The sequence below is a fragment of the Micropterus salmoides genome, unplaced genomic scaffold (assembly GCF_014851395.1).
Source record: "Micropterus salmoides isolate LMB-PRFRI ecotype aquatic unplaced genomic scaffold, ASM1485139v1 Ms_hic_scaffold_8, whole genome shotgun sequence".
NCBI lineage: Eukaryota > Metazoa > Chordata > Actinopteri > Centrarchiformes > Centrarchidae > Micropterus > Micropterus salmoides.
In genome coordinates, this window is record NW_024044570.1 from 32444385 (window position 1) to 32546765 (window position 102381).

The 102381-nt window shown below is 40.3% G+C and overlaps 1 protein-coding gene and 2 long non-coding RNA genes across 3 annotated transcripts; 2 read left to right on the top strand and 1 right to left on the bottom strand.

Moving 5' to 3' along the window:
• Positions 1-11590: 11590 nt before the first annotated feature.
• On the bottom strand, positions 11591-76608 carry LOC119894080 (synaptotagmin-9-like). Its single transcript, XM_038706581.1, has 8 exons — positions 75952-76608; positions 51062-51237; positions 49508-49725; positions 48731-49271; positions 26533-26653; positions 26180-26351; positions 25955-26084; positions 11591-16358 (listed from the first exon to the last, which is right to left on the bottom strand). The coding sequence occupies exons 1-8, from the start codon at positions 76097-76099 to the stop codon at positions 16281-16283; spliced, it is 1584 nt and encodes a 527-aa protein (XP_038562509.1). The 5' UTR covers positions 76100-76608; the 3' UTR covers positions 11591-16280.
• LOC119894081 lies at positions 31185-33342 on the top strand. Its single transcript, XR_005442867.1, has 4 exons — positions 31185-31294; positions 31947-32038; positions 32209-32306; positions 32772-33342. It is a non-coding gene; the product is annotated as an uncharacterized LOC119894081 (long non-coding RNA).
• Positions 76609-79023: 2415 nt separating the features above from the next.
• Positions 79024-79414, top strand: LOC119893156. The gene is made up of 2 exons (XR_005442770.1): positions 79024-79137; positions 79250-79414. It is a non-coding gene; the product is annotated as an uncharacterized LOC119893156 (long non-coding RNA).
• Positions 79415-102381: the final 22967 nt, after the last annotated feature.

The following is a 102381-nucleotide window of genomic DNA, read 5'->3' on the forward strand; positions in this document are numbered from 1 at the left end:
GCATTCTCTATGGGCCTCTCCCCGCATCTATGGCTATTAATTTTAGCATTTGTGCATCTGTATACTTATTCCCATTTTCTCTTTAAGATCTTTTATTTCCCCTTTCATATGCATCATGAATATTATAGCCAGGGATAGGGTGAGAGTCTGTTGTCTTTCAGCAATAAAAACATTTTAATTATCATCAGAATCAGAATCAGGATCCGCTTTATTCTCCAGGTATGTGTACACATACGAGAAATTTGACTTTGGATCGTACATTGCTCACGATGTGCTTACTCATACAATAATAATACAATAATGCAATAATAAAATAAGACACAGTCTACAGTATTGAGAATACAAATATGCACACTATAAACACAAACAAAAACAATATAGACATATTGACACATAGTGCAGTGAGCAGAGTGCAAAGGATGCAGGAGTAAAATTATTATTATCATTAATTATGTACATGTCGAAGGTGGATGTGATATGCATGTACACATGTACACAGTGCGATGGAGCATAGTGCAAAGGATGCTGGAATAAATAAGTATGTATTTTGTGTAAGTGTTATGAAGTTGAGGTAGGAGGGTGCACAGGAATTGTTCTGACACTGTGAGTCAGAGATCAGCTGTTCATCAGAGTGATGGCTTGTGGGAAGAAACTGTTCCTAAGTCTGTTGGTTTTGGCATACAGTGCTCTGTAACGCCTACCAGAGGGGAGAAGCTGGAACATGTATAAGTCCTGAATGGAGGGCAGGTTGGCACCGATGATCTTTTCTGCAGTCCTGACTGTCCGTTGTAGTCTGCTCCTGTCCTTTTTGGTGGCAGATCCAAACCAGACATTGATGGACGTGCAGAGGACAGACTGGATGATGGCTGTGTAAAAGTGGATCAGCAGGTCCTTAGGCAGGTTGAGCTTCCTGAGCTGGCGTAGAAAGTACATCCTCTGCTGGGCCTTCTTCATGATGGTGTCCGTGTTGGACTCCCACTTTAGGTCCTGGGATATGGTGGAACCCAGAAACCTGAAGGTTTCCACATCAGACAAAGGGCTGCCGGGTCCAGGAGCCTTCCTGATCTTCTGCCTCTGGAGGAGCTGACGCACATCGTCTGCAGAGATCATAAGTGCAGGTAAGGGGTCAGAGAGGGGGGGTGACAGCGTGACAGTGGGTGAAGGTGACTGAAATTAGTGTTGAAGTGGGGAAGAGGTGTGAGGGGTGTGACTGTGGGCTTTTCAAACCTACAGTAAAAGCCATTCAGCTCGTCTGCCAGTTGTTTAGTACCAGCAGTGTTGGGGGATGGTCTCCTGTAGATTGTGTCTGCAGGCCTCTCCACACTGACACAGGGTCGCTGGCTGCAAAGCTGTTTTCTAGCTTTTCAGCGTAGCTCCTCTTTGCAGCTTTGACCTCTTTAGTCAGTGTGTTCCTGGCCTGTTTAAACAGGACTCTGTCCCATGTAAGGCTGAAAATCCCAGTGGTCAGGTAGAAATATGTTTGTGACGTGAGACATATTTACATAATTTACACTTTGTCTAAAACCTTTGGGCTACTAAATTATTTCTACAAAACATTATGAAACATTGCAATCATAACCCGGATTAATGAATAATGAATTAAAAAAAAAAACATTTTGAGACACCTCATCCAACACATTCCCACTCCCGATTCGTCACATATTGACGCTTGGTAAAGGGCCTTTGGCGTCGCTATTTAACGCACTAGGTACCCCTTTAGCGTCATTTTTAAACATTTAAGGCTCCACGGTCAAGTTAGCAACACTTAGCAACATTAAATATGCAACATCGGATAGACTTTCAAAATAAAATACTAGCGTTTCGAAATATCACCATTTTGAAATGACACGTTATTAAAGTTGTGAAATGTTGCAATTTGGTTAGGTTTAGGCAACAAAACTACTTGGTTAAGGTTAGGAAAAGATCCTGGTTTGCGTTAAAATAACTCCATATGTCAGTTAACACGTAAGTTAACTAACGTCACTTGCATAACTTACGCAATTTATGTAACATAAATAAAAATATGTAATGTTGACTTTTTTTTCAAACTGGACACAGGCCCTCCATCCACCCCAACTATCATCTTACTCAGTCTTTTCTGTTGATATCATATACCTGCCTTTACCATCAAAAACTGACGCTACAGGGCTTCCCCCACTGCGTTGAACTATAACGCTAAAGGGATCCCCAGTGCATTACAAAACTGACGCCGATGGGTTTTCACCATGCATCCATATGTGACGAGTAGGGAAGTGAGAATGGGTTGCCTCATCCCACGACAGCACCAGATTTAACCAGAACAATAAGACATATATAAATAACATCCCCTAAAGTGAGTTTTTAAAATGATTTTGAGAGTGCACAGGGGAAAACATGGGAAGTATTCATGATAATGTATACTATAACACATTTTCACTGCTATTCGACAGTCACAGGATTCCCATTATTTAATCTCTCTGCTTAGCTTTGGCAAGTCATTACTTTGTCATTTCCGCTGGCATCTTATTACACAATTTTATTGCATTACATACATATGGGTGATCAATCAAAAGGCAAAACCGACAGTAAAACAAAGTGTCTTTGTACCATATTGGACCTCTGTAAGTCTTCATAGCAGCTTCAGTCAGAGATTCTCCAAGTCTCTGACGGGAATGAACACCATTCTTCTAAATTATTTGGTGTTTTGATTATTATTTTATTTTTATTATTGAGTCTATTGGGTGGAGCCCTCATGACTGTGAAAGTCATTGCATGTGATCATTTTCATACTCATCAGTGCCCCTCGTGCCCTGTGTACACTTTAATTTTCCATCAATCAACGAACATCATGAATTGCTAATTGGTCCAATCTGGATAATCAAACTTGAAGTTGATGTTGTTCCATATTCTTACTTAAGTTATATGTTTGTTCACCTCTGGTGAGGTATGAGGGACCAAGTGACACAAATAAATAAAGGACCATGATAAATTCATTATTAGAATGACATAATAAATAATAATTAAATGGATCAACAAAAAGTAAATGTACTTCATTCATTATTTCCACATGACCCCCATAGATGCAGATCCTGACAGTATTATTTGACTCCCAGCAAGAAAGGTGTATTCCTTTTCAGCTGCGTTCTAACAACTCTCACAACTATGCCACAATGTGCATGTTTTCTATGCTACTAGCAAATATTTAGAATAAATGAATGCCCCAAGAATTTGAGAGAATTTGAGACACCGCATTTAGATGGAGATTGTTTTAAGCAACTAGGCTACCCTCCGTCTGTTCCCATCTGTAGATTTCTTGTAAATGAAGTAAAACAATCTAATCTGCATATTTAAACGTGACCTTAACTGAGGAAGTTCTGGTGATATGCTTTAGTTGTTTTCTTTATCCTATTCACCTGCAGTGCCTTGACAAATGTGTAGACTACAGTAACATTAGCTTATATGGCCATGATAAGCTACATTTTAGCTAACTTATTACATAAGCTCAGCTCATGAGTGACGCATGTTAGCAAGACTTATATTTGCCTTTTGTCTTTTGACAATTAGCTGTAAACTCAAGGCACTGGTAGCTTATGCTGCATTCAGACCAAACGCAAATCGCTTTCCTTGCAGGGGTTTCATCGCTGGACAACTGCCAAGTGTTCACACACAACGCAATAACGTGAATAAACACAACTCGCCAGTATTACAGCTGCATGAACCCCAAGTAAACATTTTGCTGTGATTCAATTGCAATAAACGGACCAAACTGATGCCGAAATAACTACAACATGATGCCGGTTTGTTAAACATATGAATTAATGCTTTGTCAGGTCTGTCAGCAAGACCGCATGACAACAACTAAAATGTTTGGATCAGTCAGGGCTATGCTTTGCTAACTTGTTCGCAGTAAAGTACAACGATAGCTGGAATAAAGTTACAGACACATATTTTCTGAACTCACCAGGTAGAAAGTGACAGGAAATTGTGTCTTTCCGCGTCTTTGCATTGACTTTGTATGTAAACGCTCCGCCCACATCACTAGGCTTTTGGTCTGAGAACACCATTAGTCTTTTGTTCATCACCACTCACCTCCATGCAGAGAGAGGACGAGGGAGAGAGAGAGACGACATTGGAACTCGACAAAGTCTCCTCTCCTGACCTGTTATTTAGATATTTTATACAATAAATATGTTTGTTTGACAGGAAAGCTGTGCGCAAACACAAATATATACACATATATATTCACAAAAGGGGCAGGTGCTTGAACCCCTTTTGATGTGTGCACATGCCTGATCCAGATAATAGTTACCGGTTGTGTTTCCTGTTTTATTTTGGCACACTAACCTTTCCTGTCATTTCAGTTACTGCCCGTGGGTTTCACCTGCCCCTGATTATCCACACCTGCGCTCATTCACCTCCCACTGGTTTCGCTATCAGTCAACCCCGTTTATATAGCCTACTCCTGTTTTGACATCCTTAAGTAATTGTAAGGATTTCTTTAAAGTGGATGTCATGAAAATGAATTGAAAAACTGGAGGGGTAAAACAGATGTGAAACGAGTGATAAATTATCAAGTGATGTGATTAATTTAAAGCTGATTTGATTAAAACAGACATGATTAGATGAAAACAGAGCAATGTTTGGGAGGAACAAACAAAAGATAACTGAAAAAAGTGGAATGGATACAAATAAATTAATAATAAAAGTGACGAAACATATGTGTCTCTTGGTAGCCACACCGACCTCTTCAACTGTCCCTGGGCAGACAGGCCGGGTGTCTGCAGCGCAGGCTGCTGCCGGGCCGCCCCTCCACTCACACCGAGAACTTCTTTACATTGTACCAGACCGGTACCTGATGGCCGCAGCTCTTGTAAAATCCGCTGTATCAGCACCGCAGCTGGCTGTTTGTTTTACAAACCTAACGCAAGAAAAACACAGCCACTGCTGCTTCCACTGACCTCTGTGGCAGCTGTTGTGCTTACATTGAAAACAATAGAATCGGCAACCTCACAGTACTTCAAGTACCTTAATGTAGACATGAAGTGGCTTATTACAGCACAAGAAACGTGTAAAGTTTTTGGTTCTTGGATCAGTCCTTAGCAGGTTGTTGAAGAACAAAATTTCAACTGACAAAATACAGTTTAGCCTGTGGAAAAGCTGCTCAATCTATCATTAACAGACATTTTGAGCATTAGATGTTTTCAGGAGGCTCATCTCACTCAGAGCGTCTTCCAGCAGCCATCACAAGAAGAGTACAAAATATCCACAGAGTAACACACCTCTCCAGAAGTGCTTTGCAGCAGCTTTCTGTAAATTGCCTTTGAGAGCTCAAGTGGGATAAATTAGGCGGACAAATTGGCACCATATGCAGCCTGAAGGCTCCTCACTGTTGCATCATTTCTAGTGCCTGTTGATAAGTTGAATTACATCCAAGATGCACTTTGTCTTCACTAATGCCCCTTAATTTTTAAACGGGGGCCCAGATTCTGCAGTGATCTGTGTGATCTAAATGACTGATAATGTTGACACGATCAGCATAAATACTGTGTCAGCATTCTGTCTAGTTGGTCTTATCTATAGCAGTCTCATCATGGAAGCACTATTCAGTTCCCCTGGTGCCTTTGTACGCTCTGAAATTGAAGTGTCATCCCATTGTATTTGTATCACAGGAAGCCTCAGACAGAATATTATTCCAAGCTTCACTCAGACTCCTCATCGCTGCTGCTTTATAGTCTTGCTGTTGGATGAGCTATCTCCCGTCGAAAGAGCCTTGTTCCCTTTCTCCCTTGCATTGTCATACTTTAAACCACAAGACAACAAGGGGAATCTTGTTGACTGCCTTACATTATATTTTTGGAACATTTTCTTCTCATTTTGCTTCACCAATTTGACAAAGGTACTGCACAGGGGCAAAATAACAGCCGATAAGAGGGTTATTACAGGTCAAACAGCAAAGTGCCTCTTTAGCATGTCTCTTGTAGGTTGTAAAGACGAAAGCCTTTTCCTTCTTTGAACAAGGCCCATTATTGGAGACTATGAAAATCATTCACACAGATAAAAACTGTTTAAGCACATAGGCACCACATGTTTCAGTGTGTGCCTTAGGAATGAATTCACATTTTATCATAAAGGCTTACACTTACATCTGCTGTGTCATTATAATCGTTTCCGCTGGAATCTGCAGTACACTGGTCATCTATCCACTTCTCTGCATGCTGTCTTATTAATCTCAGTAAGTTAGATGAAGCGCTTCCAGTGTGCCTTTCTTTGGCATACTGCAGATATCTTAGCAACAGAATACCTTGTTCTGTATGAGAAATACTTTGTGTGGTTATGGTACAAATAATGGAACAGAATATGTCAGCAGGTGTTTATAAAACTGTAAGGTTGGAGGTAACGGTTAAAGCTTGATGATGGATTGACCAACTGTCCATGACCTAACTTCACAAGTGAAAGCTGTGTATTTTTCCATGCTTATGTTGGTGTTAGCATGTTGCATAGCTGCTCCCTAAGACTGGGCGATGTTGGACTAATGTTGTAACACTGAGGGGCATTAAGGAAAAAGTGTGAATGTTAATTCTGATTTGAAGCAGATTAAATAACAAGAGTGGTAGGTTGGATGCCACCTAAATCCGTGTAGGGTTCGTTCTTTAATTATTTCGGTTCAAAGCTGAATCGGCAAAAACAAAAAAACAAGTTGTTTTTTGTTTTAAAACCAAAACGGAAAAATATTGATTTTGATATCTAATGTGTCCGAATATTGTAGCTTTGTGTGTTACACCAAAGTCCTGATAGGCAAGTCATGCCATTAGGCAGCCATTCAGCAGCCATCTTGGCAACGCCTCCAGGCAGCTTTTTCGTACTAACAAGAACCAAACAGAAAAACAAAGCCGCTGCGTGGTGAGCACTACATTATAGTCAAATGCGAAAAAGGAAATTAAAGACAATGTAGGCTACTTTTTTGCAAGATCGCGTCAAGCTGTGTTCAAACTCGATAGAGCAAAAACAATTCCTTGTTGTGGTGCGTGGCTTTGCCTGTGAGCTACTCAAACACTCAGGATTCTCTTATTTCAAGTCAACTAATGATTAAGTTCGTCAGCATCCAGTTAGCATTTTGTTTTGGGCTGATCTGAAGCAGCTGGTTACCTGAACATCTAAGAAAATACCCCAATATGTTTATCAAGGGTTTTTTCTCAAGGCTACGGCCAGGTTGTGAACTACGGGGGAGTCAAAAGCTCCCCTGAAAAGAATGATTTGTGATATTTTGGTGGGGTCCCTGAAATACTGAGAATGCTATTTTTGCCATTTTTGCTGCCAGTCCGCACCGCGCCAGGTCGCTCCCTCCTGTACGGTCCAGCACCCCGCTCCCTCTCTGGTAGACTGGAAGTTCACGTAAAGTGACCCCCCCCCCGCACACTATTACTCAGCCTGCCAGAGAGAGAGAGAGAGAGAGAGAGAGAGAGAGAGAGAGAGCAAATTGCTCACAGCTTCAGGGCTTGTCAGTGATTACTGAATTGTCCCTAGCAAAATTCTACTCAAAAGGTTTAGATAGTCAGTTTATTTGCGCCACAAACGGTTAACAGTCCGCCGCAAAGTAGCGAGAGAATAACATGTCTTTTCAGCTGCTGTGACGTTTAAAAGAGGCGTGACAAGCAGCTGGACCAACCAAGGGGGTAAGAAACAGTGAAGCTGACCAAAGCCTGCACGGATGGTTCCATGTAGGCCCAAAAATGACGTCAAAACCCTATGACATCCCGTCGTACACGAGAGATGTAACCATATCTCTTAGATTATAAACTTTCAGTGAATCTAAAACAACTATTCGGCCATTAGTGACGCAGCGCTGGTGTTTGGCAGGTGAACCTTGTAGGTGGGTGGATTAAACACTGACGATCCGAGCCAGACAAACACACTGAGCCATGAAAGTCTTTGTTGGTGCAGCTATGCAGCTACCAGAATTACGGTGTTTCTGCCGTTGTTCTACGTCATTAAAAACATGGTTATGCTGCGCGATCATGCGCAGTAGACGTTGGTGCCAACAGGAAGTAGCCCTGTATCAGTATTTTATTGGTCCAAAACTGGCTTCACTGCTCTCCATTCAGCGGGGTGGCTTCATCCAGTAATATACTGTCTATGGGACCAACCCATAGCCGGAGCACGATTCTACAGGGTTCCTGTTGTAATCATAAATGGTATCAGTTATGCGCATTAAAATTGATCGGATGCGTGATCAAACTTTCTGCCCTTCACAGTTTGTGTAGCGCCTCATAAAACGCTGTTCTAACTGCATTCCTTAGTCTAAAGTCATTTCACTTTCATATCACTGATGTTGTTATTGTTGAATGTGATGTGTGGTTGGGCAGGCAGTATTGTAAAAATGAACACTGTAGGTCTGGCAGGATGAAGCATCTCCACAGATACGCTGTGCGCATTTATGCAAGAGCCACAGCAATGCAAATTAAAAATGATATCTCCCAACACGCTGACAGGATCAATCAAGATCTAATCTTTCTTCATGTTCTGTGTTTTTCTGCACATCCAAAAGGTCTCACACACTGTCCAGTTTACAGTAAAACTGTAATTGACAGCAGCCTCTCTAATCATCAAAGTAAATCGTTAAAGATAACACTCATAGTCCATCAACATAACGCACAAGAAAGATATCACCTGGAAAGCTAAAGGGACAGGTGGAGGTGGATAAGATACCCATGCAGGTGTGGTCTCTAAATCTGAAAATATAATCAGTTGGTGGGGGATTTATGCGTAGCCTATATGAGTATTCCGATCCTGACAGTTTTAATTGGGGCTATATGAGATAAATGTTACTGTGTCTTTCGTAAAGGGACTGATGATGAAACACTCACCTCATCAGGCTGAGGGCTGAAATGATCTCCTGTTAACAGACAAAATGCGCACCGCCAAGAAAAAGTTAGGCCTAGTGTATTTCTGTGTAGTGAATGATTAGGCCACTATAATCTGACTGTTTTCAACAGATGCTGTAATGTTTATTGGAACTTTGAGATGTTTCGCATTTTTCTGGATTGTGAAGATCTGATCTGTAGCCTTTAGTGCCAAAAGTTGGTCTGCTCATCTGACAGAGATCACAGCTAACAGTGAACAGATGATGCAGCTGTGCAACAGGTCACCTTTAATTGACATTTCTTTAAAATGTCTCCGAGGAATCATTTCATTAAATTTGTTTCCTCAGGCATTTAATGAAATCAAGGAGGCACAAATTTGCGAAAAGAGAAAGTCCCTGTCTCTCTGCTCCATGATGTTTTTTTTATGTTAACTTCATGACTACTAATACTACTACTACTACCACCACTGGATGTGGTAGTAGTAGTACTAGTAGTAGACTTGGATGTGTGGAATTGTGAGATTTATGTCTGATTACAAGTGTTTTCGATGTTCCACCTCTGATGAAGAGCAGTCTCATCCAGTACAGTCCAACCTAATGCAGGCTAATGCACAGCAGAGGAGCATTAGGTTTTGTTAGAATATTAGGACTTAATTCTCATTAGATTTTTAATGTTTAGAAAGTTTTAAACCTAAGCAGAATTAACTGAATTAACTGAATTCAAATCATTGAGGTGAAAACATGCACATTTAAGGACTTTACTTCAGTCATGCCTGCATGTGTTTTGACTCAGCAGAGATGAAATAAAATGAGAGGTTCTACAGGAGAAATCTGACAGCAATACAGAATGAGAGCCTTAGAGCATCATATTACACTATATATTTATATTTTAAATTGTCACCTGTCACCTGAATTTTGTGCGTCCTTTTATATAAATAAAGACAAGACAATGAAGTGTTTCAAGCCCAAATTTCAGGGGGAGGACTCCCAGACCACCCACCCCTCATTAATACTATGTTTGAATTATTATCAGTAGTAATAATATAATAAATGTACATGGCCTATGCTATTTAAAAATTTAAATGTAGCTCAATGATTTAGAGGTAGAGTTTCAGTTTGACAAATGGCATAACAAGGTAGCAACAGAAAAGGAGACAGTTGATAGAGTGTTTGTGAGTGTTTTTTTTTGTGGGTCGATACAAGTAGAAGTAATTGAAAACAGGGGAAAACATGAAAGATTTCTGGGCTAAGCTCCCAATGTTTCCAGAGCCTGGAAGCCTGTTTCTGTTTTTCCGTTTTGGTTTTTCAACGCAAAGAACAAAGAACGACAAAATAATCAAAGAATGAATCCCTGCATGGTTCGTTCTTTAATCATTTGATTATTTTATCATTAACCATACGTGTATGGTTCGTTCTTACGTTCTCAGCCTTACCTTTAAGCTAGTAACTCATTAGCCTAAAGATTTGGCCAATCTTTAAGTTAATACTGGTGGCACAAAACAATCTAGCGGCAGTAGTTGGGAAACCAGGAGCTTTTCAGCAGTCAGGTAATGAGGTGATTGCCAGCAGGTGAGGTGGAGAGCCAGGTGACAGGAGGAATGCCATGACTAGAAGCACAGACACACATGAGCTGGACTATTACCAGCCATTATTATACACTTTACTTTTTTCCACTTCAAGCACTTTGGCAGATGGGCATGCAGGGAAATATTACATTATTGAAGTGGCCATAAATTGGAAAACCTGAGGTCAAAACAGACAACAGCCTACCTCAAGTGGGGGAGCAGGTGGCAGCATAACTCACCCATGGAGAAAGACACTCATAACCGTCTCTACCCTTAAGAAATAATAAACTTGCCTCAAGTCACTCTGGAAATAAAGGCTACCATCATAGAAAATATGGATGCTGCCTGAAGAATCTTGATGATGTTATGATTCTAGCAACAAGATTGTGGTGCAGCTGCTGGTAAACCTGGATCTGAGAGACTGGAAATGAGGCACCTGCAAAAGGCACATGAGTCCAGGAGTGACAGAGTGATCTGCAGAAGTTTGAGGAGTGTATTGCATAAAACAAAATAGCCACCACCTAAATACATTTTACTCACCTGTAGGAGTTGAGGAATCTTCACAAAGTCAGGATGGATAAATGTCAGGCTTAGGCAGGCAGCTGTTTTAAGTGATAAAGCTCAAATGAAACACTACCAACCTAGAACCAAACAGTACACTGGCAATTAGCTGGTGAACCCCTGAGGAGTTGGTGTTGTCCAAAGCAGAGCTAAAAATAGAGTGAATAGTGAACTTACATGTGTTGGGTGAAACCCAAAAACAATGTTGCTAGGTGTCTCCTGGATGTGTAAACAGGCAATCGTTTGATCCCCAATTCAACTCTAGAAGGTGATAATATGTCAGTGTTCCCAAAATTCCCCAAACAACAAGAACCACCATATGTGGAAACTAGCTGGTCTGGAAACAACTGAGAGATTTTCTTTTGTTTTTTTTAATCCAGTCTTTTAATGAGCTGGCTCCTACTGTAGGTGACTGGAAAAGGTGTGTGGATGTGTGTTACTGAAAGTGTGTGCGTTGTCAGAAGTTCTTCATAGGTCTTTCAATCACGGCGGTCTGTTGGGAGAGCTCACAGCACATGTGTGAGGTGGGGTGGGGGAGGCCTGAGGGGGGGATGTGTGTCTCATTCCATCTCTCTGACTCTCACATTTTCTCTGTATCTCACACTTCCCATGAATCAATCCATGCTATATATAGAAATATTTATTAATAACATCTGAATGGACAATTTACACAGTCTGCCGTAGGTTCATAATACATCTTGTGTTTACACTTTGATTAGTATCTCACAACAGGAGAAAGATTTTAAAAATTACTCACAAAAAATGATGCATGCATTGTACCTATAAACACAGAAGAAATTTCCATTGCTATTTGTGACAGTGAAGACATAAACAATACTGGTATTAAACTCAATTTACAAAAACAAACAAACACTGGTTAATTAAAACATCTGCAGGGCGTGGTCTAAATTAAAAGAAAAGAACATAAAGTCCTGTTAAAATGGGATAGGGCTGCTGCAAGTGTTTTCCAAATAGAAACAATCCAGTCACTCACTTCATGGCAAAGCAAATACATCACTATTGACAACATGATTCTGTGTTGTCTTTTTTCATTATTTGAGGGACGTCTTTCTAAATGAAGCCTTTTACAATGACAAATCCCCCCATCAAGAAGGCACAAGTAGTTAACCACTGGTTTGACAAGAATGATTTCAATAAAACAAGGCTTTCTGAAGAGTCCTGCATCTGCAATCATTTTCTTAGATAGATCATTTATGATAACATTGTATTCACCAGAGTACTTGCTGAGATCTGGAAACATGTTGACATTTCTAAGAAGTCAAATGGGGCAAAAAAAAAAAACAGACAGGCATGCAAGCCAGCAGTTTATCCAGAATATCTAAACCTCCAAAGGAAAGTGCACCAAAAATGTTGCTAATAAGACCTCATTCCGAGGGAAATCAAGTGCACACGACTGAGGTGAGTACAGTAGGTCAAAGTTGAACCAGGATGTCTAACAGTTTAGGTAATATAATGGGTTCGCCCTTTCTCCCCTGACAGAATCACTAAAGCCCCAGTCAATTAGTTGCACATAATTAAATTAATATCAAATCTGTATATACAGGGCTGCCAACTTTTCAGTTTAGCCTGGAGTGAGATTCAGTGTCGCTGAGTTCTGTGCATTTTATGAGTAGGCCCTCTGTGACATTTTGTTGTTGAAATGCTAGAGTATAGTTCAACATTGGAGGGGCCACATACTAAGTTGGGGTTCTGGGGGTGCCCTCTGAAATGTTTGAGCATTAAACACTTTATTTCCTGCATTCTGGTGATATTCTTCTGCACCAATTTGTGCATCAATTTATTGTGGACATTTCTTTATGTAAAGGGAAACACAAAATTTAGGCAGCAGGTGACAATTAAAACTATAAAAATGTAATAGAATATAATGCAGGAAGGCTCTCATGCATTCTGTATTGCTAAATAAAGAACAAATAAATAAGTAAAGATCCTGCAGTTCACTCATAATGCAGCGGTTTAGCATCAAAGTTCACATGATACAGAAAGCAGAGTGCTATTTGCATCCGCAAAATATACGTGGCGTTGACAGTGGCTAACTGAGCTAACATAACGGCAGCTAGTTAGCAACAGTTAGCACTTGCTTTAGCAACAGGTAAAGCTATCTGTCCATCAGAAAAGAGCAGATCAGCTAGAGGACATTAGAGTGAGGCCCGGCTGGCCCCCAGAAACAAAGCCATCATAAAAATTGAGAAAGCGTATAACTGGAAAATTTTAATAAATTAATAAAATTAATACATTTAAATTAAAACATTTTTATTGTTTTCCAGAAAACTACAAACTCTAAAATACCATTAAGAATACCTACAAAAAAATGTTTTGTCATTGTTGGGCAAGATACCGGTGTATAAGTGACAAATGATATGTAGGGATATGTCCTCAAGAGTTGGTGGACACTAAAGAGCTAAAATGAGAGTGGATGTTGGACTTCACCAGGTGGCCAGAAACATGATTTAGCATGAATTAATTCTAATGTTGCTCTCTGTCTGCTGAATATGTAAACAGGAAAATGCTTGCTTACAACTTTATAAGGTTATAATATGTGAATGATGTGTTTATAGCGCCTCTGCTGCCTTCAAGTGACCAAACAATCAATTAATGCTGCTTATAAATCAAGTACAAAATCAACCAAGGACCTAGTTTTGAAATCTACTTTTAAGACCTTAATTATATTAGCTTAGTTTGTGCTCATTTTAGAACTATTTCAGTGGTGTATAAAGACCTTACATAATACCTCATACCTCAGAATGAGCCATTTCTATCTAAATACACTGCGGGTCCCCTTAAATAGAATTTGCCATGTTGTGCCATCATGTTTCTACAGTAGCCCTAAGTAAACAAACTGCTCTACAGTGCGCGTTACATCACTACATTGAATAAGTACGATGAAGAGTGATGGCGGGGTGGTGATGGCGCATAGATAAGATGCTTGCCTTTGGTGTGGGAGACCTGGGTTCGATTCAGTTGCTCCAGAGGCGTGCGACCTCTGACATGTATAGCAATTGTAAGTCGCTTTGGATAAAGGTGTCAGCTAAATGAATAAATGTAAATGTAAATGTAAGAAGGAAGAAGAAGAAGAGGTGGTAGTAGTAGTAATAGTAGTAGTCATCTGGTTTGTTTCGAAGTAAGAAGAGAAAATTTGACCATCAGTATTTAGCATAAGAGCCGACAAAGCATGTCGGCCACCGTAGCTTCTCCAACGCGCTCGCAAAGGGAGGGGTGAGAGGTGAGTGAGTCGTTGGCTGCAATTCTCAACCCTCACCACTAGATGCCACTAAAACTTACAAACTGAACTTTTAAGTTGTGTTAAATCAAATTGCCTGAAACAAGCTAAAACACATAAAACATATATAAAATATAATACTCAAGTTGAATTATCCTTTATCTCAGAAACCCAAAACTACCAATAAGAAACATTAGTTTGCTGTATTTAGAGATTATCAATAACAGGGCATCAGCAGACCTTTTGCCAGAAAAAAAAAATGCCACTTTCACTGCCACCAGCAGTTTCGTTTCGTTTCTTTTATTTTGACCACACCCTGTTTACAAAGTATGACAATTTACCATGCAGTAAATAAAAACACTTTGGGGCGAACTCACAAAAGCACTGCGCAACTTGCACAAATAGGACAAAAGAAACAGTGTTAACTCCCACAGTACTCACAAAGGGTGAAATTCACCCCTAACTACGCTGCCAAGCCAATAGGGTCTCTGTGCACTGGTGCTATTTGCATGAATTTAAATCTGGTAATATGAGCACATTTGGTGCACAATTGGCCATTTTCTATTCAAATTAGCCTCACTGCTAAGAAAGCCTGACTCACAAACACTGGCGCTAATAGCCACACGCTAGCAAGTTAGAGTGAAATTATTAGCATCTTCAGAGAGTTGGTGGTATGTGTGTTTATAAGGTGTTTCACACACAGACTTTCCAGCGATCATGGCAGTGGTGACTGTAGCCAAGCAAAGGAATAGTATATCATATGCACGCAGATGGCACAGACAGTACAATTACTGATATTCACCACGAGGAAATGAAACATAAAACCTACTGCTGTGAGAAGCAGAGACAATGTCTACGCACTGTAACAGCCCAGCACAGAGCAGAGTAAAGAAAACAGCTCTCCATGCTCCTAGAGACATGACATCAGTCTGACACAACTCTCCATACAGAGGCATCCTGCAGAAATGAATGAAAGAGCAGGGGGGAGTTAACAGATAATTAGAATATTTTCTCTTTCAAAAAAACATTCAAAGATATGAGTAGAAAGTTGCATCTATAACATTTTCTAACTCAAATGTTGCTTAAGCAGTTGTGTGAGTTGGTACTTCAGTATACTTTAAGAACAAATATTTCTGGGACCACTACAAAAAAATTACAGATTAACATTTAACAGATGCAAAACAAGGGCATATTGCACTCAGCTGCAAAACTTCATGGGCATGTCTGCACTGTAATATCATTAGAGCAATATCCATTGTGAATCAGACCTTGAGACAGAGCAAACAGCGGTTGCAAGTGAAGCACAATTCATGATGCTATCAGCGGCTGCAATCCATTATTTGTGAATCCGCCCCTCTATGTTTCCTTTGTCAGCTGCTTTACACGTTCTTGGAGCAAATCCATTCAAGTTTACATCTTTACAGGAAGTGTTCTGTGCGAAAGTTGCCCATAGAACAAAAACTAATGTTTACACCAAGAAAATCTCCTTTGTTCACGTCTGCTGTAACAACAGTGTAAGCAACACTTTACCAATGCATGAGTTTGAATTCAACACAACAGCCAAACAAATGTCGAAAAAAGCTGAAACTTTGATGATCTGGATAGAAATCCATCTCTGTCCTTTCTACTTCTTTAACCTCACCTGTCTAACTCTTACTGTTTCTATTATAGCTTGCACAAATCACAAGTAACAGCTTCACATGTTGGCCTAAAAATAAATGATTTTGGTCCACAGACTGCAAGTTGCTAAAACAGCTTAACATGTAAGATGATCTCAACCTGTTAATACTGTCAGTACCAACTTATAATGACTAATGAAAGTACTCTCGTAGTTCATTTGGAATGTAGTTAAGTGTTTCTTGAATGTGAAGGGACTAAAGTAAGTAAGTCTTACCACACTAAAGCCTTGTTAAATCTAATGACACACCCGTTTAAGTAATGGCTTTTAGTTGATGTTACTACTTAGTTGCTTGTTAGTCACACCATGTACTGTATGTTTTAATACACTGTCCATTATCTATCTTTCTACCACACCGAGGCTCTGTGTCTGTGTGTGTGTGTGCGTTTGTGTGTACGGTCATGGCGATGGTGGTGTCTTCAGGGAATTGGTGGATCCTCCTTGGCTTCCAATGACCACTGCTCCCTGTCCGACCCACTGGACCACAACAGACAGAGAGGAAAAGAAAGGGGGGGGTTAGGTTTGCTGCATAAAGAAGTGATAAAAACCAACAGTATACTTAATCCTTTATCATATTTTATTTACATCATGTGGTGCCTAAAAAAAGTAATTTTGACCACATCATGGAATTGTCAGTTTTATTTGAATACAGTCTTGTTATGACTGGCAGTTCAAGGATCTTAACGTGGATCTTGAATTTTAATGCGCTTTTCCTTCTAAAACACACTAGCCAGTTGGGAAATGCAAGTCAGTCGAGCTTCTGTCTTTTTCCCCTGCACTGTTTTGTTTGCTCCCTCTTGGCAATCGCTCTCCAAAAGGTAGGCTACATCATTTTATTCAGCAGACTTTTATTAAAGAGGGGAAAAGGCTCACTGAGCAAACGATCTTGCTAATGGCTTACTGATCGTCAGTGAGCTACCCTGTTAGATTAGTTTTTAATGGGACAATAAATTCACACAGTTTATTTAAAAGGTGTATTTGTACCACTGAGCAGAGGACAGGAGGTTAAAAAAGTAAATGATCCAACACAGCTAATAAGCTAAGATAGCTCCCACCATTTTGGACTCTCGCTTGTTCTGTCAAGATGGCTTGCTATTGGTCAACAGTTTGCTATTGGTGCAAGTTTGTGAGGCAAAAATTCATGTTCAAGTTGAACTTGACACAAAAAATTCACAAATTACTAATAGTTCAGTTGGTATTAACGGATTTCGCTATGAAATTTCAGTCTTAAATTTTGGTGTGGCTTAAGACAAGTTAACATGTCTACTAGTGATACTGAACCACTCAGTTACGCTGCAAAAATAATTCAGCACAATAAACAGGATGGATTCTGTTGAAACAGAGTTGACTGATGATTTTGATTTGATGCTCTCTGGTCTGAATGTAACCTGCCCTGAAGCAGGCTAACCGAGCAGGTTACTGTGGTGATGTGTTTCAGCCTGAGCCAGCCCTGTGAGACTGAAAAGCCTTGAGATATAAGCTCAAAAGTTGGCTAAAACACACTAACCTTGCTTCATGAGAGCAAAACCTGCAGGGTGCCTTTCTGTTATTCAACCACTCATTCATGTGACAAAGTGGAGGCAACTGAGCTTTCTGCTTTCTTCATATCCTTTGCTTTCCGCTCAATAGCATCAGAACTCTCTTAAAATGACTCTGGGGAATTCAAGACATGTTGTTGTTGGTCTTGCTTGGTCGTGTGTGTGTGTGTGTGTGTGTGTGTGTGTGTGTGTGTGTGTGTGTGTGTGTGTGTGTGTGTGTGTGTGGTGTGGTGGTGGTGGGGGGGGTATATGTGTATTTACAGTCCTGGCTGAAGACATCAACTTGGTGAATTATTAATGCTCTCAGACTTTGGGCAGCGGGTCAGCGAGGCTTCCTCTAACACTTCAGAAAAGCCAGAAAAGCCTAAAGTGGATAAGAAAACTGTAAGTGTGCATGTGTGTGTGCTTGTTTACGTACGCATGAGAGACAGCATGTTGCAGGTGTTTGCAATTACTTGTTGAAATAAAGAAATCTCTTATGTGTGTAAATCACTATATGTACTTTAAGGGTGTGTGTGTGTGTGTATGTGTGTTTGCGTGTGCAACATAACCAGTAGGCCTAGTTCCCACAGTACTTTTAAAGAAACACAAATAAGCCATTAGTCTGGATCTCAGGCCCTGTGTGTGTGTGTGTGTGTGTGTGTGTGTGTGTGTGTGTGTGTTCTGGTGCTACAAATGGCCCTTGAGACAGCAAGAAAGCTCTTTTAGCTTCTCCGTTGTTGGCAATACAAGGTCACTGACCTCCCACCAATACTGAAACTCCTCTGGTAGACACAGTGTGACAGCTAGTGCTCCATTTACTTCTACAGCTTGCTGCGGTGCTCAGTGAGCCCTGAGTGGTTAGCTGGGGGAAGAATCCTGGTGTCAGGGTGCAACTAAATAAAAAAGAGCTCTAACTGCCTGCACAATGCTTACTAAAATCCTGCAGCTCCTCTTTCTCTCACACATAAACACAAAGAAGTGGGGAACATTCAAGTAACATATACTCTGGCTCTATCTTCTCTATCTAAATATTTAATAGGAGATTTATTATTTGTGTGTGTTTGTGTATGTGTGTGTGTGTGCTTTATCATCCATGTCCTCCTGAATTCAAGTTTCACTCTTCCACCCAACTAATTGCCTGGTTAACTCATCATAAAACACATTTCATTCAAACAAAATATAACTCACCAAAACCGTTGTGGCTGGTCTTGCCACTATTCCAACAATCACCAACTCTGGTTTGGTTGAAATAAACCCTTAATGCACAGTCACACATAAATATATTCTGGTTCTACTGTATTGTACTCTATTGTCTGTTGTCAAACTGGCCTCTGTTGGTCTCGAAGGCTAATAGGACCGCAAAGTTGGCCGCATGGATACCTGAGCTACGGTAACTAACGACAGTTAGCAGCAGTTATGACGTGATATGTGAATATTTGAAAGTATTCTCAATTCATACACAGTGTACCTCATTCTACCTTCTTCAGAAAGTATTTACATTACATTATTTCATGGACGCACTGTAATGACACTACTTATGACTTATATCGCTACTAACAAGGTCCCATATTATACTCAGTTTCTTGTTCATACATTTATTTTGGGTGTCTATACTTTTTGGGTATTGTAAAATGTTTACATGCTTTAATGTTGTAGTGGGACAACGGTGTGGATTTGTGCATTTTATATTGAATAAATTTGGAGCTGCTCCAAAGTCCTCTTTTCCTCTCCCAGAGAGGAGCAGGGGGGTTAAAGATCAACTTTCAACAGACTGCTAAGAGACCCCAATGGAAGGGGGTTGGGAAAGCTGCTTTCTCTAAGTGCTATCCCTGACCATAAAACTGGCACCTTTTTGATTCCGAAGCTGATAACGCGGTGACTGACTGTGAAACTGACAAAAGGGACATGAACCAGCAATTAGCATTTCCCTGAACAGCCTATCAAAACTGCCCCCCCCCCCACACATGTAACCATGGCAATGTACTGGGTCTGTGTTTCATTACCCCATCAAAGGGATACTCCTTGTCTCACCCACTTGTGACATAATCCAGGAAGCCGAACTTTAAATAACCAAAGACTGCAGTCTCCAAAAACTCAAAGCATTTAATTAAGTTTAATTAAATCTTTTAGTTACTTGATTACGTTTGCCTCTATTTGAGTAGTTATGTTACCATGTTGTTGCTATCTGTTGCTGATATTAGTGCGGAAAAGAATCTAAATAAGTTACCTTTGCAGTGTTTTTATTTTCAGCAAGACACTCCATCATGTTATGTGTAACCAATACTTGTTCACAATACTTTCTCACAAAATTCCTTTTGAAATGATGATAAAGAAATGTCATACTATACTCTAGTAATGATCCAGCTTGAATTTAAGGTTAAATTCCCCATTTCCTAAGGAAAGATTGTTTTGGATTAATCTAAGCTTTCCTCATGTAACCTGAGCTCCCCCAAGTGGACGAAATAAGTATTACATACCATCGTTGGAAATGACGTTAAATGTATAAATATCCTGACCAATAATGTGACAATTGTTTACCTGTTACCAAATGCTTAACTTAGAACGGTACAACTGTTTGACCATTGAGGTTTGATTGTGGAAAATATTTGATTATAATACGCGCAAATAGATTTCTTCTCTTTTAGACATTAAGTTTAGAAAGGCAGTCCCTTTGGGAAACCTGAAACGCCCTCTGGGGAACCACGCCCCAGGCAACAAAAGAGCGACACGCGACGTCATTTGCTCTCTCTCTCTGCTCTTCTCCTCCCCTCGTACCCTGGTCTTCCGCTCTGCTCTCTGGACGCTTCGGCACGCGTCCGGCGTGCCTCTCCAGGCAACGCCCTAAGGTTCAGCCAGCGCAACAGGCCTTTGTTCGTTTGAAGCCACACACGCGAAGTGCCGCGACATCGATCTGCCCCTCAGTTTGTTTTATTTTCTTTCTTTCTTTTGTTTTGTTAAAGTTATCAGTCCGTTAAGTTACACTGGACTAATTCAGGAACGACCAAGTTCCATTTTAAGCCTTTTTCGTCGAGCCAATTTCACCGAGGTCAGACCAAGCCACGTGGTCTCGCCAGCGGCAACGAAGGAAACCTGAAAACAGCCGAATTGCCAGACGGAGGAGGCGTTTTCTTCAGTCAGACACGGAAAACCCCGGAGAATCCCTAGCAAAAAGCCAGGATCGGGCAGCTACCGTGCAACAGGCTAAAGCAGGCCCTCGACAAGCCGTAAGATCTAACAAACATTCTGTGGTCAGATATGTCCCTTAATGTTAATATTTCCTTTTAACTCCTAAACTCATAGCTTACTTTCATTAGTTCTCCTATGCAGTATGAGTCAAATGCTTCCCACAATCGAACCTCCATTGTTTAGCCATTGTTTATTTTCCCTGTATTTAACCACCTGTTTATATCGCATTAGTTAACTTTAGTTCTTTAGTAAATTCACTGTAATCCGGAAACTGTGTGTGTTGCCTATTTCCACGTCCCTGCCAAAAGAATTGACCCTTTAGATATGAAAACTGACTGACTGATTTAAGATTATTAGCGATTATTAACTAACTGATCACTAGTAATAATTGTATAATTATTAAAAGCTACCTAGAGGTCCAGAGATTCTAGGATTATAACAACTCCAGTGGTGCCCTGAAACGAGGAATATTTTCTTTATTTTATGAATTATTAAAATTCATAATTGGGTATTAATTCTCATAAATTTATTAAAATTCATAACTAATTTAGCCATGCTACAATGTTCAAAAAACACATTATTTTTCTCATACTGTCCATTGCTTTATCAGCTGTATTCAAGCTCTGTCTGAATACTCTGTTTTAGCTCCTGTCTCTTTAAGGCCTCCCTCCCAACTTTCTTCTGATTGTGAGACTAGGGCTGCGTGCACTGAATGAAGTGAACAGTGGCAGCCATGATAAGAGCTGTTCAAATTCTCTAAAAGCTAAGGAAAGGTGCCTCAATGCTTCCTTTCATATCTCCTTTAGCATAGGGTACACCGGACCATCCTTTATGAAAGGAAAGGAGAGAATGCCGTCCCACAATTCCTTGCGGCAACATTTAAAGCGACGCACGTTCTCAAACTCAAACGATAAAATCCATCAACCACATTTAGCAAGATCCTGCAATACAGACGTTATGACACTTTAATAAGACTCACAATTACCTTCTTTCTTTTGGTTTGTTTTCTTTTGGCTTTTTTGTAATATAATACTGTTTCAACACCGTTTTATGTTTCGGGTTGTTGAAATAAGCCATAAAGTGTTTTCTACAATAAAAATAAATAAATCACCAACCATGACGGATAAAGGAGGTTGATCACCATGTAAGTTACCATTGGCTATTAAGCCTTTTCTCTCTTATGCCATAACTTGCTAATATGCATATATCTTAAACTGTCAAAAATAACTGAGACCCATGCGAGCTATTACTGGTCTTGTAACGTGAGCAAAGTGAGGATAATGTTGCAGCTCACGTTATGTTCTGCAGCCTTCAGCAAATTAATTTTGCTTCAGTCACAGATGCTGACACTCGCCTTAATAAAGGCAAAGATCAAGCTGGATGACCTCTACAGTAGGCGTTTCCCACGCACTGATTTAATTGTGGCGGCCTGCCACATTATCAACGCTGATTTTCGATTGATTTTGGTACTATTTAAAATGGGTAAAATCGTATTTCATGACAGAGCTCCACTCAGCATCTCCTCTCGCCCTGTCGCTCCCTCTCTCTCTCTCGGCACAGTTACGCTGTCATTCTGTGGGAAACACTGTATTTACATACAATTGGGATTCGTGTAGATAAATAGGCCTATGTGTGGGCAGGAGGGTGAGTGTGAGCATTCTCAATGTGACAGCCCTGTCCATTATTTAGTGACTGGTAGGTTGTCCACCTTTAGATGAACAACATGGGGCGCAGTGTCAAAGATGCGCTTTTTGTAGTCCACCTTCAGAATATTGTAGTTTTATCACGGCAAGCCACGTCAGTAACATCCGCCGTCGCATAATTACGTCGCTTAGAAAAGAGCAGTCGGATTCTCTGACCCCACGGTCCTCTTTTCCGCAGCCTAGGCCTCACTGACTACAGTAGAAGAAAACAACCTTTTTCACTGATTTTGGTAAAAATGGAATATACTGCATGTAGAAAATATTCAGATTTCATCTCTGATGTCCTCTGTCTGCTCTGCCTCAACTTCCTGTGATTTACAAAGGACAGATAGCTCTTTTTTTGTTAGCAGTTTCTTTATCCGCTAGCTACTGCTAACAGTAGCTGCTGCTAGTTAGCTAGCTCAGTTAGCCATGCAGCTAGCTGTCCCGTTAGCTGGCTGCCCAGACTGGAAGCTTGGGGCTACAGGGGTGTGTTGTTGTTTGCACCTCTGTTAGTACAGGAGCTTTGAACTGCTGGGAGCACCCAGTTCGGGCAGAGCCAGCTGATAACAGCAGCTAGTTTGCAGTAGCTACAGCTTACTGTAGCGATAGCAACAAGTAAAGCTATCTGTCCATCAGGAAACCCTATAAATCACAAAGTTGAGGCAGAGCAGCTGGAGGACATCAGAGGGTAAACCAGAAAATATTTAACATCCCCTCATAACCATAAATGCACTTTCTGCTTGACATACTGAACAACCTGCAGCTCTGTCTCAGTGCTATATATGAAATTAAAAAAGGGGCACGATTTCGGTTTTATATCCGTCAAATATAAATATAATTTCTACCTTTCAGTAGAATCTACCTTTCAGTAAATAAGTAGAAGCTGCAATCAAAATACTGTATTGTATTGGCCATTTAAAGGTATTTTAACAGGTAAAAAGGTCTGGATTGGTTGGTACACAGCAAGTTAAATGTTATTTTATATATAACTCAGTAGTAAGTCATGTTAATTATAGGCTACATTCCGTTTTCCAAATATAAACAAGGATTTTAGACATAGGCCTATCAAACACATAATCCATCTGCAACAACAGACTTCTATTATTGCCTATCACGTAAATGTAATGCCTGATTATGCTATAAACTGCAAACAATTATTTGGCCACAATTGTGATTATTCCGTTAAAAGAAACATTAAAGTATCACAAAGACATACCTTTGCTATTACCACGGACATAAAGTGATGTTTATTTGCACGTTATGTCTGTTTGACCCCGATAAAAAGCAGTTGTAGATGTAAAGAGACTGGGCGATCAATTTTTCGTAAACAATCACTTTTCAACACGACACCTATATGCTCTGCTGTCCAGACTTTCTGGCCACGTAAAATCTGATTTCAGGTCTGTTGACACCGTATACAGTCCATGATTAACATACAGTTAAAAACGGGTACATTTCCGGGGACAGCTTCAGACAGGGACAGGCCACCAAAACTAGGGACTGTCCCCGGAAAACGGGGACGTCTGGTCACCCCAGCTCAGAGAGGTGTATTCAGTACATCTTCAGAGGGCGGGGTCATCTACCGTGCTGAAGGGCTGGAGAATGAAGCCATATTCAAATGGCATATTTGCGCACACATTTACTGAAAGACTAAGCTGGAGGGGAAAAAAGGATTTTTCCCCCCTCATAGTTTGGGGGTCAACGTATGTTGAAAAGACATTCAAAATATTTCTGATAATAGATAATATATTCGTAGCAGCCATTAGTATTAGTATCACTTGAGAAAAACAGCACACGTTATCTGGGTGGTAAAATGATCTAAATAGATACTCATTATACATTAGTTGGCCTAATTTTAGATGGAAATGTCATTTGGGTAGATAAAGAAAATCATGTTCATTAGAGATGGAATAATATTCCTGGGGTCTTTAGCCTCTCTCCTAATGAGCATCACCTTCTCTGGTAAATATAATGATGTCTAGAGAGAGCTTACATCATGATGACCAATGTTACCAGCTAACAAGCTTACTTCCAGCAGTGTCCATTACGTTTATTAAGGAATGGTAAACATTGCAAAACTCTCTTCGTAAAGCTGAAGTGAATCTTGAGGGTGTCACAGCTGATGCTAGGCGTTTACCCGGACAGCAATCCACTTTGAAACGTTTTATTTTCTGACCCCTACAGTGGAATACCAAAAGATTTAGCTGTGACAACTCAACATGAATTTACATGAATCAGTCCAGCATCTGTTTTAGCATGCTCTGTTTTTTTAATGAGTGTGGGCTGGGAATTCAGAAATAGAAACAGCTCCCTGAATGTAGCCACCTCTCTGTGTCTCTCTCTGTAAGCTAGGTGCCTCTGTTGTTGCAATCACAGCAAAACAAGTCAAGTATACATGAGGGTTATGCAGTATTTTTGTTATGTAATGTTTAATTTCTTTTTTTTTCACTGTACCTCAAAATGAAATACACAACATGACTGATTTAGATTATCTATCGTTGCAATTTTCAAGTCCGTTTTCAATTAAGATTTCTTTAGAGAACCTCTTGTACAGTCTACTGTATGTTGAATTTGAACTTGAGTTGTTTTTTTTACTTGAATATTCTGCTTTATTACCCTGATAATCAGTCTCAATTATCATTTTGTTTAAGTTCATTCATCTTTTTGAATGGCTGAACAAATCAGACATGTGGGTGGTGATTCAGAGGTTGACAGAGCTATTCTTTTCTTATATTTGAAAACAAACCCAGTCCATAGTGTACATCAACGGTTTTTTACCTCTACTGCATCACAAGGTGGTCAGTTTTTAATTGTACATACTTCACCTGTCATTCAACAGAGAAAACTATCTGCCTTCATATTAATTATATACCTAATCTTTAGTCATGCTAGTGGCTATTGGTCAGTTTGGTCCAGACTGAAAATTCTCAACAGCTATCAGATGTTCTCCAGATGATTAAGACTGACCAGTACAAACTTAGGTGATCCCCTGAATTTTCCTTTAGCTCCACCATGAGATTACATTTTTTTTGCATATGGTAAAATGTCTTGACAACTATTGGACTGATTGGAACACCATTTTGTACAGACACTCATGGTCCCAAGAGGCTGAAGCCTGCCGACTTTGGTGAGATGCCTGACTTTTCCTCTGGCACTATCTTGAGTCATTGTCTGAGATGTGTCAATAACAATTGGATAAATTGGATGAAATTTGGTTCAGGATGAAGTATAATAACTTTAGTCATCTCTCAATTTTTATAATATAGCACCTTCATCAGGTACACTTTTTTATTTGGATAATACTTTGTGTTATGACCAGCTAAACTGACATCCCCATCAGCCTCAACCGTTCTTTGTATTGAGTGCTAATTAGCAAATTTTAGTATAATAATTAACTAAAAACTTTACCTGCTAAACATCTGTATTTTACCATTGTCATTGTGATCATGTTAGCATGCTGACATTAGCATTAGCTGAAAGCACTATTGTGACAAAGTACAGCCTCACAAAGACGCTAGCATGGCTGTAGTCTAGGTGTTGTTTTTCTCAATTAGTCTAGTTTCCCCACTATTTTCTAGTCCTTAGAGGTTTTCATAGAAAGGATCATTGTGAAATAACGTTAACTTTGTTAGAGTGTTTATCTACAGAAATGTATTGCACCAATACACAAAGCAGCCCATACCTCTATGAGTGGGTGCCAGTGTGCTATGGGTTTCCGTGGATATGTCAGCATCTCACTCCAGTGGTCTCGCCCCAGACTCTCGGCCTCATTGCCCACCCTGCACACACCGATCACTTCATTATGTCCGACCCTGCAGGACAGTAAGAACAACACATGGAGACTCCAAAATATTGCATCAGTTAACGGACTGTACATGAAACTGATATATGAAGGTAACTTACTAACCGGTCATAGTCCATGACAGCTATGAGCAGACTGATCTGGTCGATGTTCTCAGGAGGAACATCAAACACAATGGCTTCATTGTACACCGGGTTCAGAGTATTACGCTTGGTTGATGTCTTTCTCTTCTTTAGCCTCCGGCCTTCACACATCAGGGACACTTTCACATAAGGATCTGGAGAATTTGGATTGGTAAAATGTGGCGAGTTCAATAAGGGTTTTAAAAATGTATTGGCATCGAAAGCCACAAAACAAAATGCTATGCTGTGATAATAATGAAGCACTTGAACACTTTATGTGTATATTTCACTACACCACCTTTCAGTGGAAACATTGCATTGTCAGTCAGGACCCACCTGAAGCTCCAGTGATGTCCATGGCTTTGAGATTTCTGGCTTTGATCATGGTGATTGTGAGCCTGCCAGCCGTGGGGAGATAGCACAATGAAAACATCAATTCTCCCAGGTCCACATTGTCCTGTAAAGAAATGTATTACATTAGGATAGTACTGTCCAGTCACCCATTATCATTATTTTAAAGACAAGCTGTGATTCAGTTAAATCCTGATTTTCCAAGACTCTTCTTGAGATTGAAACACCTGAGGGAAGAATCACACCAGAGGTCTGAGTGATCCCCATGCTAAGCATCAAACATGAATTGTTTCTATATTTCAGCTGTCAAAAAAAAGATCAAAAGAAAAGAACAGCTCAGCAGTGGTAGAAAGAAACTAAGTACATTTACCCAAGTAATGTACTTCGATTTACTACAGTTTTGAGGTACTTTACTTATTTCAATTTTCCACTACTTTATGCTTGTACTCCACTATCTGACATACTTTCTAGTTACTTTACAAAAAAAAATTGTAGATAAAATAAACATTAAAGTAGAACAGATTGTTGTTTTCAAACATATCTGGCTTCTGAGTCCTTCTATAAATGCAATATCTAGTTTGGGAATTTCCTCTCTAAACATCTCAGATGATTTCCTTTACATGGTTTGAGGCCAAAAGAATAAAATATACAAATGTACAGTATATAGAAGAATTATTTTTTCTTCTTTCCTCTCCCTCTATCTCATGTTCAGATTTATCTTGGGAAACTTTGGAGGTGCCCTACTTTTAGGCTGAGAACTACTGAACAAAACTACCGAACTGTGTACAAAGTTGCTCAGATTTGCTCCACCTGGACCAGCCGCAACATTAAAGTGCTGCTTATACATGGCTGAACCATATGAACTATGAAAACTGGATACCAGATTCCAAGATGGCGGCAATACAACTGAATGAAAAATGCTCACCACACACACATGCCAAAACTGTTTTCACACCACCTGCTCTCCTTCCGAGTGTGCAGCTCTTTGCACAATGCAGAAGCAAAGCCCTGAAAATAACTGGGTAGATTCAACAGAAGGCACATTATAATATGTAACACAAGACTTTGCACCTCAGACATGGATCATGCCTGTGACACCTCTTGTATAAAAAAACATGTAAACCTTTTTAATCACATCTGCAACATGCAGAAACAGCATGTCTCATGATTAATCAGCGTGTTGCATGTTATGGGAATGTCAAATCCTAAGTATTTAAATGATATGCAACCTGGTTTTGGATATTTGTTGCATCTCTCAGTTTGGGGTGAAACTTGTGGAATCTGCCTTCACGTTTAACTTCTACCATTTCTCCTTTGAGAATATGCCTGCTTTCACAACTTATCCACAGTCACACACTTGCCAAGCTCTTTTCCCAATTAACACATCTGAAAATAACGTGTGAAAATGGTGTGAAAGTGAGCGCTGCGTTTATAAGACACACGGTTTCTTACAGGGGAAACTCTCGATATCCAGTTTTACACTTTCTCCCACACACCGGGCTGACACAGAGCTCCCTGTTACAAATTTAAATAGGAAGTGAAAAGAGCAAACATTTTACAAATTTTTGGATTACAACGCAGGATTTTAAAAGACAGTCAAAGTCAGCAAATGTGGCTCCAGCTGTTTTAGCCTCTGCAAATACAAGTCATTAAATGAAATTACAAAAACTCTCTCTTGCTCCTCTGAATTCCGCTGCTTTACGGACACAGTGGCAAAGTAGGCTAACGCAACTATTGGATGTGTGACATTGGATGCTGTCCAATCAGTGATTAATACACAGGGCGCTTAGTGATTTTATACTTTGTCTGAAACAGCCAATTATCTAGAAAGCCTAGTTAAAGGTAAGATGTAGTGGTTGTAGTTCCATGCAAATCAGTATGTGCTCCTTCTGATACTGATTAAGATTAATTGGAGTCAGTCTATACGGGCAACACAAACACACACACATTAGGATGCTTCTGCTCTGGGTCTTCTGCTCAAAACCGCTCAAAATCAAATTGAACAAAATGAGTTCATACATCACGAATGTCATCATGTCACATAAACACACACACCCTCACACCTATGCACACACACAAATACACAAGCAGAGTTGTCCAGAATCCATGACTTGAGCTGCTGAGGCAGAATCCACCTCTGACACTGCATACTGTTACTTTGAGCCTCGGACGTTAATGATGCACAGTTTATGTCACATACGCATTTTGGCACAATTACAGGAATTCACAGGCTAACACACACAAACAGGCAGGCACTCCCACAAACAGTGGATCTGCAAACCCATCAGCTCTCCACAGATAATGTGATATCCTTCTCCCATCACTCATGCAGCACACTTAAGTTTTCAGGCTATTGAGTGCTTCTCACTACTCTTATGAGCACTCAAATCAAGCCTGCGGTCAGTATTATGGTCACTTGTGCTCGGCCAATGAAATTATACCGGGGCTCTAAAGCGCCCCAATAAAGCAGAGAAAGACTGTGGGTAGTCCATCTTCTCCAATTATAATAATCGCACCCTCTCTCCCTCAGGAGCAGCCAGGCTGTATTTACAAGCCTCTCTCTTGGCGTGTCTTTAATAATCATAGGCGCAATCTCTTTCCTTTCTGTCTTAATCGTTTTTTTTTTTAAAGCTCCCTCTGTGTGTGTGTGTGCGTACGCCTGTGCGGGGCTTCTTCAAATGTTAAGTTATGAAATTAATTGAACTTCACATAATTCCTGATGATTCCACTCACTCAGCCCGTTGTTACATAACCTGCTGTGGACGGTAAGGCATACTCCCTCTGTCTGAAAGCAATCTCTCTTTGTGCTGTAAAGCAAGGAAGCAGATGTCTTGTGAAAAATAAAGACAGGCGAAAGAAAGATTAGTCAAAATTGAAACAGCAGATTCCAACATATTGTGATTTTCACCCTCTAGAATGGGTCAAGCTCCTTAAACACTGGATCCTACATTTCCCATAATAGAACTCAATTGCATCCATTGTCTGGTAAATCCTTCAAACTAAGTTTTAAAGATGTGTGTGCTTACAAACCAGCTGGTAACACAGGCTTTATTTTGAAAATCTGTAGTCTCCAAACTCGAGCTGAGATTACCCAGTTGACATCACTACGCTGTATGAAAGTATGTATGTACTATAGACAATTATTTTAACACTGTGCTCTTTGCACATCAGGACTACCACAGCACTTGAATGTATCTGGACTGTTAAACTCAGACTCTTATTATTTAAGTAGTATTTATGTACATTTAAATTGTCTTTTGTTATTTTATGTGTCTGACTGCTAAGACGATTTAATTTCCTTCTGGAATGAATAAAGTGAACTATCCATCTATCTATCTATTGATCAATCAAATGTTTTCGTACTTAGTATCAATATTAATGTTGTTTTTGACAGACCCGCTTTCAGGATTTGTTGTCACCGATCTGACTGTGACTCCAGCTGTTTCTTGTGCTTTCCCTGTTCCCCCCTCCCCTGTGTGTCTGTGTGTGTTTGCGTTGTGGGGGAGTGGCTTATACTTCCTGGCACCTGGCTCATCTCCATACCTGATCTATTCATCAGCCATCTGCTCAAGCATTCCCACTCTCCTGCCACTCAACGCCTGATTGTTTTCTGTGACTTTTTCCCCTTTGTGGTTTTGCTAACGTGGGTTCCCCTGTGCTTCCCGATGTCTGTGCCAGCATCTCATGTCAGCCCCGCTTCTGCTCAGTCCTCCAATTAAATGCTACAATGACCATTGATTTTAGAACTACCATCTCAGACCTTCATTAAAGGAATTGGCATTGAATTTGTAGAACGGTATAAATATCTTGGAACAGTCATTGAAAGTGACCTGAAATTTGAAGCTAATTCTGATGCAGTCTGTTAGAAGGGTCAACAACGTTTGTACTTCCTCAGGAAGTTAAATGTTTTTAATGTTCAAAAGACGATTATGTGTTTGGTTTGCAAGTCTTTTATTGAATCTGTTCTTACTTTTTCTGATTGCATGGCATGGTAACCTGGACACTAGGGACAAAAACCACCTAAACAATATTGTAAAGGTGGCTGTTAAGGTTAAAGGTGTCTCACAGACTCCCCTGAAGGCTGTCTTTGACAGCCGTTCTCCTTAAGGCCAGGTTTATATTAGATTGATAGATCCCTGTGCAATAACCCTGCTTAATCGTCTCAGGTTACCTCACATTTTAGAGATTGTTTTATGTTTTTAGGGTCTTCTGAGTGTTCTGTATGTACTGCTCACGGTTTTAGTATTTGTTGTTTTGCTTTTGTGTTGTTTATATAATCCTTGTATGTTTTATCCTGTGCCCTGACTGCAGGTCAAGGTTCCCACTAGGGATTATAAATAGGGGTGTGACGATTAAAATGTGACGAGATTTTTCATCAGGTTAAAAGCTGTCTCACGGACTCAATTGATATTTTTCACACACTGTAAAAATTAAAACTTGAAATTGCTTTAATTTTAAAAATTTATTAGATTTTTTATTAAACTGAACAAAAAATACTTAATGGCATTGTAAACTTTGTTAAAATAGTTTCTTTAACTAACTTTATTACATTTCTTGTATAAAGTTGGTCTCAATGCAAAATTTATGGTGGCACAACTTTGAAATTGTAGTTGGAGCTGAGCCAACTCAAGTGGTGCTAAGAATGGGGTTTCCTAAGCAGTCCTGCAGGGGTTTTTGTCCACATGTCAGTGTTGGACATACCAGGACAATTCTCCTGTTTTCTTCAATAGAACCTGAAGTCATAAAGGTGAGTATTTTGTTTGAATATGAGTATTGAAAGTCTGGATTTGCAGTAGTCACATGTTTAATTCTTTCGTTTAAGCATGTGCTTGATGCTACACTGTAGCTTGCTTGCTAACTAAGTAGTCAGCTAATGTTTGCATGGTTAACAATGGTTTGATAAATTCCATGTCTATATGGACCGCAGAGTCGCTAATGGTTCAGAAGTGCATTGGGTGTGTCAACAACAAAACAGCTGATAGCCAGAGAACTTTGAACCACTATTCATTTATGTATTACATCAAAATAAAAACTGCGAACTACCGTAATTTATTTTTTATGGCCTTGTAACGTTACCCTACAGGGTTTCCCATAAATATATTTAAGTGTGCCCCACCCACCATTTTGTCAAGGCATTTGCTAGTTATCTTACACACTCTTTAGAATTGATTAGGTACACATAGACAAAACTAATGCAATGCAATACAATGGCTCTGCATTAAAACCTTTCTTTGATAGGTATTGTGGTGGTAAGTTTATTGAATTTGTTTGACAGAGGTATTAAATTATTTTAATGGTCAATTTGAAGGCTGTTTATGGTGCTAGTTAACCATGGGGTTACGTATACTGAGGAGTGTTCTTCACATTTTGTCAACTGTACTTTTTTTATACATGTATAGATGGATGGACTAAATATTTGGAATTATACCATGACTCAAAAAGACTCATGAAGGAAGGATTTATTTGGTGAACCTAATAAACTGACAACTGTGTGAGTGTATACCTTTTTTTTACACAGTCTATGGTGTATATACCCACACATGCCCCCACACAGTGTTCAATACATTTGTGCATTTTTACATTCACAACATTGACCCTGCATATTCCTCACAAAATGTATAACAACTAATTTGTTTATCTCCAAATGCTAAATTCTTACAGCTGTTGTCCTGTGAAGCTGGTGCTGCTCCGTGGCAGGCTCACCGGGAAAGATGTACTGAGGTTCCACCAACCACAACCCTCTTTCGTGTGCTAGATAGGTATGTTCACATGCAGAGTCACTATGTTTATTTACAATTTTCAGAGGCAAGGCTGTGAATTTTTTCTCAGGAAAAACACAGAACAGACAGCTAGCAGACTGTAAGTTGATGTACACAAAAAGTGTACTGAACTAAAATTTGTAAATGAGAAATAAACAAACTATTTGTTGACTTCAGAGAATATCTCCTCGCAGTCTGCGAGCCAGTAGCCAGTGAGTGCGAGAGAGATTATAAATACAGTGCATGGGAACATGCAACACACTAGAGAAGGTAAGGTGTGTTTGTTTTGCTGCAGAGTTTAAATTTCAAATCACAATTTAAGGAAATACAGTATATACACAGCCTAAATAGAAGGCAGTGTGGTTGTGCACAGTAAACTGTTAAAGTGTGTGAGAATATTTTGTTGTATAGATCCATTAAAAGTAAATTAACTAATTTGCCTTTTATTTCTCATTGTCCTTGCAGTTATCCTGTGTGTGTGGGTTCTGCGGTTTTCTGAGCTGAAGTCAACAAGATCTGTTGAGCCATAGACTACGACATGGAAGAGGAGCTCACTGGCCCTGTGTAGCATTAAAATCACACCTTACATTGCCAGACTGTAAGAAGACATCAACCTTTTTCTGTGAGTAATGCTAATTTGGAGAAACTTGGACTGAGCACATTTTTTTTCACTCACCTGGGACATAATTAAAAAATCAACAGACTGTGCATTGCCCTGAAATTGCTGAAAATGAAACCTTTGCCTTTGACACTTATATCATTGACCAGCCATCAAATGACTTTAATGAGGTAAAGGAAAAAAGTGGTTCAATTAACACTGGTGGGGAAGAGTATGTAGAAGCTGAGACTCTGGAACATAAAATTGCATCTCTTTTTGATGGTGATGAATGTTGAAATTGGTCATCAGATGTACATGTACACTATTTTAAATGCCTGTTTTAAAAGTTTACACTGGACTTGCATGATTCCATCTTGAATGATAGAGTCATGTGTTTCTTTAATGTTTGTTGAAAATAAACATGGAAATTGAAGCGGCTTTGTTTGTGGAAATTGATGTTGTTGTTTTTTAAAACTTAGGAATTTGAGTTAGCCTCAAAACTCAAAAATCAGGTGCAGTAAGTTGCCTTGAAATTTTGAGTTTTTATACAAATGAAAGATAAGTTATCTGAACAAACCATAATTAGTTGGCACAACTAAACTTCAAAACTTAGGAATTTGTGTTAGCCTCAAAACTCCAAAATTGAGTACAGTAAGTTGCCTTGAAATTGAGTTTTCACAGCCTTTTCATTTTTACAGTGCACGCTGTCAAGACACACATTAATTTTCTCATGCAGTGAAAAACAAATGTAATAGCAATAACAAACTGATAACATAGACTCGCAGAGTGAATCATCTCCGCTCAGCTAATGCGACACTGGCCTTTATAGTGAACGAATGAACCTCTCGTGCTGTGAGCCAGTTGTGACTGAGTGGTAACGTAGCTGGTAGAATTTTGCATTAAATATCTAAAAACTGAGGCGCAACCCTGCTCTGTGTGGGACTGTGAGCTGCACTTTATCGGGGCTACTGAAGTTAACGTGTGGATTTGTAGTGAAATTTCCGCCTGATCAAGTGTTGTTGGTTAGTTTCGGTTTCACATGCAACATGCAGTCCCAAACTTTGGTAGTCAAACAGTCTAAAGAGGAAAATACCAATGGAGCAATAACGTAATGCACAGCCGAGTATGGGGCATATTATGAATTCTCATTAAATGATGTTAGTCTGGTAATATAACAACATTTTTCACGACATGTCAGAGAACAACGATACGTGGGAGAGATTCTAAATGTGCAGAAAGGTTTGAACATGAGCAGAAAACCTGCTGAAACACACGAGCTATTAAAGTCCAGAAATTTATGAGTGAATTAAAATTAATAAGATTATCATTGAGGTGAAAAGGTGCCGCATGCACATTTAAAGAGGTCATTTCCCTAAACAAAGACACAAAAAGGAAGGGAGACTAAATCACGACTGCATGTGCTAACTCGGCAGGGATGATATTACATGAGAAAAGTTGATCTAGAGGAGAAACATACCTGAAAGCAACACAGAATAAAAATATTTCCACCATAAACTGGTGCAGAAAAATTCACCAGAATGCAGAATATTGTGTTTGATGCTCAAAATTTTCTTATAATTCAGCATTGAAGATTTTTTTAAAAACGGTGTTCAAATCTCATCTCGTCTCGTGGGTTAAGTGTGTCGTCACACTGCTAATAATAAATGAACTGGTGTGAACTGAACAGCCTCCTGCTTTTGCCAGCCCAGCTTTCCCTTACCTCCATTCATAATTCTTTATTGAAAAAAATTTAGCTAAACATCATCCATCAAGTCTGTGAAAACACAAAACCTAACATTTGTGTTTCTCTCTCTTGTGTTTCAGTTTCTTTTCTTTTTTTCCCCATACTGATGGAGTTAGTCATAGGAGTTGGTTTAATTAAAACAAAATAAAACAATTTGTTTAGCAAGGTGTGAGAGTATAAGATGTGAATAGAAGGGATACCTTTTATGTAGTGTTATTAATGTTATTAATGTTGTACTGTAATGTAATGTCATAATATTTTTATATCTAGTTTAATTTTAAAGATTCTCCCTGTAAAGTTTAGTACAGCAAACAACATATCCACAGCCTGCATAGTATGGTGGGGTTTGTGGTCTTAATATTAATTAAAAATATATTAATATTAATTAAAATAATATTAATACAATTAATATGCTGTAAAATAACTTTTCTATTTTAATAATGCCGTTTGAATAACTAAAGATCTGAACTGAGCTGACTCATACTGTATTACAGTATGAGGACAAAAAGCAAGTATGAGAGTTTGTGCAGCTCACTGGAGATTCTGTTACACGAGGGCCAATCAACAGTACAATATATCTGCCTGGCTGAACATGGTGGAAGTAAATAAATCACTGTCAAGGCTGAACTTTAGCTGTATAGATGAATATGCCTTGGCAGAATCAGGTTAGGTTAAAGGATCGTTCAAAACTCTCAGTAAAGTCTTGAGACAGTTACACACAAAACTGTGTGGGTAACTGATTTGCAGTATACAGTATAAAGACATGACCTATCTTTTCATGTGACAACACTGAAGAAATGACACTTTGCTGTACAGCTTGTATAACAGTGTAAATTTGCTGTCTCCTCAAAATAATAATTTACATCACACAGCCATTAATGTCTAAATGGCTGGCAATAAAAGTGAAAATGTCCAAATTGGGCCCAATCAGCCATTTTCCCTCCCCGGTTCCATGTGACTTGTTAGTGTTACAAGGTCTCAGGTGTGAATGGGGAGCAGGTGTGTTAAATTTGGTGTTATCGCCTTCACACACTCTCATACAGGTCAGTGAAAGTTCAACATGGCACCTCTTGGCAAAGGACAGGTTCCACTCAGAACAGGTCTCGCCATGATCGACCTAAAAAGTTGAGTGGTATATGCTCAGCATCATATCCAGAGGTTGTCTTTGGGAAATAGACCTATGAGTGCCGCCAGCATTGCTCCAGAGGTTCAGCCTGTCATTGCTCAGACTACACGCACACTGCATCAAATTGGTCTGCGTGGCTGTGGTCCCAGAAAGAAGCTTCTTCTGAAGATGATGTACCAGAAAGACCGCTAACAGTGTGCTGTAGACAAGCTAAGTACTAAGTACATGGATTACTGGAACCATGTCCTGTGGTCTGATGAGACCAAGATAAACTTATTTGGTTCAGATGGGGTCAAGTGTGTGTGGTGGCCACCAGGTGAAGAGTACAAAGACAAGTGTGTCTTGCCTACAGTCCAGCATGGTGGTGGGAGTGTCATGGTCTGGGGTTGCATGAGTGCTGCCTGCACTGGGAGCTACAGTTCATTGAGGGAACCATGAATGCTAAATTGTACTGTGACACACTGAAGGAGAGCAGGATCCCCTCCTGTCAGAGACTGGGCTGCAGGGCAGTATTCCAACATAACAACCCCAAACACACCTCCAAGATGTGCCTTGCTAAAGAAGCTGAGGGTAAAGGTGATGGACTTTACCCTTTATAATACTCTATATAATAATATATTCTCTCTCTCTCTCTCTCTCTCTCTCTCTCAATACATATTAAAATAAATAATTTAACATTATCCTTATGCACAAAAGCAGAGCCACAATTACAAGGTGAGGCTTACCATAAAGATCTGAATGCCTCAGAGCTAGAGGAGATTCTTTTTGACTCACAATAATGCTCACCAGGTTTCATACATAAGTAGGTCTACATAACTAATGGGAACAACAGGCTGCATGTTAAATATTTCCTCTAACTAACATAATATTATATATTAAACTGGCAAATTAAATGTCATAAAATTGCAAAAATAGAAAAAAACTTCACAGATTTGTTTTGGAAGAGTTTTGTTTTGACACAGAAGGGGTAACAGTAACATTGTGGAAGCTGAAAAAGATTTTAACAGCTATAGTGGCATTAAAAGAATAGCAAGAAGGTGAAGTTCTTCACATCCTACGGCTCCAAAGTCAGTGATTAGCTTCCTTTGGTAGCAGTGTTAGCTTACTCTTTGACATAAACACAAGTCAGAACCATATTGCCACTGGGCGCAGCAGCAGGGGGTACAGTGGCCTCTGCTAGTTCAGCTTCCACATAGCAAGTATAAATATTTGTAATGAAACTATCAATTAAATAATAATCAAAATATTAATTGCTCATATCACGCTAGTTCACGTTATGTTAATCTGAAGTTACAGGTCACCAATATGGTCTTACAAATGTTTTGTTAACAGCCAGAACTATTATCCATCCATCCATCGTCAACCGCTTATCCTACCTACAGGACAGGTCGCCAGTCCATCGCAGGGCCACACATAGACAAACAACCACTCACATTCACACCTAAGGACAATTTTAGAGACACCAATCAACCTAGCCTGCGTGTCTTTGGACGGTGGGAGGAAGCCGGAGCACCCAGACAGAACCGACGCAGACACGGTATATTTGATTTTGAATGTTTTACCCGTTACTTTCGCTTCCAAAAAAGGAATAGACCATGTGACTTCTGTTCTTGGTTTATAACAAAAAACTAATGGACTGAAGTTCACAGACCCTCTTCATTCTTTGTTCATAAAGGAGTAACGATAAAATTAATCCCCAAAAACTTTTAGTTTTAATTCTGACCAAATAATCCCTCTTTACACATATGCTACAAATAGCATTTTATTAAATCATTACCACATTAATTCAGAAATGTCAATCAGTTGCTCAAAAGCTTCTGCATTTTCATTGATGTAATGACAAACCCAATCTAACACCTGATTGGATTTTACTAGGAAATCTCTTTGATTGTTTTACGGCACAAAACAGAGAAATAAACATTTAAGACTTTTTCACAGTGCTAAATGGTGGGAGAAAGGTAAAAGGCTATTAAAAACACAAACATCCTTATTTGCTTTCTTGCTAAGAGTTAGATGAATAGCTAGACGAGAGTGGTTCTCATGTCTGTGTGCTAAATATGAAGCTAAAGCCAGGAGAAGGTAGCCAACTGTCCAGAGAAACACAGAATTGTCCCATAATTGGAAACTGAATGACATCTCGCCAGTTCTCCAATTTCCATTCCATACCTCTGCAATAGATTGCCTTTTTGTCGACGTTAAGAGTTGTTCTGTTGACAATTCAGCGATGACAAATTTACCTTAAGACCTTCTTCATTTATAAAACACCTAAAATAAGCGAGTTCACCCTTTGTACATCAACAGGAAACTGAAACTGTTTGATTGATGAATGAATTTTGGTGAGTAAGCAGAAAACACTGATCTTACATTACAGTGGAGTTCAGGTTTAACTGCCCCCCATTCATGATACCCCAGCTAAAATAAAAGACAATGCTGTATTCTTACTTTGTCTGTGTATAAGTTCTATGTTTGTTGTCCCTGTAATGTAATGCTCACGGTCTCCCACTGACTCAGCTGACCATCTAGAGAATCATTTGTCACACTTAGTGAATAAGGGCAAATGGGAAGAAAAGTGCTTGTTATATGGTACCATTTGTCATTGTTGGGAAACGAGAACCTCCTCTACTGAATTAACCACACACACATACACACACTGCATATGCACTTGCTGACCCCATTTATCAAGGCCCTGATTACAGGCCAAATAGACTGCAGTCAATAGTATTGACTGGCCCTGCAGGACCTGCAGGTTACAGTGTCCCTGAGCTCTTCATTGTCTTTGACTCTAAAAAAACATCTTCAGCAGGGGAGAAAGAAGACAGGAATGTGCATGTAACAGCATGTTAGATGCCCAAAAGTTCAATTAGGTCACTTTGTTAATGCCACAGAAGCATCACGGAAATAAAGAGCAAAGGACAAATCCAGCACAGAGTTAAGCAGGATTCGTTGCAGAGCCAGCAAAGGTATATTTGGTTTCCAGAGGAGGATTTTAATTACTGTTTCAGTAATTAATAGTGGTGTGTGGATTAACACTGAGGTGCTATGGTGTCAGCATGAATTCACACACAAGAACAGTCTTGCCATGACATGCTTGAGGTTGTTTGGAGTTTATTAAAACTCACAGAAGGGATGTGCCAATTTTAAAAATGTTAACACATCAACATTTTTAACTAAGAGTATACATTAACAAGTTCAGGCACTTCAGACTAGTTAGGACTGTTTCAGTGCTCTAATGACTGACTTTATAATATACACCCCATAGAAGCAAACCTACTTTATTTTTCTATAAGCATGCAGCTCAGAAATGTGTACATTACAGTCCAGAGCATATGGGCTGGGATGGCTATAGGCTCGTTCTGTGCTGGGAGCCATGATTAATGCACACAGACTGGAGACTGGACCAGCACAGGGTCCCTCTCTGTTATCCCAAGGGAGGTAACCTAGTTCTGCTGGGGACAGTGAGAGAGAGAGTACATTTTCACATTTGTACATTTCTTTAGACCTCCCTTACATAAGCAAAATGCTTTAACATAAACACATGCACAAACACAAATCAGATTAAAGCAACACAAACTGTAATTCTTCTGTTTTGTGTTGTCACATCCAGTTATGCTTTAGTCTGATATTGTAACCAACTTATAGTCAATATCACATGACTCAAGCATCACATCAAGATCTTTGGCCAATCATTTGTTTTTGAGCATGGGAAGACAGACTGGTTTGATTTGGGGGTTTGCATTTATTCTCAGAGAGAACCAAAAGCAAAGCTTTTTTACAAAAAGAAAAACAGCGTGATTTACAATACTTACAGCAAAATGCAATAGACACCAACTGTACCACTCTATTTTCTCTAAGTTTAAGCATTATCTAAGTATCACTTCATTTAAATAGCTTAATTGGACCCGATTCCTACGAATCTCCTCCAAGCCATATCTTCTACTGTGGTCCCGGCAATCACTCATGATAAATACTTCTCTGGCTTCAGGAACCTTTCCGACCACTTTCAAAAGGGCTCGGGTTACACCCTTGCTTAAAAAGCCCTCACTTGACCCAACTCAAGTTGAGAACCATCGGCCAGCTTCTCTTCTACCATTTATATCCAAAACTATCAAACAGGCAGTCTTCAAACAGGTCTCAGAATTCCTCTCACAGAATGACCTCCTAGATCCATATCAGTCTGGTTTTCAGTGTGGCCACTCTACTGAAACGGCTCTTTTGTCTGTAACAGAAGCCCTAAGGTCAGCTAACGCTGCAGCCCAATCCTCGGTTCTTATCCTGCTTGACCTATCAGCTGCCTTTGACACAGTCAATCACATGATCCTCCTATTTGCACTCTCAGCAATGGGCATCTTGGGTAAAGCACTCCTGTGGTTCGAATCCTATCTCTCGGGCATTCCTACAATGTTTTGTGGCAAGGACAATTATCCTGCTCCCACTGCCTCTCCACAGGGGGGCCCCAAGGCTCAGTGTTAGGGCCCCCCCATTCGCTCACATAGGTTCTCTTACCACTGCTACGCAGACACTACGCAACTCTACCTATCCTTCCCGCCAGACGACCCCACCGTCTCGGCGCGGATCACAGACTGTCTCTTGGACATATCTGCATGGATGAAGGCTTGCGACCTCCAACTAAACCTCTCTAAGACTGAACTCTTGGTCATTCCAGCCAAGCAATCTATCCACCATAACATCAAACTACAAATTGGCACTTTAACCATCACTCCAACCAGCGTGGTGATAAACTTGGGTGTCATGATTGATGACCAGCTGTCCTTTTCAGACCATGTTGTTGCTGTCTCTCGGTCGTGCCGCTTTGCTCTATACAACATCAGAAAAATCAGCCCTACCTCACTAAGTATGACACCCAGATTTTGGTACAGGCCATGGTTATCTCTCGCCTGCTTGTGTGGTGAAACCCCTACAAATGGTGTAAATTAAACTCATTGTCAATTAAAATCATTTTATATATTCACAGTAAATTATATTTATTTTTAAAAGGCTGTGGGGGAATGGAACAGATAGGGTGTTGGGGCTCTAGGAATGAAAACTGGAGAATTATTTATGTTTGCATAAATATGAGTAGAGCATAACTGCTAAAGTTAGACAAATGAAATTGCCAACTCATATCATCCAAACCTTTATTACTTTTTTGATAAGCATGCCTCCCCAGGACACAGAGATGGGGCAGTCTCATGCACGCTGTCATGTGACACATCCAAACAGTGCTATGAGTGTGTGTAGTGTGTGTGTGTGTGTGTGTGTGTGTGTGTGTGTGTATTGCTGTTGCTGTGGGGGCTCTAGTGACTCTTTTGAAATTGTGGTAATGATTGAGTTTCATGATGAAACGGTAAATGGTGTAACCATTGGGATGCCATATGAATAAAAATCTTTATATTTTCACATATGCTTCCGAACAATGTGCAGCTTGTCAGGTTTGCATCATCTCACGCAATATTGCCTTATGCAATCACATGAACCAATTTTAGCTAACTAGCTAGCTTCCTAATATATAGGCAGAAGGCTCTCCGCAAGATGACTCCTCAGTTAAATACTTTTAGATGATACAGCATACAGTATTTTAAATATCCAGTCACTCAAATTTGCAAATATCTGCTTAAATTTTACTTTACATGATGTATACGATACCAACTCATAATTAATAATTATAGTTCAAAGAGTGTATATTTGTTTTTAGAATTTTAGGGACCAAAATGTTGGACCCCACAAGTTTAAGGGGCTGTTTGAGCATCAAGACTTGGGTTTTAGGGTTCAGGTTATAATTAGTTTAAGGTTAGGTTAAAGCATTAAGGTTAGGCATGTAATTGTGATGGTTAAGGTTAGGGTAAGGGGCTAGGGAATGCGTTATGTCAATGACAGGTTCCCACATAGATAATGCCATGAAGCTGTGTGTGCGTATGTTTGTGTGCCGACTCCAGGGGGTTCGAAGGGGGCCTCAGCCAGCGCTTCGAGAACCACCGCCAGTTCCCAAGTGGGAACCCTGGAACAAGTCACGGGTCTCATCCTCCAGGCTCCATGGAGGAAGCGCACGACCAGTGGAAGCCTCCCCAGAGGCCCATCCCTCGGAGGGGTGTGGAACGCCACCACAGCAGCCACATACACCTTGAGTGTGGATGGGGAAAGGCCAGCAGAGAAACGGTCCTGGAGGAACTCCAGTACCATAATCACCTGGCAGGTAACTGGGTCCACCGCCCGTTTTCCACACCAGGTGGCAAACACATTCCACTTCAGGCCGTACGTCCTTCTCGTGGACGGGGCTCTGGAGCCGAGCAGCGTCCCCTCAGGGGCCAGACCCACAGTCTCCACAGGGCGGGGCAAGGGTGAAAGACCTGGCCCTCCGCCTGAGACAGCAGGTCCCTCCTCAGGGGGACCTGCCATGGCGGGACTTCGAGGAGCAATATTATGTCCGAGAACCACACTCGGGCCGGCCAAAACGGGGCTACCAGCAGTAGACTGACACCATCCTGATGGACCCGCTCCAGAACCCCTGGGAGCAGAGCGACTGGGGGAAAAGCATACAGGCGCAGCCTCGGCCACGTCTGTAACGTGGCATCCAGCCCTAGCGGGGCTGGGGGCGAGAGGGAGAACCACATGGGACAGTGCGTAGTCTCTCGAGACGCAAACAAGTCCACGTCTATGGGGCCGAACCTTTCGCATAATGACTCCACCACCCCCAGGTGTCTCGACAGCAGGTCTGCTCCCTGATTCTGGGTCCCAGGGATGTATGTCGCTCTGAGGGACAGCAGTCTCTGCTGGGACCACAGGAGGATCTGATGTGCCAGTTTGCATAACAGGCGCGAGCGCAGACCCCCCTGGTGATTCAAATAGGCCACCACCACCGTGTTGTCGGTCCTGACAAGGACGTGGCGACCGTGGAGAGCGGGCAGAAAACTCCTCAGAGCTCTGAAAACCGCCAACATTTCCAGGCAATTTATGTGTCTAGAGAAATGATGCTCCTCCCAGGAGCCTCTCGCAAAGCAGCCGTCCATGACCGCGCCCCATCCCGTGAGTGAGGCGTCTGTTGAAATAATTGTTTGGCGACAGATCGCTCCCAACACGGGACCAACCCGTATCAGACGGAGCGGATTTTCCCCTCGGGGAGAATCCCTTGGATTTTAGCCACCACTGCAGGGCTCTCATGTGCAGCAGGCCAGACGGGATTACGCTGGACACTGCTGCCAGGAGACCCAACACCCTCTGAAAGTGTTTAACAGTGATGGTGCGGCCTAGCTTCACTCTGGTCACCGAGGACAAAATGGACCCGACGCGTGCAGGCGACAGGTGGGCCCGCATCGTCGTCGAGTCCCACACCACCCCTAGGAACGTAGTCCGTTGGGCGGGCATCAGCACGCTCTTCTTCGCGTTGAGCCGCAGCCCCAAACGCTGAAGGTGGATGAGGACGACATCTCGATGCCGAACTGCTAACTCCCGAGACTGAGCCAAGATGAGCCAGCCGTCGATGTAGTTTAATATGCGGATGCCCTGGAGCCTCAGCGGGGCCAGAGCTGCATCCATGCATTTGGTGAACGTGCGAGGAGAGAGTGCTAGGCCGAACGGAAGAACCCGATACTGGTACGCCGTGCCGAAGGCGAAACTCAGGAACTTCCTGTGAGAGGGACGGATGGAGATGTGGGAATATGCGTCTGTGACTGATGATGGCGGGGATGGTGAGCATCCTGAACCTGAATCTCCTCAGAGATTGGTTCAGGGACCACAGATCTAAAATCGGACGCAGTCCTCCGTCCTTCTTGGGAACTAGTACTAGGATTAGAAGTACCGGCTGTAGAACCCGGACTCCCTGACTGGCGGGGAAATGAGTTCTATGGCCCCTTTCTCCAGCAGAGAGCGAACTTCTTGTCCCAACACCTGGCTCTGCCCCGCGTGCACCGCAGTCCAGACCACCCCGTTGAACTTCTGCGGGGGGTGGACCCAGAACTGCAGCCTGTAGCCATCCACTACAGTGCGCAGGACCCACGGGGAAATGTTTGCAAGGCTCCGCCATGCTTCTACAAAACGCATGCGTAGGTCCCCAGTGGCACCCTGAAGCGGAGGACCGCCAGGGAAACTCGCCGGCGACCCACGGTGTGTGAGCCCGATCGTTTTCCAGCTGACTGGTGAGAGCTCGCTGGCGGTTAGCGTGTCCCGAGCGCCAAGACGGCGGGAAAACAGAGCCTGTTGCCTGAGCCGCCACAAGGGAGGGGACCTCGGTCAGCCTCTCGGGGGGCTGTGGGCGAGAGCGCCGCCTCGCGTCCCGGTTTTGTTGAGGGGGACTACGGGAAGCTCGTCTCTCTCCTTTCCTACATGAATTTATGATGCAAATGTTTTTATTTATGAAAAGGGAAACACAAAATTCAGGTGGCAGGTGAAAATTTAAAATCTAAAACTCTAACAGAATATAATTCAGTAAGGCTCTCAATTTGTGTTGCTTTCAGGTCTGTTTCTCCTGTAGATCAACTTTTCTCATGTAATATCATCCCTGCTGAGTCAGCACACATGCAGGCATGATGTAGTCTTCCCTCCTCTTTTGTCATGTTCACAGGGAGAGAATGGAATCACATGAAGTACACTGCGTACACTATGTATAGTGCGTTTTGACAGGGTAGTGTTTTATCAAATCAAACACTGCTGTTGTGCACTAACCTGAAATGACTATCGCAAGATTGCACAGTCCCCCAGCACAGAGGCTGCCTGCAGAGCTCCAAAATAACAACCAGGTTTTATAATCCAAAATAAAATGCTCTGAATATAGTTTATTGCCAAGTTCAAACTTAGAAGTAATTTGCTTTGGTATATTGGTGCATAAATAAGAATTAGATAAAATAAAGCAGCAGAAAGCAAATATTGATTAACTGTACACTAACAATGTAATATCTATAATAATAATAATAAAAATTATGTAACGACAGTCCCCTTTTCATACTATTTCCGTTGTTTATTTATTTATTTTAAGTTTCACAAGCCAAGAATTTTCTGTACATCATGAGCCAGATGTCTCTTGATTTGATTTAAAATCAAGAGACTTCCCCCACTGCCACTTGCGGAGCTTCTCAACTCCCACAATGTTCAAGCACCTTTTTGATCCGCCATCACTTTTCGTAAAACTGTCAATATTCGACATGTTCACATTTGCTGTACTTCTCAGTGTGAACACACTTATGCCCTCAAAATAGTAAATGTAAGTATGGAAGTGGGCAAAGTGCCCAAAAATATTTTCTCATCGGATCTGCACAAATCACGTACAGTAGTTGACCTATTTTGGTTTCAAAACAGCCTATTTCGCAGAAAGGTGATCCAGTTGCCCTTGATTTTAACCTTCGTTGGATATCCAAAAGATGCTCAAGGTAAACACATTACAGTTGTGTTCAAAATATTATTATATTATTATAACAGCCCAACATCACTAACCACCTCAATCATTGTTTGTGGTAGAAATTATATTCCTACATGGCACATAATTTATTAGTAGGTGTAGAAGAGTAATAGAAAACCAACAGACCCAACAATCATAACATGTATGCTGCTGATCCTGTGTAATTGGACCATTAATTGAAAGGGGCATGTTCAAAATAATAGCAGTGTGGAGTTCAATTAGTGAGGTCATTCATTCTGTGAAAAAACAGGTATCAGACAGGTGGCCCTTATTTAAGGACGAAGGCAGCAAATGTTGTTCATGCTGTGTTGTACATGTTATAGAGTATTTCTCTCTAACAATCGGAGTAAACTGGGTCATTTCAGACATTGTTCAGAAGTTCAAAAAACATTGTGCTTTGATTAAAACGTTGATGGGGGGAAAGCATTTAAAGAAGTGCAGAAAATGATAGGCTGCTCAGCTGAACTGATCTCAAAAGCATGGTGGCGCAAGCATCATGATATGGGGATTTTTCTCATACTATGGTGTTGGGCCTGTTTATCGCATACCAGGGATCATGGATCAGTTTGAATACATCAAAATACTTGAAGAGGTCATGTTGCCTTATGCCGAAGAGGAGATGCCCTTGAAATGGTTGTTTCAACAAGACAACGACCCCAAACACACCAGTAAGGAAGCAGCATTTTGGTTCCAGATCAACAAGATTAACGTTATAGAGAGGCCAGCTCAGTCCCTGGGCCTTCATCCAATAGAAAACTTGTGGGTTGACATAAAACATGCTGTATCTGAGGCAAAACCAAGAAAGCAGAGGAATTGTGGAATGTAGTCCAATCGCGCTCAAAAACCTGTTCACAGGTGCCAGAAGTTGGTTGACTCCATGCAGCACAGATGTGAAGCAGGTTGTAAACAAAAATGCAGATACTGCATTTTTGAACAACCTAATATTACTTTTTCCTCACTTTCTGTAAAGTAAGGACAAATTTGATGATTATTTTCTTCATGTTTTCATTTGGAATAGGCTGTGCAGTGTTCCCATTTGTGTGTATGGAAATAAAAGGTATTATAAGGATTTGGGGGCTTTACTCACGTTTTTCAACACAGTGCTATTGTGATAACTGACTGTGTTGGGAAAATTGATGATTAATAAGGGGTTATATTTAGAAAGCAGATTCCTCAGGTATGGACACAGGAGACAGGACAGCTATAGTTTACAAGTTGGATGCCTCAGAGGAGGTTCTAACCCATTTATACTGACCTTATTTAGCTGGGAATGTTATTAGAGTCTGGAAGGTGTTAAAACAATATTTGTGAACAAACAAGATTTGTTTGTGTGTGTGTGTGTGTGTGGGAGCGTTATTCCGTTGGGTCTTTCCATGACTGTACTTAGCGATGCAATAACAGGTCAGAACTGGCTGAGTGCTGACCCAGCTAACGATCATTTTCTGGCTTTGAACTTAATTACTTGATGAGGAGCAGCTGTGTTGTCAGTGTAAGTTTCAAAGTCTCCCAAAAAATCAGGCTGACACTCCAGATACCAGGGGTAGGTTACTGAAACACTCTTTCTGATATGCCTGATTCCTTGATACTATTTTCATGGGGTTCCTAGCAAAGGCAAATGACATTAACTCATACAAATAAGATATGCTAATTAGATAGAAAATAGAAAAATGGCCAACTTCTACTTTACTTTTATATTGTGAAGGTACATCTGATACATATTACAGCTAATTTACAGTAAGTGTTGGCTTGCAGTAAGTGTCCAGAATGTTTTAACCTTTTACAGCCTATGTGTTGGCTACTATCATGGACTGGTAGAAAAAAGTATACCATGTAAAGTTACTAGTGATGCAGCAGAATAGAAAGAACAGGGAAACCTCCCATTATTCTGACTTGGTTCACACCTTATTCCAAGGCTGGTTACCCATACTGTACCCATACCTTGTAGTCACAATAGTTAAGTGAAAGCGGAATCAATTGTGTTTAATCAATAGAGGTAGTCCCACTGAGGCTGATGGAATGTTTATTACTTTTGCAGGTATTTGGTCATAAACCAAAAGTATTAAACAAATTCAAATTTTGACTTCATGGTTGAAGCCTAGACAATCTGTCTTGTCTTTAGGGTAAAATGCACGCACAACTAGCATATATTAGATTGTGAGCACCAAAATTATTATAAAATCAGGGAAAAATATAACCTCAGCAATGATGGTCATTATAACTGTACTGAAAAACTGGAGCCCAGAATTCTTCTCACAAGGACAAATATAGCGGTTTTCATTCCTCTGTACAAGCAGAACAACAAAGAAAGCACAAGAAACACTGATTAAATTTGCAGCCAAGAGTACTGGCCTCATTTCTTAATTGTTTACAGCTGCAAAATTTCACTGAGCCTTGTATCCTCACCTCTGACTCAGTTGTGTACCTGACTTGAGCATTTGTTCTTTCAAAGTGTTACCGTGTTCAGTAGTATGGAATTATTTTCCTATCTTTATTCAAGAGCATGGTCTTTCAATTTGAGAGCATGATTTATTGATTTCATGTTCATATTTTTTAATGCTTTCCCCTAAAACCCTGCCCTCTCCCTCAAACAGCTGCCACTTGTGCTTAAATTTGCTCTGCTGCTGCTCAAACTGTGTGCTTGCACTCCAGCTTGAGCCCTTCTCCTCGCGTCCAGGCTGCTTCTGTGCAAGTGTGTTGAAAGAATCACTAGCACCATTAAAATAAAAAAACTTGACTTTGGCCATACAGGAGTATATTTTGTAATAAACGACTGAGACAACAAAATTGTTCAGTCTTGCTTGTTTATCTATTCTTATTCTGTAAACTGATTATGTGATTATGCACTGTATATTATCCTCTAACACTGTTGCACATAAACCAGAAAATAAGCATTTAAATCCCAAACTGTGCCACACCAGACTGGAGTCCTCACTCATCAAGACAGACGAACCATGAGGAATTCCCTGGCAGAAGAATCTAACGTCCTTACTGTGTTACTCAGTGTACCAATGCTGTAGATTTATCCAAGTGAATAATGTAATATAGACGGTGTCGCTGTATCTCTGTCATACATGGGAGATCTGGGTCACTACCCCCAAGTGTTTCCCACTGCTTTCATTAAACATTAACTGTGTCTAAGTATATTTCTATGTCTCTGTCTCTTGAAACCACAGATGAGTTCCACTTGGAGGGGAAATGAGATGCGTCCATTAATACATCTCCTTCCCTCTGTTGTTGTAACAGGGTTTTACAGGGTTCTTTGCTATTTTTGATTGAGCAGATTCTGGCCAGACTGAAGAAAATACTTGGGATTTAGGCGATACTGCTGGCCTTTAAATATATCCAACTGCAAATACGCTGCAACATTCTGGTCAGTTGCTTGCTATTAACAACCTACATTGGTCCTGACAGTGACAAATGGAAAGCTATACTGAGAAATGTAAAAAAAAAAAAAAAAAGACGAAAAAAAAATCAGTAAATAAATAAAAAAAAAAACAGTGGTGTATGTGAGAAGAAGAGAAAGTAAGAGAGTGATAGAATTTAAAGAAGTTAATAAAAGTTGGTATCTCACCGAGGTTACATATTGTATGTCCCGGCACAGTTTTGTCTCACGGGGAAAGTCAGCAAGATCCAGGAAGTTGTCCACCACCACTTGGCCAATCAAATCATGGCGAGAGAACCTATCAAAGTCGTAGACGCTGAAGTGCAGCTTCCGGCCTGACAGCTCGGCGTATGCTACAGGAAAGAGAAATACCTCATCAAACACTGGGTTGAGTGTCTTGCGGTGCACCTTGGTCTGGTGCTTGTTTTTGCGGTCAGGCAGCAGGTAGATCTTGACGTAAGGATCGGAGGTCCCTGAGAAGTCCTTGGCGGGGAGGTCCTGGGCCTTGTGGATCTTCACGATCAGCTGCTCAATGTCAAAGTCAAACTTCAGGACAAAGTGGAGACGCCCGCAGCTGTCGGTGCGACGACCATCTTCTGCGTCAACCGAGCGTTGCTTGTACAGTTCTGGTTTGATTCTACCCAAACCAGACAGAGATTCCTGGCGCTGGAACTGAGCAGGATTGAAATCCGGATTGGACAAGTTCATCTGACGACGGATGGAGTTGTGCCTGTAACAAAGTGAAATTTGGATCAGGTGGGATCATTCCAACCATTTTCACTGACTGTATTCTTTGTTGAGTCTCTGTTGCTGTAAGGCAACTGCTGAAGCCACTGAAATCCCTTAACCCTGATGTTTTATAAAGTATTCGATAAAGTATCTCTGAACCCAGAGGTCTAGGTGTCTGTTTTTAACCTGCAAATACCAGAAGTTGGGCAGTAGCTTTGGGGATTGACATGTACTGACCGTACAGATGAGGTAGGCTCAGTAATCTGTCTCTGGACCCTGTCCCTGGCCAGAGTGTGGACCTGGTTTTTCTCCACCTTATTCTGGGTCTCCAGCGGGATGTCAGGCGACGTGTGGCTTATCTTTAGGGCTGACTCTGGGACAGCCACAGCCGAGGGGGGGCCTGAAGGCTCCTTCACACAGCCATCCTCGCTGTACTCCCTTTCCTCCCCGTCCACCTGCACAGCAGACACCAGTGTTGTCAGTGAATCCTATTGTAGAAATGCTAACTTGGGAACGGGAAATTAGGTTGGGAGTTTGGAGGAGTTGTGGTAATATAAAATGGATTTATTTTTAAGCAGAAGCGATACTGTGCCTTGGTAGACCAGTTCATCTTTATTTAAGAAATTAATTGTTCAGTAGACAAGCGAAAGCTTCCATGTGGTCGGACTCTCTGGTAGCGAAGTTGAAAGTATCTTTATGAGAAAACTGAGCTGTCAGACAAGGACTGAACAGATTAATGTATGTGTTGTAACTACAGGAGTTCACTCAGTAGAGTGTAGGCTCTTCCGGGCCTGGTATCACCAAATGGCATACGATTAACACTGCAATGTCTTTTAGCATTCGTGCTGTACTTTTTTGTGTGTACTGACCTGTGCAGAGATGGCATGTCATTTTACATGCAAATGTCATTGAGAAAAAAAACAAGTCAGGTGACAAAGTCCACGTAGGGATGAGGTAGGGTGAAAATTTGTAAATCTGGCAGTGGTGAAGGCATGACCTTACCTACTCTGCCTCTGATTGGCAATGACATTTCTCACGTAGCCCTTGCTTTTCTGCTATCTTCTGCAAATTAGCTTGAAATTGTTAAGCCATAATAATTTATTCCAATTGCAGTCCATTTGTTTACAGTATGTATGTAGAAACCCATTCACTCATTTATAAATAAAGATCTGTATATGTTTAAACCACCAGCATCCATCTGGTTGACTTGACTCATTAGCGAGGTCTGATGAATCAATGGCTGACTACCATTGATCCTTGAAATGTGAGATCTGGTGTTATGTTGAGCCATGACTTACTACTATTTTAAACACTGTTCTATTCAAGGCATGGCATTCAAATAAAGCAAGCGTTACACTGTGATTGTATTGCAAGCTGCATTCGCATCTCTTTCATCCACCAAAGTGGCTGGTGGATCTTGTTACGGTTAACAATTTTAAGTTAATGAAAAACCAAAAATAGCCACTACTTTGCTACCTGTACTGTGAACAAATGGACTGCTTTTACAATAAATTATACAGCTTAACAAAGTAGGGCTACATAAGAAACATCGTCATTGTTAGGCTGAACCAGTCAGAGGCAGAGTAGGTTGGGTCATGCCTTCACCATAATAGTATCTGCAAATTTGCAGTCTGGGTGGACATAGCTATCATATTCTGCTTCCCTGCTTCATCCTTAGAGACCTGCTGCTTCTGTGATCGCTACTGTGATGCTAATATTCAATACTGATTAACTTTATGTTGCTCACTGTCCTGGCACTTTGAGTTTTGAATGTGAGCCTCTCCTCCTTACCTCTGTGAGGACAGGCTGTTGGTCTCCTCCCAGGAAGTACGCTCCTTTGAGGACATCCGGGAGGAAACGGCCACTCAGTGGCACCCAGCACAACTTCCATGAGACAAAGAGGGAGACGCTGAAGAGAGCCAGACCACAGGTGGTCACCAGAAGGGACAACAGGCTCACCGATACATCTAGAGATGGAAAGGAGAGAGAGAGAGACTCACTGAGCAGTGAACACAGCTCTGGCAGTTAAAAATTCTGGCACAGACAAACCTGGCTCCCCAAGGATGACAAACTGCATTTATTCAGAGTGCTAAATGAGAAGGAAATCTATATGGAAGATTTTATTGGACTTTAATATTTGTAACCCACAGAAAACAATCCACAAATGTGTACTAAGATGCGCAAATATTTCATTCTCTACAAATGTGTATTTTTACATTTGTGATCATATCCACAAAAATACAGTGACTTCTACACACAAAACAGTTTTTGCACATTTGCAGATTGCTTTCTGTCAATTTGTGGGTCATGTTACATTTGTAACTTCATTTTTACACATTTGTGGAATTTTGACACATCATAATTTGTGTTAGTTGTGTCATTTAGGTTGATAAAGTATCCAACAGTAAACTATATACACTTGTACATAAAAGTTTAGAAAGAGAAGAGTCTAGTTGTCTCTCAGAAGCAGAAGTTGTTTTCTCCTACAGATGACCCTGGGTACTGCAATGGATATTCTTAGGCAATGTCTCTACCGCCACCTGCTGGTGTAGCTAATAAACTGCTCTCACATTTACAGATCTCTGTTTACAGATCTCTGTGGTACAGAGTGGACAAAATCCCACAAATGCATAAAAAGGAAGTCACAAATGTAACGTGACCTGCAAATTGACAGGAAATGATCCGCAAATGTGCAAAAACTGTTTTGTGTGTAAAAATAGATCCACAAAGGCATAAATAACACTTTGTATGTGAACTTAAAATATGTGTGTACAGAGTAAATTGTACATATTTGCAAATTGCACTGTATTTTTGTGGATATAATTTTACACAACACAAATGTAAAAATACATGTTTTGGGTAGAGAGATATTTGTGTATGTTTTTTTTACAGATCTCTGCAGTACACATTGGACAAAATTCCACAAATGTGTAAAAAGGAAGTTACAAATGTAACATGACCCACAAATTGACAGAAAGCAATCTGCAAATGTACAAAAACTTTTTGTAGTTTTGTGTGTAGAAGTCACTCTGTATTTTTGTGGATATGATTTTACACATCACAAAAAATACACATTTGTAGAGAGTGAAATATTTGCGCATCATAGTACATATTTGTGGATTGTTTTCTGTGGGTTACAAATATTAAAGTCCAATAAAATCTTCCATACTACAGTGTCGCACTGCAACAGCGAGGGTGGGGTATGTGGGGGCGGGGCTTATATGCTCTGTTTTGGTAGTGAATTGTTGAAACTGAGTTATCATCATCAAGCAGGTTTGATATACATGAAACGACAACGAACAAAACAAACGTGTTGAAATGGAGTTGTAAGAGTGTAACGAAGTTCTAAGGAAGCGCTGAATATCTATATATATAATATTTCCGGCATTGTCGTGTTGTTTCAGTGTTATTAATGCTGTGGTATTAACGCACATTTTGAACAAGCACTGCATCTAAAAAGCACAGGGAGGCGTCAAATCGGTCCCTGTAAACGGGCACTGCACTAGCATAAACAATTAGAGACAGCAACACATTACTTTGATGATGACAAGGAGATTACACAGTACTCTGACGTCACAAGCCCAAAACTCCGTCTCACTCTACATACCAACACTACAAACAGAGTTTCAAAATTTCACCCTGGCAGGAGTTTTCAAAAAGGTTCATTTTCAGTAACTAAAAAAGTGGACGCAAGGCCCAAACGCACAATCACACAATCCTCTGCCATATTTAAGGAGAGGCCAAACATCCAGTCTCCGATGGGTTCCCACATCAGAAAGATATGATGGCAATCTGGATCAATGTTGTTCCTTACTGATGCAATGTGGTCTTGTTTTTAATCACAAATATACTCTACTGATCAAGTCAAAGGTCACTTTCCTGATCAGGCTTCTCCGGGGCGAAGCTTCAGAGTGGGTGTCAGCTGCTTGGGATAGGCAGTCTCCTTCCAAAGCCACATGCTGCCTTCACAGCTGAGATGCATTAGCTGTTCGATCATTCCGTAAGAGGTAAAGATTTTAGAGATGTTGTTGCTGCACCAGGGGGGTGGCAGCATGACAGAATATGCCATAAAGTTTGGTACTTTGGCTAGAGTGGATGGAACAATGAATCATTAATAGCTGTGTTTTCTAATGGATTGAGTGATCTTTTGAGGACGAGCTGATCTCTTAACCATGAGTGCTTGGATGAGATAATCTCTTTTGCCATTCGCATAGATAACCAGTGGCGGTTGTGTAGGAGGGAAAGACGCCAGGCTTGGAACAGCAGCAGCACCCCAGCGCACTGTATCCCGTTCACAGAAGGGAGAGTTCCCAGGGAGCCGAACCCAAGCAACTGGGTCAGCATTGTCTGGATGCCGAGGAACATTGTGCAGCACTTTATTACAACCCATATTTACGCTTATTGTGGCCGCGACCTCTATTGGCCGTACAACGGTCGCAACAGAGGAAGTTGGGTGACGTGTTATGAATAGGCAGAAAGTTGGTGTAAGGAGGAAACCCCAGACTTTTCATTTTAGTTTGACGAGGAACGTGAAGTAAATGTAGATGTTGAGTGTATTTTGAGTTTTAACTTAAATAGCGTTACTGACATCCAACACATGACTTCCGTAATATACTTATTTTAACCCAAACCAACGTTTCACAGTGTTGTGATGTAGGTCATGTGACTTACGTGTGTTTATCTCATCCATGTTTGTTGACATTTTCTGTTATTGTGTTGGGTTGTGCAATACGTCATTTGTGCAATTTGTAGGCTACTGAGGGTGTGCAATATGTTAGTTAAGCTATGCATAAGCTATTGGATTGTTCAACATGTCATTTGTGTAATACATAGGCTATTGTGTGCAATATCTCATTGTGTAAGGGTTGTGCTACATTTGTGGGGAATGCAGCCGACGGGGTTGTTCAATCAAAAACTACTGTTGGAAGAAGGAGTTAAGGCAGGGGCAGCTTGTTCATTAGGGCGACCGGGCGACGCACAGCCAAGCCGGGAAAGGCAGGGGATTTTTCTCATCCTTTCTACCACACTGTTTGTTAGGTGTGACTTTTTTTGACAGTTTGTCTCTGAATATCGCTGTCCAATCAGCGTCAAGTCGTGTTCCGTGGAGTCCCGCCTCTTTTGGTGTGATTTCAGTCTGGTTGTAAATCGCCCAGATCTCTCTCATAGACTTTCATGTAAAGGCAGTTTTTTTCGAGCTGCGGCCGCTGCAATACAATCTCTATGGGTTCCGGGAGGGCTCACACTTACGTGTTTTTACGTGTTTACGTCATGCGCCCAGCAGCAGAGCTACGCTTCTGCCACCTGAAAATGACTCGGCAGTCCTCCAGCTTGTTCCTCTCACTACGAAAAACTGCTGTACAAAATGTACGTTCAGGCTGAAAATTCAAACGTGGTGTTGGGAGATGCAGCGACTTTACCAGCGGTGAGTAAGACACAGTTTAAATAATACATGTAATTTGTTAAGCTATGAAGAGAGGAAAAGTCCGCTAGCCACTAGGCTAATTTATGCTCTGTAAAATGCCATAGGCTAAGCTAATAATTGTGACTGTAAAAAAAAATACTGGTTATTATTAAACAAACTTTTATGCTTATGTTAAATGTGATTGTTATCAAGCCATGTTTTTATATGTGTTGGTGGAGTCAATTTAAAGTTAGCTGCACTTAACCAGTAACAATTATTTTATGTGTTGTTTTTTTCTTTTATTGCCAGAGGTAGCATGATGTGGTCACCACTGGCATTTTGTCAGAGGAGGGTAAAAAGAAGAAAGAGAAGTAGGAAAGCAACACAGAAAATAAACCAAAAACAATAGAATATACCTTTTATATTTCCCCTTACACGCCTTGATGTTTATGTGTAAATACTGCACTTTATTCTGGATTTGTTGTTCCTAAATAAAAGGTTTGTCACAGATAAATTCATTAATGCTAAAGAAGTTGCCTTTACATCCAAAGGTCTAAAGATCTGTTGATCTTAACTGTGGACTGTTCATTCATTGTAGACGTTGACAATGAACTTCAGTATGTAGCTGTTCACTAATACTGTACAGTATGTAGCCTAAGGAATAATCCTTGTCTTATAGCAGACTAAGACCATTGAACGCATCATCGCAACAATTGCCCCCCCCGAGAAATTTGGCAGGAGCCGAAATGGAGGCTTCCCTGCTGTCCAATTTGCATACCAAATTTGGGGGCGGCTGTAAAAAAGGTCATTCCTCTGGGCATGCTCTCTCCTCCCCTATCTGTGCCTGATCATGCTCTGTGCATGTGCACCCAGTGTCCACTTTGACCACACCCCCAAAGCGCAGCAGTGAATGAGACATGCAGAGGAGCAGATGAAAGCTGGGCTTCACTTCACAGATTATGGTGTATTCTGATGGACAGCTCTCTTTTGAGTGTGCGTGTGCGTCAATGAGAACGTGAGTTTATTGTTGATGTTATGTTACACACTATTGTCCTAATACTAATGTTTATATTTAACCGAGAGTGGTTTTAGACAGTTAGTAGTTGTATTCTGTAGAGGACGCAACACAGCGCTAGCTGCTTGATTTAAAAAAAAAAGTCTACACACCCCTGTTAAAGGTTCAGTGTGTAATATTTCTGAGGATCTATTGACAGAACTGCAATATAAGATCTGAAATTATGACTGTCAGTACTACTTTGTGTTTCTGTTGTATTTCAGAAAATTAAAAAAGACATTTTGGTAATATTTGCAGATTGCTTATCTAATTAAGTAAAGCAAGAGGAACCTTGATCCTCCATGTATTATGTGGTTTATAATGGGCTGTGGTGCAGAAACAGTGAGGCTTACAATGTCCTGTTATCTGTCGGTGGTCATACTTGAAGCACTAGATGTGACAGTGCTTGACAAATTCTTTATTTACATTTATCTCATAGATGACATCTTTGTCCTGTCTCAGGCACCGTAGCTATACTGCTTGCTTGGGTAGGGGGGGGGGTGCAATTCACAATCCTCACCACTAGATGTCACTAGAACTTACACACTGAACCTTTAAAATGCCATGTTCTTGTGATGTAAAATAATGAGACAAAGATCAAAATCATGATCAGAACTTTTTTCCACCTTTAATGTGACCTATAATGTGAACAATTCAATAGAAAAACAGAAATCTTCGAGGAGGAAAAATGAAAAATGAAATCCTTACAATAACCTGGTTGCATAACCGGGGATGTAGCTGTGTTCAGAATTAATCAATCACATTCAAACTCATGTTAACTAGAAGTCATTACACACCTGCCATCATTTAAAGTGACACTGATTAATCACAAATAAAGTTCGGCTTGTGACAACTTCCCCCAGTCTGCCGGCCTGCGTGTGTCTTCTCTGTTTTGCAGATGCTGGGTGTGGCTTGTAGGTGGAGCTGGGAGGGTCTGAAGATTAATGTTTTGGAACGGCCCAGCCAGAGCCCAGACCTGAATCCGACTGAACATCTGTGGGGTGAGCTGAAGAGGGCTGAGCACAGGCGATGTCCTCGTAATCTGACAGATTTGGAGCGCTTTTGCAAAGAAGAGAGGGCAAATATTGCCACGTCAAGATGTGCCATGCTAATAGACTCCTACCCAAAAAGACTGACTGCTGTAATAAAATCAAAAGGTGCTTCAACAAAGTATTAGTCTTGTCTCTAACCTGGTTGCATAAGTGTGTGCACACTTATGCAACCAGGTTATTGTAAGGTTTTTATTTTCATTTTTCCCCCCTCGGAGGATTTCAGTTTTTGTTTTCAAATGAATTGTTCACATTATAGGTCACATTAAAGGTGGAAAAAGTTCTGACATGATTTATCTTTGTCTCATTATTTTACATCACAAGAACCTGGCATTTTAACAGGGGTGTGTAGACTTTTTCTATCCACCATATGTACCCATCTAATGCATATGAGAGCATGTGTTGTGTTGCATGAGAATATGTTGATTTCTGCATTTTGTGTTGTCTTTGCAAAGATGCAGAGTCCAAAACAAATTTCCCTTCGGGGACAAGAAAGTATATCTTACCTTAATGAATGTAGGTAGCTAGCTACCTATGTAGGAAGATGACATACCCATTCTCAGTCCACCTACTAAGTTCTGATTGGTCAATTGCTTCACTAACCTGGGGAAATAGCCATTAATGGGCCCAACACCAGAATCGCTAAACAAATCAGAGATGTGGGCAGTAATTCACAGGTCACATATCAGGCTGAAAGGGATGGGCCATGTCAATTCTATATCAAAATTGAGTAAATATTACAAGTAGATACAAAAAGGTATCTATTCACTCATGATACGGGCTTGTTTCCTCTCTTTCCTTCACTTTAAGGGAGAATGAGTTTCAGAGAGAGATGATTGTCCTCTGCATCTTTCTTCACCACCACTTTCTTCTTCAGTTATGTTTTTCTTTGTTGCTAGTCATTCTGAATCAGACTCAGGAAAAAAGCATGTATGAATTTCTTTAAAACTACTTGACTGAGTGTCTTTGTTTAATGTAATGTCCTTCAGACTGCAGGTGATACATTGACAATACCAGTGATACATTAAGCATTCATAACGTCCAATTCACAACATGACAATATTTTAACAGCTGTCAGATGTTATATTTATTATGCATTTAGCTCTGGTTTTATTATTTGCCTTTCCATGATAAGAGCATCTCTTAATGGAACAGTAGAAAGTTCTTTGGCACAATGTTAGATATGTGTATGGGCTAATTTGGATGCAATTAGAGTCCACTCAAATCATTTTCCAATCTTATTATGAATCTACAGAGGTCACAGATTCAAATGACTTTTGCAGTCCAGATTCACTGAGAAACTAAATGAAAAAGAAAACGATGCATACTTATTTAAACTTTGTCTTACATTGTGTATTCTCTCTGAAGGTATGAGGGGTTTTTTTCTGAAAAACTGGACTATAGTTATTCTACACTGTGCTGTAAGAGTATTTTTCATTGAATTACAGAGGGCTACACAACAACAATCAGTAGCACATGGCCTCTCCCCATCATTTTGTTTCATCATGTTATTTCTTTTTCCGGTTTTAATGATAGCCTGCCAGGACTGCCTGTCATTGGTCCACACCATCCAAAAAATGTTACACAATAAAATCAACCCCAATCAGGGTTCAAACAGGATCATGCAAGGAAACATCCTAAATAATAAATCTTTTTTTTTAATAGCACAACAAAATTGGCAAAACCTCAATGAGTCTGAACTGTGTTGTACAGTATGCTCATTAGAATTAGAGCACAGTCAGCGGTCATGTCATGAGGTAGGTAAAACACAGGAAGCCCTCTTGTTTGCAGCCCAGCACACGGCACCAGCTGGGATGAATTGAAAGCAGTGGAGAGATGATATAGAGTGTGTATCCTGACAGTGCAGAGCTTGTGTTCTCAGCTGGCACAGTTAGAAAGCGTGCAGCTTGTTCCACTGTGCTCCGGCTTTGATGTGCCAAATAGTTGATACATTTGTTTCATGAAAAATAATCTCACACCCAAAATGTAGGTTTTCTGTATCTGAATGTCTTCTGATTATAAACATTGTTTCCATCCAAGGCTAATCACCTACTTTTCAAACCACTTTAAAATACTTGAGTCAAGAAAATAAATATTGAAAACACTGTTGCTCCTTCTCAGATAAGTTTGGGTTTTAGAATAAGTAAAACAGCTCAGACAACCCCCATGGCTTCATTCAATTACCTTTGTTAGAGCCTTTTCTAAAGCCACAGGGTCTCTCCACTTTTCAAGTCCTCTCGCAGGGTGCAATCAAGGCACCTAAACCCTGTACAGCCGGTGGCAGTTAATTGGATTCAGGAGCTCCAATAATCAATAAGCTTCCTCCTCACTAAAGGAAGTCAGCAATTATAATTAAAAAAGGTTAGAGACGTTTTGATTAGTATAATTGTCTGTGGTGGGGTCGCTTGAGTTTATGTGAATATGCATGAATTATACAAGTATAAAGTGTCTAATACTTGCTGAGGTATTAGTGGCAGCTTACATCAAAGTCTAAGCGGTCAATAAGGCATTAAAATCCCTTACTGAGTTCTCATTTCTGCACTTACATGCCCACCTAACTATAATGTAACATGCAGTCTTTGCTTGCACTATCTGTACATACAACAAATATTGTTACTCATACTCATTCTTTGAAGACCTATTTTAATGCTGTTGCTGTTTTTCTTGTTACTTTGAAACACTTACTCCTCATTACTTCATGAGCTAAAGTGGTCGCCAAAGCCTTCCCCATGTGTGCATGGAGCTGTGATAAGATTGATACTCTTGTTTGGAGGGTGGTGTCATTTTTCATCCTCTCCATAACCAAAAACCCAAGGGCACAACTGTAACATCTGGTGGTTGAATGTGATGTGTGTATTGCCACTAACCCTTTGGCTTACTGGCTTTTAGAAGTTATACAAGTTTTGTGCTGGTGGGCCGCTTTGCCATATTCTCTGTAAGTCTATTGTCACAGTCTGATTTGTTTTCTGTGTGTGAGAAAGCCTTTCCAAAGCTAGTGTACAACTTTGTCTTTAAAGAAGAAATAACCAAAAATATAGCCTCAGCCTCGGGTTGACCTCAGTAATCAAATTTGCCAGTACTTGGCTGGTTGAGTCAGGTAAGGTCTGAAAGGCGCAGTTACTGGCCAGGTTCAGGTCTCGTTTTTGACCAATGCAGAACTCTAGTCCTCATGTCGAAAGCCTTTTCTCTTCCGCTTATCTAACGTTAAAACGAGTAGCTTAACTCCAGTAACTACATTTATTCATTTAGCTGACGCTTTTATCCAAAGCAACTTACAATTGCTATACATGTCAGAGGTCATACACCTCTGGAGCAACTAGGGATTAAGTGTCTTGCTCAAGGACACATTGGTAGATGGGTCACAGTGGGGAGTTGAACTGGTCTCTTACACCAAAGGCAGGCATCTTATCCATTGCACCATCACCATTAGCTAAAGCTAATCTACATCTGTCTTGTCCAAGTGGCTAATTATCCACACAAACAGGGTTTTTAGAATGAAATAACAGCCTGGCGTAACATTTTTCCTTATACTAATAAAACTACGACTTACAAGCCATACACGAACTATGCAGCTACTTCCATGTCTCACACTTGGATCATCAACTGGAGAAGATGCTGAATCTTTGCAAGGGGCACGTAGCTTTAGTCTCAGTCTTTTAGCACAATACCATGAATGTAGCTATCCACTGCGTATTTAAGTCCCTTTTCCAGGTTTTTGTTTAAAAGAAATCAGCTGGACATATTAAAAAAGTCAGCTAGAAAGTGTTTTTAACCAAGCTATGGAGCTAACATTAGTTTAATTAACTACTGTAGCTGTAAAAAAAATTAATACTGTAGCTAGCTTCAGCTGATAAAATCTACTAGCTAGAGTACTCACTTCTAACAGCAAAATCGCTGGGTGCCAGCTAGATATGAGAAGCTGTTTTTTTCTACCCCTGTCTGAAATCAAGGACCCATCGTTTCAAAACTGCATGAATGGAAAGCCTCACAGGCACAGTAAATAAGGGAAGTAGGCTAAGCAAATGGTTGATTCTGCAATGATAACAAGTTTAGAATTTGACTGCAAGAAGTTCAGGTGTGAGAGTGACATTACAGAGGATCCTATTTAACACAAGCCATTTTCACAAAATAGGGTTGAGCGGGTACTTGGCTGAAATGAGTATCCGGTACTGATACTATACTTTTAAAAAGTATGTGTATCATCAGAGTAAAATGTGTTAATATATGTACTTGTAAAGTTATCAACTTTTATTTAAAAAACATGATTTGTAAATAGTTTCATAATAACTTCTGAATAACCATGTCAATTTTAGGCTTAAATTAACAACTCCCGGTTAAGCTCCATTACAAGTATAGATACGAATTCAGATAATTTAGTTGGTTGAACAGATACAGATAATGACGTACTTGCTCATCCCTACTCAAAACAAATAGTTGCATAGACAATACATGATAAAAGTGAAACATTTAAGCATTTGAAGCCACTTGGTCAGAGTGTCTGACCACCAGGAAGCACATCAGTGGAAGAGATCAGAGTCAGATATTTATTTTCCTGCCTATGAAGTGAATCAAGCTTAAAACCCCAACATGAACAGACAAACAGATGGCTACTTTTATTGATTTGGACTACATCTTCTTTTCATGAGGCATTGTGTAAATCAGCAACACGCTATAGGTTGGCTGATTATCCAGCTATTCTGCAGAAAGGTTGATTTTATACTCAACCTCAGAATAAGTAGAAACTGAAACTTTCACACGTGTAGGTACAGCATCAGATTTGTCTCCTGTCAGGGTTTAGGAGAGGATCCAAGAAGGAATAAATATTTATTAAATTAACTTTTGTGTTTGTGTGTATATATCTGTCTTGTGCATTAGGGCATTCTGTAATTTCTGCATTCAAAGTGTCGACAGGTTTATAGGTTTTTAACCGGGGGTCCTCAGATAAGGGGAACTAATGAACAGAATTTGTTAAAATAACTTGTACTGTTAATTAGATACAAAGCACGGCTTAGTTATTAGCCGGTTAGTGTTAGCTATCACCATGGACGTAAATTTCACAGTAGCAGTAGCAATTTTTGAAGGGGACACAAATAATACAGCCAAATTTGTACTTGTTTAGGATACGTGTTCACAGAGAGAAGTCTTACTACTATTTTTCTACATACATATTAGATATTTAACGGCAGCAGGCCAACTGATCTGCCACTTAATATCATAATGTGCAAAACCCAACACAATGGTAGATCTACAGTATCAGCTTAATATCGGTTCACACGCTGTAGTAAGATGCACAGATTACATTTTTTCTGGCTGATTCCAATTACTGATTTTTTAAAAGGTCTCACTTATCCTGCGTAAAGGGTCGCGGGGGGCTGGAGCAAATCCCAGCTGACATCAGGCTAAAGGCGGGGTACACCCTGGACAGGTCGCCAATCCATCGCATGGCCATACATAGACAAACAACCAGTCACACTCACACCTAAGCACACTTTAGGGTCACCAATCAACCTAGTCTGCATGTCTTTGGACGGTGGGAGGAAGCCGGAGCACCCGGAGAGAACCCACGCAGACACGGGGAGAACATGCAAACTCCACACAACCCGCGACCTTCTTGCTGTGAGGCGACAGCACTAACCACTGCACCACTGTGCCGCCCATCATAATGAAACATTGATTATAAAATAACATTAGCATTTTCACTGGAAGGAGCTGAAAAGAAATTGCACGCCATTTTAATTCTACTCAATTCTCCAATTTATTTTTGTGTTTAATCACAAACTACAGTAATCTGCTCACCTTGCTTTTCATCAGACAAAAAAGCACACACCTACACCTGTCTGTCTCTCTCTCTGTCTGCTCTGACTTTATTTGTCAGCAGTTTCATTTAAAAGAACTCACGTTTGGTGTTTCACCCGTGATTACGTTTTCACAGCAGCAGATGAGGAGGCTTGGTGTTAATTACCGATAGAGACCACCGTGGTATGAATGACATTGTCACCAACAGCTGTGTTCACTGTTGCTTTACCTGCTCCCTGCTTTACAATATCCACAGCGTCTCTTTCTGTGTTCTGCAGATGTAGTGAGCAGTGGGTCTTCTTCACTCTCATGAATAACTTCCACACACCTGAGACATGTTTTGGCCTGTGTGTGTGTGGCTGTGACATGAGGTCACTGTCTGTGCACACATGTGAAACACGGCGCAGCGCATCTTGTTTGTAACATTCAATGTCACTGGCAGAAAATTGGATATTTGACACTGCTCGGCCCTGGTCACCGGTCAGAGCCGAGTAAGCGAAACAAAGGGCCTATTTCAGTCCCCAGCTGATCAATCTGCGCATCTCTAGCATCTTTTTTTGATGGTTTTTAAAGGGGGGACACCCCTCAGAAAGGGGGGGACCTGAGCACCTTATCCCCATCTTGATTTCCGCCTATGGCTATTACATCTCAGTAATGGACTGTAAAATAAAGTGCGACCAGAAAAATGTATTTACTTGCTTCATAATCACATTTACACCTTTTCTTCAGTATCAAATCCAGATGTCTTTCCAGCTGTACAACTGCAGAACATACTGAAACTGCTCGCAGCTAATTTTGCATTACTTTTTATAGTGCAGATTCACCAAAATGTGAATAAATATAAACCAACTAATAACTTTTTAATTTTTAATTTTTAATTTTCGATTTTTGATTTTACTGAGGCACAGAATGTCACATTAATTTGGTAATTGTGTCTCTGTAACACAGACAATCCCCTATATCTGTTGAAAACCTGTGGAAACATAGGCAAACAAGATCAAACATTTCTGGCCAAAACATGTAATTGGCTGTAAGCCTGTAAAGCCAAAGCCAACAGTCGAAGGCTGTTAACAGGAATTACATGTTATTAATTTTAAAGTGAAACACTAGAGATCATCTTGCCAAATCGGTTCGTTTGGGGCGATGAAACACATGACAAGAGAGAAGTGAGTTTGGCAAAACAGATGAACTGTGGCAGATTTATTCAATATTCCTACTCATCCTCACAGGGTCAACTTTTAACCTATGTTAGTTTTGAAATAATATATGTGTGTTTTGCTGAAATATTCACCGGTTTGATAAGGGATGTAGAGCATCGCACATGGTTAGTCATGAATGTACAATGTGTCATTATTGGGAAGAGATAAATCATTATAAATGATAAGTTGTTACAAGAAAATTAATATTGAATGTCTAACAACTTTAGTTTTTTTTGTTTGCCTGGAAATAAAAAGATCTCCAGAAAGAATATTTCAGAAAAACTCACATTTTAGAACAAGCACACCAAATGGCAAACCGCAGTTCCTCCCATTCATTCTGAATAGAGGTTGTTGGATTAGGCTGCAGCAGTGGGGACTGTAACCTGTCAACAGAGTTCTACATGTGGAATGCAAAGACTGGTTACATCTGCCATCCCGCTACTCTTAGACTCAGAAACTAAGAGTGAAGCGTTGCTGTGATTCAAGGACAACTTCTGGTCTATAATGGAAAATGAGGCCATGCAAGTTCGCCTCAGGGCTGAAGCTACGGGAGTTAACTTGAAAAAAGAGCAGAAGATTCCTAAAAAAATGGACAAAAAGATGTTCAGGTCTAAAATGGAAAATGAGGCCATGCAGCAGGGCTCGATGGGCTGATTGTCAAAGACCAGAGGATTGAAAGGACCTTTGACATCAAAAAAGACCAGCAGACACACGGGATTTAACGCAATGACGCCAGTTTATTCTTACACAGATAAGAACCTGCAATTAAACTATTGTTCTGGTGTAAACATCACTAGCCGTGTTTCCATCAACGTTTTTTAATGCATTAGAAAAGGTTGACGGAAACGGTAAAATTTGGGGGGAAGATCCTTGATTTGCTAAAAAGTTTTTACGCTCGCCTTTGTAGAAAAAGAATAAATACTCTAAATGGGAGATGGAAACACTTTTTCACTCAGTTCTGACGTAGCGAACTTGTAACGCACGACTTATCTTCTATCTTATCTTGTATCTTGCCCGGTTGTGCAGAGTTCTGCATGTCTGCCGAAAATTTCATGCACCTCGCGGCTGGCAACGCTCATTTGTGCTGAGAAAAGAGGGGGGTGCAAATCTCCGCACGTAGCCTTCATCATCTGTTCTGCTGATTATACATTCACCTCTTCAAGGTCCTTTTCAGATACTTTGCTCTGCACACTGATCAAACGGGGTTATGACTGCATATTTTTGCTGAATCTCAAGAATCCTACTTCTACTGAGTGTAATAAAATATTAACGACTCTAAACATTCATAAAATATATGCTTCAAATCATTTATCACCATTGATGATCCCCACAAAGGATATTATAGAGTTTAAAAGCATTATTTGGAGGTGCATGCAAAACTCTGCATAACACCGGATATTCCCATAATGTGCGGAGACATGGCTGGTAAGGCAAGGCAAGTTTATTTGTATAGCACATTTTAACAACAAGGTAATTCAAAGTGCTTTACATAAAACATAAAAGCAATAGGGAAATATGTAAAAGTTTAAAAGCAACATAAAATATAAAAAAAGTTACAATCAGGGTTAAAAGAGTTAAATTGAAAATAAAAACAGGCTGAGGGGTTGAGCAAATAATTGAGTTACAATTATTCTGAAAAAAGAATAAACAGAGAAGTACACTTAATCCACTCTCTAGCTAGTCTGTACTTGGGTCCACAGCAGTCTTTGGGTCCACTGAAACTCCAAAAACCCTCGGACACTACAGAGAAACCAGGACATGTCTGTCAGCAGGCCACTTTGATCCAGTTATACTCTGGACCCACCTGTGCGTTTACAGGTGGACAGAGGTTCCTGCAAATCACTCGGGCGCGAGATTTAAGACCACTTCCTTCACTCTGTTCAATCTCACTCCCATAATCCCCCAACTCAATTACCTACTCATCTCTCACTGTGTAAATATTTAATTAAAAGCAATGATAAAAAGCTAAAAAAGAAAAAGACAACAGGACAGTAAAAGTTACAGTGCAGTGTAAGTTATCAATAAAAAGAAAAATCTTAAATATTTAATTAAAAGCAATGGTAAAAAGAAAAGTCTTCAGTCTTAATTTAAAATAACTGACTGTTTCAGCAGTAGCAACTTGCCCACTTGAAACACATTCCTGAGGACCTCTCTCCGTTTTTTAAAGCTCAATAGTCCTCAGGTTCATGCGACTGGTTTTGTTTCTGGTTTGTAACCCAAACGTCTTGTTTGTAACGTCAACTACTGACGTAAGTACGCTTGCCGTAGCCTGGTTTATTCTCTCCAAACCAACTGATGGAAATGCACATATGTCGCAATTTCTTTGTCTGTTCTTTTTTGCGACATTTCAAGTACGCTTAAAATTTGCATGACAATTAGATGGAAACATGGCTACTGTTGAATGGCAGATTCACCTGGACAGCAACCTTCTTTATTTTTCCATCCCACACATTAGCTTTGTATTTCTATTTATTATGATTATAAATGATTGACAATCGCTCACAAAGATAGAGGATACTGCTGTTATATGAAAACGCAGCTTTTAATGATTTTTAGCCACAATAGCTGCATGGCTCCAGGGATGGCGATTGCAGGTTGGTTGGTCAAGCCACCACAGTGTTTCAAACTGACATATCTTAACAACGATTTCCATTAAATTTGGTAAAACAATCATGTCCCCCTAAGAATGAATTTTTACAATTTTGCTTACTCTTTAATTGTTAATATAAAATATTTTAATTTGTCCATTATTTTGGTTAATGACCAATCTGACATTCCAATTGACCCTTCGCTAAGCCACGCTCATAATACAAAGCTGACCTATCACAGCGCAGTATAGGACTCACTCTAACTGAGGTCCGACACTTTCATGGCTGTGCTCCATTGACTCTAATTCAAGAATCGAAGAATCGTTTTCTAGCTTTTTTTTTTTCCAAGATATGGTCATACGCTGTTCCTGTGGCACTTGTAATAATTACAGTCGCTACACAGAGAGGTTGAAAGGAGAAGTACGATTTATTCTCTTTCCAAAGTCTAAAATAAATCCTGACAAATTTCGGCTGTGGGTTGTTCCTAATGTAATGTTAGTTAGCTAACGCTAGCTAACGCTAGCTAACTTCCTACTGAATGTAAAGTAATAAAGCCCTACTGTTCTGCTTTTTAACGATTGTAATAATGAATAAAGGCTTATCCAGCTTTACAGGAACAGTGTTGATCCTTAATATCATTGTCTTTTGTCTCAGTCGTCGGGGGGAAGCGGTGGTTCACTTGTACTGTGTGATCGGTAGGCTTTAGCTTCTATCTTTCATTTTATTCATGTCATTCATGTTTGGGTCAATTTGAGTCAGTTTGAATACAACTTTCAAATGTATAATACAACTGCAAAAGTGTCTGCTTCTTTGTGAGAGATCGCTGTGAGATTGCTTTTTCCAACAAATTTGACAATATTTCTCCTGGGAGTGGCAGCGCCGACAGTTTGTCGGACATAGCAACAGTAACTAAGGGGGGCGGGGCTTAGCGAAGGGTCAATTAGCCTCACCTATATTTTGTGTTTAGTACATGTGTTTAGCTCATGTTAGCATGGTAACACACTAAACTATGATGGCAAACAAGGTTAGCATTATACCTGTTAAACATTGGCATGCTAGCTTTGTCATTGTAAGCATGTAGCAGAGCAGATAGCATGGCTGTAGACTCTGTATTGGCTGAAGTTTCACTTCTCTTTAAGGATTCTTTGGTTTTCTAAATTGTATCACACAGACAGGCTGCATTTTTTTTAAGTGAGGTGTCTTTGTCCAGTTGTTTTCTGTAGACAGTAAGGGTTTTGTAATGCAGTGCTCTGATCTCTGATCTGAGCAGAGAAGCGCTTGACATAATTGGCATTTTTCCCAATTGTCAAATCAGATGACAATAGTGGAGAACAAACTATTGGTGGATTCCCCCGAGCTATATGATTTTACCAACTGCTGTTACCATGATTTGAACAGAAAACAGCAGGCCTGGAGGCAAATTTGTGCAATACTTGAGATTTCAGGTAAATTGTTTTAATTAATTTAAGCTGGTAGCGTGCAGTTCATGGTTTGTGTTAAGCTAATGTTAGCTCATTTTTAGTAACTTTAACATTGTAGCATTTAGCTAGTCCCCTGTCATTTATATATATATATATGTGTGTGTGTGTGTGTGTGTGTGTGTGATTCTGATTCTTCAGATGCTCAACTAGTCTAAAGAAGGCCTGTTTATTGCTGCTTAATCGGCTCACAGTTTTTAAGCTGTGCTACCATGATTGCAAAAGGGTTTTCTAATGATCAATTAGCCTTTGAAACACAGGAGTGATGTTTGCTGATAATGGGCCTAATTTACAACATTAACAATGTCTACACTGCATTTCTAATCAATTTGTTATTATTTTAATGGACAACAAATTGCATATATATAAAAAGTACAGGTCTGTGAGATCACGTCACAGCCAAAATCCTGGTTAGGCTAAGGACATGGTATTTGATTTGGTGGTTGCCTAGCAACAATCACAAAAAACGCACCACACTGCTTTTTCAACATAAAAGGCAGTACGCCTCGCGTTTTGCAACCTGCAAAGCGCTCTCTGTTTGATCAGGCCCAAAGGAAACCCTTTAAAAACCAACTGGATGATAATATAATGATAATAGTACATGGTGGTCAAACTAATAACATGGCAACTTGGTCCAATTTCAACATTACTCACATAAATTAGATATTCAAAACAACACATAGAGTATATCACAAGAAAACAACAATATTGACCCCACATTCCTGGAAAGTATAAATTGCATTGTCTTCAAGATGATGCAACAATGAGTCACCTGCTACTGTGGAGCAGGCATCAGGCTACAGACATCTCATTAAACTTGCCAATGTACAGTAGTCCTTCCTCTGGGGAGCCCAACACTAACTACAGTACAATAAGCTGCAACAGCCAAGACCTCGGTGGTTCATTAGGAGACTATAGTGGAGGTGAAAGGGCATGGGAATATGGGAGTAAGGGGAAGCATTGGGTATAATTGGGCATATGCAGGGATTACACCTGGAGGAATGTGCTTATATGTAGCCGATTCAAGAGAATGTTGTGGAAAAGTGGATTAACAGAAGACAAGATGAGAGCCATTAACTTTATTTTATCATTCAAGAATATCACCAGAGACTCAAAGATTTCTAAACCAAATATCCAATAATGTTAAGTTGCCTGGCAACAATACTTCAGAAATGCAATCAAGGGTGTAATGAAACCTAACCTATTTCCCCCAACATTCAATCAGTCCCTCATCTTGGAGACCAAGAAATGAAAGTGGTTTCTAATGGATCATTGTTCCCCTGGCTATGACTAGTATCAGTCTCTACTGCTTTAGAGTGTAAGAGTATGAAACCATCATTTTCCATGCAGAGGCACACATTGTTGTCTGGTACCTTGTCATATGTCAGCTGGAGCTAATCGCAGCCATTATAGTCAATGCTTTTGAGTCCACCAGACGCGGCCGCACCGCGTCCCTCAAGGGTCCCAGAAGCAGCTCTCCGCTCTGCAGAGAATAGGTAGCAGGTTTATTTTTGTCGCTAGCAACCAGCACAGAGCAGATCGAACCTTGCAGGAAGTCAGGCACAGAAGGAAAAGAAATCATTTAACTACGTAGCCTACTTAATCACAGTAGAAGCACAAAATACAAACACTGATTACCAAATCAACAAAATCTAAACATGTCAGCAAAATCAGGCAGGCAAAACACGCTGATTCTGAAATGCTCCTTGTGGCAAATGCAGCCTGAAGTTGATGGAACGAAACGGGTCACATATAGCTGTGAAGAAGGTAGTAGAAGCACAAAAATTGACAAATTAATAACAAGTAAATAAGCCGTAACGGGCCGTAGCCAGAGTCAATGGATTCCAGGCGTAAGTCCCTGCATGCTGTCAGCTACGAGTTACAGTTTTTTTCATTTGCTATCAAGCATTTACCTGAACTTAAGATACTTTATCGAAACTCTTTACACAGCAACACACCTACCTCACACAATTAGCCATATAGTAAATTTTCTGCTCAAAACCACATTTTGTTCTTTAAAAACCAACATATATAGACAAACTCTTTCAAAACACTGCAAACCTGACTCAAAATCAAATAATTCAGTCAAAACACTAGCACGTTTTCTTTCCAAGAGGACCAGATCTATCAATCAAAGGACAACGACTTTCTAAATACAAACAGTTGATAGCATGACAAAAACTGCATTACTTTTCATGTTTCAGTTCTACCTACATACAGAAAACTCATCTCTTCCGAGAACATTTTCTCTATAAAATCACTAACCCCTAACCTCTGCACTTCCTGTGCCCTTCTGATTGCCTTTGATTGGCCAGAGCAACTGATTTCCTAGCAAATGATTTACACAGTACTTAAGTCTTTACTAACTAAGACAATTTAGTTAATCATTAGCTAGTAGTTACTAATACATTAGAAACTTTACACTCATTTATTTTAGTGATGGGTTTTCAAATTGCTGGTGCAATCCCATTTTGATGAATTGCCAAGCTCAGGAGCCACATGGTGGGTGAGCCCTTAAAAATTCTTAAATTGTTCATTGTCAGCTCTTTGCTATGGAGAGAACCCGTGTTCAGTGTGAAAGTTTGTGGAAGTCATCACATGATTTTGTTGAATATCATTATACTGACTGAAACTGTACTGTGGAAGTTCCTGAGAGAATCCGTAGAGTAAATCACCTTCCTCACAGAAAGACAAACGTTTTGGGAGTCAAGACAACTGCACTGTACCCTAGTGACCCTTTATAGGTCTGAAATAGATACTCAGTTTGAGACTCACTTCAATAAATACAGCATATACAGTCTTAATAGTATAACTAACACATACACATTTGATGGCTATATGCATTATACTGATCAGCCATAACAATATGACCATTGACAGGTAGGCATGGGCCAATTACCAGTTTCAAGGTATCCCACAGTACGGAAAAAGTCAAGGTTTCAAAACCACAAAAATTTTCCGTTACACTGTTGCTGTGGTATCAGCTGTTTGATCATGTCTCGTCTAAGATGTTAAGTGCAGGAATCCCACAGGTTGTATGCAGCATAGAGAATAACACAGAGGTTGTACTACTGCACGGTCTTGACTTGAACCGGCGACGTTGGGTACTGGAGGTGGACACGCTAACAAGGAGGCTAAAACCCATGGGCACTAGCGTTGCTCGCCAGTGCGTCTCTTAAAGCATCAGGGAGTGAGGATTTACACACTGCACAGCCATCTGGCTTTTGTTACACGAGCAGTCAGTCACCAGTCTGAAGGATGGCCGAAGGAGATGAACCCCTGAACATTCTCCCCTGTCGAAAAAGACAAAGTCTGCTGTATGATATGCCATTAAATATGATATCCCATCTACGGGAGCGCCACCCGTCGATCTTTATTTGAATTCAAGTTACCACTATCTTGAAATGAACATTTGCAACAAGCTAAGAGAGTTAGCATGTTTAGCACTGGTGAAATATTGCTGCCAAAGCAGGTAACATGGCTAATTAACTAGCTAACATCAGCTACTTCAAATGTTACTTCACAGAGCAGGGAAAAGCAGAGTACTACGTTTCTCCATGCCTACTGACCGGTGAAGTGACTAAAACTGATTATCTTGTTATAATGGCACCCTTCAGTGCGTGGGATTTATTAGGCAGCCACCTCAAACTTGATGTGTTAGAAGCAGGAAAAATGTGCAAGCGTAAGGATTTGAGCGACTTTGACAAGGGCCAAACTGTGATGGCCAGACGACTGAGCAATGCAGCAACGGAAGAATGTGGCCGGCCTGTTGATGGCTGGGTACGTGTGTGTCGATTACCTGGGGAACACATGGTACCAGGATGCACTATGGGAAACAGGCGGGCCAGCAGAGGCAGTATGATGCTTTGAGCAATGTACTGCTGGGAAACCTTGGGTCCTGCCATTCATGTGGATGTTACTTTGACATGTACCACTTACCCAAGTATTATTACAGACCATGTACAACTTTTCATGGACACCGTATTCCCTGATGGCAGTGGCCTCTTTCAGCAGGATAATGCACAAAAAAGCAAACATGGTTGAGAAACAAAACAATGAGTTCAAGGTGTTGACTTGGCCTCCAAATTCCCCAGCTCTCATTCCAATAAAGCATGTGTGGGATGTGATGAACTAACAAGTTTGATCCATGGAGGCCCTACCTCGCAACTTGAAGGACTCAAAGGATATGCTGCTAACTTTTTGGTGCCGGATACCACTTTACACTTTTAGAGGTCAAGTGGAGTCCATGGCTGGACGGCTCAGGCTGTTTTGGTGGCAAAAAGGGGACCTACACAATGTTATGCGGGTGGACATGGACAATGCTATAGCTGATCAGTGTAAAAAAACTGAACTAATCCTCTCACTCAGTCTCATAGGTAGGGAGGGGTAGTTTGAATGAGACTACAAATTAGGCCTAAAAAGGCTTTGCAATTGCACCACAATCTAGCACCTACAATATTAAAAACACAGAGCTACAGGAGGAGTACATTTTTGTACGAACACCGCCTGGCTCTGCCATGCCTTCACACAAAGCAATCCCAATCCCGGCTGTTCTCATCTGTGACACCACGATGGTGGAACGAGCTACCACACGCCATCAAAGCAGGGGTGTCACTGGGTGTCACTCTCTAACTTCAAGAAGCTCTTGAAAACTCATCTCTTCTGAGAACACTTTCTATTATTTCTATTAACACCTCTAACCTCTAACCCCCTAACCTCTAACATGCACTTCCTGTGCTCTTCTTCTTCTATCCCCTTACAATTATCCTGTATTGATTGCACTTTGTTAACTCTTACTTCCTTCCCTAGGTATTTACCCCATTGATGTGATATGTGCTATTAGCTCTTACTAGTATTTATTGCTGCTCTTACTAGTATGTATTGTCAGATGTAGATCTCGTGCTGTATTGAAGCTTTGTTGATGCTTGTATGTTGTTCCTCAAATGTAAGTTGCTTTGGATTAAAGCGTCTGCCAAATGAGTAAATGCAAATGTACTATAACAGGCACATCTTGTAATGGGTTCTCCAGAGCACAGTGGTGATTTGGTACAACATTACAAAGTAGTTTACTGCTAGTTAGGGTACAACTAGTACAACAAGGGTAAAGGCATGATGCTTTGATTGGAGAGCCACAGTGCAATAAGCTGCAGTGTCAGTGAAACGTACAGTATAAGTAAGTACTTTCAGTTCAACTCAAACATTTAGTTTTAAATATGTGTTTGTTCATTCTCGCTGAATGGCTGTACCACGTGGTGCAAAAAAGAAAACACTTCACCAGAAAACAGAGAATCTATTAAGTTTTAAAGGGTTAAACTACTACCGTAATGTATTACTTTAATTGTTCCCTTGATTCTTTATTGTTTCATTAAGCGGTGATCATGTTACCAGTGATCTTGATCTGCTAACCTGAAATCAATTCCTTCTGTCTGTCTTAGTGAGGAAGCATCACTCAGTCACTTGTGATTATTTCACCCCATTTTACAGGTACATTAATTTTCACCTTTAAAGTGGCTGTAATGATTTGCTAACATACTTAAAATGGCATTAGAGGGAATGTGTTAACAGTTAAGGTTCAGGGTTCAGCTTTATAATCATTATACAATACAGGATTGCACAGTGAAAGGCAGTTGTATCCCCTCCACACTACACACACAGAAAACGTATAAACAAATATTAAATTCATTTAAGTTTTGTCAAAGAAAGTCGTGTGTGTGTGCAGAGTACAGAGAATTTCAGCAAGTGCAGCAGCCATATTAAGTTGACTGTGTACATGTGTACATGTATTTTCATATACTGTACATGTACAACTCGTTATTTATGTATAATGTTATATGTAAGATTTGTGAAAGTGGACAGAACCGTACTTGTTAGAAATATTTGTGGGTACGTATTCTCCAGAGAAAGGTTGTTTACACATGTTTATTTCTAAACTGTTTATTTATGCATTTGCTAAAGATTTATGTTATGAGCGAGGAGACACCACCCTGCAACTCTCATGATTATTTCTGCCCGTTTTTCCCTGGTGTAACAAAGGCCCCCCAGGCTCTAGTAACTCATAGCGCAGCCATAACGCCACAATCCCTCACTGGCTTCCCTCCTGCGAACAAGGAAAACTGTGTTCAAGGGAATGTGACAAAAGCGAAAGCATGAAACTCGGCTCTCCATTCAAGGAAATGTGATCTGTACAGTTTCCAAGGCAGATCTTTCTATTGATAGACACCAACAGTGTGCCAATACTGTTTTTAAACTTGAGCAAACCACTCTCTTTTCCATCCTATTATTAAAATAAGAAACAGAAGCAACTATTACTGGTGGTATAATACCCGCTGTGTGCTGGAAAGAATGCTACTGTATGTGTAATTATGATGTAATGGTACTCACTTGTCCTTTAAATGATCAAAAACCTTATTATCTATTTTGAACATTTGTAGATGAAGTTGTACACATCATGGCGTCATGTGGGCCTATCATGTGCCTGTTATGGTGCAAGTAGAATAAATGATTCCTCCTGTGGCTCTGTCTTTGAGTGTGAAACCACTTGTCTCAGCTGGACGGGACCTTTTTGAAACTGTTGCAAAAAAGTGAAACTCCCAGAACTTTCAGTATTAGAGAGCAGTAGCCGGGCTCTAATCTCTCTCCTCTCCACTCGGAGGGATAATTGTTTGTTGTGGATCAAACTGTGTATGTGTGTGTGTGTGTGTGTGTGCATTTAGAACAGTCTAATACAAGAGGAAGTGGGTCACAGCTCCTCAGGGGAACCACTCTGGTAGCTTGAACTTCCTCTTAGCCATACATGTTTAATGATGGATTGTAGCATGTTTAAAGGCAGCGGCCCAGCCACATAGAAAAACCAAACATACATGTAAACACTTACTAACACAAGCACACACACACACACACACATATAAACACAGGATGAGAGAAATACATTCACAAACATGCCTACTACATAATGTAGCCTACACTGTAAATTGTATATGAAGGGGAAATATAATCCAATAGCCTACATGTTCTGATATGTATATGCACACCATCCTCCAACACACACACACACACTAATACCGAACACTATACAGTAGTGTGATGACTAGTTTTGTGGAATCCTCCCTAAAGATAATAACACTTATTTTATGGTATTGTAGGGACCACTCCTGAGTGGTATCCCTGTAGGATTCCTACATTTTTTTTCCTGGGAATGTGAAATATTTATACTGTGCAAAGATGTACTGTAATTTTTAGAATACAGATTTTTTTTGTTTGTTTCAAAGTGTGCACGAATGTTTTTTCAACTGGTTTCTTTTGAGCAAACTCCTCCCGTCTTTTCACAATAGTGTTTGTAATGTCAGCACTGAAGCGATTTAAGCCAAATACATCAGGCTGGGAGTCTAAACTAACTGGATTCGATCCCCCTATTCTTTGTTTTGTTAGACCCATGTCTGCAAAGTGCTTTGAGCGACGGGAAATATCGGGTGGGGCTTTTTCTCTCTCCAGCCCGCCAAAGTAAAAGAGAAACCAAACCAACACTCACATACTTAAGCCTGTTCGCGGAGGATGACGGATGCTCTGTGGTGGATTTGCACACAACCACAGACCTACTGAATAGGTCTAAAATGCTTGGTACATTCTGCTGGTGCTAATGGATGCAAGCAACAAGTTCACAGATCACGCTCTTCTCGTATTTTGCGAACTGGGAACATAGATGAACACGGTGTGGTGTGTGTTTTAAGCTACCTTTTATTTGCTTCTTTTCAGAATGACCACTAAGAAAATTATCTTGATGTGCATAGGCCTACACAACTGTAGCAAGGCGGTGGGTCGCGTATAATGACAGAATAAGCAGTAGGCCTTTAACACAAGTAGCCTGCTTGAATTTGGCCTATTAATTTCACATTTATTCATATTTCTCTTTAACTCCAGCTTGGTAAGTTTAAGAGAAGCTGTATTTGAAAGGAAGCATGACTCTTTGAGATTACAGTCTGCTGAATGCTTCTAATAGATATCTAGTTTAATCAGCTGATCAAATATCAGTTTAACCACATAAAGCCGCATATTTCAAATGTTTTTATAAAACTCCAGTCTACTTTAAACTCTCAGAGAAAAGATTTTGAAGTCTGACCTGAGTCCGTGTAACGCGGTCTGGCCAAGTCCCTGAAGTAGTAAATGAAATCCAGGCAGTTGTCGTCCTGCACCTCTCCCTTGGAGCACAGGTCGGAGAGCAATTCCAGCGCCTTTCGACAAATCTCATCCTCTGTTTCTGCAGGCATTGCCCTCCAGCATCCTCCTGACTGGTCGGCCACTCCGGCTGATCCTCCACCAGCTCTCTCTTTCTCTCTCACACACACACACACGCACACACACACACACACACACACACACACTCTCAGCCTCTACCAGCGCAAAGACGCACGAAGCACCACGGCTACACCCCTGGATAGGTCCTGTGCGCTCGACGCATCCGCGAAATCCGATTTTACTGGAGTTTCGGTGAATTTTCAGTAAGAGCTGAAGGTTTAATCTGAGAGAGGAGAAGTTTTAATCGGCAAAAAAAATCCACCGTTGCATGGTTTTGTTGTTCAGCAATGAAATAACGGCTCCAATCCAGCGCGCAGCTCACGCTCTTCTTCTCCTCTTCGTTTTTCCTTTCCTTCTTCCCTTCCTATCTGTCTGTCTTTATTTATTCCTCCTCTATCTCTTGTCCGCTGGTGCTGAATCACTACCTCCAGGCTTCAGCCGTGCCAGTCAAGGTCCTTAAATGAATGCTCCGCTTTCACTGCGCTCAATTATTTCTCAGTGCGCTGGGATGCGGAGAGACAGAGAGGAAGCTCTGCCTCCATCAACCTCCACTCCCCTCCACCCCCCCACCCCTCACCTCCATCTCCACCATCACCCTGCTAGCAGCCTTCCCACCTCACAGAGAAGTCTTCTGAGGAAAAACCAGGAGAGACTAATGTCTCACCTCCAGCACTGCAAATGTCATAACACCCCCCTCTGTTCCTCATTTTCTCTTTTGTCTAATGAGTAAAAGTCAGATCTGATTCCTCTCACCAGGCAAACACATGAGTAATGAAGTAATATCCCCTTGTGCTCCTGGGTAGCAGATGTTTAAACGGGGTAAGGGGCCCAAACACCTGAGAGGGCCCACATGCACGAGTCTGACCTTTACTGATGGAAGTAATGAAGGGCGAGAGCGACAGATAAATGTCACATTAAAGCCCCGGTGAAGCTAATAAGGCCTCTCAGTCTCAGTCTCTTTCTATGTGTGTTTGTCAAGTATGAGAGGACCTTTAAGTGTATCAACAAATAGCTCCAAGCAACATAAAAATAACTTGACTGTGAAGCTTTTGTTATATCCGTTGGTAGTGTTTCAGCTGCACATATAAAGCTGATCACTGAACTGATGTCAAATCACTGCAAGAGGATCATCACACCTGCACCCCAGAACCAATGGGGAAGGAGAATTGAGGTGCCTTGCATTTTCAGCTCTAGAAACTTTATAACTTTATAATCAACATTTATATTAATATATTAAACAACTGATCAAATGACTATATTTACAGAAGCCTGAAAGGACGCACAAGTCAACATTGCCAGCAGCGTATATTTGAACATAGCCATATACTTCAACACTTTTACCACAAACTGCGGCTTTTTTGACATACAAATTTATATATTTTAAATTTGCAAACATATGTGTAATTCAGGGTCTGTGTAATTCAAAATGTGTTGTCTCTCGCCATTGACTAACGTATATATTCTTTCAGAAATAAGGTCCCATGGAACCAGAAGGGGGGGTCTTAGTCTCTTTATAAGGTGAAGTCGTAAGCAAACTGTTGCTTATTTACACATCCAGCAGTTACAGAGCAACATTATCATTCATCTGGAGTCGTGTTTATGTCTACCGGGATGTAAGTCCAATATTCACTCTCTTTATAGCTCTGTTTTGGTATTTAACAACTCCTGATGGAAATATCTGGCTCTTAAGCTCCTCTGTGTTCTTAAACTTTGTCTGCTGTTTGGTGCTGGATAGGTGTACAGTGGGTTTTTAGAGCTTTTTCTCTGAAAACAGTTGCCTTCTGTGACCAAAAATGGCACTAAGAAAGCAGTAAGAGTGAACCAAAACAGTAAAGTTTGGAATTTTGGTTCTTTCATCACACTCACTGATCTCGAAAAGTTTACTCATCTCAGCCTCATAAAAGTCAGACAAGGGTTAGAGGTTATCTGCGCTCTACACCAGGTAACCATGACAACCAGATTTTAAAAACAGTTCAGTTCAGCAAATGGATTTTTTGACTGGTAAAAATCTCATAATATTTCAAATGCTTGAGGTGTCAGACGGGGACTGTGACTGTCACCAACTGATCAGTGGCAACGAGCATCAAGCCATCGCCTGACACAGTTTGGATACATTCACCAAGTTCTGAGTTCAATCAAAATGTTCAAATGCTCATCTGAGTCAGTTCTTACATGTGCCTACAGCATTTAAGCTTTATAAGCAGAACTGAGGTGATTTTTTTGCTCTGGATTTTGGCTCTACAACCTGCTCTACCTTCTTGGTGGAGCTCCGTGTCGCTTGTGAGGAAGAATGCAGACCCTACTCTGCTCTGAAAAAAATTCCCCTAAATTCTCTGCATTTTGGGATAAAAACATATTTTTTTGTATACAGTTCTAACAATATTATGTAAGGCATGATTCAGTTTAATCATAATTTATTATTTGCCCAATGATGTAAATTTACAAGAATTTCATTGAGTGTTGTGCCCCCCCCCCACTTGGGGGATTAAGTTGTCTGATAATAATAGCATCAGTGAAATGACTTCAGCATTTACCAGCTCTCTTTAGTAGATCCACAATAGATTAATCACAGCTCACAATGACGCTCGCCTGCTGACTGAGGCCTTTATAATTTCATTTTTTTTACTTGAGATAGTCAATTGACAGATTATGTTAAAACACAGTATATACCATTAGCTAGTGTACAAATGATGTTATTGATGCTGACATTGTCACGACAATCTCAGTGATTCCTGCCTGTGACACCTGTTATGGGAGTGAGTGTGTTTTAGGTTATTTTAGTCTTTTGGGTGGATGGTGCAATTGGTGTGTTTAGGTTTTGTCTGACAGTCTGTGCACACACTCTCTGTCTCAGTCACCGGAAGGCTCACTGTGGTTCCTGGCTTGGTGTAATCCGCACACCTGTCTGCCATCAGCTATCAGTGCACCTGGGCTTCATCTTCTTGTCTCGTAAACACTACAAGAATCCAATGCTAACAACCATTCTCAGCCTGATCGTCATCATCATTAGGTAGTATGTTCATGCGCCACACTTCAGCTCTGCAAAGTAGTCAAGTTGGCCTGTGCAATCTGCTTGTTTGTTTGCCCAACTGAGTACTAACTCTGATTCCCTCTGCTTTCAGGATCACCGGTCAGCAGATCTCCACTCCAGCCAGCCAGGCCTGCTGGCCAGCTCACTACCTTGGGGGCCCTCTACCAAGCCTCCACTTAGAAATCTTCCCCTCACTTCAGCCAGCCTCCATCTCACTTTGTCTGTCTGTTCTTATATTAAAATATTTTATTACTTACCTGCCGGTCTCTAGTCTGTTCTTGGGTTCAGGCAATGAGAGTGCAGCTGCTTTTCAAACTGCTCCCGTAGGACACCATTCAACCTTAGATTTTGTTTGCAAACAAATAGGAGTCATGGGGAGAGTTTTTCAATAATAAGGCCCACAGCATGGAGACATATTACTCTACTGCCAGCATACACACTGATATTGCTAGTGGGATAAGATTTGGCCAGGCATAATGTGGAATAAAACTGCTCTTCCACTGAACTGATCACTCAAGATGTTCTCTGCTCATGAGCCAGATGATGTAATCCTGTCAGCTTTAGTGGTCAGCAGGTCCAAAATATCAGTACATCATCAAAAAGCAAGTGCTGTGCATGATGATGTGGAGTTGTTGGTTTAAAATCAAGCTCTGGTTGAACAGTTTGATTTGTGTGTGTGCGTGTGTGTGTGTGTGTGTGTGTGTGTGTGTGTGTGTGTGTGGGGGTGGGTGTGTGTGTGGGGTGCCTCTGCCCTTGTGTTTGTGTGCATCTCACTACACATGGCCGTGTTTATTTGTCCATTTCTAAGTGTGTGTGTATGACTGACAGCCTTTACATTCAAGTGTGCACGTGGACACACAGGTGCATCTGTGTGTGTGTGCACGTGCGCGCGCGTGTGTGTGTGCGTGTCACCCTGAGGTGTGTCTGTATCTTTTGGATGTGTGTGAGTTAGGTTTAGCATTATTTGGGAGGATTCAGTCAGGCTCGGAGCCAGCCCAGCTGCCTCAGAGGAACAGAGGGCATCTGTTCAGCCTCCACACCGGTCGCTCTGTTCTTAAACGCTTCTCAGAAAGCAGCATCCACATATAAACCCCTAACTGAGGTTAAAGGGCTAATCGCTATGATTTTCACCATCCTGTGGCTCAGAATGGAAATCATAATATATCTGCTAGGTTTTGGGTTGTTTTTTTTTCAATGCCACTGACTTTATGATTACTTTATGTATGCTGGAGATTTCTGGCTTTGCGTACTTGGATTGAAGACTGTGCTTTGAACACAAAGCCCCCAATCACTGGAATGTCAACAATCACTGAAGTTGTGGTGAGCTGTAACTGAGGCCAGTGGAATTTACACATTACTTTATGCACATTTAGCTTAAAAACATAGAGATGTTGTAGCATCTGAGACATCACCAGTATGTGATTTCTAGATTTGAGTCTACCTGTGCCGGCTGCAGTAGCTAGAAAATCCAAATGAGCCTATAGAGGCTGTAATGTTATTGGCAGGTGTGCAATTCAAGTGCCTGTTTGTGTGAAGCATTGCAGGTAATTAACAACTTTGGTCATTAAGACTCTTAAGTGTGTGGACGTTTTTCCGAGAAAACTGGGACACTTCTCATAAAATGAGTCATCTCTTTGCTCAAATGACTAAATAGCATGAGCGAAGGGATTTAGTTTGCCTCTGTGTTAACATACCTGTTGAGACATCTATACCTAGATGGAATATAGTTATTGATGTTCAAATCATTAGAAAAAATTACATTTAAGTATTGAAAAAATTCAAACTTTCCAAAATGTCCTAGTTCCTCAGGATTGACTATGTTGTGGACAAGTATTTTTAATTTTAAGGTCTTCCCCAATTAACAGTGTTTGTGGTACTTGACGCATTGAAAACCACTGTAAGAAATCCTATGCACCCCTTTGTACTGGGTGAGATGTCCCTGCAGCACATAATGTGTCTCTGGAACATGGACAAGTAAAAAACAAATTATATGCACAACTAGACACTAGGAGCGAGGGACAGTGTGTTTTCTTTGAGTGTGATTTGGGTGAACCAAAATTTTTAAATCTCATTCAATTATTTTCAAAGTGTCCACAGCACACTCATTAGAGGAAGTGAACATTCAAAACATTGTTAACTGACTGTTATTTACTTTGTACTGAAAGGGAAAGTGGAACAGTTTGAATATGGTTTCTACTGGAACTTGGAGTCAGGATGACCATCAGTAGTTCTGTAGTCTTAAGGAAGAGTTTGACATTTGGCTTATGTGCTCTGGTTGGGCCGATAGAATATGCCATCGTCACATGCCTTTATATGACCTTCATTCATTTTTAATCAGTTTAATCAGTGACCAGTGAATGTGGTGTAAAGATCACAATGGAAATTTCCCCATCTTCTGGGGTTTAAACTGGTCCCATGAGCAGCAGTTCTTCACCTAGATACTTAATGAACACACAAAACCTCGACACAGACAGAGAAGCTAACCAGTGTCAGCTGTCTTCCAGCTGTGTGTGTGTGTGTGTGTGTGTGTGTGTGTGTGTGTGTGTGTGTGTCATTGCTTGATATCACCTCCCATAAAGAAAATCACTAAAACACATCTAGGGGCACAACACTGCATATTGATTGAACAGAGCAGCACTGAAGTTTGTGCGATCCTTTATATAGTAAATAACCTCTCAGCCAGTGCCACTGCTGCCATAGCTCCCTGTCAGTGGACAGAAAACAGTCTCCCCTGTATTTTCTTCTGCATTTGCTTATTTATTTGCTGATTTTCCTTATTTTGTCTGGCCATTAGGTATCTGTCTGTCAAGGATAGCAAGAGAAATTTGAGTGCAGGTCAAAGGAAGAGGAGAAAACTGAAAGAGGGGACAGCTGCTGGGGAAGGGATAGAGGAGAAAGGATTGAAGTGGAGAACAGAGAGGTAGTTTTAAGAGGGCGGCAGGAGTGGAAGCGCTCTGTGAACAAACAAGCGAGTCTTTGAAGGCCTTGGCATTTGACAGCAGGATGTGAGATGCGAGGGGAAAAGTTAATTTGCTTTTTGCAATGGAGATAAAGTAGTCTGAAAGAACTCTTGTACCTTTTCTGAGCATCCATCAGTCTGGAGCTTTTATCAGTCAGACCAAACATCAGCAAACTCTTCTTTAAAATGAGTCCTGTTGACATATTTCTGATTGTGGTGGGGAAAGATTCCCCAAGTGCAGGTTAAAGTGGGGTGGTGTTGAATGCAGCCTTGACTTAACTCCTCCCCTGGCCAACCTCCTTTTTAGGCTTAGGCTATATAAGACACCTGTGTTCCCTTTCTCTCTCTCTGCTTCCTGATCTGTCTCTGCTGTGGTTGGTGTTTATGGCCCAGGAACCACCCCCCCCACCCCTCAAATGGTGGGCGTGACACAGGTGTTACCCAGTCAGCTGTGACAAGTTAAAAAGGCATCGTTTCTGTTGAAAAAAAAAAAGTTTTTGTACGTTTGTTGTTCTGTTTGTTGTTCTGCGTCTGTATGTAAGCCCTTAGGGCCCTGTTTCAGAAAGCAGGATTAGTGAAAACTCTGAGTATGTTGAGCTAATATCAAAGCACATTTCGGAACGCATATATATGCAGAAGTTTACGTCTTTAGAAACATAAAAATCACTCTTAAATAGCCTATTAGTTTGTTACCAAAACATGATCTTGAACATGACCACTTTTATGATCAATTTATCAATGATGTATGGACATCATAGATTTATCCAGCACAGAAAAAAACTCTAGGAGGCTACACTATCCATCTTTATAACACTGACTCTGTGGACATTAAGGCAGCTGTCAGGTTGGCAACAGTTGAACAGTTACACTTACCGGGGGCTACATTACTGCAGTAATCACTGTTATTTAAACAGTGATAACTAATCTGTAGGAAGCTGTAACTGATCAATGAACAATCATCTGTCATATTGTGATTTGTCGCACCAGTGGAAGATTTCTATAATAGTTATTATATTGGTGATGATGTGAATATTTCTGAGTGAGGGTGATTTTGGTGCAGCTGAAACAAATAGCCTAAATATAGCCTGGATTAAAAGAGAGTTTTTCATTGTCTTAATGGGTTTTGACAGCATGTCATTAAATACAAAACGAGCAAGATTTTTTTTTTTTTATGTAAAAAAAAGCAGTTTGAACCTACAGACACAAATACGAAAAACAAAAAAATTATATATATAATTATAATTAATAGCCTACTGGGTGGGACTGTGGCTTTACGATCACAGATCTATGGGCTATAGGAGAATTCCAGCATTTTATCATTCATTAGGGAAATTCCAGTCTGGTAAATGATGAATGAGCTTCGCTAAAAAAAATTTAATTTTGTTAACGTGTTTACTCTTTCGTCCACTCCTGCTTTCAACATCAATAGCCTATCATGGTCCGTGTAGGCACGCATTTATATTTATTCCACCCGTTGCCATGGTGAATCGTAGTATCAGAGCTCCATTGATGGCTTTTTTTCATCCTCACGCACACACTTCCATCAGGCTCAACCTACTCAGAGTTGATTGAAATAATTATGATCGGCTGTTGTGGAACTAAGATGGAGTTTCACATCTCAGGGATAAGCTCAGAATTTGTTTAGCCAGCTTTCTGAAGCAGGGCCCAGTTCCGTTTGTTGCGTCCACATCATATGTCGAGTGCTCCCTGCCTGTCTTTGTGTTCAGCCCATTTTGGATTCTGCCTTTTGGTGTTGGCTCTCAGTCTGTATTTGAACTCCTCTTCATTGCATGTAAGCCTGAGTATTTAAGTTAAATTCTCTCACATCATCTCTGGCTCAAGTGTCTGCATCTGGGTCCTACTCTCTGTGCAATAAAAAAAACACACCTACCTAGTCCCTCAAGCTAGTTTTGCATCAATGTCTGATATACTGTAACAAATGACGACATTGCCGCAACTGCAGTCAGTTATCAAGGCATGATGGTGCTCAGCGAACTGAGCTATACTCCATTTGAACACAGCTGAACAGGATGAAAGTCAAGAGCATTATAGTCACGCACCCCCATGGGTGCCACTCATGACAACACAGCTGTTTCACTCTTAAGTGGCTGTCCCTAGGGAAACTTTTGCAGCTACGCTGTGAGATCTCAGAGTTTGAGGGATGTGAAGCCAGACATTGCTAAACTCAGTTCAGACCCAAAGTGGCTGACTTATTCAACTCACTCAACCTGTCGACCCAAGGAGGATACACATTTGTCCTGGAAGTGAAGTCAGAGACTGCATTTATGAAAAAGAAAAATGTAAGAGGGACTCACAGACATATTTCCTCAGCACTTCTGCTCATAGTTTTCTCATTTGAACACTGATGCTTGGACTGGGTGCGTGATCCTTTTTACCCACCTGCAGCAGCTTCAAGTGGCCTTACTGTTAAGGGCAGAAGAGCAGCAGCTGGAGTTATCCACTCACCGGAAACTGAAGGTGAAATTTCCAGCAGATGTCTCCAACACAGTTTTGGCCCAACCTTTCACAGAGGTATCCACAACTCACTGCAGAGGCCAAGAAAATATTGCTGCCCTTCCCTGCCTTTGTGAGTCATCATTCTCCACACTTCCTGCATTAAAGACTAAACACAAGGCAATGACATTAGAGTCTGTCTGTCAACCACAACTCCAAGAATTGAGAACGTTATCTAGATATTTTAAAAGGGGGTTTTAACTACAATGTGCTCGGTAACCGTTTTTATGTTATATTTATGATGTGTTTGGTGAAACAGGAGGGGGTCCTTAGAAAAATGTCTCCCCTCTAAGAGGTCCCTAGCAGGAAAAAATTTGCGAAACCTTGCCTTACATCCACCCCACGCAGGTTAATCAGGCCATGCTCTCCATGACAGGTAAACCGGTGATGTTTTAATAAGTTAATTTTCTTAATATAATCTCTTCATGATTGAAACAAGAACAGCTATCTTAATGTGTCTGAAAACAGACTTCAACTAGCCGGTAAATGAGAGATTAATGACTTAACAGTGTATTTCCCTCGGATAACAGAAAAGGGTCAAGGAATTAGTCAAGTTTTTTGAGAAACTGCTACTCTGGTGTCTGGTAGCTCTTTCTTGGGAAATCCCTCTGCTATGTAAGAAGTGATGTGATTGTGTTACCACTGCTACCTACAACAATGCAAACTTCTTTGCACACACCAAAATACCAAAATATAATCAAGCAATGGATTTGAACTCTCATATAGAAACAGTACTCTAAAGACATTTTGTTCTTATTATGGTTTAAATATTTGAGGATGGAGGAATAAAAGCCACTACATAAATTATAGCAGTCTGTTGGAGAGCAATATAAGTTTGATGAGAATCCCAGAGAATATTTGCAACTCCTCACAATGGCATCTACATCGCTAACATTTTGAAAGGCTGCATTAGAGAGACAGTGTGTCCTCATGTCCAACAGGCACACCGTGTTGTCTTCTGTTGAACATAACTTGGCAGGGCAGCTTCTCACAGGAGACTCAGATGAACCGAGGAGAGCTGCTTGTTGGGTTTTTTCATCTCTACATATGCCTACTTGTCTACTGTAGCAACTTAAGGGCCTAAATAAGTTCCAGCAGCAGTTGTGTTGTGCACCTTGACATAAGCATGAAAACAGGCGTTCAGAAATAGAGCAGAATGAAGCTTTTAATGAGCATGAGCCACTCTCTTGTTTTCTCTGTATCTGTGTACAACAGATAAAAAGGCCTTCAGCTATTTAAAAGTGTAGTTTGATCTTCATAACAACTTTGGGACTGTAGTAATTTTAGAACACTTTGCTCAAATGTAACTGTAACCCATTATGTTGGATTTTAAAAGAAAGTACTGGCTGATAAATTTGTGAATTGTATGTTTTAATGGTGTTATTCACTGGGGAGACACAAAAGACAATATAGTACTATATGTTAACTGTTATGTTAAAGTAGTTTTACGCGCAGATTATGTTTCCTTCCTTTTTTCCTGCCCATTGAATTGTTACCAGGCCGGATTCAATAAGTTTCTGGCCCCCTGATTTCTGCTGCGCCGTTTAGTGACTATCTGGGGGCAGGGGCGCGTTTACTTTTCCATCCGAGGTGCCAGTTTGTGGCATGGTTCACAGTTTGCCATGGCTGGCTAAATACAAGTTTTGCTAGGACAGTGGGTTATTTTGTTTGACTCAAAGGAAATGCTACACTAGTTTGCTAAATATTACCTGAGATTTTACGTTCCTTGTTCACTTTGCATCTTCCACTTTGAAATTTTTTACTCCATTGTGTTTTGGATGCTGTGTTTGTGTGTTACCATGTCCTTTGATGATGTTTATTATTTGTTACTAGTTAAGTTACTCACAGTAATCTTACCAATACATAAACTTGACTCCATAGCTTAGACTTTGGCTTAGAAATGTATTTTGCTTCAACACGTTTGAATATTGACAGACTCACACATTCTACAGTACTGCAAAAAACGCACCACCTTATTGAGGCTAACTCGCCCTTGGCCTGCAGACGCTGTGGATTTTTCCATATTTCAGCAGACACTCTTTGTATTTTTAAGTCTTTGTGGCAATGAAACCCTTCGCAAACGTTTTATGGACAAATAGGCCTACGATCATATAACGTTAGAGCAGAAAAACAGAGCAAGAAATGTAACTACTTACCTCAGTTGTGGATTGGCAAATTGTCGCTACTGCTGCAGCAAAGTTAACAAAGCTAACCAGCATGTTAGCCATCACCAGCATGACAACAAACAGACAAGACAGTACTGACCTATTGTTTGTGTGAAACAGTAAAGCTAAGATTACTCACCTGTTGAGCAGAAACAGAGCCACCAACAGCGTTTATTTTCATTCCTTTCAAATCTCTAAGGTTTCTCCAGCACTGAAACCGATGTTAACACAAGTCTTTGACCTTGCCTGATCATATAACTTGTTTCACAATATGTACTCTTCAGTCCTCTTTGGCTGTTTCACAGCCATCTCTCCTTCTGAACGATGCCTCGAGTCCAGCAATGAATCCAACATGTTTGAATGTACCGGTTGTAATGAGACCAGGCGTTTCCATTACCTGAAATAGTTAATGAGTTTGAGTATTACTGATAAAGCAGGAGCCAAACACATTCTTATTTCGATTGTTTATTTAAGTTGTACAAATTTGAAAACTTCCTTTGTCTGTGAGTAGAACTGGAAGTAGCAAGTACCGATGTTCTTTTAGTTAGTCACATGTCCATGAAGGGGATAACCTTTTCTAACCTATAGTGCATTAGTCACAGGTGTTTTGTATTAGACAAATATTAAAGGTAACAGGTAGTGGTTCAATTAATGTGTTAAAGGTGCCTGCTGTAAATAAACTATTATTAAACCTACCAAATATTTAATTTAGCTATCATTTTGACAAATTGCTCAAAACAATACATAATACATATGCTGCTGCAGCAGGCAATTTTTTGTCCCTTATTTCATAGTAACAAAGTTGGCAACACTACCCTTTGTCCATGATGCTGGTAATACTTTGCAGCTTTTATATGAAAGTACTGTGTGTATTTGTGGATAATTTGCACTTTGTGAGTAGTTTATAGCATGGGTTTACTATTATTATTACTATATTTCAAAGGTTGACTGCCTGTTTTGTGTTCATCAAGTATATGTACAGATAGCGTAGCTGAAAGTATAGATTTATAAAATCTTCATGGCGATCAGTTTGAGAGTTGGTAATTGCTTCAGCTGGGAACACTACAATACATGCATATACACTGCTGCTATGTGCCATCTTCCTCTTCCGTTCCTGGGTTAGTATTACAGTAAAGTGCTGTATCCCACATTAATGCTTCTGGTCAGCAATGAAGCATTAAATTATTAAGGAGTAAATCGACAGCAAATGACAAACGGGAGGAATCTGTTCTACTGATCTATATGGATCAATGTGTTTTAAGCATGTCATTTCCATGCATGTTTCAGTGGCACAAAACCGTATATGAGTGTATGTGCAACATACAATCTGCAAACTGCAAAACGGAAATAAAATTCAAAAACAGGAAAAAGTATACAGAGATCTCCTCAGACCCATACTATAACAGAGGCTAGAGTTAGTCCTGTATTAGTTCAAGCCTTAAGGAGACTTTGGGTCTCCACTGAAGTCTAGAATAGATCAGAATCAGTTTAATTGCCAGATATGTGTACACATATGAGGAATCTGACTCAGGATTGTACATTTCTCACGATGTGCTTACCCATACAATAACACAATAACACAATAATAAAATAAAATCAAACACAGGCGTCAGTGTAGACAACACAAATATACACACTATGAACAAGAAACAATATAGACACACTAGACAAATGGTGCAGTGAGCAGAGTGCAAAGGATGCAGGAGTAAAATGTTATCATTATTATGTACATGTCAGAGGATGTGATATACAGGTACATACACATACATGTACACAGTGAGATGGAGCATAGTGCAAAGGATGCTGGAATAAATTATTATTATTGTGCAGGAGTAATGACTTGAGGTAGGTGGATTTGGTATACAGTCTCTACAATATGACAATATAACAGTATGAACAGCACTGAAATAGAGAATGGTGAATAAATAAATAATGAGTGGTAACCAGTAAACAGGTGGCTGATTAGAGGCAGAGTTACTGGGTTATTGCACAAGAATTGTTCCTGACACCGTGAGTCAGAAATCAGCGGTTCATCAGAGTGATGGCTTGTGGGAAGAAACTGTTCCTAAGTCTGTTGGTTTTGGCGTACAGAGCTCTGTAGCGCCTACCAGAGGGGAGAAGCTGGAACAGGTTGTGTCCGGGGTGAGATGGATCTGCAGTGATGTTTCCTGCCTGTTTCCTGACTCTGTATGTAATGTAAGTCCTGAATGGAGAACAGGTTGGCACCGATGATCTTTTCTGCAGTCCTGACTGTCCGTTGTAGTCTGCTCCTGTCCTTTTTGGTGACAGATCCAAACCAGACAGTGATGGACGTGCAGAGGACAGACTGGATGATGGCTGTGTAAAAGTGGATCAGGTGCTCTTTAGGCAGGTTGAGCTTCCTGAGCTGGCGCAGGAAGTACATCCTCTGCTGGGCTTTCTTGATGATGGTGTCCGTGTTGGGCTCCCACTTTAGGTTTTGGGATATAGTGGAACCCAGAAACCTGAAGGTTTCCACAGCAGACACAGGGCCATTGAGTATGGTGATGGGAGGCAGAGTGGGGGGGCTCCTCCTGAAGTCCACAATCATCTCCACAGTTTCAAGCATGTTAAGCTCCAGGTTGTTCTGACTGCACCAGAGAGCCAGCTGATCAACTTAGCTCTGCTAATGTACAGCAGATCCAGCAAAGATGAACCAACATTATTAGCATTCATTTGGAGTCGTGTTTTTGGCCACCTCAAAAAAAGTAAATTCTATATTTCCTCTTTTTTTCACACTGTTTTGGTCTCCATCATTCACACAGAAGGATGCCTGGCTCTTTAGCTGCTAAATTATCCCCAATGTTCATCATCTACTCACTTAATGTGTCTGACTGGCAGGTTGTGGATGGTGGGTTTACACCTGTCACTGCTGGAAATCAGGTTGATGATAGCAATGAGAAACAACGATGGGGAAGGAAGATTTGAGACAAACAGTTATTGTAAGTTACTTTACAAGAACATCTGCTAAATGCCACAAATGTTATGTAAATATAAATTCTGCTCAGGTTTATCTACGAGCGTCCCCCTTTACAAATAGTATTTCCATCTACTGATATATTGATTAGTGCAGCTTTAGACATTAGCTACTTAAAACACTTTAAGATCATGTCAGTTGTAGTAAATGGGATAAAACAAGCAAGACAACTTTAAAAAGCCTTGTATAAATGCTGCAAAAGAGTGCCTAAAAGTCTCTTCAAGCACAGACTTGCATTTAGAAAGAGCCTACTTATTTATTTTTTATTACTTTGACTCCACTCCAAAATGCTACAGAGCTTGAAGTAATTCTTCTTTTACAACTGTGCTTGCAGGTATAGGGCTTCACTGCTGAGAATGCAGTTTAGTCAAAAACTGTTACCTTTCATAGAAATCTTTGAGATTTCAGCGTATAGCCACCCTGTCCATTTGAGATGACCTTCAATACAAACAAAAGCCATTAATGCCACCTTTTATCCCCTCAGCCTGCACACTGATTTGCACAATCGCTAGACCACATCCATTCAGTAGCTACTGAACTATCTCTGCGCCTACGTCTTGTGTGTGTGTGAGGGTGGTACTATAAATGCAAAGTCCATTGGTTGGTCAAAATCATTGTTACCAAGCTTTCTATTCTTGTGTCATTGCAGTGTAAATATGCAGTAAAATAATCTTATTGTCACTTATTATTCAACCCAATAAACCAATATTATAGAATTTCTGGGAAAAGCTTAGGCTCCTCTGGACATTTTCTCCATTGTCTGACACACCCCGTGAATTGAAAGGTTCTTTTTTATGGCCTGGAGTGAATTTATAATGTAATCTGTGGAGGATTTGAATTAGATTTTCCTATTAGCCATGCACTGACTGAACCAAGACATGTGCTTTGAATCTCGCCTAATACGATAGAATTATCTGATGTCTTCCGGTCCTGTCTTTCTCTCAAGCACAGCTCTTGTTCATGATCTTCTACTCTTCCTGTCTGTATTTCTTTCCATGAGGTCTTGCCAGTGCATGCTCTTGATTGATGTAATATAATGAGGCTGATATTTGTTGAGGCAAATTTTGTCTCGCTTAACAAAATTTGATCACAAGAAAGTTTGCATTTCAGTCACAGTTGCCAATGGATTCACTACTTACAGTACTTTCACCTGTGCTCACTCTGTATGAAAAACAACATCTCTGGAAGGACATTATGCTAAAAAATGTTTGTTTTTCTGTCAATTATCCAATCAAGGATCTTGATATGAACATTGACAAAGTCCTGTTTTTTGTTTTGGTCATCACTCAGTTCAGATTATAAACTCTTTCTTCTTTCCTTTATTGTTAAGACTTTTCTGACACTAATGATATTACTCTCTTATAAGTCCATGTGAGACTGACAGTCAAGGGCTTTAAACCATTTAAATGTTTAAAACATCTCCTAATTAGCTTAAAAGAGTTAGTTTGCATTCCTAATTTAGTTCATTAACCACAGCTCCATGGTCCTTCATTTATAAACCAGTTGTCTGACTCCTCTGAAAACTGAAATATAATTATCAGGATGTACAGTATGTATGCAGGACAGAGCTGTACACCAGTTTAGTTTTAGCTTGTACCTGTTATTCTCAACCCTGGACAAGTAGGTAAGTTAGTAATGACATACAGCTGAGCTAATTTATAATACTTCGTGACTAATTTATCTGATGTTTCATGACAGCTCTCTCTCAGTCGCTCGGCCTCATACACAGGATACACAGAGAGCTCGCCAAGCGTTGAGTGTCACCATGCTTGCACAGTGTGCGAGTTAATATCATTACTTGCGCATTGATATTAATGATTGTGTGACATTTTGGAAAGGTGGTTATTCATTTTGCAGCGGTGGTGTGTTGAATACGGGGGGGAGACACATAGATACACAGCCCTACTTGAGGTACTCAACAATCTAAGGTGAGGTATAATCAGGCCTCGTAGTCTTCTTCCTTTGGTGTTTTATGGCAGTTGGCATCCAACTTCAATGGTGCACTACTGTCACCTGTATTGGAGTGTGGACCAAAGATAGGAAACTATATGCTGTCTGTCAGTCCTGTGTCCTTTAAGAAGCTAAAGGCATATAAGTCCCTCAGAGAACTCCCTTGAACCCTTAACGTTCTTATGCCCTTTATCCTTTCCCTCTCATATTTCTGACTCTCAACCACCACATGTTCCACAGACTCAATACTATTACAAAATTGACATCTTCTTGATGTGCATACCCATACTATTTAAATTGAACCTAGTGTCCAATTCTTGGCCTAGTAAAAATCTTCCTTCCAGTGACCCTTCTTGTCCCAACCTTTCGTTGTATGCTGTCTAAGTCTCTCCCTTTCTCCTCTGTGTCCCTACGTATCCGACACTTTTTTATAATTTTAGCCCAGATTTAGGCCTTAGCTTCTGCTTTACTTTTTAAAACTGATACTTAAACAGCGTCCCTTTTACTGGCTTGTTTAGCCAAACCATCCACCATTTCATTCCCCTCAACCCCTGCATGTGCTGGAACCCATGTAAACATTACCCTCATCCCCATGTGACAAACTTGTGTGTGAAGTTCTAGTACCTCATGTACTACAGTCCCCTCCAAAAGTATTGGAACGGTAAGGCTCCTTTGTTTTTGTTGTTCACTGAAGACATTTGTGTTTAAGATCAAAAGATGAATATCAGACAAGAGTTCAGAATTTCAGCTTTCATTTCTTGGTATTCACATCTAGATGTGTGAAACAACTCAGGACATATCACCCTTTGTTTGAAGAGAGCAAAACTATTGGAACATGTGACTGACAGACGTTTCTTGTTGGCCAGGTGTTGCCTTTTAGGCTGATTGTCCAAACTTTAAATAGCTCTGCATGACTAGTCTAAGTTTTCATCCTTCAAACCTATAAATACTATACTGCATTTCCTGTTAAAGAGGATAAACCAACATGAAGACCAGAGAGCTGTCTATGGGAGAAAAGCAAGCCACTGTCAAGCACATTGGGCATAGCAAGCACTACAATTTGGAATGTCCTGAAAAAGAAAGAAACTACTGATGTACTGAGCAGGCGTCGAACAGGTGGGCCAAAGACAACAACAGTAGTTGATGACAGAAATATGGTGAGAGCTGTGAAAAAAAACCCCAAAACATCAGTAAGTGACATCACCAACGCCCTCCACAGTGCAGGGGTGAAGGTCTCACAATCCACTGTTGGAAGAAGACTCAGAGAGCAGAAATCTAGAGGCCACACCACAAGATGCAAACCACTCATCAGCAGGAAGACTCGGAAGGCCAGACTGAAATTTGCAAAGAAGTACAGTGATGAGCCGCAAAAGTTCTGCAACACAATCTTATGGACTGATGAGACCAAGATTAATCTCTACCAAAGTGATGAAAAGAGATGAGCCGTAACTACTTACACAATAATTTTAAGTATCCATCATTATACTATTTTAGGGTGCGACAACCCTCAGATGGGGTAGGTCCTCACACCCCCACCCCCCCGCGATGCCTGTGAGCCATTTCTGACTGTTCTGAACGCCCTGGTCTCTCTCTTGCTCTCTCTCTCGATAAATAGATCCATCTCCACAGTATAGGTTGTACTCAATTTTGTGAGATACTGTATAAACATCATATAGCCAGTCTTGCTTCTGAAAGCTGAAGTTGAAGTTCTTCAATATGTCGTCAAGAAAGTGCTTTTTTGGTTGTGAAGCAAAATTAAGTTTGGTTTTCCCAAAGAAGAAGCGCCAAACAAGAGACAGGAGCATCTGCAGCTTGTTTCAGACAGAGGCTGAAATGAGGGCCGGCAGGATCGGCCAGTATAAGATAGAATTTATTATTTTTAAATTTGGAATCATGCAAAGCTACCATACAGGAGTCACATAATTACAATATAGGGCTGGAAATGTGGTATAGTAGGTCGCTTTTAAGCAACCAAACTGCAACCAAACTGTTTCATCTGCATTGTGGGACCTGCCCTCTTTGCACTAGACATAGAACCAATAGCGATTGCCCCTAGGGGGGCATTGAACACAATGTGTGCTACTCTGCTTAGATAGAAGCGGGATGCCAAGCAACACTCTCTCAATGGCTTAAAGAAAGGCAACTTTGATCTTAGAAGATTAGATACTTAGGTAGGTTCACACAACTTGGGGTCACTTTTTGGATTTCCTTAAGAGATGCACAGCTGTGGCCCCTTGGCTTGGTGTGACTCTGTGATGCCTTTTTACTCAAGACGGCTTCTTTATCTTATTTACTCTTTGATTGTTTGCTTCTGAGTAAACACTGTTTTATACTGCAGTATCCCTTGTTATTTTATTTTATTTATTTTTTGTCTGGTCAGGAGCTAACCCATCTTTGTACTCAAATGTCTTATTTGCAGAGTTCATTTATGTGGTGATTTTGCAAGCAGCTTTGCCATTTCTTATCTTTTACATATATGTTTTATACTTCGGTCAGCACAGAACAGATGGGGTTGTAGGGATGAAGTTACTGTGATGTGTTCAAATCTAAAAAAACTACAATGAAAATACCTTTGAAAGAAAGCAGCTTAGCCCCTTAAGAGTGAAGCCAAGATATCCCACGGCCCCATGTTCTTATGAATGTTCTTTTGAGAAGCTGTTGTCATATTGTTATTCACACATCCCTTGTGAAAAGGAGGGGTGAGATATCAACTCAACAGACGGCTGAAGAGACCCCAAAGGAAAAGGTGAAGGGTTCGCTTTCCCTAAGTTCTGTTTCTGGGCAGTCTGATCGTAAAACTGGCCAACTCTTTTACCGCAGCGAGATAATGCTCGGTGCCTGACTGTTAAAATGACAAACACTAACCAGAGATTAGCGTTCTCCTGAACAGCCTATCAAAACTCTTCTTAAGAGAGGGCAGGAAACCCTAAACTGCCCCCCACACACGTAACCATGGCAACTGTCCTCCCTCTTTGTTTGATTACCTCACATCATCAAAGGATATTCTAGTATAGTATAGTAATAGTAGTTATGTTACCATGTTGTTATTGTTGTTATTTGTTGTTGAAAAGAAGTTAATTTTGCAGTGTTTTATTTTTCCGTTAATCGGAAGGTCGGCGGTTCAATCCCGGTTTCCCCAAGCTGCATGTTGAAGTGTCCTTGGGCAAGATACTGAACCCCGAATTGCCAGTGTGTGAATGTTAGTTTCTGTTTGAGCACACAATGGTAAATGCAGATGTAGTGTTGTAAAAGCGCTTTGAGTGGTCGAAAAGACTAGAAAGGCGCTATACAAGTACGGAGCATTTACATTACATTTACAGAGTTGAACTACTGACAATTGTTTTCCTTTTTATCAAGTGCTTAAAACTAAGAACGGTACAACCGTTTGACAATTAATGTTTGATTGTGGGAAGATATTTGATTACAATACGCGCAAATAGATTTTTGATTAACTATTAAAAGTTAAAGACAAGACGGTCCCTCAGGAAAACCAGAAACAAGCCCTCCCTCAGGGGAAGAAAGGACTGCCCTCTGGGAACCACGCCCCAACAGACAAAACAGCAACACACGCTCTTGTCCCATAGTCTGTTAGTCCAGTATATTTAATCCATTAAACTCCTAGACAAATTTAATCGAGTTAGTATCATCTAATTGCGTTCATTAGCTGACGTATGAGTCAAATCCTCCCCACAATAGAACCCTTCTCATTGTTTAGCCATTGTTTATTTCTTTGATGTATTTAACCGCATTTTTATATCACCTTAGTTAGTTAATAAATTCACTGTAATCAAGGAATTGTGTGTGTATTGCCTGTCTCCAAGTCCCTGCCAAGAGAATTTACGCCTTCGATATGACACTGACTAATTGATTTAAGATAATTGAGCGATTATTAACTAACTGATCACTAGTGAATAATTGTATAATTATTAAAACGCTACCCAGAGGTCCGGAGACTCTGGGCAAATAGGATCTCCAGTGGTGCCCCGAGAAACGAGAGATTTATGAATTAACATTTTCTGAATATTAAAATTCATAATTTGGTATTAATTCTCATAAATTTATTAAAACATAGTAATCATGCTACATCTATAAACTAAAAGAACATCTGTTCTGAAATATTCTCCCACTGAAACTCTCAGCAGGGATCAATGGATACACCTGGATGCACTGCACACTTCAGTAAGCTGCATTCCCTGCTGATTGTGTTTGTTTGTCCTTGAGTGAATAAGAGCATTTGCTCATTAACAGGGTGTGGTTTCCTGCATATCCACAGTGGAAATGAGCTCCTAACAGTAGCACTTTAGTGGGAGACTAGGAGCGCTGTGATGGCCAAGATAGCAGACCCTTATGGAGCTATACATTCAACAAATGTCAGTGTATAGGTATGTGTGTGTTTGCTATTTATGTTGCAGCCGTCCAATTAAGCCAACAGTCAGCAGAGAGACTAACTGCATAATTTCTCTTCACTAAAAGGGACTGCAACTTGAATCCGAGAAAAGTTGTTGTATAAGTTGATTATCTACACTTTAATACAATGTACCAGCTTTTAAATCATGTGCAAGCAAGTACAATGGCAGGTTCAGTGTGCATAGTGCATATCTGCTCTGGCACATAATGTAATTATGAATACATACATTATTGCATCATCTTTTAAAAACATATTGCCTGACTGTTGCTATAATTAGCTTAACGTATGACTGCAAGGAAGACAAAGTATACTTCATATTCACTTAGACATTGTTTACCCAGAATAACACTTGAGTTGATGGAAAACCTTTTGTATGTATGTTAACATTGTACTCACCAAAGTAATTGATACCATTTGCGAACAAGGTAACATTGCTACAACAAAGTCAGATGGGGAAAGAAACAATCAGACAGGTTGTAAACAAGCAAGTAGTTGAGCAAAGTTATCAAAATCATTTTTTTTGCAAAGAACAACAGGTGAAATGAAATGAAAATTATATCAACTTCAACTTTCAGCTCATTTTATTGGGAAAATAGAGCGTTCAAATGTCTCCCAAAACAATAATCTTGCTTCCCTGACCCAATTTCAAACTATTACTACTTTTACTTTATTTTACTTTTACTTAAAAAAAGGTATTCCCCACTGTTGGTCATTTTATTTTATTCTATGGATTTTAAACAGTTCTTTGACTTCTGGCAATTTTCCTAATTGGTTCAAACATGCAGCTATCCAACCGTTTCTGAAAACCTAATGTGGAGCCGCTATTAAGTTAGCACAGACAATTTTCAAAATGACATTTTTTTATCTAATGTGCTTGAGAAAGTAATTTCAACTCAGTCCATCTCTTTAGTGAACAACATTTGTAATAGTTTTCAGTCAGGTTTTAGAGCACAGCACAAAAATATTAAGCAGACTGGGTTCTACTGATCCATTAGATTAGTAGATGCAGGGCTCTGCTGGTTGTTCCTAGGTCTCAGCTAGTGACCAAAGGTGGCCTTTGCTGTTAAAGCCCTCAGATTGTGAAGATCAGACAGGCTACATCTTTTTAGTGTCTTTCAAATCTCTGCTTAAAACGTTCTTTTAAAGGACAGTGTTTATAAATATTTAATATGATGCTGGGTTTTATCATCCCACACTTGAGATTAAAATGTTTTATTTAACTTTATTTTATCCCACAATGTTTTTTTGATCCCTGTGTTTTTATTGCATTTTATCTGCAGTTTTTTCGCTGTTAATTATTAAATAAAGAAATTTTATTATTACATGCAATTGCACAGTTTGTTGCACTATGATATATAGTACACTAACATGATTACATGGCTGATTAATTGTTCTGTAGCATATTCCATCCTCTGTTGTTCCAGCAGTTAACTTGGTGAGTACAATATTATCTTGGAAGCAACATTTCCCTCTGCAAAAGAATCTGTTTTGTTGCTCACAGTGTAGTCTGCAGCTTGTGAAAGTGCTGAAAAGGTCACCCAATAAATCTCTGGGCTGTGTGTTGCTGTCAGTGCCTGTGGCTGCTTTTGTGTGTTGTGACCTTAACATTACATTCCTTCACCTGTACACCTGCATTCATTCTAGTCTCTATAGCAACTTATGTGGACAGTGGACCTGTGTTCTTCAGAGCCCCTCATCCAGAACACAAATACCACTCATCACACAAAACTTATGATTTAGTCCTTGATTTCAGGGCTGCAACGATTAGTCGTTGTAATCGACGATGTCGACTATAAAAATTTGTCGACGTGAAATTTCATTGTCGACACGTTGTTACAGAGAGGCTGTTTAAGGGAGAGATAGCAATCTTCATATTTATAAAATTTCTGGTTGTTCATTTCTAATTGCAATGCACTACAGAAGGTGCAGGGGGCAGTATCGCTTCCATTGTCTGGCATGACTGCTTCACTGTAAGAAGTATTCATGCGAGAAGCGGAAAGCAACAGAGAAGTAGCTGAAGGTTTGTTTGTTTTTACAAATACATTTTGAGCGGTTTTGAGGCGAGAAATCAACTGGCAGTTTTACCAAAGTTGATGGCGAATTGAAAATGTGCTCAAACCTTTTCCGGGTTCAGAAGCTCCACAAGTGCCCGCAGTCGGCCAGTCATTCCCACAGAGCCCTCTGGTCCCAGTTACACAGACCACTTCAGCAGCAGCAACAGAGCAGCAACAACAGAGGAAAAGCCACAATTGTAAGATTTCAATGTTTGTACCTCTGTTATTCTGTCTTTACAATCTGAGTAATGGTTTAAAGTAAATCAAGAAACATCTGGCTCGTGATGTACTTATGTCTTAGAGATCAGTAATTCACTTGAAAGATGTTTAATTTAATTAGTTAAATGGTTTAATTAGGGTTAGGGTGTGAAAAAAATAATCGCGACTAGTCGACTAATTGAATAAACAGATTAGTCAACCACAAAAATAATCATTAGTTGCAGCCCTACTTGATTTGTTTATTATGTGATTATAAAACTATTTCTAACCATGTTCTCTAAGGTTTCACTTGGTGATTAGACATAACTTCCTCCAGCACTTCTTCCGAGTACATTGCACTGTGCCAAAGGTCTCTAATATTAATAAGAGTATGACGCAATTTTGTTCATTCCTAATGCATGTCTGATGTCTCCTGTGCTTTCAGAGCCTGTTCTCAGTAGAGCGTGCAACTGGAGGTGTTATTTTGAACCATTTCACATTTAGAAAAATGGAGGCCGCGAATGGAGAAAACAAAGAGTGAGGCAATGTATCAGCACTTAGGAAGGTATTATGTAAAAAGAAACTACTGACAGAAATAGGCATAGTGGGGATTCCCTTGTTTTCAAAAAATAATCAAATACAAACACTCTCCACAATTTTTAGGTTCAACTTTTCCTTTACTCAAACTGATACATCTGGACAGTAAAAAAAAAGAAAAGTGTTAAAAGGCACATGAAATATGAATTAGGCAACACTGAAGATAGTGTGACCACAGGTGCCAGATGCACTTCTCGTAATGTTCCAGAATCTCTAGTGTTTTTAGCACCACAGTGTTAAGAGTTTACAAGAATCAACACATCTGACCAGTGGCCCTCTTGAGGGAGAAAATGGCAAATGGCAAGAATTACATGAAGCGGCACCAAGTATGCAAACAAGAGGTCAGTACAACAGTGTAGTGATTAATGACTTTTGAATGTGGGCAATAGGTCATTTCATCTCAGCACCACACACAGTTCAGGAGGCAGCAAGTCCCAAAGCTCTTTAATGAGAGCTTTTCTGAATCTAGTACTGAAGGCAGTCCATTCTCTATGGTGTCTACATATGACACCTCCTTTAAGAGACAACACCAGGTTTTTGCATGAGTAATGTATAATAAAGTAAAGTGACACATGATTAAAAATCTTTCTGTCTGTTTCATTATTCACTCTGTCGCTGTTTCTGGCATAACTGATGATTGCATGGAAATATTAATCTACAATGACAAATGATGCTGTCGGTGACTTCTTTTAAAAAAGCACCAAATGACTCAGGTCTGAAACGAGCGTTGTGCCTTCTCTCTCTTCCGTCTGGTATAAACAACTATATTTCCTGTTGAAATGCCTCGGGCTGTAATTATGCTGGAGATAATTCATAACACTCCTTTTAGCACGTTGCACCTCATTCCTTGAAGGTGATAGTGTATTTCTGAGGTTTCTCTTAAAATCTGCCCTAATTGATTTTTATCACATGCTGCAGTGCAACAAGATGTAAAGACAACAATGATCTTAGCAAACTGCAAATAAACTAATATGTGCACCCAGCAGAAACATAGCAACATTATCAATAAGCAGGTATGCATCTTTCCACCTGGTATAGGTCCAATATTCTCTCTCCTTTTAGCTCTGTTTTGGTCTCCACCAGTTCCAGAGGGACATATCTGGCTTTTAGCTGCTAAATGTTTGACTTACAATATGTTCACATAACACGTTCTCATTTCATCCACTGTTGATATGTATTTATTGATTTATGCACTTTAAATTCTAAAATAACTATATCACCGATATTTGAAAGCACTCTAACTGTGTGACATTAACATGCCATAAAAACACAACATGATGGATGATAAGAAGCCACAGGTTGAAAACCTGTCTGCAATCATTTTGGGATTTCTGTATTATTGGTAAATTAAGAGAATGATAATGACAATGGAAATTTTACACAGTGATATAACAATAAATTGTACTTGAAGCAAACCTAATTAATTTCTATACCTGGGGTTAACTTGGCATTCGCCTTGGCTTACCGCACCAGGGTGCGTCCTGGTAATTAAATTTTTAAGAGTGGAACCACGGGAAATGAGACGACCCACAGAGTGAGAGAGAGACAGATGAAGGCAAAGTGTGAGGGAGAGAACAGAGAGGAAAGGTCAGAGAGCAATTGTGAAACAATGTAAGGAACAAGGGGTTCACTCTGGCAAACAGCAGATTGTACATGGAGCTGTATGTAATGGGAAAGTGGTGATTTATACAGAATAGAACAAGTAGCTGTGAGTAGAGAGGGATAGTAAGGAGAAAATAGAAACAAGACCAATGCTGTGCACTACATGGAAGGGTACTAAGAGAAGAGAGACACAGCACAAGTCTATAGCCAGGCTAACTCGGAAAAAAGCGACACAATGTATCTCTATTCTTGAAAGAATCATCAATTCACACTGCAATATCTTCCAAAACCTAAAAGGTCTGTCTGATTCTGTGTCTACAGCAATTAAAGAGTGATGAATCAGTGTGAAAATCTTTTCCATGTCCAAGGTTATAAAGTCATACCACTCGTTCCCCCTGTGCAACGCAGTTCTTACCCATCTGTCCACCCTTGATATGGAAATGTCATCCATCGTCTCCTGCCTCTTCTTTTTTGCCTCTATCTATGTCACTTCCTCATCCTTGATCCTGTCCCCCCTCACTAGAACTAAATACAAATTGCCTATGTCATCTTGAACTGGTCTATTTCAGAGGTCACTAATTGGCGGACCCAGCCACTGTCCTCTCTGGACCGCCGACCTATAGCCTATAGATTTATTATTGAGAATTTCTACCTCGTGATGGAGCATTTCTATTTTACCCACGTGCAGCTTTTGTAGCATTTACTGTACTGGTTTAGTGGCCCGGGAAACTCACAGATCAATCGCATGTGCTCCAATCGTCTCATGTGATGCTGCTCAGCCAATCAAATCTGTGCATTCTGATGCTTGCGAGTCGAGTCCGCGAGATTCACCAGAGATGTTTTGGAAACACACTCGAATTGAGGAGACGAAAGGGAAAAGAGATTTCACAAGGCTTTTAATCAAGACTGTACAGATTCTTACATGTACATTCCTCCCACGGCAGTTCAAAACCAGAATATCTCATAGATCTCCAATGCTAGCTGGCAGGACAAACCAGAGCTCACGTTTCTCACTGAACAAGAGAAAGTAGGAAAGTGGTAGCTCTATAAGAGGGAACTAAAGAGAAGAGGAGGCATTACAGCTGTTCATTTGTTATGATGTGTTGAGTGTTTATTACAAAATTGGTTTAGACTACACTTCATCACTTCAAGCTACACTTTTTATTTCATTTTTTCTAAAAATTAGGCGCTTTATTTTATTTTACTTAAATTTAGAATTTATTATTAGAGTAGTTATTTATTATCCCTCCAGTTTGATGTGAAAACTGACTTGATTTGACAGTCAGTTGTTGATTAAAAATATGTTGATACAAATATACGTTATGGTACTGAATGATAACGCAAGTTTTGTTGCGGACCTTTGCTTCGGGAAATTTTCTCTAACCGGACCTCTTTGAATTCTAATTGAATACCCCTGGTCTATTTCTATGAGCTTTAATTCAGTCTGATAATTGTGCTGAAGTGGCATAATAACATTTTATCTGGATTGAGACCAGGCATTGTCAACATCCTAGCAACCAGAGTTGGCAGGGGTTCACTATAAAATTGTCTGTTCACTCAATATGGATAAATAATATTGTTAAAAAATATGCAGTAAACTGAAATGGTAAAGCATCATATGATAAGAGCATTGGCTAGCTAAGTAGACGATGGGATTCCTAATCCCAAACACTGAAGTGATGATTAGCGTTTTAGGCAACTTCAGTGGCAGAAAAGTAACAATGCATTTGGTAAAGTTTTGCCTGAAGCTCAGGAATTCAAGGAGGGTGGTTTATCACCTA

Bases quoted from the DNA above. Each gene is read 5' to 3' on its own strand.
- LOC119894080 (XM_038706581.1), bottom strand. From the start codon at position 76,099: ATGCCTGCAGAAACAGAGGATGAGATTTGTCGAAAGGCGCTGGAATTG. The intron at 49,272-49,507 runs GTCAGTACATGT...ACTTTGTTACAG, and splicing joins GAGCCTACCTCATCTGTACG to GCACAACTCCATCCGTCGTC. The intron at 26,352-26,532 runs GTGGGTCCTGAC...CAAATTCTCCAG, and splicing joins GGACATCACTGGAGCTTCAG to ATCCTTATGTGAAAGTGTCC.